The 136,614-nt window shown below is 39.2% G+C and overlaps 1 protein-coding gene across 1 annotated transcript; it reads left to right on the forward strand.

The window, feature by feature from the left end:
- The first annotated feature begins 46,602 nt into the window (after positions 1–46,602).
- Positions 46,603–119,417, forward strand: CDS1 (CDP-diacylglycerol synthase 1). Its single transcript, XM_039217083.1, has 13 exons — positions 46,603–47,054; positions 66,680–66,807; positions 73,523–73,619; positions 80,692–80,789; positions 83,692–83,831; positions 99,427–99,485; positions 101,178–101,260; positions 102,511–102,598; positions 105,027–105,095; positions 108,586–108,738; positions 110,175–110,294; positions 112,463–112,566; positions 116,648–119,417. The coding sequence occupies exons 1-13, from the start codon at positions 46,938–46,940 to the stop codon at positions 116,775–116,777; spliced, it is 1,386 nt and encodes a 461-aa protein (XP_039073014.1). The 5' UTR covers positions 46,603–46,937; the 3' UTR covers positions 116,778–119,417.
- The last annotated feature ends 17,197 nt before the right edge of the window (positions 119,418–136,614 follow it).

Here is a 136,614-nt window from a genome sequence, read left to right on the forward strand (position 1 = left end):
CCCCAGCCCATCCCCATCTCCTAATACTCATCTCCTAATACTCATCTCCTAATACTCATCTTCTAATACTCCCTAATACTCATGGGGAATAGTGGGAGGACTGGCTGCCTTGAAAGGCAAGGTCTCCTGTCTAAGGCTTAAGAGTAGTGATGGAAGTAGAAGATTCCAGTAATCGAAAGAAGAAAAGTGTCACTATTTGGCAAGGACTTACTGAACGATCACTGCTGGGCAGTTTCCAGATAGCATCTACTTTCTAGGAGCTCAGTGTCCAGTGGGGAGATAAAGACAGAAAGAGGTGCTCTAATGTACTATATAACAACAGTGTGTCCACAGGATAGCGATGGGACATGGCTCTCTTCTCTGCCGAATTGTGCAGTTAGGTGAAGCATCTGTATCAAGGTCACTACTGAAGGATGAATGACGACTTCACTGAGCAGGAATTGAGGCATTTGATTAGCTCAACTGTCTGCGCCTGACAGTCATAAAAGGTAAGATTATATATACATATATATATATTCTTGGGTAGTCACATGGGAAGCTGGTGGCAGATCTGAAGGACATGACAAAGAGAGGAAAAATTTCATTCTATGATCATTTTAATGCATTTTCATATTCAAACAAACATGTAATTGATTATTACATTCATATGGAGTGTTTAAGATAAACAACAGAACTTTAAAGGAAGCCTGCTAGTTTTTAAAAATGTTTATTTCTAAGAAAGAGAGAGCACAAGTTGGGGGAAGAACAGAGAGGGAGAGAGAGAGAGAATAATGAGCAGGCTCTGCCAGCTGTCAGCACAGAGCCCCACATGGGGCTTAGACTCATGAATGGTAAGATCATGACCTGAGCTGAAATCAAGAGGCAGACACCTAACCAACCGAGCCACCCAGGTGCCCCGAGAAGCTCACTATCTTAAGTACTTCAGAGTTTGTCTGCCAACACCCCAATCATCCAATTGCATTTCCTGGCCCTTCCAGGTAGGTCCTTGATCATTAGCAAAGCAAGGGGAGAGATGCAGTTAAATAGTTCTGTGCTTGGGTACTTTGTGCTTTTTTTTTTTTTTACATCAACATAACATTTTAATATTTACATCAAAATAACATAACATTTTAATATTCTATCATCCTTTCTGTAATTCCTCTTACTAAGAGATTAGGTTTCTTCCACCTGTCCCACTTAAAAGCTTCGATAATTTTCTTTTTTTTTTTAAATAATCTTTAACTGTTTTTTAAAAATTATTTTTGAGAGAGAGAGAGAGAGAGGAGGGGCTGGTCTGAGAGAGAGGGAGACACAGAATCCAAAGCAGGCTCCAGGCTCTGAGCTGTCAGCACAGGGCCCAACACGGGGCTCCAACTCATGAATGATGAGATCATGACCTGAGCCGAAGCTGGCCAACCAACCAACTGAACCACCCAGGCACCCCTGATAATTTTCACCATTTTGTCATTTACCTCTGAGTTTGGGCAATATCTCAAATTTACCTTCTGTTTAACTAGCTAGATCTTCAGCCGTTTTTTGGTGTCATATCCAACTAGCCCTTTGGGGTGGATATGCTGGCGCAGGTCTCCTGCTCACTCCCATAAGCAGATACAAATACTACACCATATCCTTACGTGTTCAGTGACTTGCTTTGCCCAAATGGAACTCTTCTGGGTGCCCAGGTCCTTGCTTGGAGTGGCCAGGCACCCTGTGAGCTCTACAGTTCCCTGGTCCTACTGGTGGGGCTGGAATGTCACTGTTTGGAAGGAGGAGGAAATAGGTCCACATGAAGCCAATCCCTGCATTCCATGGAATTCCAAGCTGTGGGGCAAGTGAAGTTTGCCTCACAATGATGTGAAGGTTACAAAATAATATATACAAAAGTGATTTGTAAACATGAAAATGCCCTTTAATTTAGAACCATCTAGTGGTTAAGCTATGAAAACACTCCAGTTATGGAGCTTTACGTAACAGCACTGTCACCTCCCCAGTAAGATTTGGGAGTGAGCAGATTGATTGGCCGAGAGAATTGGGAGCATCCCCGCCCCTTCCCAATAAGCTTTTCTGAGCTTCCTGCTTCTTTGTAAGGACTTGTGCCAAGTATGCCTGCTGTCTTTAATCTCCCTAGCACTTTTTTCCTCCTTTTTTTTTTTTTTTTTACTGGTACCGGCACTCAAATGTCCTTTTCTAGATTCACCTCCTCCTCATTACCAATGGGCACACTACAAATGAGGCTAACCACATAACCATTCCAAAGGTGGGTATTTGACCCCACTGGGACCAATAAATGTGAATCTCTTTCTGCTAGAGTTGGTAACTGGTGGAATGTAAGCCTAGAATCATTGGTGACGATCTTTGCCACCAAAGGAAAAACCTGCCAGAGAATGGGATCAGAGCAAAAGAGAGCAGAGCCAAGGCAGAGGAAGAGATGAACTTCCATCTGAACACCTGGGGTGGGCAGGATGTGGGCATGTCCTGCCCTGGCACCTTCTTGTGTCCTAAACCTACTAAGTCCCCTTTTGCCCAACCTTATTAGTGTTGATATTCTGTCATTTACAACAAAATATTGCTAAGAACAAAAGCTACATATAAATTCAGTCCTTTGCATGTGCAGTGTGTAGAGGAGGGAAAAAGAGAAACTGGAATTTAAACTAGTTTAAGTTTCAAGTGTTGCCACTTATCAGTCATTTGACATTGTAGTGTGGTCTGAAGGTCTTTATCTGCCCCTAAATTTTATATGTTGATATCCTAACCCCCAGGGTGGTGAGATTAAGGAGGGGATGGGGGTTGGAACATGATTAGGTCAGGAGAGTGGAGCCCTAGTAAATGGAATTAGTTCTTTACAAGAGGGCCACAGAACATGGTTGCTTCTTCAACCATGTGAGGTCACAGTGAAAAATCAGTCTGCACCCCAGAAGAGGGCTCTCACCTGACCATGCGGCCACCCTGATCCCATACTTCCAGCCTCCAGGACCATGAGAAATAGATTTGTTGCTTATAAGCTACCCAGTCTAGGTATTTTGTTTTAACAGTCCAAACAGACTAAGACACATTGGAGCAGTCATTTCTGAGCCTCATTCATTATCTTTAAAATGGTAAGATTCAGGGTGCCTGGGGGGCTCAGTTGGCCAAAAGCTTGACTTCAGATCAGATCATAAACTTGCAGTTTGTGGGTTGGAGCCAGGGTCTGTGCTGACAGCTCAGAGCCTGGAGCCTGCTTCGGATTCTGTGTCTCCCTCTCTGTTCTTCCCCAGCTCGCTCTCTCTCTCTCTTTCTCAAAAATAAAGATTTAAAAACATTTTAAAAATAAAATAAAATGGTAAGATTCTACTTACTTCACAGATCTGTTTGTGTATCAACTGGGAAATGTATTTGAAAGTGCTTTGTGAATTATATAGCATTCTGAAGATGTAAGTTATTAATGCCTAATTATGTTATTTTGCCTCATTCCAAAAAGAGATATGATGCCTATTTTTTTGTCATGAAAATTGGTGTCAATTAACTTTAAAATCAGTTTATGTTACCCTTCTAGCCAAAAATTCAGACATGTCTAATTCTTTTTCATTTTTTTCGCACTGATGTTTCTAACTAAAATAACAGGAAAGCTTTATTATCAAAACATGTCCTGATATAACTGGTATAATGTCTGGGTTTTGCAAGATGCGGAGTGGAAAGGTAGTAGGTAAGGGTATAGACTCGAGAAACTTTGCCATGAGCTGATAAATGTTAAGGCTGGATAACTATATGCATATTCATTATACAACTTTCTCTACCTTTGTATATGCTGGAAATTTTTCACATAAAAATGTAAAAATTCCCTGAAACTCTAAGGTGGCAAATCCCTATCAGAGAAGACTTACTAACATGCAGCTCTCTGATTCTGTAATATATAATCAAGTGTCAGGTCTAGTTTTTAATCGGTAAAATCTTGTCACTCAACTTGCAGAAATATAGTTTTGATAGCTAATCCAAAAATTTAAAAAAGACAGTGAAATGCCCTAGCTCTAACTAACAAAGAGAAAAGTAGAGCTTGACAATGATGATGATGATGATAAGAGTTCCTCACAAATATAAACAACATCATCACCATTATAACTATGGCTAGAATCGTAGCACCTTCATAGACATTGCTCTTAAATTGTTTTGTGTTCCATATAGTGCTTAGCTGTACCTATGTCTTTATTGGAAAAGAATCTGTGGAAATATATAAGAGAAAATCTGTGGAAAATATAAGAGAAAAAAAAGTAAAAGAACAGTCTTAAAGAATGTCAGGACTTCCCTGAAACCAAAGACCATGCCCTGCCTTCCAAAAGGCATACGTTCAAACTCTGCCAAATGGGTGACCATTTAGCCTCATCACTAGGGCACCAGTCACCATGTGACCAAAGCTAATGTGGCAACCTTGAAGGAATCTGGGATTTGGAGTTAAAAGCAATGGATACAAACAGTTCAACTATTTACCACTCGCTCTTGTTCTTGGGCAAGTCACTTAACTTCACTGAAGTTTAGTTGTTCATCTTTAAAATGGAAACAATATTAATCTCCATCTACTGGAATGCTAAATATAGCACAAAGAGGTAAAAAAGCTTTGTACACTGTGGCAGCCTGACTACTTATTGGTTATTTTTGTCATTGTTGCTGTAATATTATTATAAGAACATTTTCATGGTAAGATGTTTCAAAGTAATATAATCTATTTTTTTAAAGTTTATTTATGTTGAGAGAAAGCATGAGCAGGAGAGGGGCGGGGGTTGGGGGGAGAGAATACCAAGCAGGCTCTGTGCTGTCAGCACAGAGTCCAACAAGGAGCTTGATCTCATAGCGTCTTATGAGATCATGACCTGGGCTGAAATCAAGAGTCGGATGCTTAACCGACTGAGCTACCCAGGTGCCCCTCAGAGTAATATAATATAATGTTCTGAATGTTTTTCTTAAAACTTACCAAATTCCTCCTTTTAAAATTAAAGTCCATTCTTCTTAGCGAAAATAAATGGATCTACTCATCATCATTCACTGAGCATCCCACTGAACTAAGGTCCACAATTGAATCATCAGTCAGGATAATAGAGTGAGATCTAGCCCAGTGTTGGGGTCTGTGCTGACAGTGTGGAGCCTGCTTGGGATTCTCTCTCTCTCTCTCTCTCTCTCTCCCTCTCTCCTATTGTCCCTTCCGTAACTCATGCTCTCTCTCAAAATAAATAAATTTACTTAAAAAATGAGTTTTTATTACTTTGAAACATTTTACCATGCAAATGTTCTTATAGTAATATTAATAACAACAATGGCAAAAAGAGCCAATAAGAAGTCAAGGTGATAGAGCCGGTAGGGGAGACAGCCTCAACCGAAATCTAAGTCCCTCGACTTCAGGTTGAGGTCCACGGCATCATATTATCTATAAAGAGAAAAAAAACCATAATCAAGAGTAATCAAGATGCCTTATCTCTGTATTATTACTTACCAGATTGTGTCCCTTGAAATACAAGTTTCTCAAGATGCTAATAAATGGTACACAGAAAAGGGTTCCAGAGCTAAATTTATGAACTGTATTAGATAATGTGATGTTGAGCAGGACTATTTAAAAAGAGGCTCCTCAAAGGCTGCTCTAATATAGTATAATATTATAATCTTAAAAAAGGCAGAATTTCCCCAAAATATTTGGTCATTAGAACCCTTATTTTAGTAATACACTCCAGAGCAAGATAGCCTTTGTTCAAATGCTCTCTAGACAATGCCATCTTGGACAAGTTACTTAATCGTTTTGTGCCTACGTTTATACATCTAAAAAGTTGAAATAACAGAGGTACCTACTTTATAGGGTTGTTAGAAAGATTCAGTGAGCCAACATATGTAAGGTTTTGGAACCCTACCTGGCTCATAGTAAACACTAGAAATGTATTTGCTGTTGCTATATTATCATTGCTGTTGTTATTGTTAGATTGTTATTATTGTAGCTCCAGGTGCTATGTTAGAGGACTACACACTAACACAGCAGTGATCTAGATCAGATGTAGCAACTGGAGAAACTGCTCTAGGTCAGAGGTTACCCAACCCAGTGGATCTTCAAACAATAGATTGCCACCCCTCCCACCTGAGACCGATCTGGAATAGGGCCCAGGAATTTGCATTGATTTTTAAAGCGCCCCAGTGATTATCAGATCACTCGGGTTTGGGAGCCTCTAATAAATGGCATTTGTTGACACTTCTCAGTTAAGGCCTGTATTTCAAAACTCTAGTAAACTTTCTCCTCTCAGCATGTGTGGATTTTACAGACTTAAGGCAGAACAGAAGGGACAGGCTGGAAACCCAGAATGTGCAGTGGACTTGTCTATGTTTCCATCGAGCCAACAGTTTGTTAGCAAACCACTTTGGTGTTGCAGACGTTTAAGGCAGCTCTAAGGAGACCCAGGCAATTCCTACTAAGAGGCACAAGGTAGCACCGAGGAGGGCAAAACATAGATCAGAGTTAGGAGAAGGGGCAAAGATAAAATAATTTGCACTACAAATAAATGCATTTCACTGTTGGAAGACATGGACATTTCCCCTGCAATCCCAACAGCAATGAGTGATAGTGACTGTCCCCAAAGTCCTACCCACTTTGAATAAATTGTCAGACCTCCAGATTTTTGCCTATTAAGGTGAAATATAGTAGAGTTTTAGTTTTCATGGTCCTACTTGGCATGTTCTCTTTATATGTTTAAGGATATTTGTATTGGTATTTCTATAAACTACACAGCTTTGAATTGTTTCCTTTATGGCGAGTGTAAGCCACTCCACCTAAGTTCATAAAGCACTGAAAGAGCTACAGGAAAAAGAGCTAAGTGCACCCGTTTCTGGGTCACTTGCCCTTCTTGCTACTAAGGAACCCACCAAGGAGACCTTAGGGCCACTCCTAACTGGAGTTGACAGGATATTCTTGCGTTCACCCCAGAAACAGCCAACTTTTCTTAGCAGCTGAGCTAAAATATCATGTTAGGTCCCTGGTCTGGTAAATAAGAGATTTGGTCTCTACCTTTAAGAAGTCTGTATTATCTGGGGTGCCTGGGTGTCTTAGTCGGTTAAGCCTCCAACTTTGGCTCAGGTCATGATCTCCAGGTTCGTGGGTTCGAGCCCCGCGACGGGCTCTGTGCTGGCAGCTCAGAACCTGGATCCTGTTTCAGATTCTGTGTCTTCCCCCTCGCTGCCCCTCCCCCACTCATGCTCTGTCTCTTTCTTTCTCAAAAATAAATAAACTGTAAAAAAAATTTTTTTAAATCTGTATTATCTGTCATTCTCTTCATCTTCTATGGAAATAAATAGACTTGAAAATATTATCTTTTCCCACATGTCAACAAAGGGAAATGTCAAGATGCTTTTAAAAATTGGTTTCATACTATTATGCTAGTCTATAAACTGACTACGGCTATTTAATGTATTATGGAGGCAAAATTGATTGTGGTATTTAGACAGTGAATTGATTTAAATTACTCTAATTCAAAAAATATTATCTATCTGCTCAGTATAGTGTACTAATATAAGGTTTTACGTATCACTTAAAGCACAACTGGAATTGAACCCAACATGGGAGAAGTCCCTGGCTTCAGCTAACATGGAATTATTTTACCCTTTGCAGAGCTTACTAACTAGAAGGTATGTGAAAGCAATTATATTGATTATAATACCATAAATAACTGTAAAATAATGGATTTTCCCCCTTAGCACACACATATTTTCTCTCTTTTATTCCTAATGCAGGGGTAAGCAGAAAAGACGCTTTTATCCAGCTACTCCATGTGGGCTCTCATCCAGCAAAAGGGATACAGACACTAAAGAATAATCCTACAAAATACTAAATATATCATTTCCCATTAGCACAGCACACATCCTATTCCTGGTAGTAGAAATTAGGCCATGCTAACGTGAGAGCCCAATAATGAGAGCGTAAAAATTAATACACATCTCTACAATGAGCTCCAAGTTTCCAAGAATCAACAAATTCTCTTTTTAATATTATAACTGGCTTTTGGTGAATAGAAGAAGAAAGAATAGTATGGTGATTAATCTTGTGTCACATTGACTAGTCCATGGTACCCAGGTGTTTGGTCGGATGTTATTCTGGATATTTCTGTGAAGGCAGTTTTTTTTTTAGATGAAAGTAATATTTAAATCAGTAGACTTTGCATACAGCAGATTATCCTCCATAATGTGGATGGGCCTCATCCAATCAGTTGAAGGTCTTAATAAAAAAGACTGACCTCTCCCAAAAAGTAGGGAATTCTGCCAGCAGACTACTGGCAGAATTTGGACTTGAATTGCAGCATCAACTCTTCCCCTGGTCTACAGCCTATCAGCCAGCCTGTAGATTTAGGACTTACCAGCCCCCACAATCACATAAGTCCATGAGCCAATTTCTTAAAATAAATCTCCATCTCTTTACCTCTCGGTTAGAAAGAAAGAAAAAGAAAGAAAGAAAGAAAGAAAGAAAGAAAGAAAGAAAGAAAGAAAGAAAGAAAGAAAGAAAAGACAGATGTGTCTATCCATTGGTTCTGTTTCTTTGGAGAATGCTGACTAATACAAATAATTAAGGGTTTTCAAGTAACACTTGGAAGTAGGAATATGGGAGTGAGTAAGGAGTGAGGCTGAGAAGTAAGAGCCAGCTCACTAAGCAGCTAATGTATCTGTAATGAATTGGACAGCCACACAGATGTCAGATCAGTTGAGGCACCTTCCGGCTGTGACACAACGCTTTAAGCTCAGCCCAGGGGCGCCTGGGTGGCTTAGTCGGTTAAGCGTCCGACTTTCGCTTAGGTCATGATCTCGCGGTTCGTGGGTTCGGGCCCCGCGTCGGGCTCTGTGCTGACTGCCAGCTCAGAGCCTGGAGCCTGTTTCAGCCTGTGACTCCCTCTCTCTCTGACCCTCCCCTGCTCACGCTGTCTCTCTCTCTCTCCTAGAAATAAAAATAAAAAAAAAACATTAAAAAAAATAAATAAATAAACTCAGCCCAAACCATTCCTCCACCATATGGTCAGCCCATAGTAAGAGGCGGTACACGGTGACTCAGCTCTGTTTACAGCAAAGGTTTAAACTCCCAAATTCTTCCTTCTTTGCTTCCTGAATATATTCAAGAGTAGGGGAAGAAAAATAATGTTCCTTTTTAGGTTCGTGGCTGAGAATCTTCTATAAAAAGACAGATTAATGGGGAAAAACAAATTTAATTATGTCACAAGTATAAACATGCAGGAGCCCCACAAAGTTATGAGACTCAAAGAAATGACCAGAGCTGGAAGGTTTTACACCTTTTAGACAAAAAAACAACAGATTTGTGAAGAAATGACAATACAAAAGGGTTTGGGCTAGGGTATATTGCCAACAAAATATAGCTGACCCTTGAATAATAAGGGGCTCAGGGCACCTTGCACAGTTGAAAATCAACTATAACTTTTGACTCCCCAAAACTACTAATAGCCTACTACTGTTGACCGGAAATCTTGCCCATAACTTAAACCATCAATTAACACAGATCTTATATGCTATATATATTATATACTATATCTTTACTATAAAGTAATCTAGAGAGAAGAAAATGTTAAGAAAATCATGAAAATCATAAGGAGGAGAAAATACGTTTACAATACTGTACTGTATTTTTAAAAATCCACTCACACAATTCAAACCTGTGTTGTTCAAGGGTCAACTGTATAACAGATATGACTCAAGTTTATCCTCATTTTATGGGTGAGAACACTGAGGCTCAGGCTTTTACCCAAGAGACTTGCACCAATCTCACAGCTGGTTCTAAATCCGTATTGGCTATCAGATTCTAGAGCTGATTTTTTTTTTCTTTGAGAGGAATTGAGAGTGTGTGCAAGTGAGTGAGTAGGAGATGGGCAGAAGGACAGAAAGAAAGAATCTTAAGCAGGCTCCAGGCTCAACACAGAGACCAACCTGGGGCTTGATCTCACCACTGTGAGATTATGACCTGAGCTGAAATCAAGAGTCGATTGTTTCACCAACTGAGCCACCCCGGTGCCTCCAGAGCTGATAGTCTTAAGTACAACAGAAAATTGTCTCCTAAGATTCTTTTTTTTTTTCTTAAGATTATTTATTTTGAGAGAGAGAAAGAGCAAGCAAGGGAGGGGCAGGGAGAAGCAGAGAGAATTCCAAGCAGGCTCCTCACGGTCAGCACAGAGCCCAACGCAGACTCTAACTCACAAACCTCGAGATTATGACCTGAGCTGAAATCAAGAGTTAGTTGGACACTCAACAGACTGAGCCATCCAGGTGCCCCTCTCTCCTGAGATTCTATGGGAGAATGGGATACAAACAATGACAACAAGCAAAACAACAACAACAAAACACTTCCAATTTTGAAAGAGAGTTGAAGGGAATTTGGTATCCTTACAAATCTTCATAAATTCATCGTTCAGAATGTGTAAGGCATTTATCAGTAACCGATAAAACCAGAAAAGCAAAAATGAGCACATCTCTGTAAGGAACTGTTGCTGGCGATAAATGTTTAAAGGCATTCAAATGTTTAAATGTGATGATTATTTTAGATCACATGATTTAGTGCAATTACTTCCCAAAGTAAGTTCTGAGGAGCAACGGTTCTGAGAAACTCTCCTTTCTGAAAGAATTCTAGGGTGAAAACATTTGGAAACTATTGTATATTTTTAGAAATTCACAAAGAAATTCACTTACAAATAATTTTGAGAAGCTCTGAAATGAGTATTTAACCGTCAACCCAACATGTCCCAAATTTATTCGCCTATGGAATACTTTTTGTTGTGACACTTGTTAACATCCTTTAGGATTGCTGTCCTTCAAACACATTTTGGAAAGTGAAATGTTATCACACTGAAGGAAACAAAAGTAACTCTTGCTGAGCACTATTATTCATGTTACGGAATCCTCATGACTCCATGGCTGGTGTCGTCAGATTTTGGCAACTTATTTGTGCTTGAGATTTCATTAAACAACCCTTAAATTCTCACCTCAGGCAATACCTGCACCGCTAGAGTGATATACGTAGCACTATCGATAGCTGTTTATGGAAGCATTTGTCTTAACTGCGGTTCTGGTAATTGGATTATCAACAAATGTCATTTTGGCAAGTCAGAGAAATTCTGCAATTTTCGGACAATGCTAAAGAACAACAAGGGGAAGATTCAGAGCCTTGAGGTGGATGTTGATGGCTGTTTTGGGTTATAAAACGGGATTTGTTTATTTTTTAGAAAGCCTTTGGCGCTCTCTCTCATTCTAACAAACTCACATTAACCTTTCCTCCCCTTGAAGCTTTGCTTTCTCGCTCTGCTTTCCTTCAATATCAAAGAATAATCACCAGTTGCTAATCTCTCACCTTTCACTCAGCCCACTGAAGTCTGGCTCCTGCTCTAACACTCCAATAAATTTACTCCAACAAAAGTCACCCATAATCTCCTAAAGCAATTTTATGGCACCTTAAAGCTTTTTAATGTGAGAGATTTCAAACATAATTAAATGCACCAGCTGGTATAAGGTGCTATTTGTCCCACGTACCCCGCTCATTTCAACAATTATCAATTCATGGTCAAGCATGTCTCATCTATGCCATTGTTCCCTCCCCTCTCACAGTATTTTGAAGCAAATGCCAGACATTATGTCATTTCATCTTAAATATTTCAGTATCTATCTCTAAAATATAACAGCTCTTTTAAAAAAGCATAACCACAACCTTAATGGTATATTCGATTGTCTCTCGCACTCAGCCTCTCTGCATCATCTGAATGCTGCCGTGTTCTTTCTTCTTGAAACATTTTTCTCTCTTGTCTTCTTCGTCAGTTCATTCTCCCGGTTACTCCATTTCTCCCGATGTCCCTTTCTTCTCTGCAACTCTTCCTCTATCACTGTCACCCCATTATCTCTGCCCCACTTTTCAAAAGCAGCCCTGCCCTCTGCCCCTGGTACTGTCCTGGGCATTCTCATCCCTTTTAGCCTATTTCAGAGCTTCTCAAACTTAATGTGAATACAAATCACCTGGAGCTAAAATGCAGTTTCTAATTTGCTAGGATTGAGATTCTGCATTTCGACCGGCTTTCAGAGTCCAGCTTTGATGCTGATTGTATTAGTTATCAGTTGCTGTGTGCATGCACATTACTCCAAAATTTAGCAGCCTAAAACAGCAAATGTATTATTTCACACAGTTTCTGATGGGTCCCCAGTCCCAGGAGGTGGGTGAGTCTGGATCAGGGTCTTATAGGAGGCTGTAGGCAAAATGTTGACAACAGCCATAGTCATCTGAAGTTCAAGTGGGGCTGGAGGAGTATTTGCTGCTAGGGTAGCTCTCCCACATGACCCTTGGAAGGTGACCCCGGCTCTGGATTATTGGTAGTTCTAGTGGCCCCAGGACGTGGCAGCTGACTTCCTTCAGAGCTAGTGATTCGAGAGAGCAAAAGGGAAGCCACAGCGTCCTTTGTGAGCTCTCCTTAGAGGTCACATTCTGTCATTTACACAACATCCTTCTAGTTACACATGCAAACCCTATTTGTTGTGGGGGGAGACTACACAAGGTCATGCACACCTGGAGGTGGGGACTATCTTGGGGGCTAGCGTCCATGCTGGTCTCTGGGCCAAGCTCTGAAGAGCAAGACTTGACACAAAATCCCTGGAAGGTTTTGTTGTTGTTGTTACTCCCACGGCATCAGAGTTCATCTACATGTAAATAAATCCTAAATTTTTTATCACTCCCTAATTTTCTTCTGAGTTCTATACTTATAACTGTCAAATGGGCATATCTTGCTATTGGAAAAGCACTTCAAACTCAGTATGCTCCAAAGTGAACTTGTTTCTGGCCACAAACATACCCCTCCCCCTGAGCCTGATCATCTCAGCATAAGATAGAGCACCACCATCTACACAGGTGTTCAAGAAAACCACCCGATAGCGACTCCTTTTGTGTCACCTTCATATAGCTAAGTGGTTGCCAAGTACTGTGTTTTTGCCTTCTAAATATTGCCTTTCTTCACCAACATCATTACTCCTGCCTTAGGATCAGACCAAGTGGCCGTTATTCCTTAACTAATTCAACTATGATCAAACTATTTACCTAGTCGCCTAAAATTCATTTGAAGCATTCTGTATATGATAGGCAAGTGTCAGCCCCCTTTAAGAATTTCTGCATACTTTCTGTTTCTGTAGGGGAGAGGGTTTCTATTTCACCTACTATTTAACCTTAAGGATTTTAAAAAACACATTTGTGTAAAACTATGGGTTGAAGAGGGAGGTGGGTGGGAGATGGGCTAGATGTGTGATGGGTATTAAGGAGGGCACTTGCTGGGATGAGCACTGGGTGTTGTATGTAAGTGATGAATCACCAAATTCTACTCCTGAAACCAAATTTGCATACTATGTTAACTAAAATTAAAATAATAATAATAAAACCACATTTGTTTAAGGACATTTCTAATCAATTTTGTTCTTGTAGTATGCTTTTAAATCATATTGATGCATTTATACACAATATGATGTTAATCTCATTCTGAATATGTATGGGTTTTTTTTCTATTTTGAAAATTTCAAAGAGTTTTAGCTCATCCAATGATGCTGCCTTTTATTTTCAAATTTTTTGTATACTTATCAAATCTGTGATGCTCAAACTCAGTATGTCAAATGTTTTCAATATTCTTGCCTTTTTTCCTGATTGTACATATATATCCTTGCTACAAAATGGACTTATTCCACAAATTAGCACATGTTCAATGTTAATTTCTGATTACTTCAGCCTAACGTGCTGAAAGTAAGAGTAAGAAGATGGTATGGATATATCCAGTGCAAATTTAGCGTACTCCTTTGTTTTTCATACTATCTAAATAATAAAGTGATGCTGGACTTGAAAATATTTATCAATTTAAGTAACATCTCTTAACCTAATCTTTTAAAAAAATGTTTATTTATATTTCACAAGAGCAGGGGAGGGGCAGAGAGAGTGGGAGACACAGAATCTGAAGCAGGCTGCAGACTCTGCTGTCACCACAGAGCCTGACATGGGGCTCGAACTCACGGATCGCGAGATCATGACCTGAGCTGAAGTCAGATGCTTAACAGACTGAGCCACCCAGGCACCCCTAACCTAATCTTTTAAAATTTTTTTAAGTAATACAGTTCATTTTTTTATTATATGAAAGGTACATATAATTTTTTAAAAACTGGTCATAATTAGAGCCAGATTATGAACATTAGAAGCTCCAAGCACTGAAAAGATTGCTTTTTCATTCCCAGTGTAATCCGATCTAAACCACAAAAACACAAAACTTACATATGTGTTGATGTTGAATAGGTTATTTCTGGATTTTTCTAAAGCAGTAGTTTGAAAGCAAATTTTTCTCTCTCCTTCCTTCCCTCCTTCTCCCTCCCTACACCCCTCTCCAACACCCTCCAGCCTTCCTTTCTTTCCTTTTCTCTTTCTCTTTACTTTGGTATATGTGTCCTATTTTGCTGGACACATATCCTAACTGCAGGTTTGGTTTGCCTACTGTAAAATCCATTCTTTTCCATGGCCCCACTCCTTGACTAAACAAATGTATATTGGACATCTGCTATGAGCCAGGTTTGTGTCAGGTGCTAAGAATACAATGCTGGGCAAAAGAAAACCAGTGCCTGTGCTCCTGGAGCTTACGGTCAGGCATGGGTGTTAGTCATTAAAAAAATAATCCTATGGCTAAATATAGACTTTCAGACTGTGATAAGCACCTCAAAAGGACAAGCCAGGGTGCAATGAGAGTTGATTCCCTCCTAATTTAGGGTGCCCGGAGACTGTGCTTTCCATGAGAAAGAGGGTTTTTTTTTTCCTCTTTAAAGATTTTATGTTTAAGTACTCTCTACATGGGGCTCAAACTCACAACCCTGAGATCAAGAGTCTCATGGTCCACTGACTGAGCCAGCCAGGCAGCCCAAGAAGGAGATATTTTAGATCAGAGGTATTAATAAAAGGAGTTAACTATGCGAAGAGGGAATGGACTGAAAGCTGTCTAGACAAAAAGAACAGTATGTGCAAAAGGCCTGAGGCATGAAGGACTTGCTGTAACTGATGATCAGCAAGGAGGCTTGTGTGGCATAAGGATGAGGGGGAAGGAGCTGGAGAGGCAGGTGCAGTGGGATCTTGTATAGCTTTTAGGTCTTGGAAAGGGTCTTGGTCTTTATCTTTCATTAATAATTTAAAAACCACTGAAAGAGTTTAGGGAAAGGAAATTATAATAAATGCATTTTTAAAAATATGCCCCAGGCTGCAGTGTAATGAATGATTGGGAGGGGAGAAGAGTGAAACAGATGGACTCTTAGGACAAAATTGAGCAGTCATGAAGATAGCTTGGGCTAAATCGCTGGCCCTAGATGGGAGATGTGCGACACTTGATGTGCTTCCGGAGGGTACAGAAACACTGGAAAGTGACTGATTGCATACGGGGGCAGTGAGGAAGAAGGAGGAGTCAAGGTATAAAGCCAAGAATGGTCAACTGGAGAACAGAATCTAGTGAAGAATTACACATGTAAATCCAATGATAATTTGGGTGTCAATTATGTGTGAAGCATTTTCTCAAGTTTTTTACAACCTTGGAGCACCTGGCTGGCTCAGTTGGTAGAGCATGCAACTCTTGATCTTGGGGTCATGACTTTGAGCCCTACATTGGATGTAGAGATTTCTTAAAAACGAAATTTAAAAAACATTTTTAAAGATAAAATAGAATACAAAAAATCTTTTACAACCTTGAAATGTAGGCATCATCCCTATTTCTTAAGGGGAGAAATTGAAGCTCAAAGAGTTGTTATACTGTCCAGCATGGTGGCCACTAGCCAGAAAACAAGTTCTTCATTCACACGAGCCCCACTGCAAGTACTCAACAGCCACCTGTGGATAGTAGCTACTAAATTGGGCTAAATTATAGAACATTTCTGTTCTTGGAGAAGTACTACTAGGCAGCATGGTCTAAATAATTCAACCTGACCCCATAGGTGGTACATCATAGAGCAGTGGATTAAGAGAAGACCTGTTTGACTGCTAAGCCTGCTGTTTACACCAGCAGGGGCTGGGCAACAAGAGTGCTGACTGACTCTGAGCTAAAGGTCTTAAAGACCAGGATACACTGAGGACAGCCTGACCTGGCCAGAGCCAATCTGAGAATGCACATGAATGAGCTTATGACTTAAGGAGCCAAGTAGGTAGCTCTGGTTGAAATAGGAATTGATATTGTAAGGAAACAAACAATTCCTAATTTGTTGACTTGGCCAACTCACAGTGAGTATATAATTCATAGTTTACTTTTGAGAGTGAAAGGGAGCATATTAATAATTATGCCAGACAACGGGCAAAAAGCAGGACTGCACTGTGCACACCTTCATTCTGGTAACCAAGTACTATGTGTGATATAAATACATAAAAGTCATTTTATTTTCTTTTAAATTTTTATTTATTTTTGAGAGAGAGACAGAGACAGAGACAGAGTGTGAGTGAGGGAGGGGCAGAGAAAGAGGGAGGCAGAGAAAGAGGGAGACACAGAATCTGGAGCAGTCTCCAGGCTCTGAGCTGTCAGCACAGAGCCCAACAAGGGGACTCAAACCCATGAACTGTGAGATCATGACCTGAGCCAAAGTCAGATGCTTAACTTCGGAGCCACCTAGGCACCCACACAAAAGTCACTTAAAATTTATCTTTTTTTTTTTTTTTGCAATTCTTACATATTTATTCCCTGAGAATAATTATAAAAAACGGTAAGGAAATTAAAAACACATCAGTCCTTTATTGTTCAAGGAAAAGTGAGTAATTTTACAAATTAAAGGTATAACAAGAGTTGTTTTTATGTCATTAATCTAAACAAAACTGCCTACATAAAGTGACCAAGAAAATGTGCCACTGAAAAGCAATGTTAAAATGAGAACAAAATACAACTTTCTTTATTTAGCAATACCACTTGCTTGCTGGGCGTTCTTAGAGAACTCACTCAACTTTTCAGCACTTCAGTTTTCCATATCTAAAATTAATTTTCTATTTCCTCATAACCAGTTGCCCCAAAATGTAGATGCAGTTTAGCTGAGTAGATCGGCTCAGGGTGTCTCATGAGGTTGCAGTCACGGTGTCAGTGGGGACTGTGGTCATCTCAAGTGGAACCTTCGGTTCCTCCCTCCAGGAGTTTCTCAATACAGCTGTTCCTGACGTGGCTACTGGCTTTCCCCACAGCAAATGATCCAGGAAACACCGTGCCTTTTATAACCAACCCAATCTTAGAAACAATATAGCATGACTTCTTTTTTTTTTTTTTTGAAAAAATTTTTTAACGTTAACGTTTATTTAGCTTTGAGAGACAAAGAGAGACAGAGCACGCGCTGGGTAGGGGTAGAGAGAGAGGGAGACACAGAATCTGAAGCAGGCTCCAGCCTCTGAGCTAATGCCACAGAGCCCAACATGGGGCTTGAACCCACGAACTGTGGGATCATGACCAGAGCCAAAGTCAGAGGCTTAACTGAGTGAGCTACCCAGGCGCCCCTAGCATCACTTCTGCCACATACTACTGGTCACACAGACCACCTGGAACAATGTGGGAGGGAAACATATAAGCGGGTGAATACCAAGAAGCAAGAATTGGGGACCATATTAGAAGCTGGCTACCGCAGGTGCAAATTTGTTTTGTGGGACGTTTTGTTTTGCTTCAAAATATAACAAAGGCAGAGTGGAGAATTACTAAGTGATTGGAGTAGATTCCAGCTTGATGCTTGATGAGTTATCCATTGCACTAATCTCCTGAAATCTTAGAGAGAGAAGTCAACGCAGAAGAACACACTGCCCCTGTCAATCAGTTACAAATCATAGCTTGAGGAGTCATTTGGGGATGCGAGAATGAAAGAAAAGAAGTAATATATACTACTTGGACACATTTCATTTAGTTGAAAAATTAACCAAAAGCAAAACTTTATTTTTATTTAATTTTATTTTTTGATGCTTATTTATATTTGGGGGGGGGGCAGAGAGACAGAGACAGAGACAGAATCTGAAGCAGTCTCCAGCCTCTGAGCTGTCAGCACAGAGCCAGACACTGGGCTTGAGCTCATGAACCACAAGATCATGACCTGAGCTGAAGTCGGATGCTCAACTGACTGAGCCACCCAGGAACCCCTAAAAGCAAAACTTTAAAACAGCTCAATTGAAGACTGGCAGATCTCCTTTTGAGTTCCCTCCTTTTGAGTGAGCGCCATAGAGAATCACATAGCTGAACAGGATCCAGAAGATAATCTACTGCTAGTCCAACACCATGACCTTCAGACCCAGGAAGTTTAACTGCCCATCAACTGGCCTTCAAGTTAGATAGCTGATTCACTACAGAGGCAAAAGCAAACATGGCCTCCTAATTACCAGTCTGGAGTTTATGCACTGCTTACCAACAAGGCAAACCTGATCTGCTTACTTATTTTCTATTGCCTCAGTGTCCTCATCTACAAAATGGAGATAATATTAAAGTGAACCTTGTAAGGTTGTTCTGAGCATGAAATTAATCAAGGCATATAAGTTAACATTCAAAAAAATGTTTCTTATTGTTAGTATATTATTTACCATTGCAAATGTAAAAAGAGCAAACAGGGCTCTTCTTTTGCAAAGAAGGGCCTGGCTTATTTCTAAGCCTGGTGTCTAATCTTCTGTCAGGACAGCTGAGCAAGGATCTTAACTGGGTCAGTCACAGGGTTTGGAGGGTGCAGTAAAAGGTTAAGATCAAACAAGAAAAATAAGTCCATGTCAAGTCTCCAATCCAAAGGAGTCTAAGAGAATATCAGTAGGCATCTTGGGAGACAAAGCAAATAGATTTCAGATTCAACTGCCCAAGGAGGAGATAGTTGTGTGTTTATACCTTTGTTAGGGTAATACTTTCTGGAATGATTTTTCATATTCCTTATTCATGCTTTTGTGGAAAATGCAGGTTTTTAATGTTCAAAAATCATCACTATATTTATATTCTTTTTATGTTTACATAAAGTTATATGGCAATATATGATTTTAATTTTGAGTAGTAATTTTTTAAAAGTTGTTAGTTCTAATTCTAACTATATGATGTTCAAGAAACAGCAAAACTATGGAGATGGTAAAAAGATCAGTGGTTGTCCGAGGTTAGTGAGGAGAGAGGCATGGATTTGCAGAGTATAGAGGATTCCTAGGGTAATGAAATTATTCTGTATGATGGTGTGATGGTGAATATATATCATTATACATTTGTCCAGACCCAAAGGGCATACATCGAGAGTGAGTCTTAAAATACAAATCAAAACCACACTGAGATATCACCTCACAATGGTCAGAGTGGCTAGAATGAACAAATCAGGAGACTATAGATGCTGGCGAGGATGTGGAGACATGGGCACCCTCCTATACTGCTGGTGGGAATGTTAACTAGTGCCATCCCTCTGGAAAACAGTGTGGAGGTTCCTCAGGAAACTAACAATAGAACTCCCCTATGACCCAGCAATAGCACTGCTAGGAATTTACCCAAGGGATACAGGAGTGCTGATGCATAGGAGCACATGTACCCCAATGTTCATAGCAGCACTCTCCACAATAGCCAAAACATGGAAAGAGTCAAAGTGTCCATCAACTGACGAATGGATCAAGAAGATGTGGTTTATCTATACAATAGTACTACATGGCAATGAGAAAGAATGAAATCTGGCCATGTGTAGCAACATGGATGGAACTTCAGGGTGTTATGCTGAGTGAAATAAGTCAGGCAGAGAAGGACAGATACTATATGTTTGTACATATAGGTGGAATAGGAGGAAGTTAATGGAGGACAAAATGGGAGAAGAAGGGGAAAAATAGTTGGGGAGAGAGAGGGAGGCAAACCATGAGAGACTCTTTATTTTTAATTTTTTTTCATGTTTTATTTATTTCTTAGAGAGAGAGACAGAGACAGAGACAGAGAGACAGAGAGAGACAGAGAGACAGAGAGAGAGAGAGAGACAGAGAGAGTGAGCAAGGGAGGGTCAGAGAGAGAGGGAGACACAGAATCTGAAACAGGATCCAGACTCCGAGCTAGCTGTCAGCACAGAGCCTGATGTGGGGCTCGAACCCATGAACCGTGAGATCATGACCTGAGCCAAAGTCAGACGCTCAACCAACTGAGCCCCCCAGGAGCCCTCCATGAGAGACTCTTGAATGCTGAGAACAAACTGAGGGCTGATGGGGTGGGGCAGAGGGGAAGGGGGTGATGGGCACAAAGGAGGGCACTTGTTGGCATGAGCACTGGGTGTTATATGGGAACCAACTTGACAATAAACTATTTAAAAATAAATAAAATACATTAAAATTCCAAAAAAAAGAGTGAGCCCTAATATAAACTGTAAACTTTTGGTGATAATGATCTGACATTTGATAGTGGCAAATGTACCACTCTGGTGTGGATGTTGATAGTGGAGTAAGCTGAGTAGGGTGAGAAGAAGACCACCAGGGATATATGGGAATTCTCTGTACTTTCTGCTCAATTTTACTATGCTCCAGAACTGCTCTTAAAAACTATGGTCTCTTTTTTGAGTAATTTTTTTCTTTTTAAGATTTTATTATAACTTTTTTTTTAAAAATACAAAGTGAGAAAAAATAGAATGGATCCATCAAACCAGTTTCAGTAATAGCCAATCTTGTTTAATCTATACTCCCACTCACTTCCCTCCGCCCCCTCCCCTGGGTTATTTTGAAACAAATCCCAGCCAACAAACAATGTCATTGAGCTGAGTTAATTTCAAGGAGCTAAGAAAGATTGAATCAAGCATAATATGCTCATGAAAACAAAAGCTTTCAAAAGTCCTCATCATGTAATAATAGCTAAAAATGGAAATTTCTTTTATTTTAAATAGAAACTTCAAACTAATTTCAATTTATATTCATTCACCTATGCTAATAATGTGAATTCTTTCACTGCCGTTTGCTTTTAGATTTTTCCCTTTTATGTCTAAATATTTTTGGATGGTTTTTCTCTAACTTCATAGTATGTCCATCTTTTTAAACCTCCAAATTTAATTTTTTCTATACCTTCTAAACAAAATCGATTCATAAAAATGGAAAAAATCTGATGACCTCTGTACTGAGAGAATGAGTAATTTACAAAATCTCTAAGAGAGAAAAAAAAAAGAACACTACAAAATAGTGTCTACGTTGTATTACGACTCTTTAAAAATTTTTAAGAAGTAAAACCCATGCTTTTATTATCATATTTTCTTGGCACCAGAACATTTCTTCATGGGCAGAGTTCTCATTTACCACTCAAGTAAGCTATTATGAAGGAGAACTTGGCCAACACTCTTGGAATGCTGAAGTCAGTGACCTGAGCTTCCTCAGGGAAGAGCTAAGTAACTTTATATGATATGCTTAGGAACACTTACAACAATATCACTCAATAAATAAGGGCAGGGCTGTAGATCTGCTTTCTGATAAATATTATTACAGGTCATATTGCAAGTAAGGATCTCCATTTAAACATGGTATGCTTAATACCATGTTTATCACTACTACCTAGGGGACTTCACTGAAACTACAGGGAGGGAATTTAAAAAGATATAAAGCCAAGAGGATAAAGAAAAGAGGACATGAAAGAAAGAAAGAAAATGGAAATGAAAAGAGAGCAGATGAAATGTCAACAACATTTTGGAAACTGGAAAGTAGATGGATGAATAATAGCTGAGGTAGCAGACCAGAGAAAGCTGAAGTTGAATTGTTACCAGGGAAAAAAGGCAATAAAAAGCAAGGTATTTCTCACACAAGGCACCTGCACCTCTTACCCCAGTCCACTGAAAAGACATGATAACCCCATGCTTGCCTGCAGATGGAAATTTGGGAGAAGGGTGAAAAACTGGAGGATTTACTGAGCTTCTATATAAGGGGCAAATTTAATTATAAGGAGCTCAAGATCCTCATGCCAACTCTTTTTAATTAGGCTACTACCATTCCCCCCTCGGGCAGAGGACAGGTTGGTTCTCTTTGAACCATGGAGTCCGTAGACTTGAAGACACTAGACATGGGTGAGAGCAGTGCGAAGGGACTGAACTGAAAGCAAGTACAGAAATCTACATTCTCAAAAGTGAGGCTTCTGAATCTGCTCCCCTCCACCCCAACCTCCCTATGGCTTCTAGAACATGAGAGGCAGACTTAAATCAAAAGGCAGATGACTGAAGAATTTCCTTCTGGTGAAACTGATCAAGTCAAAAAAAAGAAAAGGGATATCGATACTCGAGACCTTGACCGTGCAGCGATGAAGTCCGGCAACAAGGCCTACCATGCCCAGCGCTGCCCAGCAGAGTTGCAGGGGCACCGTTGCTGGCTCCAAGGCTGGCTCTCTGATTGTCCCAGAGATCTGTTCAGCTGCTCCGTGATCTTCCACAGATTCTCTTCTGTTTAAAGCACCCAGAGGAAATTCTGCCATTCACAACTAAGAAATATGACAAATACTGAACAGTGAAAAACGGAATGCTACTCAGACGTTAAAATCACAAAGTTCATTGATATGCCCTCATATACAAACAGCTCCAATGTGTGTCGTTCAAGAAAAATAAAGAAATGATTCAAAATGATGTGTAGTATTTGAAAATAAATAAAATAACATAAGAAGAGCCCTTGGATTCACTGAAATGAACTAACTTGGTAGGACTCCAAAATATCACCGTATGTTGGAGTCAGGTTATCAAAGTGGAAAAAACAGAACTTTAGCATAAAACAGACCTACATTCAAAGCGTAGATTGCTTGTTACCAGCTATTAAGTCTTTGGCAAGTCTCTTATCCTTACCTTCTCTGAAGGTCAGTTTAGGCACATGTAAAATAATGACAGTATCTGGTTCTGTCACTGTAAGAACTGAAGCTCTGGGAATTATGCTTGGCCTGCTATAGGCTCTCCCTAAGTGGTACCCCACCTAGCTACTGAGAGTCCCCCCTTCCTGTCACCACATAGATGGAAAACCCTAAACTCTACTTCGGTTTGCACTGTGGGGTATTGGAGGGAAGTGGAGAAAAGCTGTAATAGGTTATAGGACTGCATCAAAGCTGTGTAGATAATTGGCTGTGGAATCTTAGCATTAGGAAAAAAGAAAAGTGGCTGGCTTTTCTTCCTTCCATTTTCCTCATCTCCAAGAAGGTCCAGCAAACACACTATGAAAATGGACCACTGGTGAAGGGGGTAGGCATGGGCGACTAGAAGAACATAGACTTAATAGCTAGACTGTCCGGACTTGAGGTTGTGTGAATCAAAGTGCTACTTAGAATGTAGTGTAATGGATAAGCAGGGAAACCAGCAACGAGCAGGTGGGTCCCACAGACACCACCAGACTTCCCACAGCCCAGCCATAGATGTGGCACTGCCACATGATGCCAGTTATTTGAAGGTCTGCTTCAACTAAGACTCCTAAAGTAGAATTAGGGGGAAAACTCCAGTGTAATCCAGTCCCTAGAGTTCTGCTTAGGAAAATAGTTACAATACCATTAAGTGAAGAAAAAAATGATCAAAAGGCAGTGTATGGAGATATAAATAAATACATGTGTGTGTGCATGTGTGTGTATGTTTCCATAAAAGACTAGAAAGGAATATGCCAAAAGATCAACAATAATTTAAAGTTTAAAGCAAGATCTCAGAAAAATCCAAATCCTGGGGAAAGAATAACCATTCTAAAGGGTAAGAGTTAGGGGCGCCTGGGTGGCTTAGTCGGTTAAGCGTCCGACTTTCGCTTAGGTCATGATCTCGCGGTTCGTGGGTTCAGGACCCGCGTCGGGCTCTGTGCTGACTGCCAGCTCAGAGCCTGGAGCCTGTTTCAGTCTGTGACTCCCTCTCTCTCTGACCCTCCCCTGCTCACGCTGTCTCTCTCTCTCTCTCCTAGAAATAAATAAAAAAAATAAAATAAAATAAAGGGTAAGAGTTAATAAACAAACCAACCAAAACCCCACAAAATTCACTTCAGTTTTGGGAAGAAAAAAAATTCAATGTAATCATCCTAACAACAAAGAAATAAATAACCCTTGGGCTGTTAGTGTTCTCTTCATCTCATCACTCATGAGACATGCTGATTTATAGACTTTGGTTCTTGGTTTAGATAATGATCTTTCAGATTGTTGCTGGGTGTGTCTGAAGAAGCCAGCAGGGTAGTGAAAGTGGGAACCCCAGAGTCCTACAATTCTTATTTTTGTTTCTCCTTTCTACAGAAAGCTGATACACCAGGTCCAGACTTCTCCTTGTGTTGCAAGGCTCAAGAAGAAGAAAACAAAGAAAACTTTTGCTGAAAAATACATTGAAACGAGTTTGCGGTTAGGCTGTCATTGTCTGCTTTTAACTTCCTCCTGGGAAGAGATACTGTTTGTGCTTAAGCACTTTTCACAGCAGCAATTTAAGCGCGGCATTGAGAGCAGCCTGTGAAAACAGGAATAGCATGTATAAGTGGGAACATCCTACTAGCTATAATTAAAATAACACTGTTTTTTTTAAACCTGTCCAGTGGAGCCAATTAGGTATTCTGATAACTAGAATGCCTGGATAAAATTGCTAATTAGAATGTGAGCATGTTAAATACTAGAGTATATAGGAAGTATTTATTGGCCAAGCCAGTGAGTTCCATCATATAATTCATTCAGTTTTATGGATGAGAAAACAGGCTGTGGACATTAAATAGCTTGCCCAAAGCCACATGTCAGGAAATAAAAGAGCAAGAATTACAAACCAGGACAGCCTGCCTGGAAAATGCTCCTAACCACTGAATGACATGGTCTTACCAGAGCCAGCTTTTAAATAAAAATAAAATAAAATAAAATTTTAAGTTTGAGAGAGAGAACATGAGCAGGGGAGGGGCAGATAGAGAGGGAGAGAGAGGATCCCAGGCAGCTCCTCACTGTCAGTGCAGAGCTGGTCACAGGGATAATAGATCCCATGAACGACGAGATCATGACCTAAGCCGAAATCAAGAGTCAGATGCGTAAAGGACGGAGCCACCCAAGTGCCCCCAGGGTCAGCTTTTAGAAGCAGTTAACCTAAAACAGCTATTTATTTTATCAGCAAAATGTGTTAATTCGGGAATAGCAGAGGAATTGCAAGCAATTAGGAACAAACCGGCTATCTTATAAGTCAAGGCAAATCCAGAAAACAAAGACCCAGGACCACTCTTTAATAGAGGAAAGAGGTGGTGCTGCCAGAGAGGCTGTTAAAAACAATCCATTGGAGTAAACTTGGAGTTTGAAATGTATCGGCTTTTCATAGGCTGAGTTGTGACTGTCTCTCCTTGGCTAAATTGTGACTCTCGTTGGCTGAGCTGTTGCCAGGGGAGGAGAAAATCTTCCCTCCTCCTGGGCTGGTAGTAAGAATGCTAAGTATGTCTCTTCCTGTTGAGTCTGCAAAGGGCTACAAGGATTAGTAGGACGTGAGAGCTCCTTCTTTCAGGTCTCCCAACTCCATTTGTTTGTTTGTTTGTAATGTTTGTTTATTTCTTTTTTGAGAGAGAGAGAGAGGAAGCAGGGAAGGGGCAGAGAGAGAGGGAGAGAGAGGATTCCAAGCCAACTCTGTCAGCACAGAGCCTGATAAAGCTCAGTCTCCCAAACGGTAATGTCGTGACCTGAGCCAAAATCAAGAGTCAGAAGCTTAGCTGATTGGGCCACCCAGGCACCCCAAACTCCATTCTAAATGAGGTTTCTTTTATTTGGTTTCACAAAGCTAGCCACCCAAAATGGCTTAAACAGTGGGTTCACCTTTTCTTCCCACCTCTTGGTTTCCCATCCCCTCCTTCTACCACCTTCACTACTGCCTGGTACACACTGATAAGGATCGCCAGGGCAAGTGTAGAACTATTGAGAAGTTTATTCTCCTCAGGTCAGATGGATTGACATCAGAAAATAGATGTTTTCCTTAAAGTATGTGTATTTAGAACACTAAAATTAGTCAGGAGGAACTTGCTCGTGAAAGTAATACCAGAGGGGCACCTGGCTGGCTGAGTCATTAGAGTATGCATCTCTTGATCTTGGGGTCATGAGTTCAAGCCACATGTTGGGCATGGAACCTACTTACTTAAAAAAATAAAAATAAACTAATACCATAAATTATTTCTAAGGCAATGATTGCGTATGTAGAGTGTGTGTATGTATGTGTATGTGCATATGCATGTTAATTTGGGCAAATTTGGATTTCCTGATATTCAGCTTAGATTGATACCTTGAACATACCCTTACAAAGTACATCCAGAAGAGAATAATAGAATGAAAACAAGATTAAAGACCACGTTGGATTTATTATGAAATGAGAACATTTTGTTTAAAAAGAGTAAGTGGAATGAGGAAAAGGCTCAAAGATTACCTATGAATAAAAAAATAGAAAAAAGTACTTTAAAAGATCTCATACAAAGTGTTCAAGGGAATCTGATTAAAATGGTTATTCTGAAAGGGACAAAGTGAATTATTTTACGTAGACAAATAAACCAGGTAGATATGCTGCATGGTGAATCCAGACTAGATGTCCACAAGTTCAATGGCCTCGGGGTAAGACTGACTGCTTTCTGAGAACCTGAGATCTGAATTCTAAGAATTCTTAACACGGAAAACGGAGTAGGCACAAGTCATAGTTTACTAAATTATCTTACCTTTTAATTCACAAGTATTGATAAAATGTTTTTAGCAAGGATGCCACAACAATAAGAATGGTTTCATTAAAAGCTTAAATTGATTTGAATTCCAATATCTTCCCAGATTTTTGCTCATATTTTATTGATATGCGTAATCAAACATAAGCACTTTACACTATACTGAATATTTTATCAATATCCATAATGAAAAGTAAACTGAAAATATATATTCATGGATTTTGAAAATTAATAGGTATATTTGCCTTTTATTAATCAGAGTTGGGTTTTGCACATAGCATATATATTAAAGGAAATAGCATCTGAAAATATCATAAGCTCCAGAAGGGTAGGGACCGTGCCGTTTTGTTCACAGAGAAGCTGTACATTATAAGAGTGGGATTTAACAAGTAAACTGCCCCAGTTTCATCCTGCCACTGATGCTTTCCAGGAATGTAACACTGGCGAATTATTCAGCTTCTCCTTGCATATCTCCTTGATTTTAAAGATCATCCATCTGTAAAATGGGTGATGGTTATTAAAGTAACTACTCATAAGAATGCTGTGAGGGTTACATGACCGATGTGGAGCAGTGGATGCACAAATGAAGATCAGCCTATCAATCTTCACAGCTGTACCCCCAGCCAGGCTGAGTAAATCCTTGTTGGCTGAATAAACGAATAACAAAGAATCAATTCCTTTTTTTCCTTCTTTTGTATTTTTAATGAATAGAAACTATATGGGAATTCCATGGTGTTGAAATATAATAGGTATACTTTACTGTCAATATGTATAAAGATATTAGATCTATCAGAATAAAAGTAGCCTAAATTAGGAAAATCACAAATCAACATATATTCTCTCCATCTCGGTTGCAATCACCTTGGTTTCTGATTAGATATCTTTTATGGTTTTATTTAAAAACGGGCCTGAAGTTAATAGAGCACTATAGAAAATGAGGAAGTGAATAATATAGTAAACAATTAGGTTACCTCAAGACTTACACAAGGTACTTAAATTAAAGAGGAGAGGGATGACTGGCTGGCTCAGTTGGTACCGTATGGGACTCTTGATCATGGCGTTGTGAGTTCAAGCCCCATGTTGAAGATTATTTAAAAATAAAATCTAAAAAATAAAGGGGTGAGGCTTTGGGGGGGGATTTGCACATTTACTTCATTTAAGTAAATTTGAAAATCATAGAAATGACCCTGATTTTCAACTGGTAGATTTAGCCAGTGAACACTTAAATTCCGTGTGAACCCAGAGTCATGAGCCACTCAGACTCAACCTGCAGCACAAAGGAAACACAGTGTTAGATACATGTCATGCTCCATTCCCTGGGAAATGTGGGAGTCCTGTCTCCTCTTGTCCCCAGTATCAGACTACTCAGGAAGTGTGGTTTATATATATCTCCAAGTGAATTCAAATGGAACAGAATCTCAGAGGCAACATTTTGTACCATTTCTCTTTTGTACAATGAGTTGCTGCGTTGAATTAATTTGAATTGCCAAGTCAGAGAAAAAGATGATCTGAACTCAGTCTGGTACAGTTTGCCAGATAAAATGGAGGATGCCTAGTTAAATTTCAATTTCAGATTAACAGTGAATATTTACTTTTGGTATGTTTCAAATACAGCATGGGACATACTTATACTAAAAATAATTGCTGTCTATCTGAAATTCAAATTCAACTAGACATTCTGCATTTTTATTTACTAAATCTGGTGATCCTGCTTTCTGTTCATAATAAGCACAGACCTTTTATTTTAGCCACTACTCCTCTACCCATTCATGGGAGAGGGCAGGGAAGAACACTAGCCTAAGAGGCAGTCGAAAGTATTTACTATTTGTCTTGGGTTTGATCTAAAAGAAAATGGAGAAGGAAAAAAGAAAATAATACCTACACGATTAACATTTTTGTCACATTAGGGCAGTCAGCTATTTTCTACTGGCAACTAAAATCTTTTCAACTGAGGCTATTGGACCCTTCAGAAATGTCAATGGTAGCAGAAGGAGAAAAGGGAGAAAATGGGACAGGAGACCATGAAGTGGATATGGTACTATAATTTTCTCGGAGGCTGAGCCTGCAAGGTGGATGCAGTGTGGGGATGCAAGAACCACCTGACAGAAGTTAAGGCAGTGGCTTTCAAAGTTTGGTTTCACTGAATATATTTAACTGCTAATATGGAATAATGGCTCTCCCCCCCCCTTTTAATCATTTATTAAAAAATAAGTCCTGGGGGCAGCTGGGTGGCTTAGGCTGTTGAACATCTGATTGTGGCTCATGTCATGATCTTGAGGTTCCTGGGTTCAATCCCTGCATTAGGCTCTGTGCTATGAACACAGAGCCTGGTTCAAACCTTCTGTCCCCCTCTCTCTGCCCCTCTCCCACTTGTGCTCTCTAAAAAAATAGGGCACTTGGGTGGCTCAGTTGGTTGAGTGTCAGACTTCGGCTCAGGTCATGATCTCACAGTTGGTGAGTTCAAGTCCCGCGTTGGGCTCTGTGCTGACACCTGAGAGCATGGAGCCTGCTTCAGATTCTGTCTGTCTGTCTGTCTGTCTCTCTTTGTCCCTCCCCCACTTGCACTCTGTCTCTCTTTCAAAAATAAATATTTAAAAAATTAAAAACAAATAAATGAAACATGTTAAAGTGATAATAAAAGAATAAATACTGGAGCAGACTGATAGAGTTCAAATTCCAACCCCACTATTTAACAACTGCCTAGTCTTGAGTTACAAGCACCTGTCTACAACTTACTTGGGAATAGCGGTTCTGACAAGTACGTGAGAATTCAGTAAGTATATAAAAGGCATATAACAGAGCCTAGTACACAATGAGGACTATGTAATTGTATAGAAACCCTGGATTCTCAAACATAGCCTCTGGAGTAGTGCTTAAGGGCCTGGACTCTAGGGTTCCCCTAATCTTGATTTGATTACCAGCTATGTGACTTTTGACAAATTATTTAACTTTCATACATCAATTTCTCATCAGTGAGAAGAGGTATAATAACAGCACTTTGGTCACATGGTAACTGAGAATTTTAACTGAAATAATGCATGCCAATTTTTAAATGTTCCTTTTTTTTTTTAAGTTTATTTCTGAGTGAGAGAGAGCGCACAAGAAGGGGAGAGGGGCGGGGGGGGGAGGGGAGAGAGATTTTTTTTTTCTTTTATAGTTTATTGTCAAGTTCGTTTCCATATAACACCCAGTGCTCATCCCAACAAGTGCCCTCCTCCATGCCCATCAGACCCCTTCCCCTCTCCCACACCCCCATCAGCCCTTAGTTTGTTCTCAGTGTTCAAGAGTCGAGAGAGAGAGAAATTTAAGCAGGCTCCAGCTTAGTGTGGAGCCTGGTGTGGAGCTTGATCCCATGACCCTGGGATCATGACTTGAGTTGAAATCAAGAGTCGGCTGCTCGACTGACTGAGCCATGCAGGCACCACACATGCAAATATTTTTATTCTATTTTAATTCCAGTATGGTTAACATACAGGGTAATTTTAATTTCAGGAGTACAATATAGAGATTCAACACTTCCATACGTCACTCAGCACCCATCACAATAAATGTACTCTTTTTATCTCCATCACCGATTTCACTCATGCCTCCATCCCCCTTCCCTCTGGTAACCATCTGATTGTTCTTTTTTAATGTTTTTAATGTTTATTTTTGAGAGAGAGAGAGAGAGAGTGGGGAAGGGGCAGAGAGAGGGAGACACAGAATCCAGTGCAGGCTTCAGACTCTGAGCAGTCAGCACAGAGTCCGATGCAGGGCTCAGACTCACGAACTGTGAGATCATGACCTGAGCTGAAGTCGGATGCCTAACTGACTGAGCCACCCAGGAGCCCTTATTTGATTGTTCTTTAAGCAGATAAGAGTCTGCTTCTTGGTTTGCCTCTCTCTCTTTTTGATTCTGCTCATTTGTTTTGTTTCTTCAATTCTATGTATTAGTGAAATCATATGACATTTGTCTTTCTCCGACTGACTTATTTCACTTATAATGCATATTATTATTAAAGGTTTATAAATGTTAAGCTGTTGTTGCTGTGGAATGTTTTTCTTCTCTGGGACTCACAATGCTGTAACATCCTGAATCTGTTCTTATGTCTTTGTCCTTTGCTTGTTGCTGCCCTGTTTTCTTTCCTTTTCCCTGCCGTGGTCAGTAAGCCTTTTGCACACTTATCCTGTGTCTCTCTCAAACCCCCACCTCCATGCTGGTGATTCCTGTCTGTTACCTTCAGTCTTTGTTCTCCCATTTACACCACAGCCTCATACAACTTCCACAGCCTCAATGCTGTGGAATTATTGTCATCGCAATAAACATGCATGTCCACAAAAATTGTTAGCTCTCACCGGCTGCTCCGTTCCATTGGGGTAACAGAGAAAGCAGCAGCTCTTTTCAATGTTCCCGCTTTTGGCAAAGACTGTCATTCTCTGGTGGTCTCTGAGGTAAAACTTTTGGAGTCACCTTTGACACATCCATTTCTATTATCCTTCATGTTCACTTAATCACCAAAGCACTAGGCCACCTACCAAATACCAGGAAGAGAAGTCAAAATCCCTGAAAAGAAAAAACAAAACTACCGCCTTTATAAAGATACATCTGACAGGAAAACAAAGTTAGTTATTTAAAATCTATACCCCAACCCATCCACCCCCTCTGCCCCTGCCCCGGCACACCTCCTCCACCCTTCTTAGGAGGGTGGATATTGGTTGGTAATTGGAGTGTATTTGCTTGTCATCTTCAGGATAATGGCTTTTGCATATTTGAAATAGTAGGCATAGGAAGCACAACTGAGAAAGCTGAGATGAAGTTCAAGTGGACTTCATGAAAAGGATGAGAGATGGGGGCCAAAAGGGTAGATGATGTGGAGGTGGAGCTGTGTCTGGGGAACACTAAGGAGACCAGCGCAGTGACAAGTAGCCGAAGATGAACTTGGAGGGAAGCCAGAAGTTGTGCTGACAAGCTTTCCATTAAGGGTGGGACGTGGATTGGATCCGGCCTGCATCATTGTGAAGGTTAACTTTATGTGCCAACTTACCTGGGTGCTCAGAGAGCTGGGAGAACATTATTTCTAGGTGCATCTGTGGGGCTGTACCCAGAAGAGAGCAGCACTTGAATCCATCCATAGACTAAGTAAAAACCACACTCACCAATGGGTAAGTATCATCTAATCCTTGAGAGCTAACAGAACTGAAAAATGGAGGAAGGTGAATTTGTTCTCTTGCTTGAACTAGGACATCGATCTTCTCCTGCTTGTGGACATTGGTACTCTTGGATCTTGGGCCCTTAGACTTGGGTAGGGATTTATATCTTTGGTCCCTGGCTCCTGGGCTTTCAGACTTAGACTGAGACTTAAACCGTTGGCTCCCGTGATTCTCAGGCTTTTGGGGTTTGAACCAGAACTATACCACCTAGCACCCCTAGGCCTTTGGCTTTCAGACAACAGATATGGGGAAGTTTGGCCTCCATAATCCCATGAGTCAATAATTTATAATAAACCCCTTTCTGCAGATATAGATCTTATTGGTTTTATTTATCTACTATTGAATCTTTTCTTTTTCACAGTCATATCTTCCATTTCCAAGAGTTCTTATTCTTTTTTTCCCTTTTTATAGATGTGATATAATGCTTTCTGAAAAATATGTATATTTCTCAGATATATTTGGGCCTCATCCATAGTTTCTGAAGTCATAAAGGTGACATGGGTGCCTCGTTACTAATGAAGGTGATTTTGGATTCCACGGTGGGGGGGAGGGGGTAGTTGCCAGAAGGACCAACCATGTAATTAGCAAGCTGGATCTTTCAACCTCACCCCCTCACCTGCAGGGAGGGGAGAGAGAAGCTGGGGGTAGAATCAGCTAATGGTCAATGACTTAGCCAATCTTGACTATGTAATGAAGCCTCCACAAAAACCTAAAAGGACTGGATTCCGCTAGCTTAGGATGGCGAACAGGTGGAGATGTGCAGAGTGGCACACCTGAAGAGGGCATGGAGGTGCTGTGCCCTTTTCCTATCCTCACCCTATGTATCTCTTCATCTGGATGTTTATTGGTACACTCTATCATATCCTTTAGTAAGCTAGTACATGATAAGTCTTTCCCTGAGCTCTGTGCAAAAGGAAAGAATCAAAGAAGGATGTCTTGGGAATCTCTGATTTATAGCCAATTAGCCATAAGTACAAGGTAACAACTGGTAAGTCCAAGGAGGAGATCATTGGAACCCTCTGCAATGGGCTAGTCAGAAGCACAAGTAACAGTCTGGGGCATGAGACTGGTATCTGAAGTGGGGGCTCAGGGGTAGTCTTGTAGGACTGACCTCTTAACCTGAAAAAATCGGTGCTATTTCTAGGTAGATAGTGTCAGAATTGGGTTGAATTCTCAGACATGCTTCTGGTATCTGAGAATTGCGGGCTGTTGGAGGGGGCTCCCCCTCCCCCAACACAGGAATTGGGTTCAGGAACTAAAAAGAGTTTGTGTAGAATAGCACTCTGTTCTTGTTTCAAAATTCTCTTCTAGTTTCTTTTTTTTTTCTTCCTTTTTAATCTTTTTAAGGTTTATTTATTTTGAAAAAGAGAGAAAGCATGAGTCAGGGAGGGGAAGAGATAGAGGAAAGAGAAAGAATCCCAAGCATTCTCCACACTGTCAGTGCAGAGCCCGATGTGGGGCTCAAACCCATGAACCATGAGATCATGAACTGAGCCCAAGTTGGATGCTTAACCGACTGAGACACCCTGGAGCCCCTCTTCAAGTTTCTTTTTTTAAGTTATTTATTTATTTTGAGAGAGAGAGAGAGAGAGAGAGAGAGAGAGAGAGAGAGAGTACAGGGGAGGGACAGAGAGAGAGAAAGAGAGAATCCCAAGCAGACTCCACGCTGTCAGTGTAGAGCTCTCCCATGAATTGTATGATCATGACCTGAGCTGAAATCAAGAGTCCAGTGCTCAACAGAATGAGCCACCCACATTTCCCTCTTCTAGTTTCTAAATTACTTTTGCCAGGTACCACTTAGATATTTATATCTTTATTTTGTAGGGTGCTTTCCTTTAAATGCGTGGTGCCATTTCCCCCCTTCATATTAAAGAACAAGCTAGAAATATTGGATCGTGATACTGCCTGTGGAAGGGGTTGGTCAGCCAAGGGAATTTGCTATGGAGAACTGGTTGAGATGTAGGCATTGAAGAGATTTTTTTCCTCTTGGGTTGGTCCATTATCTTTAGAAAAAGTACTTGATATTTGCTAAGCATTCTGTGCACATGGATGAAGAGGAGGCATAACGAGATGGAATCAATTCTTCAATACACTGGTTTCTAATGCCCATTTTTCTTTTTGCTTTTTTTTAATGCTTATTTATTTTTGAGAAACACAGATAGAGTGTGAGCAGGGGAGGGACAAAGACAGAGGGAGACACAGAATCTGAAGCAGGCTCCAGGTTGTAAGCTATCAACACAGAGCCCAATGTGGGGCTCGAACTCACAAGCCAAGCCATGAGATCATGACCTGAGCTGAAGTTGGACACTTAACCAACTGAGCCACCCAGGCGCAGCTCTAATGCCTATTTTCAACTCAAGTCTCACTCCTCATCCTGATAGCTGGCATATTATTAAATAATATGCTCCAAGGCATATTGTTAAATTAAAAAGTATGTTATAGAATATTATGTAGTACATATATGTATATAATATTTAATGTATATATTTGTGTGTGTGTGTGTGTGTGTGTGTGTGTATCTGCAAGGAAGTCCACCAAACAGTTAAATAGTGAGTATGTCTAGGAAAAGTGGTATATTTTCAAGACTTACTATATACTCTAGATAATACAATATTGTTTAACTTTTTAACTTTCACGTATCATTTGTATTGGATATGTGTGTGGGTGTGTGTATTCAGATTAAAAAAAAATCTAGGGGCATCTGAGTGGCTTGGTCGGTTAAGCACCCTACTCTTGATTTTGGCTCAGATCATAATCTCACCATTTGTAAGATTGAGCCCTGCTCTGGGCTTTGCACTGACAGTGCGGAGCCTGCTTGGGATTCTTTCTCTCCCTATATCTGCCTGCACCCCCCCCATTCTTATTCTCTCTCTCTGAAAAATAAATACATAAACTTAAAAAAATACGAATCCACATATTAGAATTTCAGTTAGTTCTTACCTACAAATCCCATAGAGTGCCTTGCACAGTATACTGATGTTTGTGCACAATAAATGTTTGTTACATAAACAGATGAATATCTATGGAATGAAAACAAATATGCATTATTATTGTTGCTAAAGTACAATTTCCAAAACTCATGAATCATGAATCTCATAAAAATATGAAATGAACACATCAAAGATTTTATTTAATGCATTAATTAATGAGGGAGCCAGAAAGATGTTAAAATTAGTTCAAATGGGATTTTGACTTAAAATGACATATTCTCTATCAGACAAACTTCATTTACATTGTTATAAGCAAGAACCATGTCCACGATTATTAGTTTTCCACAAATCAACTTTCATCCCTATAGAGTTAAAAATAGCCTAAGTGATCAAACAATTGTTATAGACTGTGTGTCTCCCACCCAAATTCATATGTTGAAACTGTACCTCCCAATGTGATGATCTTAGGAAGTAGGGCCTTTGGGAGGTAATAAGAATTAGATGAGGCCCTGAGGAGAGTTCTCATGCATGCATGGGACTGGTGACTTGCGAGAGTCATTAGACAGTTTGTTTTCTCTTTCTGGAGTCTGCCAAGTGAGGATCGGAGAAGTCAGCAGTCTGAAACCTGACAGCGGGCCCTTAAAAGAATTGTACCAAGGTGACGCCCTGATCTTAGACATCCAACCTCCAGAACTGTGAGAAATAAATTCCTATTGTTAATGAGCCACCCAGCATTTTGTGGTATTTTGGTTATGGCAGCCTGAAATGACTAAGGCACAACCAAAGGTGCAACCCTCTGTAGTATCCGCAGCTTACCTGCTAGGCAGTGCCCAACACTCATGGCAAGGACTGCTAAAAATCGCTTTTGCTCCTTTCTAGGGGCACCTGGGTGACTCAGTCGGTTAGGCATCCGACCCTTGGTTTCAGCTTAGGTCACGATCTCACGGTTTCGTGAGTTTGAACCTCTGTTTGGGATTCTTGTCATCCTCTCTCTGCCCCGCCCCCACTTGCACTGTCTATATCTCTCAAAAGAAATTAATTAATTAAAAAAAATTGGAGCACCTGGCTGGCTCAGTTGATTAAGTGTCTAACTTCAGCTCAAGACATGTTCTCACGGATCGTGAGTTCAAGCCCTGTATTGGGCTCCGTGCTGACAGCTCAGAGCCTGTTGCCTGCTTTGGATTCTGTCTCTGTCTCTCTCTGCACCTCCCCCACTCGCACTCTGTCTCTTTTTCTAAAATAAATATTAAAAAAAAAAATCTCCTTTGCTTCTTTCCAAAACTTTGTCAAATTTTCCTAACACCGCTATGTTAACAATCATTTATTGTCTTGATGTTTTGAAACATTTTAATATGTGTCAATGATTCCATAGTTCTGAGTAATTTCTTTAATTCGTATATATGCAAATTGATACCATTCATGCATTCTTTTGACAATATTGCCAAGTGACAAGGCTGTCTAAATATGGTTTGCAAGTAAGGCAATTCAAAGTTTTGTCGAACGAAAAGTTCAGTGTCCTTGTAAGACATATTTTTTACTGTACTACTAATCTCTTCCTCAAAAGTGCTGGAAATAACTTGGCAAAATCCAGTTTAAGTCATTTTGGCATTTGTTTCCTGAACACACGGTACAGTATTTACAGTCTGAATGATATGTTGCTAAAGCCAGGTTTGTTGACAAAAACATAGACTGCAGTATTTGGTCCCTCTTAAGTATCTTAGGTTAATGACCATTCCTGGCCCACCCAGATACTCTCATCCATTTCCTGTTCTAGGCTCTTTCCAGCTGCCTGGAAGGTACAGTCTCTTCTCACTCCCAGATGTTTTAAACACAGGAAAATGCATCAAATGCTCCATGATCAAGGCATCTATTATTGTTAAGGGGACGGAGGAGGTTAATTTAATCTCTGCAATAATTTGGGATATTAGTATTAATTTGGGAGCATATCAAATCTCTTAAAATATGATAAAAATATTTTTAAGTAAATCTAACTATAAGAGGAGCAACAGACAATAGGTGTGACCTGAGATACATCTAACACTGAAAGTCTTTTGTCATATGGAGGAATATAATAGATTCACTAATGAAATAATTTGTTAAACACACTTGCTGATGATATTTTCCAAATCAAAAATTAGGCCTCAGGGCACCTGAGTGGCTCAGTAGGTTAAGAATCTGATTTCACCAAATAAACAGAAATTGAAAGAATTTGTCACCACTAAGCCAGCCCTACAAGAAATCCTGAGGGGGACGCTCTGAAGGAAAGGTTGCAAGGAACAAAGATACCAGAGACACCACCACAAACATGAACCCTACAAAAGATACAAAGACTCTAAACCCACATATTTCAATAATAACACTGAATGTAAATGGGCTGAATGCTCCAATCAAAAGACATAGGGTAGCAGAATGGATTAAGAAACAAAATCCATCAATATGCTGTCTACAAGAAACTCATTTTAGACGGGAAGATACCTTCAGATTAAAAGTAAGGGGATGGAGAAATATATATCATGCTACAGGAAATCAAAAGAAAGCCGGAGTAGCGATACTTATATCAGACAAACTGGACTTTAAATTAAAGACAATCACAAGAGATGAAGAAGGGCACTACATAATAATTACAGGGTCCATCCATCAGGAAGAACTAACAATCATAAATGTCTACGCACCGAATATGGGAGCACCTAAATATCTAAAACAATTAATCACAAACAGAAACAAGCTTATAGATAAGAATGTGCTAATAGCAGGGGACTTTAATACTCCGCTTACAGCAATGGATAGGTCAACCAGACAGAAAATCACTAAAGAAATAATGGACTTGAAAGACACATTGGACCAGATGGATCTGACGGATATATTTAGAACTTTACATCCTGAGGCCAGGGAATTTACTTTCTTCTCAAGTGCGCATGGCACATTCTCCAAGATAGATCACATACTGGGACATAAAGCAGCCCTCAATAAATATAAAAGAATAGAGATCATACCATGCACACTGTCAGATCACAATGCTTTGAAACTTGAAATCAATTACAGGAAGAAGTCTGGAAAACCGCCAAAAACATGGAGGTTAAAGAACACCCTTCTAAAGAATGAATGGGCCAATCAGGCAATTAGAGAGGAAATTAAAAAATATATGGAAACAAATGAAAATGAAAACACAACAATTCAAAATCTATGGGATGCGGCCAAGGCAGTCCTAAGAGGAAAGTACATTGCTCTCCAGGCCTATTTCAAGAGATTAGAAAAAGCACAAGTCCAAAATCTAACAGCTCACCTAAAGGAGCTAGAGGCAGAGCAACAAGAACGCCCTAAACCCAGTAGAAGAAGAGAAATAGTAAAAATTAGAGCAGAAATAAACAACATAGAGACCAAAGAAACAATTGAACAGATCAATGAAACCAAGAGTTGGTTTTTTGAAAAAGTAAACAAAATTGACAAACCTCTAGCCAGGCTTATCAAAAAGAAAAGAGAGAGCACCCAAATAGACAAAATTATGAATGAAAATGGACTTATTACAACCAACCCCTCAGAAATACAAGCAATTATCAGGGAATACTATGAAAAATTATATGCCAACAAATTGGACAACTTAGAAGAAATGGACAAATTCCTAAACACACACTCACTACCAAAATTCACACGGGAAGAAATAGAAAACCTGAACAGACCCATAACGAGTGAAGAAATCGAATCAGTGATCAAAAATCTCCCAACAAATAAGAGCCCTGGACCTGATGGTTTCCCTGGGGAATTCTACCAGACATTTAAAACAGAATTAATCCCAATTCTTCTCAAGCTATTCCAAAAAATAGAAGTCGAAGGAAAACTCCCGGACTCATTTTATGAAGCCAGCATCACTCTGATTCCCAAGCCAGACAGAGATCCAACAAAAAAAGAGAACTATAGGCCAATATCCTTGATGAATACGGATGCAAAAATTCTCAACAAGATCCTTGCAAATCGAATCCAGCAGCATATCAAAAGAATCATCCACCAAGATCAAGTGGGATTCATTCCTGGGTTACAGGGCTGGTTCAACATTCGCAAATCAATCAATGTGATCCATCATATCAATAAAAGAAAAGATAAAAACCATATGATCCTGTCAATAGATGCAGAAAAAGCATTTGACAAAATACAGCATCCCTTCTTAATAAAGACTCTCGAGAAAGTTGGGATAGAAGGAACCTACTTAAACATCATCAAAGCCATCTATGAGAAGCCTTCAGCTAACATCATCCTCAACGGGGAAAAACTGAGAGCTTTCCCCCTGAGATCAGGAACACGACAGGGATGTCCACTCTCACCACTGTTGTTTAACATAGTGCTGGAAGTCCTAGCATCAGCCATCAGACAACAAAAGGAAATCAAAGGCATCAGAATTGGCAAAGAGGAAGTCAAACTTTCACTCTTCGCAGATGACATGATACTCTACATAGAAAACCCGACAGACTCCACCAGAAGCCTACTAGAACTGATCCAAGAATTCAGCCAAGTTGCAGGGTACAAAATCAACGTACAGAAATCGGTTGCATTTTTATACACCAATAATGAAGCAACAGAAAGAGAAATCAAGAAACTGATCCCATTCACAATTGCACAAAAAACCATAAAATACCTCGGAATAAACCTAACCAAGGATACAAGAGATCTGTATGATGAAAACTATAGAAAACTTATGAAGGAAATTGAAGAAGACACAAAGAAATGGAAAAACATTCCATGCTCATGGATAGGAAGAATAAATATAGTTAAGATGTCATTACTACCTAAAGCACTCTACACATTCAATGCAATTCCAATCAAAATTGCACCAGCATACTTCTCAAAACTAGAACAAACTATCCAAAAATTTGTATGGAACCACAAAAGACCCCGAATAGCCAAAGTAATACTGAAAAATAAAACCAAAACGGGAGGTATCACCATCCCAGACTTCAGCCTCTACTACAAAGCTGTCATCCTCAAGACAGTATGGTATTGGCACAAAAACAGACACATAGACCAATGGAACAGAATTGAGAACTCAGAAGTGGACCCAAAAGTATACAGCCAACTGATCTTTGACAAAGCAGGAAAGAATATCCAATGGAAAAAAGACAGCCTTTTTAACAGATGGTGTTGGGAGAACTGGACAGCAACATGCAGAAGAATGAAACTAGATCATTTTCTCACACCATGCACAAAAATCAACTCAAAATGGATAAAGGACCTGAACGTGAGACAGGAAACTATCAACACCCTAGAGGAGAAAGCAGGAAACAACCTCCTTGACCTCCACCGCAGCAACTTCTTACTTGACACATCCCCAAAAGCAAGGGAATCAAGAGCAAAAATAAACTGTTGGGACCTCATCAAGATTAAAAGCTTCTGCACAGCCAAGGAAACAACCCAGAAAATTAATAGGCAACCAACGGAATGGGAAAAGATAGTTGCAAATGACATATCAGATAAAGGGTTAATATCCAGAATCTATAAGGAACTCACCAAACTACACGCCCGAAAAACAAACAACCCAGTGAAGAAATGGGCAGAAGACATGAACAGACACTTCTCCAAAGAGGACATCCAGATGGCCAACAGACACATGAAACGATGCTCAGCATCCCTCCTCATCAGGGAAATACAAATCAAAACCACACTGAGATACCACCTCACGCCAGTCAGAGTGGCTAAAATGAGCAAATCAGAGAACTCTAGATGCTGGCGAGGATGTGGAGAAACGGGCACCCTCCTACACTGTTGGTGGGAATGTAAACTGGTACAGCCCCTCTGGAAAACAGTGTGGAGGTTCCTCAGGAAACTAACAATAGAACTCCCCTATGACCCAGCAATAGCACTGCTAGGAATTTACCCAAGGGATACAGAAATGCTGAGGCATAGGAGCACATGTACCCCAATGTTCATAGCAGCACTCTCCACAATAGCTAAAACATGGAAAGAGCCTAAGTGTCCATCAACAGATGAATGGATCAAGAAGATGTGGTTTATCTATACCATGGAATACTACATGGCAATGAGAAACAGTGAAATCTGGTCATGTGTAGCAACGTGGATGGACCTTGAGGGTGTTATGCTGAGCGAAATAAGTCAGGCAGAGAAGGACAAATATCATACGTTTGCATGTATAAGAGGATTAGGAGGAACTTGATGGAGGAACAAGGGGGAGAAGAAGGGGGGAAATGGTGGGGGAAAGAGAGAGAGGCAAACCATGAGAGACTCTTGAATGCTGACAAAAACTGAGGACTGATGGATGTGGGGGGGAGGAGGGATGGGCATGGAGGCGGGCACTCTCCATGTTGAGAGTGGGGATGAGCACTGAGTGTTATGTGGAGACTAATTTGACAATAAACTATTTGTAAAATATATATATATATATATAATTATCCAGACATCAAAAAAAAAAAAAAGAATCCGATTTAATATCGGATTCTCACTCAGCTTGTGAGTTTGAGCCCTGCCTCAGACTCTGTACTGACATCTCAGAGTCTGAGTCGGCTTCAGATTCTGTTTCCCTCTCTCTTTGCCCCTCCTCGGCTCCCACTCTCTGTCTCTTTCCTCAAAAATAAATAAACATTAAAAAAATTAGGCCTTCAAAAAGCCAGTCTACCAAAAGGCATTTTTGGTTTTTGTTTGATTTATTTATTTTTTGCTATGAGAATATATAATAGTGGAAAAGTTTTTCAAATTTTTAAAACCTTAATAATATATAGTTATATGCTGAATAAATATCCTTTCCTGGAAAGAAAATAAATGCATATAATTGGGACCATCTGCAAAAATCCAAGATATGTGATCTTCTTAACCAACAATAGTCAATCTTTAACTTCACTGCCTCAATTAAACCATCATTAAACTTCAACTTCATTGACTCAATGAAACCATCATTTTAAAAATGCACCATTATTTCATGTACTGCTAAGAAAAAATAAAATGGCCAATTAAATATGACAAAGTGTTTTCTTATAGCAACTGTAAAACACACTATGATTTCAGAGAGCTTGAGAGGTAAATAAAAAGGGAGTCTTAGCTGTGTCTGGGTGGCCCAGTTAGTTCAGTGTTCAACTCTTGGTTTTTGGCTCAGGTCATGATCTTACAATTCATGGGATGGAGACTCACGTTGGCTCTGCATTGATGGTGCAGACTGCTTGGGATTCTCTCTGTCCTTCTCTCTACCCCTCCCCAATTTGCTGGCATGCTCTCTCTGTCTTTCAAAACAAATGAACATTAAACATTTTTTTAAAAAGGGAGTCTTAGGCAAAATGTGGTTATTGTTATATTTTCCAACAGACATGAACTATAGCTTTTGTTTCTCTGATCAGTAAGGATTTTTTTTACAAAGAGATCTTATGCATGATTCAGCCTCTCCAAGGGCAGTTAACCAATCTCTTCCACTTCTCTGAATGACCACCTCCAGAAAGATATAAATCCAGCCAGATTCAACAGTAACAAAATCATTGAACCATGCTGTATTGAAAGCACACGTATACCTGTTCTTTTAGAACGTAATTTATAAGGCTAGAGAGGGAGTATACTACCTATTTTACAAAAGAATTAAAGTACTAAAATATAATTTGCTGAGAGTTACTCTGCTCTGACTCCGTGCAGAAGCTAGAGAGAGAAGGAACTCTGCAGTCCCCATTTCATATACAAGCTACATGGTAGTAATGGATTCCAGTTAACAATAGGGTCTGCCATTTTTGTTAATCTACTACCACTGAAGGATAAAGCAAAGACTTAATAATTTGACAAGCTGATGATTTCTTTGTACTTATCTGTAAAGTTGCCCTACCCCGTTTTATAATTTCTACCCACCTGGCCAAAGTAATGTCAGCATGTCCCTTTTGTTTCAAGGTATTTCGGGGTGTTGCAGCTTCAGTGAATTTAGAAGTTGAACATTGTTCTTGAGAAATGTAGCTTTTAAGAATATAAATCATAATCACAGATAATATTTGCGTAGTCCTTCAGTATGATCAGATATAGTTGTAAGTATTTTACACACGTTAACCAATTTCATCTTCATAAGAATTCCAGGAGGAAAATATGATTACCTGTGCTCTCATTTTATGCATGAGGACAGTGAGGTACAGGAGGCTTAAGTTACCTGACTTCTGGCACAGGCCTGTAGGTGGCACAGTTGGAATCTGAACTCAGGTTAGTTCCAGAATTCCTGTGCTTAGTTGTTGAAGTTGCCCCCTCTTAGAAGTTATTTGTTCCTACTACTCCCTATTTGCAGCACACAGTGGACTGGCAGAATTTGAGGTACAAAAAAAACTAGGTTTCAGTCCCAAACCCTTCGTAAAGTTCAGTTTACATACTGAACCTTGGATTTTTTTTTTAACTTGAAAAATGGGAATAATAATATTTGTCCTGTCGAAATTATGGGTTGTTGAGTAAAATAAATAATGTATGTGAAGGTGCTTTGTGAAGTATTACATGAAGAGCTATTGCTTAAACTTTGAATAATGGTCCTGTCAGTTAGCATATGGCTTCAGCTGTATGTGGTATTCTGAGACGTAAAGTGGGTACACCTAGAAGGTGGCAGGGATATGACGGAAAGTCATGGCTGCCCTTTTGTAAAACCTGTGCGTCTAACTGCACTACTTAGCTTGCACCTCTGATACTCCGTCACTTTCATACCTGATGGTACACCATTGTTTTCCTGTGTCATTTCCTTAAAAATAAGATTGTAAACAAATTATCCTTCAGGAATTTCCCACAAATGTTTCTCTGATAGGCCTATGTTGGAAATTCCTACCTCCAACTTATAGACTGGCAGAGGGCAACAGAGAAAGACAGGTCAAGCGAGGAAAGCTATAACATGAGTGTGGCTGAGGAAGATTTCTTGGTCCCCTGGCAAGCTGGGGACATTCCAGTCAGGCGCCTTTGAGGCTCTAATGTGGGAAGCAGCTCAAATTCCCACACAAGAGGAATGTTTATCAGTCTGGGAACATTCTGAGGATTCTCAGGGAAGACAGTGATAACAGGTCTCTCCATCTCATCCACTTACCACTTTGGGCAAGGTCTGTCCATCTTTGAGTAACATAAAACTAAAAATCAAAACCATATAAATGATAATGTTAGTACTCTCTCTCTTTCTCCTCTAGCAAATCCCCTGCTAAGGGTTATAAATCATTCCAATATCTCTATCATAGAAAATCTATAAGCCAACCAAGAAGTATTGGCAAAATGTCTCCTGTGTGATCAGTCCCCGCATGTGCTTGAGGTCTACATGATGCCCTTTAGCAGATTAAACTCTCATAATAACAGGTGAAGACATAGAAACCATTATCTGCCCGACTTTGTGTCACCAAATATAAATGTAATAAACTTCAAGAATGTAAGCTCCTTGAATGAAGAAAAATGAAAGATCAAAATGAAAAAGCACACCTGAAACTAATGTAACATTGTGTTAAAAAAAAAGACACCAAGAGAGTTTGAGAACATAGAGCTCAGTAAGGCCGTGGTTGACTGTATCATAATATGTCTTATAAAAAATGGGCAAGTCATTACTAGAACCCCCTTTAATAGATATTAAAATCAATCTTTTTTCATATAAAGTGAAAAATGACAAATAAGTACCTACCTAGTTCTAAAATAGACCTTTTTACAAGACCCCAAATACCACATACCTTTCCCTGGTTATGCTATACCTCTGCCACTCATTCATTTCTTCATTCACTTCTTCAACAAATGTATTAACTATATGGGGTTGCAGGCCAGCACTGTGGCAATGGCTTGGTCTGTGAAGATGAATAAACTGGTTCTTGCTGTCTGGACTCAGTGTGATCACTCGATGAGTGGCAATAACTACAACGAAGAAAAGAAGGAAATAACTCTCTTGGCTGAAATCCAGGAAGTAGGCAGAGCCTCAGGAAGGGTGAGGTAAAGTAGCAAACCAGTCTATTTTTGCCGTCTGTGCTTTGTTCCCACTTTACCTAAGTGAGGGAATACTATTTCTCCTGTCGTGTACTTTTTTCCTCTGTTGTTTCCTCCTGAAGCAAAAAGAATGACATCTCTCTCATTCTTTTTTCCTCCTGAAGCAAAAGGAGGAGGAGGTCAAAGGACCTATTAGTGGGTTGACTAGAGAAAGGGGATGGAGGAAACCTTTCAGGTACCTTGCTAAACTAGGTCTCCCTTTATTGAAAAGAAGGGGGAAAAGAAAGGACTTGATTTTGGAAAAGTTAGGCTTTAGTTGCAGAATCATGTGTGAGCTAGAAGGGATCACAGAGGCCGTCTTCCTTAGTATCCATTTTATAGCTGGGATCATTGAGCCTTCATGACTAACTCAAGCCAATGAGTGACATCAGTGAGAGCACAACTCAGGCTTCTTGACTTCCACGAAGGCTACAATGAACCAATGAAGCATTTCTAATGCACCTTTTTGGTGTGTAGGGTGAAGCAGCCAAAGCTGGAAACTTCACTCCTGTCTTCAGCAGCCTCTTCAACCTTATGTTCTTGACAAGCAGGCAGTCCTTCATTTCTGGTCCTCCAAAGAAATGGAAGACAATGGATTAACCTAGTCACCCCATAGTGTTCTGTTCCTTAAAGAAAACCACACCACGACGATCGCTCAAAGGGCTTTTTTCATATATTTTATTATTTTTGTTACCCCTCTCATAAGTCTGATTTCTCCACAACCTTTTCAAAATATGATGACCCAATCTGAACTCAGAGCTTTAAAGACTTGTTTGGTGAAATAAAATGATGTCTTTGCGCTCTGGTTTTTAATGCATCCTACTTTGACTTTTTGGTTTTGCTTCTTATTAAATTTTCAGAACAACAGCTACTTATTTTCAACACCTCTCAGTAATGACCTTGAGAAATTTACGTTGTTGATTTATTTCTATTAAGGATGTCTTGTTAAACGTTGTTCCATTTGTGTGATGTCCTGTCTCTCCCACTTCCTCCCACTCCCTCCCATTTGTCAGCCTGTCAGTAACGACCAGGTGGTGGATACATGTCAAGAAAACTAATCACCTTCTAACAGGATTTGGAACGGAATTAACGCGGATCTTGTGCCCTTCCTGTTCCAACTTTAGCAGCCCAAGGCCCACGACTGCTTACAGATTAGGTGGTTGGTAAATGAGCTCCGCGGCATTTGCGGGTCTGGGTTCTCTCTTCAGACCCTAGGCAGCGAATTTTGTGAAATCCAATACTCGAGTTCCTCGGAGACAAGAGCTTGGGTTTGTGACTGAAAGGGCCACTCCGTCCTGGGACACCCAGCGGCGTAAATGCATCTCTCTGCATCTATTTTCAAGGTGATGACACCGGACTAGAATGCCGCGAAGTCAACGAGTCCATCCTGCCAGACAAGTTTGTGCTTCGGGACGCCTCTGAATCTCCGATACGCCGCGGTGTACGGAGCTGATGCGGCCGCGGTCATTTGAAGGAGGGTAGTGCACAGTGCTGTCAATATTTACCAGGCGTCTTCGAGTAGTTCTTCCAGCCCTCCCGGTGGCTCGAGGACCAGGTCTCCAAGTTCTCAAGTCCTCACCGCGGGCTAATCACTGTGCTCGCCCCTCCTCCACCTCCCCGCTCCTCCCCTTTTCTCCAGCCCGCGCGGCTCCCACCTTTTCTCAGGCCTCCACCTGTGAGCGTGCGGAAACCAGGGTGGAGCCGTGGAGGGGGGGCTCGTGACGTCACCGCTCCGCGAGGGAGGCGGGTCTGTGGGAACCGCAGTGCAGCGCAGACGGGCGGGCCGGGGCGGGGCCTGCGGCGCGTGACCTGGCTGCGGGAGGCTGGAACCCCGAGAAAGGTGTAGGGGGGCCGGGACCAGCCGCCTCCCGAGTCTGGAGGCGGGGCTGGGAGCGCCCAGGAGGCGGTGGCGAGCGCCGGGTGGAGCGCTAAAGCGGGTCACGCGTCTTCCTCCCCTCCCCGCCCCTTCTTCTCCTCCCACCTGGGCCTCTGCGTGGAGACGCGCACCTGGCAACCGGCTGCTGTGCTCCGCCGCGTCCCCGCCTTCTCCGCTCGGGCCGGGGGCCCCGAGCCCGACCCCGGCCCTTGGCGCTCGCCCCTCGCCCCTCCGCCGGCGCCGCGCTCTCTGGAGGCGGCCTCGAGCGCTCGCTCGTTGAAGCCGTTTTGGGGGTGACCCGGCGCGGCGGCGGTGCCTCCATGGTGGGGGCGTGTTAGTGGCCGCTGCTCTCTGCCGGACGCCGAGTGCGCGGCTGCGGGGGAGCAGAGCAGCCGCTCAGTGAGACCCAGCGCGCGGCCCGGGTTTCGGGGCGCTGGAGGAGGCCGCGCGGGAGCGGGAGATGTCGGAGCTGAGGCACCGGGGAGGCTGCCCTGGCCCCGGGGGAGCGGCGGCGCCGCCACCCCGCGAGGGAGAGGCGGCCGGCGGCGACCACGAAACCGAGAGCACCAGTGACAAAGTGAGTAGAGCCGCGAGAGGAGCACACCTGCGCCAACCAGGGTTGGGTCCTGGTTTGGGCCGGGACACCTGGGAGCAAGGGTGGGGCCCGAGGAATGTGTGGGGAAGCCGCAGAGCTGCCCGCTGCGCCTTCCTCCGGCCTGGCAGTATTTTCTCCTTCCTCAAGCGGGCTTGAGAACCCGGACACCAGAGACGGTGCGTTTCCCAGGATGACCACGACCGCTGCCCAGGAAGGCTGGATGATTCAGCTTGACTCCAGTTTAGTTTCTTCCCATTCCAGTTCCCCTTCCTGGCGTCTGAAGCCGACGCTGGAGTGAGGCTGGGACCTGCCACTTTTCTAGTAGCTGCCACCTAACACCTCTTCTCTCTAGAGGAACAAAGTTATTAGGACTGAAGTTAAGACGTGCACCTTCCTTTCTAACATGTCATTGGATCCTGACGCTGGTGGCTAGGCTTGTTGAGCTCCCCCATCAGCACTGTTTAGTTTCCTCTGCCCTTTCTCTGTATGATAGATGGGGCTGAGGGGGGGGTGTGTGTGTGAGTATCATACACGTGACACTATTGTAATCCTGAGCTGCTTTTGAGTCCCAAGACAGTGCAGCTCTTCTCTCTACTAGTGGATTTCATTTGACCTCATATGGTAATTCACGAGGACTTTTAACTCCCGTTCTATTTAAAGGTAGGGAAAGAGCCAAAGCTCAGCTTATTCCATAACACAGTGGTCCAAGTAGGAATTTTGGGAAGACCAAGCACTTTTATGACCTTTTAGACTGGACGGTTTAGGACATTGAACCCGAGAATAGTTTGCTTCATAAAATCTATTTATACAATTTCATTGTATTTTAGAAGCTCAAAACTCTTAAACTATTCCTAGAGGCATTCTTTTTTAGAAGCAAGCATTGCAGTTTGAATTACAGAAGTGAAATGGATTGCCCAAGGTCAAATCCGTGGCCTTTTGGAAGTAGAAGTGTTTCCTGATACCCTTTCTTCTGGTTTGTCCTGTAGCAGAGGCTCACTGGGCAGTTCTGATTTGCGGAGGGTTCCACCTGCAACTTGATGTTGATGAACTTGATGTAACCCAAGTTAAAAAGCCCTGGTAGGAATGTCACAGGATATCCATCATGAAATAATAAATATAACAGTGATTTTAGGAAAGAAACTGTAGAATCAGTGGGATGACAGATCTATTTATTTTCTACCCTTGATAACAGGTAGAATAGAATGAGAGTCTGTGATGGTGCATATGTGTCAAGGAATTACACAAAATATAACAGTTTCCAGTTACTGAAGGTTGGTGTTACAAAGCTAGAAACAGTGGGCTGAGACTAGTTCTTGTGAAAACTGCCTTGGAAACTAGACCAAAAATAGAAATAATTAGGTTGGGATTTGTTTTGTTTTAGCACTGGTATAATTTAGAATCAAGGAAATACCAGCTTCCCCATGTTGACTTCCTTAACCAGCAGAAGCTAACAAGCTTTTAATAAGAGAAAACATGTTCAGGAAGCCATGCATAAAATAACTTCTGAATTAATTTAGTTTCTTAACAACCTAATGTACTTAAAATGGAAACTACTGTGGTTTGATTTGATCATTAGAACTGTTGTCTCTAACTATCTATGACGGGGTTACCTTACTGCATACTCATTTATTTATTTATAAACACTGCACTATTGGTTTTCATTAATACGCACCCAGCTGGATTTTGTTTTCTGAGAGTAGATGTTGTCATATGCAATCCATTCTGTCAAGATTCCTTAGGCAAGGATGAGCACTTTCAAACTGTCTAAAATATTGCTGTACTCTTTTAGAGTTTATCACAAGGAACTCTTGACTGGGCAAGCCCTGAGACATTGAACTCTATCCTCTATCTGTCCTTTCTTATCAGGGTGTATACTTGAATGCACCTGTCTTTCCAGGTCAAGGGCTGTTTTAAAGTCAGCTTGCACATCAGAGGCTGGTTAATATTTGGTCCATTTAAACTGTTTTAAATCTCTTCTCTGTTCAAGTTGAAGTAAAGGCAGAACTCTTGGGGGAATTAATGAAGTATTATTATATTCTGCTATTACAGTACACTCCTAAACCATTTGTAATGGTGTTGATGTGGCATTCTCATTGTTCAGGACCTGGAGACGTGTTGGGAGAAGGCTCTGTGCTCCAGAGAGTCAGCAAGTGAAAAAGTGTGTCTTACCTGCGGGGGAGTGTTTCCAGTTGTTAAATGCTTGGAGTAATACATGAAGGATGACAAGACCGCCCCCTCAAGGAACCTCCCCACAGACACACGAGTTAGTTAGATTTATTAGAAATCTAACAGGGCTGATTGTGAGCATGGAGAGCATAGTTGCACTCTCCATGGGGACAACTGGAAGAGCTTTAAACAGGAGAGGAGGGTTGAGCTTGGAATGAAAAGATGCCTGGGGACTCACCAGGTATGCAAGCGTTGGGGCAGGGCATTCTAGGCAAAGGGCATGAGGAAACTGTTTCTTGAGTCAGCATTATAGGCACTGGGAACTGAAAATAGATTGATGATCCTGGAGCGTAAACTGTACGTTTGGGAGGTGCGACTGGGAGCTTGAAAGTCTTGTGAAGGAGGTTAGACCTTGTCTTATGGACCCTGGGAAACAACTGGAAAGTTTTTGCAGAGGCATTAGCATATCGTTGTAGCAGCAGCCTAGAGAAAGTGTTGGAAGCAGGAGGTACCTGTTGCAAAGAAACCAGATAGGCGTGTTTTGCAAATGTGATAGATATGAAATGAGGAGAGCTTGCAGTAGGTCTGGTAGGGGCAGGAAAATAAGGGCTGAGAGAGAATGTACATTTTAGATAATGGTTGTGGAACCTAGACTAGGGTGATCAGAGTTAAGAGTAACACAGGAAGGACCTACTGACAGATATACTTTGATCCATAACTTAATAGGCTTTAAAGGAAGAAGCAAAAATTTGGGGCATAGTTTTGCAGGTTGGGAGTGGGCATGACTGAATTGGGTCGGCCAGCGTTTGTCATTCTCTAAAATAGAGAGGTGATTCAAGATAGTGATGGAAACTGAAATGAAAGGTTGGGTCTGGAAATGTCAACTTTTGATTAGAATATAAGAGGGGAGAAAACTGAAAACAGAGCCTTGGGAGGTGCTCATGTATAGAGCAGGGCTGTATGTATAGGACGGGAACCAGGACAATGAGGTCTTGGGGGCTCAAGGAAGGATATCATCAATAGTATTTAGGAATGAAGGGGAGGTATAGGACAGTGAGTTTAGCAGAAGGTCCTAGAAGCTAGGTTTTAGGTTGAAGAATGTGAGAGGTGAAGTACTGGTGGTTATTGTTAGAAAGTGCCAGTGAAGGGGAGTACAGGATAGCAATTAGAGAGGAAGTTCAAATGAAAATCTACTTTTTCAGTGGCACCTGCATAACTCCGTCCGTTCAGTGTCCGACTTCACCTCAGGTCATGATCTTGCAGGCAGTGAGTTTGAGCCCCACATCCAGCTGTCTGCTGTCAGCACAGAGCCTGCTTCATACCTTTTGTGTCCCTCTCTCTGCCCCTCTTCTGCTTGTGCTCACCTTCTCTCTCTCTGTCTCAAAAATAAATAAACATCAATTTTTTAATTAAAAAAAAATAAAATCTCCTTTTTCAAAGGAGGGAAGATAGGTATTTGTATGAAAGAAGTCAAATGAGAGTCAAGATACTGATGAGGATGGGCAGGCCCTAGAAAAAAGGAAACAGATGGGTATGGAGAATACAAATTAGAGTATCCAAGGAAAGGAAAGAAGGAATAGAGAGGGTGGATGCAAAAACATTTTGAAAAGCAGAAGAGATTAGATCAAAGTGTTTGATGCTTTCACTTTTCTCAGTAAAGTAGGGTCTGAGAACCATATAGCTTCAAGGGGTTTTAAAAACAATTTAGTTCAACCCAATCTCTCTCTCTATATTTTAATGTATATAATATATATCATAAACTTGCTCTAGAGTGTGGTTGTTACTGCCCAGGATGACCTAGAGCAAGCAGCTGAACTGGAACTAGAAGTTCTCTCTGACTAGGACCTGTTTGGAGTGTTATTTTAGAGAGTATGATATGAAATGACCAAGAGGCAACCAATAGAATTTTCACTCAGTGAAGATTCTGTTGAAGGGCACCCAGGTGATCCAGTCGGTTAAGTGTCCAACTTAGGCTCAGGTCATGATCTCAACGTTGGTGAATTTGAGCCCTGCCTGGGGCTCTGTGCTGACAGTTCAGAGCTTGGAGCCTGCTTTGGATTCTGTGTCTCCCCCTCTCTCTGTCCCTGCCCCCCTCACAGTCTGTCTCTTTATCTCTCTCAAAAATAAACAAAGATTAAAAAACTTTTCTATAAAAAATTCAGTTGAACTAAAAACACAAATTTATTGTGTACCAAATTAGCATAGTTCTCAACTCAGTAGCAGTAATAGTCATATTAGTTGATACTTGTAGAGTGATTTAGATTTTACAGAGTACTTTCATATTATTGAGGAGGAAGTCTTTCCTTTGACCTTCAGGGTCCTTCAAGCTGGACAAAAAATGATATTGACATAAGACAGGTTAATAGGAGGTGCACCTGGGTGGCTCAGTTGGTTAAGTGTCTGACTTTGGCTCAGGTCATGATCTAATGGTTTATGGGTTTGAGTCCTGCATTCCTCTCTGCACTGATAGTGTGGAGTCTTCTTGGGATTCTCTCTCTCCCTCTCACTGTCCCTCCCCTGCTCGCATGCTAACTTTCTCACTCAAAATAAATAAATAACGAAAGTTTAAAAAAGATTAATAGGAGAAATAAAATTTAATTTTATATGTACAGGGAATCAAGACAGCCATGGAAATTTCAAAGACAAGCAACATGAAGTATGTATGGTATATAAGGAGAAGGGGGTACATAGGGAGAAAGGGGGTAGGGATCTGGAATTTCAGAGGGAAGAAATACAATTCACAGGAGGATGAAGAAAAGCAAATGTTGGTAAACAAATGTTTGCTGAGCCTCTGAGAAACATGGAACATGGAGGACTTTGATCAAACAGGCATAGCTAGGTTCCTCCCTATCATACGTTGTTCATAGTATAATGTAGTTATTTATGGTGATCACTCTCCACCTGGAGCAGGTCCTCTATCTAAATGCTTTTTAGGCATTTGCGTGGGGGGGTGGAGGTAAAGAGCTTTTTCTGAATCTGCTGGGTTTGATTGCCTTTAATTCAAAATAATCTTCATGTCAAAGTCGCTCATCTTGGGGCTGCCTGCTCTTGGCCCCTATAACATCTTACTTTACTTGCTCCTCACAACAAGTATATGTGTTGGCAATAGCCCCCATTAAATAGCTGAGAATAAGAAAGGCACTAGGTGTGATTTCAGCCTGGGAATGCCAGGTCAGGAATGCCAAAGGAATGAGAAAATCATCGAGGCTAAATTCAGGTGGCTGACCACATGATAGGGTCGGCGGCGAAGTGGACTGAAGACCAAAGTGGGTTAGTGAAGCTCTGGATGAGTCGAGAGAGATTGAGCAGTTGGAAGCCAAGCTAAGAGCTGATATCCTGGACCAAAAGTGGGAGAGAAGGGGTGCACATGGAAGTATGGCTAGTAATGAGGGACACATGTGAGTAGTGGGCTGGGGGACAAGGTGGGACTGCTACTTTGATACAGATTTTGGTTTGTGAGGTTGAGGGTGAAACAATCTGGTCAGTTAATTTCTGTCCTTCCCTATTTCAGATGTATGTAGTTTCTTTCATAAATAACTGTAGTATTTTTTTTAAATAAATTTTTAGTTTTGGAACTTGTGCTTCTATAAATTCATCATTTCGGCACACTCGATGATGGGTCTGTCTTGGGATCACCTGTAGGTGTAATAACCATTTTCCTTTTTTTTTTTTCATTTAAGTTTAGGCCATTAATAAATACTAATATTTAGATCTAGAGTACTGTTGAGACTGATACTCCCTAATTGTTGATCAATTATAAGTCAGTATTACCACCTGAATAATTTTCCATGATTCTTTTGTCATTTGCAGCATATTCATTTTATTTTACAATACTTTTTGAATGCAGACCTCCCAAATATTACCAACCAATGAATTGATAAGACAGAGGTGAGTTTATGGCTTCCTGCGTTGAGGAAGAACAGCATCTAAACAGAGCTTTGGCAGAGTCTTAGTGTGGGAAAGGCAAGGTTGGATTTTGGTGAGAATCGGAAGTTTGGCTTAATGCATGTCTTTTAATGCAAGGACTTGTATGGGATTGAGTACCTATCACAGAGAACAGGTTGGGGTTGGTGACAGTAGCCAGACAAGGATTTTAAGGCAAGGGTTCAAAGAATCTTAGGAGGAAACTTATTTGTTGATGCTTCTCATGAAAGGGTTAAAGTGTCTTTCAAAAGGTCTTTTGGTGAACAGTGAACTCTAGATCCAGTGTCCAGGAATATTAAAATTATGCTAATGTAGACAGTCACATTTTAAAGTCATGTTAATGTAGGAAGTAAACTATTTGGAGGTGAGGGTGGGTAGTCTCTTCTTATACCTTTAAATGATGTGTTCTGTTATTCTTGGGACATCCCATATGAGTTTTTACTTACTGTTTGTGATCTTGACTTTCAGCAGTTAATTTTCTTAATATTTCAAGAAATTTTATCTTAGGATGTCCTCAGCTGTATCAGGCTTTGGATGTGTACTGCAGTGGACTTTTTGAGGCACGATATTTTGTTTGTCATAGATGTCCTAGGGAAACACGACATGATTTAAAGCAATACTCTTGAAAATGATCTCGTAGAGAAAAATTATGTTTACATGTAGAGCATGGTTATCCTTTTTTGTGAAGCAGACCCTCCCCCATTTCTTCATGGATAGCACAGCTAAATACAAAGGTTTTTTTCCTGCTTGTTTTTCTTTACCTGTTCTGTGGTTGGGAATGTCTTTTTTTAAAAATACACATTTTGATTTAGCATAAGGAAAATATATCATTTAAGAATATGTATACAGATGTTTTGTGAGGCTAGGCTTTCTTCTGTTCATTTAGTAAATACTTGTTGGGTGTCTGTTTGAGGCTCTGATTAAATGTCATCTTTTTTATGGCTCTTTGTACCTTTGAAAAAAGGGGTGAGGCCAGGATTTGTCTGTTGCTTAACAACTAATTGTAGAATATACTGATTTCTTGGACTGTGGACTTCAACTGTATGGAATAAAGGTAATAAAGTAATTTATAGTTTGCAAAATACTCACTTGTACATAATACTAATTTCACTCTCTTAACAATTGTGTAGACAAGGGAAATAGCCTTAGTTTACACCTGAGAAAACCTAAATTCCTTTCCCAAGGTCACACAGTGTTAAGAGCTGGGACTTACCTGGAATTTTCTGACTAAAAAAAATATAGAGGAGAAATTAGGTATATGGTCCTAAATTTAAAAATTAATTAAAATACTTACTTAGGACCTTTTTGTACTCTCACTACTTTCTGTGATTTTTGAACTAATTTAGCCTTTCTGAATTTGGTTAGAGCATTTTAGTTTAAAACCTATAATTATGTGATTTTAAGCACCTGGATTTAACTCACACAAAATAGTTTTTAGTGTTTCCTCACCTATTTTGTGATTGATTAGGAGAAGAAATCATTTGTTTTTATTTTATAGCTATTTACACCTTGATTCATTTAGTTGGGAAGTATTTCAGAACCTATTTAATGAGAATGACATCACATTTTGAAGTGACTCCAGAAAAGGAACTAATTTCATTAGCAACCAGTTGGTTGTTGGTCACATGCCAAGTTTAGTTATCTTTCTAAGTGTTACTAATTTTCTTATCCACGAGGAGAGGTCAAAGTTATTTTTCATGTCATGTCATTGATTGTTTGCTTAAGACTCAGAACTATCAATGTTGTAAGCTTTCTTTTAAATATAAAAAATTGAAATACACAGAAAGGGAGAAACAAGAGTCCAGTCCAACGTGAGGAGCTCCTACCTACAGAAATTTGAAGTTCCTTTTTGCTAACATGGTGGCCAGGAAAGCAGCGACACTTTTCTGTTCTTGGCTATGCTTGCAGTTCCCTTTATTTGCCAGGATCCATGGCCAGCAGTTTAAGAACTTTATGTTAAGTCTGATGACGCCAGTCTGACTTCTTCATTAGTCTGGCCCAGGTGAGACCAAACTTTGGCAGTTAAGATTGGGCTCAATGCCACATTTCTATTCCAAGCAGTTTATTTGAAAACAATGTGGTGCTGTGGGGCAGCACATGTTTACTAAGCCAGCCTGGGGCTTAACATTTTACCTTAAAATCCAAAAGTCCAGATCTGGAAAACAAAATTAGACTCCTGCAATAGAAAATCTGAGCAGACCCATAACTAGTGAGGAAATTGAATCAGTTATCAAAAATCTCCCAACAAATAAGAGCCCTGGGCCAGATGGCTTCTGTGGGGAATTCTACCAGATATTCAAAACAGAATTAATACCCATTCTTCTCAAGCTATTCCAAAAAATAGAAATCGAAGGAAAACTTCCAGACTCATTTTACAAAGCCAGCATCACTTTGATTCCCAAGTCAGACAGAGACCCAGCAAAAAAAAAGAACTAAAAGCCAATATCCTTGATGAATACGGATGCAAAAATCCTCAACAAGATACTTGCAAATAAAATCCAAGAGCACATAAGAAGAATTATCCACCATGATCAAGTGGGATTCATTCCTGGGTTACAGGGCTGGTTCAATATTCTTCAATATTCATAAATCAATCAATGTGGTACATCACTTTAACAAAAGAAAAGATAAAAACCATATGATCCTGTCAATAGATGCAGAAAAAGCATTTGACAAAATACAGCATCCCTTCTTAATAAAGACCCTTGAGAAAGTCGGGATAGAAGGAACATATTTAAACATGATAAAAGCCATCTATGAGAAGTCCTCAGATAACATCATCCTCAATGGGGAAAAACTGAGAGCTTTCCCCCTGAGATCAGGAACATGACAGGGATGTCCACTCTCACCACTGTTTAACATAGTGCTGGAAGTCCTAGCATCAGCAGTCAGACAACAGAAGGAAATAAAAGGCATCAGAATTGGCACAGAAGTCAAACTTTCACTTTTCGCAGACGGCATGATACTCTACACAGAAAACCTGACAGACTTCACCAGAAGCCTACTAGAACTGATCCATGTATTCAGCAATGCTGCAGGATACAAAATCAATGTACAGAAATCGGTTGCATTTTTATACACCAATAATGAAGCAACAGAAAGAGAAATCAAGAAACTGATCCCATTCACAATTGCACAAAAAAACAAAATACCTAGGAATAAACCTAACCAAAGATATAGGAGATCTGTATGATGAAAACTATAGAAAACTTATGAAGGAAACTGAAGAAGACACAAAGAAATGGAAAAACATTCCATGCTCATGGGTTGGAAGAATAAATATTGTTAAAATGTCATTACTACCCAAAGCAATCTAAACATTCAATGCAATCCCAATCAAAATTGCACCAGCATTCTTCTCAAAACTAGAACAAGCTATCCTAAAATTTGTGTGGAACCGCAAAAGACCCCGAATAGCCAAAGTAATCTTGAAGAAGAAAACCAAAATGGGAGGCATCACCATCCCAGACTTTAGCCTCTACTACAAAGCTGTCATTGTCAAGACAGTATGATATTGGCACAAAAACAGACACATAGACCAATGGAATAGAATAGAGAACTCAGATTTGGACCCGCAAATGTATGGCCAACTAATCTTTGACAAAGCAGGGAAGAGCATCCAATGGAAAAAAGACAGCCTCTTTAATAGATGGTGCTGGGAGAACTGGACAGCAACATGCAGAAGAGTGAAACTAGATCATTTTCTCACACCATACACAAAAATGAACTCAAAATGGATAAAGGACCTGAATGTGAGACAGGAAACCATCAAAATCCTAGAAGAGAAAGCAGGAAAAAAAACTCCTTGACCTCAACCGCAGCAATTTCTTCCTCGACACATCCCCAAAGGCAAGGGAATGAAGAGCAAAAATGAACTACTGGGACCTCATCAAGATATAAAGCTTCTGCATGGCAAAGGAAACAATCCATAAAACTAATAGGCAACTGACGGAATGGGAAAAGGTAGTTGCAAATGACATATCAGTTAAAGGGCTAGTATCCAAAATCTATAAGGCACTCATCAAACTCCACACCCGAGAAACAAATAATCCAGTAAAGAAATGGGCAGAAGACATCAACAGACACTTCTCCAAAAAGGACATCCAGATGGCCAACAGACACATGAAAGATGCTCAGCATCCCTCCTCATCAGGGAAATCAAAACCACCTCACACTAGTCAGAGTGGCTAAAATGAACAAATCAGGAGAATCTAGATGCTGGCCAGGATGTGGAGAAATGGGCACCCTCCTACACTGCTGGTGGGAATGTAAGCTGGTGCAATCCCTCTGGAAAACAGTGTGGAGGTTCCTCAAAAAATTAACGATAGAACTCCCCTGTGACCCAGCAATAGCACTCCTAGGAATTTACCCAAGGGATACAGGAGTGCTGATGCATAGGGGCACATGTACCCCAGTGTTCATAGCAGCACTCTCAACAATAGCCAAAACATGGAAAGAGCCTAAGTGTCCATCAACTGATGAATGGATCAAGAAGATGTGGTATATATATACAATGGAATACTACATGGCAATGAGAAAGAATGAAATCTGACCATATGTAGCAACATGGATGAAACTAGAGGGTGCTATGCTGAGCGAAATAAGTCAGGCAGAGAAGGACAGATACCCTATGTTTGCACATATAGTTGGATTATGAGGATGTTAACTGAAGACAAAATGGGAGAAGAAGGGGAAACATAGTTGGGGAGAGGGAGAGGGAGGCAAACCATGAGAGATTTTTGAAGTCTGAGAACAAACTGAGGGCTGAGGGGTCGTGGGGGAGAGGGGAAGGAGGGTGATGGGCATGGAGTAGGGCACTTGTTGGGAGTACTGGGTGTTATATGTAAACACACTTGACAATAAACTAAGGAAAACAACAACAACAAAAACAAAATTAGACTCCTGTGTCTTTCAAGGTTTTGGGTTTTATTTTCCTTTCACGCACTTACTGTGTTTGTACAGGAACTGTTTCTGTGTTGTCTTTTTGTCTTTGTTTTTTAAATTATTTCATGATGTTTATTTATTTTTGAGAGAGAGAAACAGGAATGAGTGGGGGAGGGGCAGAGAGAGAGAGTGAGACACAGAATCTGAAGTAGGCTCCAGACTCTGAGCTGTCAGCACAGAGCCCGACACGGGGCTCGAACCCACAAACCATGAGATCATGACCTGAGCTGCAGTTGGATGCTTAACCGACTGGGCCACCCAGACACCCCTCTGTGTTGTCTTTGAACAACTCTGGGACACCATTCATGTAGGACTTAATGTAGATGGTGTCCCCTGGAATTCCGCAGGTGGTGGTACTACTTATAAAATTGTTATTAATAAATACAGAATTGGTACAAAAGTATCATGATACAAGGAACCCCTTAGGAACTGAGCTGATCACACCCTGAATTTTATATTCAATATTTCCTTCTCTTGATAGGTTTATAAGGTATTTGTATCCCCAAACAGTGTATTGTTTAGTTTTGAATTTTTCCCAGCATTTTATTATAAAAGTTTCTAATCATGTAGAAAAGTTAAAAAGCTAGTATAGTGATCATCTGTACACTCAGCTCTTAGGTTTAACAATTGTTAAGCTTTTGACAGATTTGCTTTATCTTGCCGCATATGCAAATATTTTGTTAATGAACTGTTTGAAAATAAATTGCAGACCTCATGGCCCTTCACTCCTATAAATCATACATCTCTTACATTCTCCTTTATAACCACAATATCATTATCATATCTAAAAAAAATTAATAACTTTCTTGTCTAGAAGTGATCCATATTCCTATTTTCCCTTTTGCTGCCAAAATGTCTATTGGAATTTCCCCTCTTCCTTACCTCCTCAAACCAAGATCCAGTCAAGGTTCACATATTGCAGAAAGTGTCCAAGGACAGGTTAATTCACTCTTAGGCATATACTTGTTTTTCCCTCCAAAAGGCAAGAAGAGCTGTAAGCATTATTTCTCTTAGCCATGGAAGAGTGGTGTCCCCTTGGAAAGCCAAGCACTACTGTGATCTCAGATAAAATGCAAATTTGTGGTGACAGTAATATTTCACATTTGAATAAAACTTCTCAAATTTATAAGTTATTTTGTATTATCCCTTGGATTTCATCTTCAGGGTTCTTTATACCTGATTTGGAATTTAACACTCATATAACTGAAACCATAAGACCTAGTATAATTTTAATGTATGATAGAACTGGGTGTCATGGGGGGGGATCAGAATGAGCCAGAAATTTAGCAAACACTTAAAACAGGCCTAGAAATTAGATCAGATTTGAATATTGTAGGTAGCATTTTAGGACTGGCAAAAAATAGAGCAAGAGTACTGCAGATTGGGAGAGTTAGCTTGATTCCATTTGGAGGTAGAGATGACTAGTCACCATTTACTGAGGTCATACTCACTGGGCTCCTGGTTGCAGACGTAGCCATGGTGGGCACTCTGGTGGGCAAACCAGAAACCTACAGTGTCATGTAAACTGTGGCAGAGCTAGGCTGCTCGAGGGGCATGCAGGAGCTGCATGGCTGTGCTGAGGGGCTCCGAATTTAGTTGTTGATTGCTGCTCTGCCAAATCACCACAGTTCTGTCTGCAAGTGCTGGACATCAGAAGTTCAAAATGGGTCTCCCTGGGCCAAAATTGAGGCAGTGGCAGGACTGTGTTCCTTCTGGAGGCTCCAGGAGAAAATCTGTTTCCTTGTGTTTTTTAGCTTCTAGAGGCTGCCCACATGCCTTGGCTCGTGGTCTCTTCCTCTGTCTTCAAAGTCAGCATCACTGAGACCTCTGTTTATGTCATCACATCTCTGACTTGCCTGTCTGTGTCTCTTTCACCTCTCTCTCTCCCCCTCTTCCTCCTTTTCTCCTCTCTGTCTCTCTAAGGACCTTTGTGATTATATTAAACTCACCAGGTAATCCAGTCTAATCTCCCCATCTCAAGGTCAGCTGATTAGAGAAACTTAATTCCATCTGTTACTTTAATTCACGTTTGCACTGTGACATATTCTCAGGTTCCTCAAGACATGGGCATATTTGGGCACCCTTATTAGGCTTATGATAGGCTCCCTGAAGAAAGGTTTTCTAGAAGTGATATCAAAGCTGAGACCTTTGAGATAAATAGACACTAGCTGGCAAAGCCAGGCTCAGAGGAGAAAGCATGTTATAAGAGCAAAATGTCATGAAGATAAGACTGTTCATCTGGACATGCAGGAAGTTCAGTTGTGCAGAGCATGAAGTGGCCGGGTGGGCATGCCGAGAGCACTGGCTGGGGAGTAAGAGGATGTTGAATCTGAGCAGTGTGGCAAGTCCCTGGAAGATTTTAAATGGATGATTGACATAATCAGATTTGCCTTTTACTAAGGCATTTTATGTGCTGCTGATGCACGTTGAGTTTTCTCTGATCCCAGCGTTGGGACCCACTAAATAGTGTAATGCCTAACCAGAATAGTATGGTTGTGCATTGGAGCATACAATCACCTCTTTCTTTCAGTGAGGGACTAGAACAGGGCTGCAAAGATTTGGAGGACCAGTCTTTCCCTTTTCAGTTCAAATTTGGAAAAGGCAGAGAGGCTTTATCAATCATAGTAAGTGCAGGATAGGACCATAGAGCTGATCACTGAGATAATCAGATTTTTATCTGTAGAATATAAAATTAAGTCCTTTGTTCATCTTCATCACAGAGGTCTTGAAGACCCTGTACCCCACACTTAGTTCACAATGCTGCTGACTCAGTATGAAATAAATCATTTTGTTCTCCCTCCCAAGGACAGATAGAGGCAGTTTTGTCCTCTGTTCATTTCTTGTCCTGGGAAAAAGAGAAGGAAATCTGTGTGTTTATGAACACAGTGGAGGAACTGAGAGAAAATGCTGAAATCGGGAATATAACCTAATGTTGATTCAAGTAAGAACTGTTTAGCTTCAAGATTTTTAAAAGGCCTCCTCCTTTTAGGCACAGAGCTCTTTGTCACTTGAGTGTTTCCTTTTGCTTGGTTGCAATTTTAATACTGAACTATTACAGGGATCAGCATGAACCTCAAGGGACTGATAACGGAGAAGCTCTCATTGACTCACTTTATAGGGGATCTGATATAAAAAGGTTGGAAGCTTTGAGTGATTTAATATATTATCCTTTGTTGAATTCTAAACTGCTGCTTACTTACCTTCATTAGTTTAGAGACTTTGGAACTATGATCTTGAGTAGACCAGAGCCCATTCTCTCATTCCTGTCTTTTCAGTACCCCGTATTGGGAAGTGCCTCAGTTCTCTTTCCTTGACCACTGGTTCACCTGTGCTCTTCAGGAGTTACCATGATCTATAAATGACATACACTAAACCATACTGACACTGCAACGTTTCCTAAGTTCTGACATACACATGTATCTATGAATTCATCACTATGATCAAGATTATAAAAATGTCCATGACCACCAAAAGTTTGTTTCTGTGCTTTTGGGATTCCCTCCTCACCTCCAGATAACCACTTACCTGCTTTCTAGCACTATAAATGAGTTGGTATTTTCTAAAAATTTTAGAAATTTTTACATACAGGGGTTGCCTGTATGTCTCAGTCGGTTGGGTGTCTGACTTCGGCTCAGGTCATGATCTCAGGGTCTTTGGGTTTGAGCTCCATGTTGGTTCTATGCTGATAGCTCAGAGCCTGGAGCCTGCTTTGGATTCTGTGTCTCCCTCTCTCTCTGCCCCTCCCCTGCTCATGCTCTGTCTCTCATTCTCTCAAAAATAAATAAACATTAAAATTTTTTAAATAAAAAAATAAAGTTTTTATGTAAATGGAATTCTGTACTTATGTGTATGTATATAAACATATATATGTACATTTTTATTTGGCTCTTTTACTCAGTGTAATTATTTTGATAGTCACCCATACTATTGCTGAGTAGTATTCTTTTGTATGATGTAGCCCAACCTATTCTTTTCCTTTTTGGACATTTGAGTTATTTCCAGTTTGGAAATATTACAGATCAAGCTGCTGTGAACATTTGATGACAGTCTTTGCGTGGATATATACTTTCATTCCTCTTGGGCAGATACCTAGGAGTGGCATCATATGGTGGATGGATATTTAACTTTTTAAGAAACTGCCAAACTTTTTTACAAAGCGGTTTTACCATTTTTCATTCTTGCCAGCAGTGCGCGAGATTTTCAGTTTCTTCACATCTTCTCTGTCAGTTTTTTTTTTTTTAACTTAGCCATGCACATAGATGCATAGTAGTATTGTATGTGGTTTTGACTTGCATTTCCCAATAATTAATGATGTTGAACATTTTTTTCATGCTTATTTGCCATCTTTGTATTGCCTTTGGTGTATTGTCTGTTCAGATGTTTTGACCATGTATTTTGAGCGGATTTTTTAAAATTAAATTTTGAATTCTTTATTCTGGATGCAAGACTTTTACTAGATAATGTGATTTGCAAACATGTTTTTCTAGTCTATGGCTTGTTTTCTTGTTCACATAATAGTGTCTTTTGAAAAGCAGAAAAATTTAATTTTGATGTTCTGTTTATCAATTTTATCCTATATAGATCACACTTTCATTGTCATATTTAAGAAGTCTTTGCCTAACCCTAGTTCTTAATGATATGTACATTTTATAGTTTTATGTAACTGTGAACTATTTTGAATTAATTTTTATCAATGGTGTGAGATATAAAGCAAAGTTCTTTCTGTTCCCTTTTTTAACATATGGATATCCAATTGTTCTAGCATCAGATATTGAATTGCGTTTCAACTTTGTTGAAAATAATTTGACCATATGTGTGGACTTATTTCTGGACTCCTCATTCTGTTCCATTGATCGTTTTTTTCTTTTATGCCTATACCACAGCTTGATGATAGCTTTATAATAACTCTTAAAGTAAGTCCTTCAACTTTGTTCTTTTTCCATGCTGCTTAGGCTGTTCTAGGTCCCTTACCTTTTCAGGTAAATCTTAGAATCATCCTGTACATGTCTACAAAAAAAAAAATGCCTATTGAGATGTTTATTGGGATTGCATTGAATCTGTAGATCAACTTAGGGAAGAATTGTCCTTTTAATTTCCCTTCTGCCTGGTTTCAGATCCGAGCTATATTGCTTAGAGCTGTGTAAACATGGGCACTTAACCTTTTGGAGCCTAAATTTTTTCACCTAGAAAATGGAAATGATTATTTACTTTTCTCTGTGGTAATGTGAGGGCTAAATAAGTCAATATTTTTAAAATGCTTTTGCTCTTATTTTCTAAGTAAACTTTTATTGTAGGAATTGGATTTACAGGATAACAGTGAAACTTATTTCTTTGACTTTTAGCCATCATTTCCCAGACATATTTTCATTAACATTTAATATTTGGAAAATAGTTCTTCATAGTCAGAAGCCATCATTTTATGTAAATAAGTGCAATGAGGTCTCAAGCAGGGTAACTTGGCCAAAACTACTCAACTAGCAAGAACAGATGAGAACTTATTTTAATCTTAAATGTTAGCATGAGTTGACAGACTGAATTCATTCAACACATATTTATGTAGTGTTTAAGAAAAGCCAACCATTGGGCAAGTTCCTTTGCTGGCCTCTTGGGATTTGAGAGTGAGGCCAGTGAATGGTATTTCCTCTTCTCACAAAGCCTGTGGACTACTAGAAAATAAAGAGAAGCAAAAAAGTAGTTTTAATGTAAACTAATATGTAAAAATTAGAGGAACTGTGGAAGCACAGTTGAAGAGCAGCTAAGCTGGAGCTGGAGGTCAGGGAAGACGTTTTCAAAGGATGTAACCTGGAAGCTGAGGTCATAGAATGAGGGGACTGTAGCTAGGTTTGGAGATGGGAACTGGGATGAGAGCAAGGGAGAAAGTACACAGTTTGTACTTTGTACATAGGACAGACATCTGCATTTAAGGGAGTACGGCACTGTGAAAACTGGGGAGTCATCAATGAGGGGCTGGAAGAGCAGGATCTCATCATGAAGAACAGTAAAAGCAATGCTAAGTAGTTTGACTTTGTCCTGGTGGCAAAGTGCCCACCCACTTGGAAATGGCATGTTGGAAGCTAGAGATGCAGGTCTGTGGGAAATCATGAGTTCATAGAGAGATGAAGAGGCAAGCTAGGAGGGTGCAAGGGATCATCTCGGTAGGTGGTGGGAGAGAACAGAGCCTAAGATAAAAAGTGGAGGATCATCATCTTTAACTTATGGGCTTGAGAAGAAGCTCCTAATTTGGATTTCTTAAACATTTTAAGTACCTTCAATAGACATTCACAATACTTCATGGCTATAGTTGATCATTAAAGTACTACTTCCTTCCTTCCTGTGATCTCCAGTCACACTCTTTTCCCCTTCCAGTTCTGGTATCTTTATAACAGAGGATCCATACTAGAAATGTAGAAACACAAAAGAGTCTCTGCTATTCACTGTAATATTTGCAGAATATAGTTCTAAAATGTCATTATTTTGTCATTATCTTTTATTATTTAGTTATTAAAGTAGAATTGAAAAAGCCTAGTTGAATCTTAAGTGTTTCATTTTGTGTTTCTCTAAGGTATGTAAAATAGAAACCAGAAGCTTAAATAACGAAAATAAAAGCAGGACAACTTATCTTGAGAGTGTGTGGGGGGGAGAGGGGTATTGTGGCACATCACCATTATTGCCAAGTAGACTTTGAGGTGGCTTGCTGAGAGCTTTAGTGTTTAGAAGAGCACAGTTTGAGTTCTAGTACAATGCTTTTATTTTATTGGAAAACTAAAGGCTGAGGTTTTTTAAAAATTTCTAAATTTTTTAAATTTATTTTTGAGACAGAGACAGAGCATGAGCAGGGCAGAGGCAGAGAGAAATGAAAACAAAGAATCCGAAGCAGGCTTCAGGCTCTGCGCTGTCGGCACAGAGCCTGCCACGGGTCTCAAACTCGTAAACCGCGAGGTCATGACCTGAGCCAAAGTCTGCTGTTCAACTAACTGAGCCACCCAGGCACCTCCAAAGTCTGACTTTCATAACCAAAGGGTCAAATGATTTGCCTTTCATCACAGTAGTAGAGTAGAGGCGGAATTAGTGCTGGCAACTTCTGATTCCTAGTCTAGTGCTGTTTTGGCAACATGGTGATGTTGCCTTAGGGAGTCTGGTCCAGTAATCACCAGCTCTACTGGTACTCACACCATGCCTACAACACTCTGGGTTATTGAAGATTAAAAAGGGCAGTAGGGAAATGGAAAAGAAAAGTGATGTGTTCCATCATTCTAGATGTCAAGGACCTGCTGGCATGTCAGACTGGCAGCAGGCGCCCTGACATTTTCAGGGGCTGTTCTGTCTGGTGGTTTATATTCGTCAACATCTCTCTCTGTTTAAGCTACTTTGAGGACAGCTGATTCAGTGTTGCAGTGGAATTCGGCATATCTGTTTCATTTGTTATTTTTGGTATACAGATACATTTAATATAATAATTGTTTAATAAGAAAGTTATAGTTAGTAAACAAAAGTTATTATTGCTTTATGAAAACTCTGAAAATATTCCCCTGAGGCTAAAATTTTATTTGGTAAGCTACTTAATGAGGAATTGAAAGACTTGATTCAATCATAATAATAGCTTACTACTTTGACTTTACTAAGTCCTTGGCATTATATTAAATGCTTCCATTTTCTTTGTTGCTAATGGGACTGAGTTGGGTTTGAGATTCTGAAACTTTCTGAATTTCTAGCACTCTCATTCCTAGGATCACTTCTGGCCCAAGATTCTGCTCAATGTTCTTTTTGCTTGTATTCACCTGTGAATATTCTCTTTCTCAGTTCAGCACCTTTGCCTTAGTTTCCCTCTCTGTAAACCACTCTCCCAAAGCACATGTATGTGCCATTCTATCCCTGGAAATTCCACAGTAATCACCTTTGTCTAAAGGCTACAGCATATACACACAGCTCCTGTACATTTGTTCTTTGAGGTCAGTTCACACTTTAAATAACTTTATTAAAAAAATACTGTCATCAAAGAAAATGCTTTTGATCATAGTTTACATATCAGCAAAACAGTTTATAATATCTGTTTGACGTGCTTCACTGAGATTGTCCCTTGAGGATCTAATAAAAATGAGGGAAGTGAAAATGGCCCAAGCATTTATTTGTACATTTATGTATATTCATACACACACACACACACACATATAAATGCTATGCCAGTGTAAGATGCTGCTTTGTTATTGATGCTTTGATTGTAATCAAATAAAATGTGCAGTTGATCAGAATCTACGTGGAATTAACATTTTCTTTCGTTTAAGTAGCAAAACAACAAACATTTGACTCTTGTTGGTAAGCTTATGATTTAGATGATATAGGAGCTTCTATTGTGTCTTTTGGTTAAATTAATCCTTTATATTGATAGATTTTAGCAAAGATAATCTTTCTAACAGGAAGTACAACAGTGCTTGGTTATTCAAAATAAGTTAATAGTTCTTTCTTTGTTTCAAGTTATGTAACTGAGATTTGACATACTGAGGAGTAAGTAAGTGCATTGGCAAGCATGTACTTTTCAAATTTGCAAAGTGATTTTCCTTTTTCTTTAATTTTAGGAAACAGATATTGATGATAGATATGGAGATTTGGATTCCAGAACTGATTCTGATATTCCAGAAATTCCACCATCCTCAGATAGAACCCCTGAGATCCTCAAGAAAGCTCTGTCTGGTTTATCTTCAAGGTATGATTAGATGGAAGATGACTATAATGGGTGCTTAGGAGAAGTTGTGAGGTTATGCTGGTTGATGTAATAAATCTCAGTTTTTCAGTTTAGGAGCTGTGAAAGAGAGGCCTTCTACTTTTTCACCATATGTGAGGCATGGTACTAAATGGTTAAATAATTGATTATTATTTCATTTAATCCTTTCAGTCCTGTGAAGTATGAGAAAACCAAATCTCAGAGGTTAACCGATGAAGGTTACAGAGCGAGGAAGGTACAGAGCCCAGACTCTTGTCCTAGTTTGTCAGATTGCTCAAGCCACTGATCCATTTACCACATCAGATTGCCTTTCCTGGCATTGGAACGTCTAATAAAGAAAATTCCATATTCTCTATTCCCTGTTTTTCAAATGCCAGACATAAATAGGTCATTCCTTCTCTTTTAAGTTATTGCCCCAAACTCCACAAATCTTTTATCATTTTGTTTTCTATAGTTTTTAATGTTTGATCATTACCAAGATTCAGCAATTTTTATTTTGCCCTCCATTGTATACTTTAGTAATATGAATTATAAAATTTATAAAAGCAAAATAAATGTAAGCTTTATCCAGGTTAATGTGTGAAATATTAAATGTTGGTATAGAACAATATTTTTCCAGCTTTTTGACTGTGACACACAGTAAAAGATATATTTTACACCACATCCCAAGAGACACAGAAATGTATATTTTAACTGTTGCAAAAATATTATGATGCAATTCTTGCTATTACTGTGTGTGAAACCCTCTGATTTCTTTTGATACTGTTCTGTATTATGGATAAAAATGCTGGATATGACTTATTAAGTTGGTTTTACTACTTTTAGGTCATAACAGAAAACACTGGTTAGTCAATAATAAATGTAATATAAGTTTTTCTGTTTTTAATTTCTAGGAGATAACCATACTAGAATAAATTGGTTCAAACAGAAATTTTCATATTTTTTGAATCAATAGAACAACTTTTTGCTGTCCATTATTGAAAACATGATTATTATTTTTATAGTTCTTGGTCCTAGTTTTTCTGACCTCATTCACAGATGTACATTTGCTTTAAAATCTTATCAGGTCTATTTCAACCCTGAAATTAAAAAAATTTTTTTTTAACATTTATTTATTTTTGAGAGACAGAGAGACACAGAGCATGAGCAGGGGAGGGGTAGAGAGAGAGGGAGACACAGAATCCGAAGCAGGCTCCAGGATCTGAGCTGTCAGCACAGAGCCTGATACAGGGCTTGAACCCACGAACTGTGAGATCATGACCTGAGCTGAAGTCAGACACTTAACTGACTGAGCCACCCAGCTGCCCCTGAAATTTTTTTATACTGATGTTATATAAGAATGATGCTGGGGCACCTGGGTGGCTCAGTTGTGTTGAGCGTCTGACTCTTGATTTCAGCTCAGGTCATGATCCCAGGTTGTTGGATTGATACCCATGCCTGCACTGAGCATGGAGCCTGCTTCAGATTCATTCATTCATTCTCTCTCTCTCCCCCACCCGCCCCCTCTTCTCCCCCTTTGCCCCTCCCCCCTATTCGTTCTCTCACTTTCTCGAAAAAATTAAAAAAAAAAACAACCTTTAAAGAATGATTCTTTTAGTGTGTCATTTATATTAGATTTTCCTTAACAGTGAAGGTGTTTTCTCCCCTGGTATAAAGTAACAATAGCAGATAATAGCAACTATTTCTTGCTTATATGCTGTGTGCTAGGCACTTTACATATATTGACTATTCTCACAGCAACCCTGTAACAGATTTAGTTATATAGACCTATTTTATAAATGAAGAAATTGAGTCACAGAAATGTTGTATGTCATTTAAGGTTCATGCAGTTAATAAGTGATAGAACCACACTGTGAACCTAGGTATTGTGCTCTGTTTATAAAAAAAATGGTTTGAAAATAAATGAACAGGGGTGCCTGGGTGGCTCTGTTGGTTAAGCATCTGACTTTGGCTTAGGTCATGATCTCATGGTTCAAGGGGTCAGGCCCCGCATCAGGCTCTATGCTGATAGCTCAGAGCCTGGAGCCTGCTTCAGAATCTGTGTCTCCCGCTTTCTGTCCCTCCCCCGCTCATGCTCTGTCTGTCTCTCTCTCAAAAATAAATAAACATTTAAAAAAAATTTTTAAAGTGAACAGTAAGTAATATATAACAAGTTTCAGTCTTCTCAGACTTTGCTCTAAAGGTTACATGAATGTTTCAAACTCTATCTTAATTCATTTTATGCTCTTTTTAATCTAATACCCAAAATGGTCTGTCTTGAAAAAGTTTAGAAGTTGCAGATGTGTAGGATTAAAAATATTAATTATATCATAAAATTACATGAATTGCAGGGGGGAAACCTCTTGTAATTTATCAAAAAGACATTGATATCTAAAACATTGTGATGTTTACTGTTCGAAGCTTTTTTTTCTGTGTTGTATTTGTGCATGTGTGGGAGGAGGTGTGTAATATAAAAATAGCATTGTACTGTTTCTTTCTTTTCTGGTTATATTTTCATTCTATAGTATTAGAAACCGCATCCTTAAATATACTTAAAATATTTGTAATGACTGCATGATATATTTCTTTGTAGGACTGTAGTTCAGTTTGGTCAACTAAACTGAAATTGCTGAGCATTTAGCATGTTTCCAGATTTTCATGATTAAAAACAACTCTGTATTAAACATTTTTCTTTGTAGCTAAGTTTTATGCTTATTTTTTTAAAGCTTTTTTTTTAAAGCTTATTTTTTTAAGCTTTATGCTTATTTTTTAAAAATGTTTATTCATCTTTGAGAGACAGAGTGCAAACAGGGGAGGGGCAGAGAGAGAGAGAGTGGGAGACACAGAATCTGAAGCAGGCTCCAGGCTCTAAGCTGTCATCACAGAGCCCGACATGGGGCCTGAACCCACGAACTGTGAGATCATGACCTGAGCCATAGGTGGACGGTTAACCGACTGAGCCACCCAGTTGCCCATAAAGAAGATTTATGCTCATTTTTAAGGCTTGAATATATAATATCAAATAGAGCGTAAGCTGTTGAAATTGGAAGAGGCCTGAAGGTTTTTAGGCACTTGGCAATCGGTCTCAATTTGCTTTGTGACCTCTGTGCGGGTCTGTGGGGATGAATAGTCACTACTAACCAGTTAAGTCTGGTTCTGTTAGTGAAGCTCTTCTTCAGCTATCAGTCTAGTTCAGTAGTTCTCATCCAGGGGCAATGTCCTGCTCCCTCCCCATCCCGAAACTGCACAAGTGGATATGTGCATTGACTGAGTCACGCACAGGTTGTCACAAGAGAGAGCACTACTAACAGAGAGTGAGTAGAGGCCAGGGAGGATGTTAAATATCCTATAGTACACTGAACAGCTCTTCATAACAAAAAATTCTCTGGCTCACAATGTTATTAACACTGAGGTTGAGAAACCAAGGAAACATCCAGGCATAGCCTTATACTGGGTGCTCTTATACTGTATCATGCCATTTTCCTTCTCTCCAAGAACTTGTGCACTTCCTGTCCAACCTCCAAAGACTGGTAGATGGACTTTCTCAAAACTTCTTTTGCCAGATGGCCCACAAAGTTCTTATTTATTCTTGAGGAGTGTCTCTGTGTATCAATTCTTGGCTCAGGTGAACTATCTTGCCAGCCCAGTTTCTTGATGACTCATGATGTTTGTGCCCCTAGGAAAATATTTTTTTTTAAACCTCATCATTACTTTTGAAATGAAAACCACTTAATATCTGTAGTGACAGTAAAACATTGTATATCTCATAACTGATTTGAGCAATAAGTATACAACCACGTTAGATTACCACTTTTAAGGAGACTGCTGAAGTATATACTTTTTAGAAAGCTCATTTCTAGCTCTTGTAGGTTCTGGGGACCTGAGACTCGAATGAACTTCTCCTTTATTGATTCTGAATTCCTTTTTCCAAAACAATTGTAAGGTGATGACTTGGAGCTGAAATTAAGGCTTTTTCTAAAGTGCTCATGGTAGCATGGTAAAAGAAATCAATAATTTGAATTCAGAATCAGCCTATACTCTGGTTTTTATTAAGAATGATATTTTCCCCTTCTGTCATGCTCTGTTTTGAATTCAGTGGTTCTCCCTTAAAAGAGGTCTTTCAGTCACTGTATCCATGGATATGTACGTTATGGTTTAAGTATGTTCTTTTATGTGCTTAACTTTGTATTAGGTTTTCTTGGGAGGTTTGAGGAGTCTGTGAAAATAATTAAGAGAAGTAAGTCTTTCACCTTGTTGGGGGAGGGGAGTTTTTCTGGGAAGGGAAATAGCAATATAAAAGATAACCAGATAGAGTATGTTTCTTGATGGCTCAGGTTTTCAGTTATCATGGAAGTTTTGGACGATAGGAAGAAAGTAGGTTCTCTGTTTAAGATCTCTGGTTCTCAACAGCTACCATCCTTTGAAGTTCAAAGCCGGAGGCATCTAACAGAGGTACACGTAGACATTGGCAACATCCACCTACGGACTGATTTTTGACACTTATGTAGTGTCTTTTATCTTCTGTAGGTTCTGAATAGTTCTGAACCTGAGGATCAGTTATAAAGGAGAGCTAAATATGCTTCTGGGTTTCATGCAAACAGGACAAGATCATAATCATTATCTTTGTTATAATTAGAGACTGGTTTATGGTCCATTATGTACCTTTGACTAGCTCTGTGACCTAGCCCAGTTCCCTAAATCTATTCATTAATCCATAAAGGGTTATGTATATAAAACTCAATGGAACCTTCCAGCTGTAGCAGTTTTTGACACTTTGCTCATTTCAGTTCAGTCCTAAAGCTAAGAGTCTAAGAAATTTATGAGCCACATAGTTTGTTACATAGCAGAGGGAAGGAAAGTCGGCTAAGTAAGATGTGAACACCTCATGAAAAACTGTGGAAGCCAAATGAAAGAGTTTGGACTTAATGTTGGCATTTTAGATCTTGAGTACAGAAATGACATCATAAAAGGGATATTTAAGAAATATGTAGACTATATAGGAAAGTGGTTAAAAACACGGAATGTAATCAATATTTGATAAATGGACGAAGTCAGCTGATTTTTTTTTTATAGAGAGGAGAATGAAAGTCTGTGCTTAAAACACTGTGTATGTATGTGTGTGTACATATATGTGTGTATATATACACATATATACATGCATGCTAGTATACTTTAAGATGAATCCAGGTATCTTGTGTCATAATTTAAATGCTGTCATTTGAATTAATAGACATCAGAAAAGTCTTAAAACTTTACTGTGAGTATAATGTAAAATGAATGTAGAATGAATAAAAGCAGGGGGAAGCAATTTTAGATTCAGAAATGTCATCCATATATAGATGTTAGAATCCTTTTGGTTTTACACAGTGGCTGCTGACAATTTTCATGACACGGCCACAGAAAGAGTGACAGTATTTGTCAGATATGCTCGGAATGAAGCATGAATGTCCTGGGTGTAGGGGGAGGGCCGTTGGGCACCCCGGGCCCTTCCTGACCACTAGAGGATCTAGGGTAAATGAGTTCTCAGCCTAGCCAGGCATTCAGCAGGGAAGCCCTGCTCTAAGGAACAAGTAAAGGCCCAAGGATGGGGAAATACTATTGTGCTTTTAAGACCCTGTGTCTAAGTGTGGAAAGCCAACAGCACACTTTGAGCTCTAGGAGGAAGTGACCGTCAGCCTGGCCTTGCCCTCAGTGACTGACCTTGTGCCTTCTTCATTTCACTGAAATTTCTGTGCTCTGAAGTTTCACTTCTCTATCATCCTTTCTTTACTTTTTCTCACTGGAAGTCTGTGTTTTCTGTCTATACTACCTTAATAATATCATTGTTTTTATATACCACCCTAAAGGATAGAGAATGGGTTTTTTTAAAGTTTATTTATTTTGAGAGAGAAAGCGTGCACACGCATGAGCAAGGGAGAGGTGGGGGAGGGGAAGAGAGAGAGGATCCCAAGCAAGATTGCACTGTCAGCACAGAGCCTCATGTGGCTGAAACTCAGGAACTGTGAAATCATGATCTGAATGAACTCAGGAACTGTGAAATTATGATCTGAATGAACCAAGATCAAGAGTTGGCCACCTAACCGACTGAGCCACACAGATGTCCTTTAAAAAAAGTTTAAGTGTTTTTGTTTTGTTTTGTTTTATTTTGAGAGAGAAGGATAGATCATCTTTACAGAGGGTTTTTGCACCTGCCTTCTTCCCTCCTGAATGACCCTGGTGGGAGGTAATTTGAGCATGTGCACATATCCACAGTGACCACCTCACTTCCTAGCCTAGTGATTCTTCTTCATTCACATTGAACAAAAATTACTTTCTTTCTTTGGCTAACATAAATTTTACACTGAGTGAGTGAACAAATGGTGTTTGTTAGATTGTTTTTGTTGTTACTATATCGGGAAGTAAGGGATTCTCTTTTTTTTTTAATGTTTTATTTATTTTTGAAAGAGCACAAGTAGAGAAAGGGGGACAAAGGATCTAAAGCAGGCTCTGCGCTGACAGCAGAGAGCCCAATATGTGGCTTGAACTCACAAACCAATCTGTGATATCATGACCTGAGCCGAAGTTGGATGCTCAACCATCTGAGCCACCCAAGTACCCTGAAGTAAGGAATTCTTAAAGTATAGTTAGGGAAAATCTAAAACTCTGATAATACTGAAACTACACAAAAAAACCTTAAAGAATACATTGAATACTAACTTTATAAACATTCTCCTTGTAGGTGGAAAAACTGGTGGATTCGTGGAATTCTTACTCTAACTATGATTTCATTGTTTTTCCTGATCATCTATATGGGATCCTTTATGCTGATGCTTCTTGTAAGTGTTTTACATTTTCCTAGGTATCTCTTGCTTTGTTTTTCAGCATTGATATGATTAAAGTAATTTGAGCATGTCATAAAAAAGAAATTAGTGCAAGATTTGGTAACAGCAAATTTAGTTCCCTTAAGCGTCTTCTAGTTCATGAAATGATCTGGATCAACCTTTCCTGTTTGCAAAATAGCCATTCAGTGTGTTCGCTCAGCAGAGACCAAGTATATGTAATACATAGCATTAGATATTGCTAATGACTTCACACACACATGACTTCATTATATAGGACTAACTAGAAAGAATCCCTAACTAGAAAGAATTCAGTCTAATGACAGAGACATATGAATAAATAGTATAGTAAATAAGTGGGTACGCCCTGTGATAGAACTGGTTGGGAGAGCACAGTAAAAAAGTACCTAAACCAGCCAGAGAGAGAGGGAGAGAATAGAGAGGACTTCTAAAAGAGTGTGACAAAGTTGAGTCCTGAAGAAGGGGCTGGACAGGGGAGGGCCTTCCAAGGTGGAGATATCATAAACAAGACATGGAAGTAATGAGAAAATGTGGTTGGTTCATTGAGGGATTTGTAACTAGTGCATATGGAGGGTGTTTAGGAACGAGACCAGAGAGGCGAGCAAAAGCCATTTTGGGAATGTGGGATTTTGTTGTGTATGGGAGGGAAGTCCAACACGTCATGAAGCCAGACAAGTATTTTTAAGTTTTTAGCTCATTTGTTTAGTAAATGCTTCCAGGATGCCTGCTATGTGTCAGGCACTGTGTTGCTTCTGGGGTTTGGTACAGTGGTGCTGAGAAAAGCACATGTGTCTCTTCCCTGGGGAGTTTACTGCCTATGCTTCAAAGAACTGATCAGAAATATAATTACAGGGGCACCTGGGTTGCCCCTCTCCTCTGATTGCACACTTGCATGCTCTCTCAAATATACATATAGAGAGAATATATTTGTATAGAATAGGGTGCTATGAGAGCAAGGGCGGGGGTGACTGGAAGACTTACCAGAGCCATTCTGTCCAGCAAAAGTGCTGCAGTTTAAAGCTTTAGCAAGTGAGGGGACAAGGGAAGCTTGGGGGCAGGAGTGTCACAGCAGAGGATTCCTGAGTATATAAGCCTTGATACTCAAAGAAGCATGAAACATTGAAGTGGTGGGAGTGGGAAGGCTTTGTGGATGAAGGGACCTTTCTTCAGACCTGTCAGGGTGGAGTGAGCACTGAGAGCAAAGGTCCAAACAGCTACATGTGCCTAGAAAAGGCGAATGATACCTTTTTCCTGGAGGACCAGGCCTTTGAACTTGGAGAAGTAATTGGAGATCAGAGGCTAGATGGCCTTGCGATACTGTGTGAAGAAGTTTAGGATTTATTTGTAAAGCATTGGGGGAGCCATTGGAAATATTGAAGATCATTTAAATTATTATTCCCCTTTGGGAGGTAATTTTGATCTAAGACATTGTAAAACACCAGCACCCTTGGTACATGGATGCAGGTTGGTCTGGTAGGCTTCCTGTAAGTTTCATTGTTCTTCAAACTAAACCATTTGGTGTGGTAACTTGGGCCAGAATTTGTGGATAGAGGCTAATTTTCAAGCACTCTTTTGTGAGAAAATTCAAAACACCTTCATTACTTTTTTTTCAAAACACCTTTAAAGATATCCTTGCATATTTGGATTTTAGGTTTTAAAGGAGAATCATAAGCATACCTAAAGTACTTGAGTTTACTTTATTTTTTTTTTCGGTTATGAAAGGAAATGCCATTTTAATACAAGTTCTGTGTTTCATTGGTGAGCTTAATCAGAGAAGAATATTAAAGATCAAGTTAAAGTAGCTTTGAACTCTTACTGCCCTTATGTAAGTTTATTGTAATGCATGACACACATATACATGCCTACATACATATGTTGTATTTATGATACTTATATTAAGGAAATATGGATGGATATACATATATGCACACACTGTTGGTACTCAATTGATACTACTTCTATGTGACTTCAAGTCTTATTTATGCTCATATCCCTAACTAGGTCACTTATATTTTGAGAAGTATGCACTGTATCTAGCTTGTGCTTGCCCTACAATGTCAGCACTCATAAATGATTGATTCAAGAGAATTTTATTAAAAAGTTATTTCTTGCTGAGGCATAGGAGCACATGTACTCCAGTGTTCATAGCAGCACTCTCAACAATAGCCAAAACATGGAAAGAGCCTAAGTGTCCATCAGCAGACAAATGGATCAAGAAGATGTGGTTTATCTATACCATGGAATACTACATGGAGAGCGTCGTGTAGGGAAAGAGAGAGAGGCAAACCGTGAGAGACTCTTGAGTGCTGAGAAAGAACTGAGGACTGATGGATGTGGGGGGGGGAGGGGGGAGATAGGCATGGAGGGGGGCACTTGTGGGGATGAGCACTGGGTGTTATATGGAAACCAACTTGACAATAAACTATTTGAAAAAAAAAAGTTATTTCTAGCAAATGCTGGCTACTACTTTAAGATGGGATCATGCTCATGTTCCTTAAATTAAAAAGAACTTTTTTCTTCAGTCTTGTATTTATAGTATTTTAGTTGTTGCATTCATAGCTTGCATCACACTTTTATTTTTTAAACTTTTTTTTTTTATATTTTTTTATTTATTTTTAGGAGAGAGAGAGAGACAGACAGCGTGAGCAGGGGAAGGTCAGAGAGAGAGGGAGTCACAGACTCTGAAACAGGCTCCTGGCTCTGAGCTGGCAGTCGGCACAGAGCCCGACGCGGGGCTCGAACCCACGAACTGCGAGATCATGACCTAAGCGAAAGTCGGACGCTTAACCGACTAAGCCACCCAGGCGCCCCTTTTTTAAACTTTTTTTTAAGGTGTATTTATTTTTGAGTGAGTGAGAGAGAGAGAGAGAGAGACCAAGCTTGAGTGGGGGAGGGGCAGAGAGAGAGGGAAACGGTCCAAAGCAGGTTCCAGGCTCTGAGCTGTCAGCCCAGAGCCTGATGTGGGGCTCGAATCCATGAGCCATGAGATCATGATCTGAGCCAAAGTCAGACACTTAACCAGCTGAGCCACTGAGGTGCCCTGGAAACACACTTTCTAAGTGATCAAATTGTTAAAGCATACTTTGATTTAAAGGCAGACAGTGTAAGAGGTTCTCACCTTCACCTTCTTAGAAACTCCTATAATAAGTTTTAATTCACATTATATAACTTAGTTTTAGATAGTTTATTTTTCTCCCATTGTAAGAATTATAAAAGTGTGTTAAAATTGCTTTAGGAAATTGTTAATTTTTTGAAAATCACCCCTAACCCTATCATCAACTACCAAAACCCAATTAATACTATTTGACATATTTTCTTTTATTCCTTTTTTTCTTTTATGTTTTAAAGATCATGGTTATAATCATAACGTGACTAGAATTTTGTATTCTGCTTTTTTAAACTAAGTATTTTATCAACTGTTTTGTGTTGCTCCACCATCTTTATAACCATCAACTTTAATACATTCCTTGACTCAGTGGAATGTAAGTTATTTGAACCACTGTATTATTTTTAGACGTTCAGGTTATGTTTTGTTTTTTCTCTATGGTGAATAACACTCTCCTGAGCATAATAGAATGTAAAGCCTTTTCATATGCAGGATTATTTTCTTTGAATAGATTCCCAAAGTGAAAATAGGCATTTTTATTTGGATAACCCATAAATACCATAGTTCAAACTCAACATACCCAAATCTGAACTTCTCTTCCATCCCCATCCATTCTGCATAAATATGTCTACTTTCCCTAAAGTCTTCTCTGGTGTATTCTGTGTTCCTCTGTCTCCCTTCGCCCCCCAGTTTCCGCAGCCACCAAATCCAGCCAGTTCTGCCTCCTCAGTGCCTCATTCCTTGTACTCCACTTCTCTGTCACTGGCCCAGTTAGAAGTTCATCTACACTCAATGCTGATATCTTGCCTGCCTTACTGTCTCTACTCTTGCTGCCTCTCCAGTCTGTTCTTTCCACCTCTCCTGTCCCCAAACACACACATCTGATCATGTGTTGTCCTTTGTACTGTTTGCTGTGATTCTTGTCTCTCTCTGCTTCTCACCCCCATCTTTGTGAGTAGACAACTCTGAAATGCTTGTAGTTCCCTAACATGCCTCTTCTTCTCCCATGTATGTGATTCTGTATATCCTTCTCCTATGTCCCAAATGTGGCCCATGTCTACCCCTTTTAGTTTGTCCATGCTTTTTTTTAAATGTTTGTTTATTTTTGAGAGAGAGAGACAGAGCGTGAGTGGAGGAAGGCAGAGAGAGAGGGAGACACAGAATCTTTAGCAGACTCTAGGCTCCATGTTGTCAGCACAGAGCCTGACGTGGGGCTTGAACTCACAAACTGTGAGATCATGACCTGAGCCGAAGTTGGATGCTTAACTGACTGAGCCACCCAGGCGCCCCCTTGTTTGCCCATGCTTATATCCATGTGGCTATTTCCTCGTGGCACTGTAGTCATTTGTGTCCTCCCTGACAGACAATGCCTCTCTGAGGACAGATGTCCTGTATTATTTCTCTGAATCCTCAGTAACTAGCAGAGTAGGCATTTAAATGTTGGTTGTTGTTTTTAAGGCTATTAACACATTTATTAAGCCAACAGAATCCTACCAGTGTGCACTGCTACCAGTATTCATGGCCTGAAATATCAGTTTCTGGGTGATCACTCAGCCTGGAAGATATACATGTATTTTAAGGATCTTATCTCTACTGTTTTGAACCAACCCTGTTTTCTGTTTTCCCAGCAGCTCTATATTGATTCTACTTGCAAACTGTAATTGACAATCATATAAATATGTATGTGTGTGCTATGAAAAGTAGTTTCTTTTTCCTCTCAGCAAAATACCATGTAGAGTGCTTATGGTTGTTCTTGAGCAAATGTGTTCATTTAGCAAATAGAAATTGCATCAGTGCATTTGATATTTTGAAAGCCCTTGATTCTATAAATAGTATGAGCTTTGCCATTTTATTTTAACATCTAGCATTGTGCTCATTTTGTGATTATTTTAAAAATGACTTTTGAGGGGCGCCTGGGTAGCTTAGTCGGTTAAGCGTCTGACTTTTGCTTAGGTCATGATCTCGTGGTTCGTGGGTTCGAGCCCCGCGTCGGGTTCTGTGCTGACTGCCAGCCCAGAGCCTGGAGCCTGTTTCAGAGTCTGTGTCTCCCTCTCTCTCTGACCCTCCCCTGCTCACACTGTCTCTCTCTCTCTCTCTCTCCTAGAAATAAATAAAAAATATTAAAAAAAAAACTTTAAAAATGACTTTTGACATCATATTCAAAGCTTATTTGAAGGACGATATTTGAATTTCTTGTTGTTTTCATGTTATAAAACATGAATGACTTTTTCCTAAAATAACTATTTATAGTAGTTTGACCTAATATTTTCTTGTCATGTGGCTGAGAGGACACAGTTGCTTTAAGTATGTGACTGGATAGGTATAATGGAGAAATATAGCTTGAGAATGTCCTGAACAGTAGGTTTGGGAAAGCTAATTTTGGGGGAGCTTAAAAAGAAATACTATAGTATATTCTGGTGCAGAGTTTGGTACGCTTTTATTTTTATTTATTTTTTTTATTTTTTAAGGTTTTTATTTATTTCTAGGAGAGAGAGAGAGACAGCGTGAGCAGGGGAGGGTCAGAGAGAGAGGGAGTTACAGACTGAAACAGGCTCCAGGCTCTGAGCTGGCAGTCGGCACAGAGCCCGACGCGGGGCCCGAACCCACGAACCGCGAGATCATGACCTAAGCGAAAGTCGGACGCTTAACCGACTAAGCCACCCAGGCGCCCCAAGTTTGGTACACTTTTTAAGTATAGAAGCAGGTAAAAATATTTTAGGCTTTAAGGAGCCGTATATCTTTCTGTCACATCATTTTTAGTTTTTGTTTTTAACTTCTTAAAAATATAAAATCCATTCTTAGCTCGGGGACTGTACAAGACCACACCCTTGAGTATACTCCTTAGAGGCTGAAGAAGTCTGCTATATTCATAAAGATTTTCATCTCTTAGTTCTTGGTAATAAGTCTTCAACTTGCCACTTGTTTTTCAAGTCTTGGAATTGACTTAAACCAAGCATTGGATATGATGCTACATCCTCGGGAATTACCTCTACCCAAGATAGTGGAGACAGCAGTTTGAAGGACTACTAAGTAGACCATCCAAAAGGGATTCATAAACCTAAACCCATTTGTTAGGAATGTATATAGAACACTGTGCAAACAAAAGTGCATAGAATCAATTGACCGGGTGAAGTGGCTGCAAACGTAAAAGGCTGTTTATAATTTGCCCATGTCACTCCACTTAGATGGCTCAGAGAGATATGCAGCTGGCTATATGAGAGTTGGCACAGCTGGAGGAATGAAAAGACCATGCCCAAACCCTGCTGGGTGACAGGGTGAAGATGTTTTAATCACAGTCATTTGTTTTGACTGTGTCTTTATTCTTAGAAGGCATACTGGTATGGATGGTTAAAAATAAATATATACAGGGGCACCTGGGTGACTCAGTTAGTTAAGCATCTGACTCTCGATTTTGGCTCAGGTCATGATCTCACAGTTCATGAGTCAGAGCCACGTTAGGCTCTGCACTGACAGTGTGGAACTTGCTTGGGATTCTCTCTCTCACGCATACACAGGCTCCCTAAATAAATGTATAAATAAGTAAATGCAAACTTCCACATATGATCTTTTTCCTAGGGTAGCTCAAGAAACAAAATGGACAAAAATATTGTCCATCTTAGGACGGATGAAGTCAAGAAATGAGGTAGTAATGAGAGATAAAGCATAGTCAGTCATGACCAACAAGACTATATCCCTCAAACTTTAAGCTACAGTGACACCTCCTACCGCAGGATGTCATGTTTTGGATAAACTTTGATTTGCTTACCCCTTTGAAATATTGCTTGATTTTAGAGATGTTGACTTACTGAATTTTTGCTACTGACATTTAGAATAATTAAGACTGAGTAGGCTAAAGATTTTTGACAAGAAACTACTTATTAAATGATTAAGCACAAATGTAAACATCAAGAAATGTATGTTAATGTGTTCTCTTGGTTTCAGGTGCTAGGCATCCAAGTGAAATGCTTCCATGAAATTATCACTATAGGTTATAGAGTCTATCGTTCCTATGACCTGCCATGGTTTAGAACATTAAGCTGGTAAGTAATTTAACACTGTTTCAGATATGAGAATATGGTTCTCTTCTAAAGTTTTAAAGGAAGCACCCTCATCAGTCAGTATCACACAGTTGACCTTTGGAGAAAGACAAGTAAAAAGAACACAATTGGATTTTGAAAAAAAGAAAATCACCTTTAACTTTCCTATTCCAACACAACTATTTTCATATCTCATCTTTCAGTCTTTGTAGAGATACTTTGTCTTTGAATGTATACACTATTGACCTCTTTTTTTTAAAACATTTTTTTAATGTTTATTTTTGAGAGAGAGCGAGAGAGAGAGTGTGTGAGCTGGGGAGGGGCAGAGAGAGAGGGAGACAGATCTAAAGTGTGGGGTTTGAACTCACAAACTGAGATAATGACTTGAGCTGAAGTTGGGCACTTAACCAACTGATCACCCAGGCACCCCTACACTATTGTCCTCTTCAAAAAATATTGTATTGGGCACATTTTAATTATCTTTATAATTATAATTTTAATAAAGTTTCATTTTGTGAAATGTTGTAAATATGTATAATGTTTTGTTTGTTTTTCCTCACTCGACATGAGACCACACACAGAATTAGATTATTTCTGCAGAGAGTGAAAGATGAGATATGAAAACAGTTGTGGGTTTTCTGTTTTGTTTGTTGAGTGATCAGTAATTTATTCATGAGGAGGAAAGCCCAGGCTGAATGTCTGTCTCCCTCCTACCCTCCTGTCCCCAGTACTACAAGCAGGCCCACCTCCCTGGATGCCCTGGGAGCAGTGAGAGGAGAAACGACTCCTACCTTTGTTATTCCTGATCTTGTCTTCAGGCCCCTGGACCCCATGACCTGCTACTTAGGGGGTTGTTAGAAGAGCAAGACTCTTTGAGGGGCAGTGTCTAAGGCAGTCTTGTAAATAGCACTGGCAGCTACCAGCCCTTGAAATACTGTGTATGTACCAATGCATGTAAAAATTAGTTTAAAAAAAGGCATTTGATTTTAATATTTATAGTTTTATATATCTTTTTATAACTTTTCAGGTATAATTCTTAATTATCAAGACCTTGACCAGGAAACATGATAATATAATAGTTCATAATGAACCTAACTGTCCATGACTTTGATTATTATAGTTGTTTAATTAGTATCAGCCACAGGGTCCAGTGTCTTTTTTTTTTAATTTTTAAATGTTTTTATTACTGAGAGACAGAGACAGGACATAAGCATAGGAGGGGCAGAGAGAGGGGGAGACACAGAATCTGAAGGAGGCCCCAGACTCTGAGCTGTCAGCACAGAGCCCAACGCAGGGCTTGAACTCACAAACCGTGAGATCATGACCTGAGCCGAAGTCAGATGCTTTACTGACTGAGCCACCCAGGCGCCCCAGAGTCCAGTGTCTTAAGAAAACAAATGTATCATCTTTAGGATTTAGAGTGCTCACAGAATAGTTTCTAATTTATCCTTTTGGCAAGTTTTTTCTGAAGGCAAAATGTATGGGAAATGTTAGATTAAGTAGTTGAAGAATAATTAAATGCTAAACCATGCAGGATTGATTGATTCTAAGTGTAGAAAAAAAGAGGTAGGTCAAGATGGGCTCCAGTGATTGCAGAAGTCTTTATGGAGAAGGTGAGAAGCAAATTGTCACTTGAAATAAAGACAAGTTTTGGATAAAGAGGAGTGTTCTATAGTGGGGAAGCATCCCCTATCAGGTTCTGAATGTGGGACTGAGGAGAAACATGCCACAGAGGCAGAGGCATTCCTGGCTCTCTTGAGCAGAATAGTGGGGAGAAGAGTTGGATTGGTAGACTAGGATAGGCCATGATAGCCTTACGGAGGAGTCAGACAGTTTCCATTGTGGGAGAACAGAAAGATGGTAATGCAGCTCATACAAATGAGAATATAGTACTTTACTTTGGAAACAGTGGCATCTGATTCCATCCATGAGGACCATAGGGAAATCACTCCTTTCCTCCTCTGCTCTCCTGGCTGAGTAGGACTCTGCCCTTCAAAGGATGAGGCACCGAGGAACTCTGAGGAGTATTTCTCAACTGTCTTTCCTGGCTCACACAAGCTGCCATCAGCCAAATCTCATGGATTCTCCTTTTCATGGGGGAAAGAGATATATCAGAATTGGGCGGAAGGATAGATGATTTACATTTACATTTATTTCTCTTAGAGGGCTGCCTAGGTGACTCAGTCAGTTAAGCATCAAACTTCGGCTCAGGTCATGATCTCATGGTTGAGGAGTTCGAGGCCTGGAGCCTGCTTCAGATTCTGTGTCTCCCTCTCTCTCTCTGCCCCTCCCCATTTGCACTCTATTTCCATCTCTCTCTCAAAAAATGAGTAAACGTTAAAAATATTTTTAAAAAAATCAGTGTGCAGCTGAAGTCCACCTGGAACATGGAGGAGGAGGAGAAAGACACCAATGTGCATAATGCAGTAAGGATAGGTCAGAGGTCGTATTACCCCTTCCTGCTTTCCCTGTTGATTTCCTCCTTAGGGCAGGTGGGAATTTGGCTTAGGATCTCCGTTATTAAAAAGCTTTAGAGCTGTGAGTAGCTGGCAGTGGATTTTCATTATAAAATACTGTGTGTGTGTGTGTGTGTCTGTCTGTCTGTCTGTCTGTCTACATGTGTGTTTGGGCATATATAGTACTTTTTACATTATTTCCCAATTTCTGGCATTAGATTTTGAGCTAAGTAGAGGCATGAGAGGTATTCAGTAAACTTTGTTGACTGACACATTTGAAATTAAGTTTAAAAGAGGAAAAACATGTTTTGGTGAAATATCCTAAACCTGTCTCCTGAACTGGTTTTTGATCTTTGTGTCATCATCAAAATGTAGAGAATAGTTTTGCTGAGTTTGAGAGGGGAAAAAAGGTTTCAAATGTGAAAAAGCTAATTGTGTTTAAATTATAGGTACTTTCTACTGTGTGTAAACTACTTTTTCTATGGAGAGACCGTAGCTGATTATTTTGCTACATTTGTTCAAAGAGAAGAGCAACTTCAGTTCCTCATTCGCTACCATAGATTTATATCATTTGCCCTCTATCTGGCAGGTAAGGAAAATCGCCCATATTGATATGTAGCTAATATATATATTACATGCTTATTTTTACTTATGTTATTTAAATTTATGATATCTTTTATTTGTTACCTTTTAATCCAGTTCCATTTTTATTTATTCCATGTATAACGCTATTGCTTTCTTTTTTTTTTTTTTAATGTTTTATTTATTTTTGAGAAAGAGAGAGACAGAGCACGAGAGGGGGAGGGGCAGAGAGTGAGACACAGAATCCGAAGCAGGCTCCAGGCTCTGAGGTGTCAGCATGGAGCCTGACGCAGGGCTCGAACCCATGAACTGTGAGATCATGACCTGAGCTGAAGTCGGAGGGTCAACCGACTGAGCCACCCAGGTGCCCCTAAAGCTATTGCTTTCATCATGATCTTAAAGAGCAGTTACTCCTTCATGGTGATTTTAAAAAGTACCTACTTGCTTAATACTCCACATATTTGAAAATTTTCTTTGGAAATTGTAATAAACTTTTAAATACGTGGATTGACTGTTAAGCAAGTATAATTTACAAAGAAACTTATATATATATATTGCTTTATTTTTTCCTGGGAAATAGAGTGTTCATATAGTATTAGGGTATTTAGTTTTACTGACATGGTTTATTATATATTCTTTATATACATTTTTATAAATGTTATATACATATTTGTTTATAGTATATCATTTGTTTTTATGATGTTAGGCTAAGAATTATATACTATGATAAAATTAGAATTAACAGATTTCTCTTTAATAAAAGTTTATCAATCATAAAAATCTCTAAAAACTTGATTTAGATATGTACTTTTTATTTTTTATTAAAAAGTTTTTTTAATGTCTATTTAGTTTTGAAAGAGGCAGAGTGTAAGCGGGGGAGAGGTGGAGAGGGAATGGAGACACAGAATCTGAAGCAGGTTCCATCCAGTCTCTTAGCTGTGAGCACAGAGCCCTACATGGGGGCTCACAGACCATGAGATCATGACCTAAGTCAAAGTCAGACGCTCAGCTGACTGAGTCACCCAGGTGCCCCAGATATGTACTTTTTAAAAGTTAGCTTGTCAGTGTGAGTCTTGGCTCCACTACTTAACTAGCTGAATAAACATTGGGAAATGTAATTAATTTATCTGTACCTCAATTTCTTTGTAAAGCACTTAGAACAATACCTGGCATTATTTAAATATTTGTTGTTATTATCATTACTTTCATTTTAAAGGAAGATATGAACTTTGAGTTTTTACTTTAGCTCTTACAAGTGTTTCAGCAGATTCTTCTCTTACTAGTATAGTTTTGGAAACTGAGTACAATAAAGATGACTCTTTTCCATTTCTCATTAAACTAGAAATATGCAGAGCATACAGGGAAGGACGTCCAGTCCTTTAGAAGTATATTATCTTATTCAGTTATTGTGCTGTTCTCCATGGTTTTCCTGCTTTAATAAAGCCCTCTTCAAACCCTGGACTTGATTTTGTTTCTGAATCTAGAAATCCAGAATGTGAAACACAGTCTGAAATGAGAATAGTAATCTTTAGAGAATCATTTTTGGGGTAGGAGGAACTTATATTTTCTAAAGAGTTTTACTCTTTTACATTCAGGTTTTGGGTTTTGTTTTTTGTTTTTTTGTTTTTTTGCTTAGTCCAGTTTTCTATTATTTTGTTACTGATACATCTAAACAAGTTGTTTAGATACATCTAAAATTGTACTGATGCATCTAAAAAAAGTACATTACTGAAGGAGGACTATTGAAAAGCATTTCTCTTCCTTCAAGGGCAAGAGATGTTACTCATTTTAGGTAGTCATTCTATTTTAAATTCAAATCCATTTAGAAGAATCATGATGGTAGAAAGATTAATGATGACTGATCACAGCTAAAATTTAGAGAGAAAAACACTTGACTCAGATTCTGTGTTTACCAAAGCACACTTCTGACATTTTTTTCTTGGTAGAAACTTTGAGTAGTTTATCTCACTTATCAAACTAACAGGTTTGATTTACACTGTTAAATGCAAGTTGGATTTGGGGATGGATTCTTTACTGTTAACAAGAGTGAAGAATACAGTGCCTTTTCGCTTTATATTTAGACTGGCAAGACTTCATTGGTGTTTTAAATTTTAAAAACAATATTAGCAAGAAAAGTGTCTATAGTGGCTTCTGCTGCTGAACCCAAATTCACATTATTTCATAATGTCATTCTTGTAATTACTGAATAACAAAATGATGATTAATGAAGATAGAAATCACTTGTATCATTAGTGTATGACCATTAGTTAAAAAATCAGTTTCAAAACACAATGTAAACTAACACTGTGCCCCATCACTTACAGATTATTTTTCTATTTTTCTAAGTAATATGACCATTTCTTAGTTTATATTAGACATTACCTATTGACTCCTCTAATAACCTTTCTCTTCGTACTGTTTTTTTATTGCCATTGTTTTACATTTTTAAGTTATTTGTTTATTTTGAGAGAGAGAGAGCAAGAGCATGCATGAATGGGGGAGGGGCAGAAAGACAAGTAGAGAAAGAATCCTAAGCAGGCTCCGTGCTGTCAGCACAGAGCCCGTACATTTCCATTCTTATACAAGTTTTTGTTTTTCCTGAACTTAAAACTGCCTCATCTTCTCTTTTCCACATCTGTACATTTCTGTATAGGAAATTTATTTCTTAATATTTCTTTTGGGTCTGTTCCATGCCTATTGGTAGTTTTTACAAATGTTCACACAAATCAGGGTATCCATTTCCTTTTTTCCTTAAGACCTCTGTCTTAGAAACCTCTGTAGTCCTTTCCTATTTGGACTGTCTGCTTGTAGGCCTACTGCGTAGGTGTTCTCATGATTTGGCCTCCTCATTCCTTCTATCCCACATTTTCCAGCATCTGAGTTGACACCCTTGTTTTGCTGAAGCATGGCCTCCAATAGTTTACTGTGAAATGTTCTTAGAAGGTAAATGTTTCGTATTCATACAAATTCTAAAAATATTTTTATTCTCACAGCTAACTGCTTTGGCTGGGGCTTGCACTTACTATCAGCAGACTGTTACTTAGCACTATGGTCTAGAAGTCTAGGCCTTAACTTTGCCTACTACTGAGTCTTTTCTGTTTACTTTTCTCTAGAAAATACTACTAGTTCCTCATTTCTCAGGTCTGCTAAAAGTTATCTAGTTTCAAAATTTTGCAGCCATTTCTATTTTCCTTGATGTTTCTTTAGTTCTCTGCTCTCTGGGTTTTCACTGTAATTATTGTCTTAGCAGTCTCTATAACCGATGTTTCAGTATTCAGTGAAATCTTCCTCCTGCCCCAGAGTCTTATTTATGATCTTTAGGGGCTGGCAACTACTTCTGCAGACATTTTCTAAGCACTCAAGCTTACATGTTTATATTCTCTCCCCCCTCCTTTTCTTATACAAATGAGAACAGATTTTTTTGGACCTGTTTTTTTCCACTTAATGCAGTTTGTGGATCATTTTATATCAGCACTTCTAATTCCAACTTTTTCATATCTGCAGTTACATCTGTATCACTGTATATACAGCAATGTCTGAGGTCAAATGTCAGAAAATAAGGTGACTACTGTTTCCTTTTCTTACTTTCCCTTTGTGGTTTTCTATAACTAATACATAAGAATAACTTCTCCATTGAGTAGGTAAAGACAATGTAATTTATTTTCTTTGTTTAATTGCATTTGATAAGGGGCGCCTGAGTGGCTTAGTCGGTTAAGCGTCCGACTTTCGCTTAGGTCATGATCTCACGGTTCGTGGGTTCGAGCCCCGCGTCGGGCTCTGTGCTGACCGCCAGCTCAGAGCCCGGAGCCTGTTTCAGTCTGTGACTCCCTCTCTCTCTGACCCTCCCCTGCTCACGCTCTCTCTCTCTCTCGAAATAAATAAAAAAAAAACCTTAAAAAAAAATTAATTGCATTTGATAAATACTCTAATGTTTAGTAATTGTTTGCTTTATATGCTAAACTTTCTGACTCTACTTTTCTAAAGTAAAATCAATATTTCTTAATTTTTTTCTGACTAATTTCTGCCATAGAAATACCTTACCATTTGCTATTTTAGGCTATTGGAATCATAAAAGCTCACTGAAAGTCATCAGTGCCATTTGTTTCAGCAAACATGTGAGTGCTTTCCAAATGCTAGGTACCATGAATGGTGTTGAGGATATATAGAGGGAAAGGAGGTTGATAGCATGCCTTCCAGATCTTGAAACTGGTGAGACATGACTCCCCTAGTGTACATTGCTGAGATGTGGACAAGGACCTCTAAGAGCATGAAGAGTAAGAAGGACTTTACTCTGCTGGAAACCATTCTTAGAAGGCCTTTGAGAAGAGATGACAGATGTCATGAATAGTAAGGATCAAACAGACATTTGCTAGGTGAACAGTGGGAAAGGGCATTCTAGACAGAGAAAAGGTGAAACGCTTGGAAATGAAAGAGGGTTGCATGTTCTGGACTGCTGGCAGGCATTAAAGGTTGGAAAAGTAGGAAGAAGCCACATCTTGAGAAGCCTTGTGTATCATGGGAAAGGTTTGGATTTTATCTCCAAGAAACCAAAGAAGAATTTTAAGAGATGATATAACTAGATCTATAGTGTAGTAAAGTATGAGTTGGGAGACATTAATAGGATGGCCAGACAGGAAGATGCTGCTGTAATTCACACTAAATACAAGGAGGGACTGAGTTTGTATTTAATACTAAGACAGTTGGGGGTGCCAGGGTGGCTCAGTCAGTTAGGCTTCTGACTTCGGCTCAGGTCATGATCTTGTGGTTCGTGAGTTTGAGCCCCACATCGGGCTCTCTGCTGTTAGCACAGAGCCCGCTTCAGATCCTCTGTCCCCTCTCTCTCTGCCCCTCCTCTGCCCATGTTCTCTCTCTCTCTCTCTGTCTCTCTCTGTCTCTCAAAAATAAACATAAAAAATGTAAATACTAAGAGGGTTGGTTATAAATTAAAAATAAAATAACTGGGCTGTTCTTAGAAACAAACTGTTCTTTATTTTATTATATTAAATGTTTATTTTTGAGAGAGAGAGAGAGCAGGAGAGCATGAACAGAGGAGGGGCAGGGAGGGAGATACAGAATCCGAAGCAGGCTCCAGGCTCTGAGCTGTTAGCACAGAGCCTGACCTGGGGCTTGAACTCACAAACTGTGACCTCATGACTGGAGCTGAAGTCGGATGCTCAACCCATTGAGCCACCCAGGCACCCCCAAACTGCTCTTTATGATGGTCTATGAAAAATTGCTTTTGTGTTCTAAATTATCGACATAAAAACATACTTTTTGTTGAGATAATCACATATTTACTGTAGTTGCAGGAAGTGATAGAGCTATCCTTTATGCACTTTGCCCAGTTTCCAGCAATTGTAATATTTTGCAAAACTACAGTACAATATCGCACCAGGATATTGACATTATGACAGTTTTGTGAATGTAGTTTCCTAATGCACCCTTGTAGTAACCTAGGAGCAGCTGTGTTAAATGATAAAACTTCTAATATAAATCATGCACAGTATTCTGTATTGTCATTTTACATGTGGCCTAAATGTGGTCCTCTTAGACATAAACAACCAACTTTGTGTCTCTCTTACTTTTTAAATTCCCAGTGCCTAGTGCAAGGCCTGGCATTTATGTTTCTAATACATACTTTTTGGGTGAATGGTCAAGAGGCTGAGAACATGGACATTCACAGCCAGTGCTTCTTATAGATATATTTTCAGCACCTGTGTTTTGTTTGCCACATCTTGAAGCCTTATTGGTGATTCTTGAAGTAGTTAACAACGTTCTTGGGCTTAGTCTAGCAAATGGAATTTGACTTTAAAACAGGAGTGAGGAAACAGAAAGCATGCTATGTTGAGAATGTGTATCTTTTTCTCAAAGTATGCTATGGAAATCTTTGGAATTCTTTTTGTAAAACAATATTTGAAGGAGTTCTGTCAGAATTTTAGTTCCTCAGTGATCAAATGACTTTTGAAGGTATAGGTCTTAGCAGATTTAAACAGCAGATACAGCCCAAGCTATTTAATGATATTGAATTTTATTAAAATAGAATATAGTTACCTCCATCTCTGACCCCCACACCAAGGCCCATGAGACTAAATGACTTGTCTAATATCATACAAAACAACTTAACTGACAAAGACCCAGAAGGTCATTCTGACATTTAGAAAATTTTGTTGTAAAATGAATTTGATTGGTAGCAAAGAAAAAATCAGCGAGACAAAGTAATAGGACAAACATTTTCTCTAGAGTCTAAATACATTTTTAAAAAGATCTTGGTGATTTGGATTTGGGAACCAGAGCAGCCATGTGATTACATAAATAGTGACGAGTGAATAAGCTTAAGATGCTTGACTCTTAATACCATCACTGTAACATCTCTTAGCCGACCAGTGAGATGCATGTTATTTTTAGTGGTTTTTTTTTTTTTGCTTGTATGTGTGCTTGTATTTTGATTTATTAAAAAAACCCTTAAGGAAAAGGTGTGACTTGAACATAATACTTTGAATTCAAGAAAATCAAAAGACTTGTACACTTGAATTATAGCTAAAATTAATGTAGAATTAAGAATTTTTTCCCAGACATCCTAGATATCTTATCTCAGAGGATGTTGATGAAATATTTAGAAGGACATCACAAACACTGTTCACAGAGGACTCTACCTCCAAAACCCATTTATGGTTTTTGAGTTAAAGACAGTTAAAATCTGTGTACATGCCAGTGTTATTCTACACCTTAAACTCAACATATAGATGATAGATAACTTTTCTTTATCCCAGCTAACATAATGGTTGGTTTGTGTGACAATTTCTACAACACAGATTCACTTAAAACTTTTTAAAAACAGCTCATAGTCTAGTGTCTCAATATGGGCCACATAATGCACTGGGTTTCTGATTTCATATAACATGATATTTGAAATGTTTTGAAAATATGGTCACAGGAAAGAGTGAGAGTCATTAATCTCCAATAGTTAATCCTGGTCCCATCTTAATGTCTGTTTTTTGAATTAAGGACTACACTTATTTATTGAATTGTTTAATCACCAACAATACATTTTAAAAACAACTTTATTATGTTTTCTGTCTCTTCAATTAGATTCTGAACTCCTTGAATGGGAGTGCCGGTCATATTCATTTCTTTTGTATCTGGCATATCCTCACTGTTCCATAAATATTTTTTGGTTGTCCATTTTTCTGAAATTCCCTCTAGCTCATCTTTTTGGACTTTTTCATGTCTTTTTCCTCCTTTACTTCTCCTGACTCCTTTAGAAATCTCACGCATTTTTTTTTTCATGCATGACTTCTCCTGACTCCTTTAGAAATCTCATGCATTTTTTTGTTGCATTTGAATATATTTCTCTCCAGTCTCTTGGGTAATTGGGTCTCCCTAACTACCTGGGAACTCTTTGATATACTAGGGAACAGGATGTACACATCTTCATAAGGACAGCACCAGGTGCAGTGCTATGTCATAAATGCTGACTTGCAATAGTAATTAAATGTAATTACAGGGGCGCCTGGATGGCTCAGCTGGTTAAGAGTCCATCTTTGGCTCAAGTCATGATCTCCTGGTTCATGGGTTTGAGCCCCCACATCAGGCTCTGTGCTGACAGAGCAGAGCCTGGAGCCTGCTTCAGATTCTGTGTCTCCTTCACTCTGTACCTCTCCCCCACTCATGCTCTGTCTCTCTCAAAAATAAACATTAAAAACAAAAAAACCCCAAAAAACAAAAAAGTTGGGTGTTCAACTGACTGAGCTACCCAGGTGCCCCCAAGAAATCCTACTTTTAATTGGAAATGTAGCCATTCAGAATGGTACTCATTTTTAATTAGGAGAAAAAGTAAAACTATGGATCCAAATGGACAAAGTTATTCTTTCCATAGATTTATTGAAATATAGGATAATATACTCTTTATTAAAATTTTTAAAACATTTATTTTTGAGAGACAGAGTGTGAGCAGGGGAGGGGCAGAGACAGAGGGAGACACAGAATCTGAAGCAGGCTCCAGGCTCTGAGCTGTTAGCAATGCAGCTAACAGAGCCAATGCAAGGCTTGAACCCACAAACTGTGAGATAATGACTTGAGCCAAAGTTGGATGCTTAACCACCTGAGCCACTCAAGTGCCCCAGCATAATGTATTTTTAAACATTTAAGCATAAAATATACACATAGCTTTAGGGTTGTGAATGTAAAAATAAATTTTTTTTTCAGACTGTTTTTCTTCAAAAATAATATTCCTTAGATATTCTAGGAAAATAAACCCTCCCCAAATTCAAAAAATTTTATTTTAATGTATCTAAAGTCAGACAATTACAGCCTTTATTAAAGCACACCAAAAAGTTGCATATAACTGGTGGTTTAACAGTGAAATTGGACCAGGTAAAAGTGAGTTGCCAAGACTTTCCTGGATAAAATCACCATTAGGAAAATATTGAATAAGTTTGCTAGTAATTTTGTTTGAAGAAATGCTTAAGGGTGAATGGTGTTATATGATCTCAAAAATGAGAAAAGCAGACTTGTGAGAACAGTATTTGTGAGGAGATAATTCACAGTTAATGATGTTGAGGAGTTCCCAAGGTTGTGCTGGGAGAGTCAGAGGGGTCTGTGTGGACAAAAGTAGAGGTTCCTGAGACATCTATCTAGTCTCTGCTCAGCTCTTAACCCCATTAGCCTCTACACTGAGTCCAATTTACATTTGCCTCTAACTATGAACCAATAGCATAAAACAGCACAGACATTGCATTATTACATGAGCTACAAAAGAATTCTCTCTACCTGTTACAGAATAAAAACCTAAAATCAATAATAATTATTAAAGAGGTACTTGGGTGCTTGGGTGGCTCAGTTGATTAAGTGACTAACTTCAGCTCAGGTCATAATCTCAGTTAGTGAGTTCGAGCCCTGGATCTGAGCTGTGCTGACAGCTCAGAGCCTGGAGCCTGCTTCAGATTCTGGATCCCTCTTTCTCTGCCTCTCTGCCTCTCTCTCTCTCTCTCTCAAAAATAAATAAGCATTAAAAAAAGAGGTTCTTTATGCTAATGGTGATTTCAAAGCCATGAATTTCATGTTTTATTCTGCACCTGCTCCCAGTTTCTTTCTTTGTCTCAATAAAGTGACATATGGCTTTCAGTTGTGCTTCCATTTGAAAATGTTTCCATATTTCTCTTGCAGTTCAGTCAGTCACATTAATGCTTTAGGTGACAAATATGAGGTGAGATATAGGTGAGCCAGTATGTATATTCTTCCTTTGTCATTTTCCTTTACATTGACATTTGGAATTAGCCTTCAAAAAAAAGCTAAAGGAAGCTGCTGGTTGATTATTTACTCTGGTCAGAGTAGTATCAACCTTGCTTATTCTAGTAGGTAGAATTGCCTTGGTAAGTACAACTTAGATATATAAAAGCTAGTGTTTATTTCATATGGGATAGATTACTTGACCATTCATCTTCTATCTTGGGGAATATCACTGTAAAGATATTGTAGAACAGAATGCATGGATAGCTGTTTAACTGAAATTAAACTTAGTTTATGTATTTACAATATCTGTCTCTGTAAAGGAATATTTCTCTTCATAAGTTTACTGATATCTTTAGTCAAGAAGTGCTTTCCATTGCCTCCCCTTATTTTGTATATGATTATTTCACTTAATTAGGTAGAATTTTTATTTAGTAAAATGTTATTGTAAATTTAGGGGATATAAACATAAACCCAAAACATATCTGCTGTTTGTAAATCTTTAAATTATTAAGAGTATTATATTTTACTACAGTTATAATATGGTTCTGAGAAGTTTCAAGTCATTCTTAACCTGAATCTTACTAATAATGATTTATGGAACCGCATGACTCTTGAGAGTCCATAGAATCTTAGGGTTTATCTGTTTTCTAGCCCTGTGATTTTAAGTCAGTTAGTAGAGTCCTTTGTGTATTTTTCTTCATACGTAAAATGAAGATAATGATAGATACTTACCATCATATGGATGTTAGAACCATTAAATGAGTTGATATTTATAAAGTGCTTAAATGACAGCCTGGGACATAATAAGTGTTCAATAGATGTTAGCTGCCATGTGATTAGTATTAATTTTTTGTCTTATGTAGAGGTTAAAATATTCTGTACCTAACAACTGGTGGATTGAGATAGCAAGTAAGTTTTTTTCATAATGATACTTTGTGGGGTTTTTTTTAGTATAGTTGACATTCCATTAGTTTCCAGGGTACAGTAGAGTGATTTGACAAGTTTATACCCTATGCTATGCTCATCACAAGTGTAGCTACCATCTATCACCAAACAATGCTATTATATTGACTATATTTCTTATGCTGTGCTTTTTATTCATGTGACTAACTCATGCCATAAGTGGAAGCCTGTATCTCCCCTCACCCATTTTGCCCATTCTCCAACCACTTCCCTTTTATCCACTGTCCATTTATTTTCTGTATTTATAGGTCTGATTCTGGTTTTGTTTTGTGTTTTGCTTATTTACTCATTTGTTGTTAGATTCCACATATGAATAAAATTCTATGGCATTTGTCTTCCTCAGTCTGACTTATTTCACTTACCATAATACTCTAGGTCTGTTCATGTTATTGCAGTGGCAAGATCTCATCCTTTTTTTATGGCTGAGTAATATTCCATTGCGGATGCACATATATATATGCACATTGCCACATCTTCCTAATGTGTCTATTGATGGACACTTAGGTTCCTTTCATATCTTGGCTATTGTAAATAATGCTGCCATAAGCATAGGGTGCATGCATCTTTTCAAATTAGTGTCTTTGTTTTCTTTGAGCAGATACCCATTAGTGGAATTATTGATTCATGTGGTATTCCTATTTTTAATTTTTTGTGGAACCTTCATACTGTTTTCCACAGTGGCTGTAACAATTTATACTCCCATCAGCAGTGTATGAAGGTTTCTTTTACTCCGTATCTTTGCAAGTGCTTATTATTTCTTGTCTTGTTAATTTTAGCCATTCTAATGAGTATGAGGTGATGTCTCATTATGGTTTCGATTTGCATTTCCCTGATTATTAGTGATGTTGAGCATTTTTTTGGTGTATGTATTTACTATCTATATGTCTTATTTGGAAAAATGTCTATTCAGGTCCTCTGCCATTTTTTTAATTGGATTGTTTGTGTTTTTTGGTGTTGAGTTGTAGAAGTTCTTTATATATTTTGGATATTTACCCTTTATTGGATAAATCATTTGCAAATATCTTCTCCCATTCAGTAGGTCTCCTTTTATATTGTTGATGGCTTCCTTTGCTGTACAAAAGCTTTTTATTTGGTAGTCCCAGTCATTTACTTTTGCTTTTGTTTCCCTTGCCTTAGGAGACGTATCTAGAAAAATGTTCCTGTGGCTGATGTCAGAGAAATTACTGCCTGTGCTCTCTTTTAGGATTTTTATGGTTTCAAGTCTCACATTTAGGTCTTAAATCCATTTGAGTTTATTTTTGTGTATGGGGTTAAGAAGTGGTCTAGTTTCTTTTGCATGTTTGCATGTCCAGTTTTTCCCAGTGCTGTTTATTGAAGAAACTATCTTTTTCCCATTTTATATTGTTTGCCTCCTTTGTCATAAATTAATTGACCATATAATCAGGTATTTATTTCTGGTATCCCTATTCTGTTCCCTTGATCCATATGTCTGTTTTTGTGTCAATACTATACTGTTTTGATTACTGCAGCTTTGTGTAGTATATCTTGAAACCTGGGAGTATAATACCTCCAGCTTTTTTTGTTTGTTTGTTTTCCCTCAAGATTGCTTTGGCTATTGGGGATCTTTTGAGATTCCATACAAATTTTAGTAGTATTTGTTTGAGTTCTGTGAAAAATGCTTGGTATTTTGGTATTTTGTTAAGAATTGCATTGAATCTGTAGATTGATTTGGGTAATGTGAACATTTTAACAATATGAATTATTATCCATGAGCATGGAATATCTTTTCAATTGTGTCATCTTCAGTTATTTCCATCAGTGTTCTATAATTTTCAGAGTACAGGTCTTTCACTTCTTTGGTTAAGTTTATCTCTAGGTATTTTATTCTTTCTGGTACAATTATAAATGGTCTTGTTTTCTTAATTTCTCATTCTGCTACTTTGTTGTTGGTGGATAGAAATATTAATTTCTAGGTATTAATTTCATATCCTTTAACTTTGCTGAATTCATTTATTACTTCCAGTAGTATTTTGGTAGGGTCTTCAGAATCTCCTATATTTAGTGTCATGTCCTCATCCGTGTAACCTCTTTACCAATATAGATGCCTCTTCTTTCTTTTTCTTGTCTGATTGCTGTGGTTTGGACTTCTAGTACTGTGTTGAATAAAAGGGGGGAGTATGGACAAAATATTTGTCTTGTTCATGATCTTAGAGGAAAAGCTCGTAGTTTTTTACCATTGAGTATGATTTTAGCTGTAGGGTGTGTGTGTGTGTGTGTGTGTACATACATACATACTCTAACCCTATTTTGTTGAGACTTTATCATTAATGGATGTTAGGTTTTGTCAAATGCTCTGCAACTATTGAGATGATCATGTGATTTTTATCCTTCATTTTATTGATGGTGGTGTATCATGTTGGTTTTTTGTGAATATTCAGCCATCTTTGCATTTCTGTAATAAATCCCCCTTGATCCTGGTGAATATTTATAATCTATTGTTGTGTGTGGTTTGCTAATATTTTATTGAGGATTTTTGCATCTGTGTTCAAGAATGTTGGCCTGTAGTTTTTGTGGTTTTTTTGTGGTGTCTTTGTCTGATTTTGGTGTCAGGGTAATGCTGTCTTTGTAGAATATACTTGGACATTTTTCTTCTTCTATTTTTTGGAATAGTTTGAGGAGAACAGGTATTAACTGTTTTCTGAATGTGAATCTATCTAGGCCAGAAGTTTAATTATTTTGATAGTTTTTGATTAGTGATTCAGTTTCTTTATAATCATTTTCTTCAGATTTTCTTTTTCTTCCTGTTTAGTTTTAGAAGACTGTGTATTTCTAGAAATTTATGCATTTCATCTTTCCATTTCTTCTAGATTGTCTTATTTGTTGGCATATAATTTTTCATAGTATTGTCTTATAATTCTTTGTATTTCTCTAGTTTTAGTTGTTACTCCTCTCTCATTTCTGATTTTATTTATTAGGATCTTTTTTTTTTTTTCTTTATGAGTCTGGCTAAGGATGTATCTATCAATTATATTTGTATTTTCAAAGAACCAGCTCTTGGGTTCATTGACTTTTTTTTTTTTTCCTACTGTGGAATTTAGTCTCTGTGTCATTTATTTTTGCTCTGATCTCTATTATTCCTTTTTTCTACTCACCTTTGGCTTTGCTTGTTCTTCTAGTTCCTTTAGGTGTAAGGTTAGGTTCTTTATTTGATCTCTTTCTTCTTTCTTGAGGTAGCCCCTTATCATTATGTATTTTCCTCTTAGAACTACTTTCACTGTGTTCCAAACATTTTGGATCATTTGTGTTTTCATTTTCATTTGTCTCCATGTATTTTTTAAATTTTATTCTTTGATTTCCTTTGGCCCATTAGTTGTTAGGATCATATTGTTTAGCCTCCATATGTTTGTGTTGTTTCCATTTTTTTCCTTGTGTTTTACTTCTAGTTTCATACCATTGCGATTGGAAAAGATAATATGGTTTCAGTCTTCTTAAAGTTATTGAGGTTTGTTTTGTGGCCTAATATGTGATCTATTCTGGAGACGTTCCAAGTGCATTTAAAAAGAGTGTGTATTCTGTTGTTTTTAGATGGAATATTCTCTATAAATCTGTTATGTCCATCTGGTCCTCTGTGTCATTCAAAGACACTGTTTCCTTTGTTGATTTTCTGCCTGGATGATCTATCCATTGATGTAAGTGGTGTGTTAAAGTCCTCTAATATTATTGAATTACCATCAGTTTCTCCCTTTATGTTCATTAATATTTGCTTTAGGTGCTCCAGGTTAAGTATATAGATATTTATAATTGTGATATCCTCATGTTGGATTGACCCCTTTATCATTATGTAATGCCCTTCTTTGTCTCTTGTTACATTCTTTGTTTTAAAGTCTACTTTGTTTGATACAAGTATTGCTATGCTGGCTTTCCCCCCAACCCCCACGTATATTTGCATGGTAGATGTTTTCCCATCCCTTCACTTTAAGTCTGTATGTATCTTTATTAGTATTATGTTTATTTACTTTGAAAGAGAATGAGTGGGGGAGAAGCAGACAGAGAGGGAGAGAGAGAGTCCCAAGTAGGCTCTGCACTGTCAGCACAGAGCCTTTAGGTCTTGATCCTACAAACCATGAGATCATGGCCTGAGCCTAAATCAAGAGTCAGATGCTTAAATGACTGAGCCACCTAGGTGCCTCCCCTCTATGTATCTTTAAATCTGAGGTGAGTCTCTTGTAAGCAGCACATAGATGGGTCCTGTTTTCTTTATAGATTCTGTCATCCTGTGTCTTTTGATTGGAGAATTTAGGCCATTTACATTTAAAGTAATGGTTGATAGATATTGCCATTTTATTAATTGTTTTCTCTCCTGTTTTTGTAATTCTTGTCTATTCCTTCTTGCTTTCCTTCTTTGTGATTGATGAGTTTCAGTAGTCTTATATTGGCTTTCTTTCTCTTTATTTTTTTGTGTATCTATTATAGAACTTAGGTTTGTGGTTATCATGAGATTCATATATAACATCCTACTAATTAAATAGCAGTCTACATTAATTTAGTGGTCATTTAAGTTCAAACACATTCTTTAAAAAAAAAACAGAAAAAGAAACAAACACCTTTTCTTTTCCTTTTTCCCCTTTATTTTACTCTCCCTTCCATGTTTTATGTATGTGTGATCATATTTTACATCTTTTTATTCATAATTTTCTTATGTCTACTTATGGCCATTTCTTTCCTACTTAAAGAGATCCCTTTAATACTTCTTATAAGACTCTTATCTTCTGTTTGGGAAACTCTTTATCTTTTCTTTAAATTTAAATGATATCCTTGCCAGATAGAGTATTCTTGCTTGTAGGTTTTTTTCCTTTTAGCACTTTGAATACGTCATGCCACTCCCTTCTGGCCTACAAAGTTCCTGCTGAAAAATCAGCTAATAGTGTTATAGGTTTTCCCTTGTAGGTAACTTTGTTTCTCTCTTCGCAACTAACTTTTATTCAGCGGAAATTCAAGATCTGTTTTTTCATGTCCACGTATTTGCAAGAGACTAATTCACTTAATTAATGCAGGAGATGTTTATTGAATTTATGCCATGGAATATATTAGGCATTTTGGAGAATACAAGATAATTTCACTCAAGATACTTTTATTTAAAATGCTTATTATAAGAGGCATCTGAGTGGCTCAGTCGGTTAAGTGTCTGACTCGATCTCAGCTCAGGTTTTAAGCTTAGGGTCTTCATTCAGTACAATTCCCAAGTTGGGCTTCATACTGGGCATGGACCCACCTAAAAATAAATAAATAAAAGTAAAATAAAATGCTTATTATGAGTAGGAAAGGTGACCTATGAGTAAGTGCTGAAGTATACCTAGAAGTGGTTCAGAAAATTGGCTTATTTGAGCTCAGTTAATCTTACATTTTGTAACAAATTGCACAGGCCATGTGTTTTTGTTCTTGAACAGGTTTCTGCATGTTTGTGCTGAGTTTGGTGAAGAAACATTATCGTCTGCAGTTTTATATGGTCTGTATTAACTATTATTCTGCAATCACTGTATATAATAAAAACACCTTTAATTTTCTTTCTTTAGTGAGAAAATCTAATCTGCTATTTGGTGTTTTGCCTAATGTGAAGGGGCATTTCAGTTTTGGTTGACTATTAACCACAAAAGGTTAAATTGTAGAATTTTTGAAGATTTAAAAATTTTAACTGTTTTCAAAGTTTCCAAAAACTCTTTCTTTGAATATTTTCAAAGGCTATAAAATTAAAATCAAGTACTTGAAGCATGTTCATTTGAACATTTTAATAAATTTAAACATTTAATAATATTTGAACATTTAGTAAGCCTGGAAAACATATACCATGTTTTTCTATAGGAAGTAGCTATGTTTATTTGTTCTTAGCCTGAGCATAAAGCGAACAGAACATATATTTTCTTGGTAATTGTGGTTAGTCACACAGTTGTTTGCATAATTCTTTTTGCCCTATGGTGTTCTTCTCACTGTACCATTGAACTATGTTCAGGGTTTAATGAAATTTATCACTGTGTATGATGAATGTTTCTTGTTTTCTTAAAAGTGGCTAATTATAAGATTGTAAAATGCAAAATATATAAATCCATGAATTTATGTATTAGTAAGGCTTATTTTGGATTTGGATATATTTCCTATTCTTTATGCTTTGCTTTTCTCCATTAAGACCTTTCGTTGAACATCATCACTAGGAAACTAGTATTTCTTAAATTTCTAATTTCTGGGGATCTTGAGAGGAGATTAAAATTCTCCATGAAAATCTAGAAATCATCAAGACACGTTAGAAATAATAGAATGTCCTATGAAAATATAAATGGTGCCTATCGGAAAAATTAAATATACATTTTGAAGCAATTAGGATAAAAGAGAATTGGATCTTTTATACAGATAAAAAACTAAACAAAACAACTTATATTATTTGCCAAAATGGAAAATAGGTTTATTATGAATAAATCAAAATCTTAAGAATTATGAACATTTTATAAAATTCTAATCAAAATTGTGAGACAAATGTCTAGAAACATTAGTTCTATATTCATATTCTCCTTGTACTGATGATGCTAAAAATTACTAAAGTAACATTTCTCAGGCTAGATGGACTTGGTGAAACACACAAGTCTTTGAAAATCTGAACTTGAATACTGTCATTGAATAATGCTGTGAAGACAGACTTTCAAGAATGAAAACCTGGCCTTTAAGGGTAATTGGTCCCTGCTGGTTTGAATTATTTGAACAGAAATAACTCTTTATGGGAAAAAGTTACAATAATGAGCTCTGAGAGAAAAATAGCTTTTAGCATTTTTTAATAACTTCAGAATGCAGAGTAAAATGTTTCTAAATTCTGTACCAACCACCATAACTTTCTCATTATCATTTTAATCTAATGATTCAAGATTACTGTATATTTTGTATATGTTTTTAAATTTAGTGGTGTATCTCAGTATTGTCAGCATTCCATTTGTGTATAAATTAAGATTACTTTGTTAAATGTCCTCATGGCTTTTAGGTTCCAGTAGGCACCAAAATGAATATAATTTACTAACAGCATTTATTTTGTATGACCCTGTCTTACAAAATTTGACTGAAAGTCATGCTAGAAATTTGTGTTTCAAAATTGCTATTGCTCCAGGGCTGCACTGATGCATTGTGCTCACTAATTGTTGTGTTGTTGGGCTATTAACAGTTCGCATGGACTCATGTCACTTTACTGATAACAGTCACTCAGTCACATCTTGTCATCCAAAATCTGTTTGAAGGCATGATATGGTAAGGGAACAGTATTATGCTGCTTTGTATTTATGTCCTAGCCTTATTAAAGCTCTTTCAGATTGGACAGTGTCTTGCAGATTTCTACTAAAATGTACTCTCTGTTGTTGCTCTGTGTCATTAAAATATCTTCCTGAGTTTTGCTTACCACTTGACACCTGAAGTCAAACGATTTGTTAACAACTTGAAAACCCTTTGTATTCGGGTTTCAAATAAAATGCAGGAAGTCCTCATAAAAGCTCCCACAATTAATTACATTTTCGGGTGTTACTACACCTTAATGTGGCTTTTTACAAAGCACACATAGACTTTAAAAAGAGTATATTATTTTTGTGGAATGCAAAAAGTACATTTGCTGACATGGTTGTCAGCAAACTGCTGGCAGTGTATTTCTCTGGGTGCAAGTTGGGTAGATTTTACTCCGCCTTCATACAGGAGTGGTGTCCCGATTTTAGATGGAGTTACTTGCTGAATAGCAGTGCCTTGCAGGTTCAGAAAGCATTTTTTGTTTGTTTAAAATTCTGAAAGTCACTAGTTAAAAATCAGAGTGGAGAAAAACTTATGCTTTAAGAAATCTGACCATTTTTTCCCCACATTCTTTTTAAGCCCATTAATTAAAATCTTTTACAGTTGATAGGTTTGATGTGAAGATAAAACCCTTCACAGCTCTGTGTTTTGTTTATACTGAGGTGTGTGTATAAATAGAATCAGACTTTTAATTGATGGGAAGCAGTTACTGAAATTAATAGGTTTTGTACAATTACTAGGTTTTAATGTAACTACAGGCTAAGGTAGAATTAAAATTGATTATTATTCCTGAGAAAGAATTTTTATTAAGAGCTTGGTATAAATTTATGAAGATTATACTGTGTCTAAACAGGTGACTCATTTCCATTCTGACAAACTGCTTTTTAAATTCTTTGTTCTATTATAACTTGTTCCTCATAAAACTAAAATTTGGAAGTCCATAGCTATAGAAATGGATTGCTTAATATTAAAATTAGATTGATTAATATTTTCCTTAGCAATATACTCCTGGTATGTTTATTTATAGATTTTGCTCTGCTGAATTGCTTAATGGGCAAATTTACTTGATACTTATTGTCTGTACTAATGTTTTGGCAAGTGTTATGTTCTGGATGAGGCTGCAGTGTAATCCAAGGGGCTGTTGCATTGGTTCAGTATGAGTCATTTACCTGTATAAATGTTTGCCACTTAATCATATGGTCTTTTATCTGATTTTCTTTAAGGTTCCTTGTTCCAATATCAAGTGTTATTTGCAATGACATAACTGCTTACCTCTTTGGATTTTTTTTTGGGAGGACTCCATTAATTAAGGTAATGGAACAACATCACAAGCAAGCCATTACCATAAGCTTAAATATTAGCCACTGTAGAAAATTTCCAACAGTTTGGTGCTGTTGCACATTTTCATTTCTGAGGTGCTTTGATTTTCCTTAGCAGTGTTTAACAGCCATAGTGTAGAGGCAGTAAGCCATGTTTCCCGGTGATCCCATCTGGATTCTTCATCAGGTATCCTGTTACCTCCTCAGTAAGGACCTGCCTCTATCACTTGTCCTCTTCCTTGTGAAGACGGCTCATTTCACCTTTTTGTCTGTTTTCTTTCGGTTAGCTATAGCACAGTTCTTCTTTCCTCATTCCCCAGCAACCCTACAAACAAGCCTTTCCTAGACTCTGCTCTCCCCTCAAGCTGTATCCTCTATCACCTCCTTTACCAAATTAAGAAAAGAAATGTTACACTTAATGACTTTCACATACTGCTGTCCATTTGTAAGACTTTTACACCCAAACTCATTTTGAAAAAGTTCGAGGCCCTACAATAAAATACTGATAATGCATATAGTAAGGGAAGATTCAGATAATGGAAAGGAAAATACACATGAAAAGACCATGTTGCTTTGCCTTAGATTTGGTTCTGCTTACATTCAGTGGGGGCAAAGAAAGAAATGAATTAAGTTATATAATTCTTATTTTGGGGAAGAAAGAAAGAAACTGATTCCTCATGGAAAAATAGACGTTTTACTAGAACTGATTACCTTTAAACAAACTTCTCATGTTAGAGCTTTAGATAAGATTCACCCCATTCAGATATTGGGAAAAGCCTTTAATAATATTCCCACAAATATGTTAGTTGGCTATTCTGATGTTACTATATGAAGGCAGTTTGGAGGGACTGAGACAATTGTGCAGATGCAAAAGCTGTTTTTTAAGAATGATACAAGAGTAGTTTAATTGTTCCCAGAGGAACACATGGAATTGCCTGTCCTTTAAAAAAAATCTTCCATAAATCCTTCCTCCCTAGAGGAGTCCAGCAGCATACAGAGTTAGGCAGAGCTGTAGGGATATTGGCAAGCAAGGTATATATTTTTTAAAAGTTTCTAAAGCTGCTGAAGCATCAGAGCAAGTGATTAAATATTCAAGCCTTTTGTACCAGATAAGTTGTTGGCTTAGGAAGCCTTCTGAGAGGCTGTAATGATTGTAGAAGAATCTTACTGATTTTGAACATAGATTTCTAGTGAATTTACCAGGTTGGATTAGTTGTATAATATACCCATATGTAATTAAGCAAGTTAACCCTTAAATCAATTTGATATAGGTCAATTTAATTTGAGAAGTTATCTTTAAAATAATCAGGAGGCACTTTTGAATTCGAGTCAACTCCTACTTCATGACAATAAGACTGAATTATCCTAGTAAATGGTGTCTGTCAGTCTCTGTGGCAGAATTGTTATCAGATTTGTCAAGATAACTATTAACCCTTTCGCTTTGGGTGTTATGAACATCATTAGGACAAGAGGTCTATAAAGAGATCATGTAGATTAGTCTGTCACCTGTTTCTGTTTGCAGAAACTTCTCTCTGATATTTATTTGGCTTCTGTCCCCACCCATCCACTGAAAGGGTCATCACAGAGGTCAACAGTTATCTCCTGATGACCAGATCCCCATACATCAGTCTATATCATATAGGGTACCTCAGGCAATTAGAGCTGTCCACTCCCAAATCTTTTCTTCCTGTCACTGCGTCACTGATTTCCAAAATTTCCTCGAGATTTCTCTGCCTGAAAGCCCCATTGACTGAGAAACAATAGCCGGAATCTGAAACAGTATCTATTATTAGAAGCACAACATGTTCCTTTCTTCATGGAGACAGACATAGATTGTGACCCAAGGGAAAAGGGTATGTGAATACTTGTGGGGCAAATACTGTATCTGGAGTGTTTTGCCATTTCAGAAAGAGGTCTGTTGAATGCATGGCATTTTTAAGAATATATGAAAATCTCATGTGCTACAATGTCCATGTTTTGTTTTACTCATTCTGGTTTTTGTCAGTAGTAGGTCAATACAGACCATATGTACTTGGAATGAATATATCTCATCCTTATTGCCAGAACCACCCTATTTTGGGGGTTTATATAAGCATAAAAGTCATGGGATGATGATTTCAATATAGAGTTCATAGTTCTTTGGGAAAGAAAAAAATAAATTGAGATTATTTATACAGAAACATATATTCACAGTATGTCAAATGTTTGAGGGTCTAAAATGTGTTAGATATTACTAGAGAAATTTATACAAATAAATCAGGATCATGGAATGAAGGAAAAAGGTTTGCAAAGCATTCCATCAAGAAAAAATTAAGGAGAGCTGTATAAGGTATTATGGGAATTCATCGGAAAAAGTTTGCGTATGTATTTGTGTGTTTTGTGAGTGTAGTAACTTTTTAATTTTATTTGGCCTTTTTTAGTTGTCTCCTAAAAAGACTTGGGAAGGATTCATTGGTGGTTTCTTTTCCACTGTCGTCTTTGGATTCATTGTGAGTTTTACTGAAATGTTTATTTTATTTATATTTTGAAAAATGATGGCAAATTTATCAATTTATTTTAAACCTAAAAAAATTGAACCACAAAATGCTAATAATGTATTTATTGAAACCCACTAAATAGAACCAATTCTGTACCCCAGTAGTTCTCATCATGGCTTCATATCAGAATTACCTGGGGAGAGGGGTGCCTGAGTTACTCCACTGGTTAAGTGTCTGACTCTTGATTTTAGCTCAGGTCATGATCTCAGGGTTTTGAGATCTTCCCTGCATCAGGCTCCCTGTTGGATGTAGAACCTGCTTAAGATTATTTCTCTCCCTCTGCCCACATCCTCTCTCTTAGATAGATAGATAGATAGATAGATAGATAGATAGATAGATAGATAGATGGATGGATAATAGATAGATAGAGGCACCTGGGTGGCTCAGTTAGTTAAGCATCCAACTTCAGCTTAGGTCATAATCTTGTGGTTCATGAGTTCAAGCCATGTGTTGGGCTCTTTGCTGACTGCTCAGAGTCTTAAGCCTTCTTCAGATTGTCTGTCTTCCTCTCTCTCTCTGCTCCTCCCCTTCTTGTGCTCTGTCTCTGTCTCTTTCTTAAAAATAAACACTTTTTAAAAACCTTTAAAAATAAGTAAATACATACATACATACATACATACATACATACATACATACATACATACCTCTTAAAAAAAATTCCCTGGGTTACTTATACAAAATCTGTGTCCCAGCTCTATCCCAAGTCAGGAAACTCCCCAGTTGATTCTAATGTACAATTAGACTTGATACCTAACTGCTGTGCCATTGTGTTTGGTGGCTTCTAACAGCTGTCCTGCCTTATGTAGGACACAGGGACGCAGGTGCTAGGACAAGTGATGGCTTTGAGTAAAGCAGAGAATGCGAATGATGTTGAAGAACTCTGTCTCCTTAATGCATTGCGGCTAATTGATTTAGTGGGTGTTTACTACTGTGAACCCAACTTGCAAGAAAAGTTTGTTAAAAATAATTGACATTTACTTTTAGCCATGCATAATAGATATGGGTAATGTTTTAAAAACTAGTATACAATTATGAATTTAGGCTTGTATTAAAAGAGGTCTTGTGAGAATACAAGTACAGTAAAATGGCTGATTAGAAGTATGCAAAAAGAATGTTAGAATGTTTAATTTTTAAAGAGTCTAGGCTAGATAGTTCTAGAATATATTCTGTAACCAGATACAGAGTAACTGGTAACAACATGGAGTTTTGAGAGGGAGCAAATATAAAAATAAGTGGAAATGTGTCAGGTTCCTTGATGGGAATACCACCATAATTGCCCTGTTTTTTGTTTTTGGTTTTTTAAATTTATTTCTGAGAGAGGGAGAGAGAGACAGCATGAGAGGGGAGGGTCAGAGAGAGAAGGAGATACAGAATCTGAAACAGGCTCCAGGCTCTGAGCTGGCTGTCAGCACAGAGCCCAACACGGAGCTTGAACCCACAAACCGCAAGATCATCACTTGAGTTGAAGCCGGGCGTTTAATTGACTGAGTCACCCAGGCGCCCCATATAATTGCCCTGTTTAATTTATAAGTTTAGGTCATTCTCAATGAAAGTGGCAATAGAATTGAATAAAATTATTCTGATGTTTATGTGGTAGAATATTGATGAGATAATTGATAAATAGAACAATGAAAAGAGATGCAGGCTTGTCCAATGTTTTTACATCACAAAGCAGGGATAATTAAAATATTAAGTTAAATAATACTATAAGAATGTGGTATTAGTATTATTAAAGACTAATTTAGAAATACTACAGGAATACCATATCATTAGAAGAAAATAAAGAGCTACCCTATAAGAATATAATGCATGACAAAATAACAAAGAAGTTAATTATATATTTTTTAATTTTAAATTTACATTTAGTTAGCATATGGTGCAACAATGATTTTGGGAGTCAATTTCTTAATGCCCTTTACCCATTTAGCCCATCCCCCCAATTGCTCCCATAACCCTGTTTATTCTCTGTATTTGAGTCTCTTATGTTTTGTCTCCCTCCCTGTTTTTATGTTATTTTTGCTTCCCTTCCCTTATGTTCATCTGTTTTGTATCTTAAAGTCCTCACATGAGTGAAGTCATATGATATTTGTCTTTCTCTAATTTTGCTTAGCACAGTACCCTTTAATTCCATCCACGAAGTTGCAAATGGCAAGATTTCCTTCTTTTTGATTGCCGAGTAATACTCCATTGTATTATACATATTTTTAAATAAATGATATTGAGTAAACTGGTTGTTTGGAAGTAAGATGAGATTAAAGCCATTCCCGGTGTCATATTTGTACATTTGTTAACCATTCTTGAGCAATATAATGGGGCAAATGGCTGTAAAATAAGAGGGTAACTGTTGTCTAGCAATTTAAATTTATAATGAAATATTTTGATTTATGTATCTTCTCCCATGGCTGAAGACAGCTAGTTTTAAAAACTATAGTGAGGGGCGCCTGGGTGGCTTAGTCGGTTAAGCGTCCGACTTTCGCTTAGGTCATGATCTCGCGGTTCGTGGGTTCGAGCCCCGCGTCGGGCCCTGTGCTGACTGCCAGCTCGGAGCCTGGAGCCTGTTTCAGTCTGTGACTCCCTCTCTCTCTGACCCTCCCCTGCTCACGCTGTCTCTCTCTCTCTCCTAGAAATAAATAAAAAACATTAAAAAAAAATTAAAAAAAAAACCACAAAAAACTATAGTGATATGTCTAGAGAAAGAATACTTTAGTAATTCCTGGGTTGGTTAAAAACAATGGTGTTTTTCACTTGTAACTGTAAATTACTAATAATTTTGAATCACCAGTTATTTATTGTTGAAATTAATGTAAACTTTATGCAGTAAACTTTAGTCCTGTACTCTCTCATGCCTTTATAATTGTTAGCTTCTGCTAACATTCATTATGTGTACTTTAAAAAAGTAAAGCCTTGATGTAAATGCTTGTCTACACATTCATATCAGTTTTCTTTTTCTCTCTTTCCCCTTCCTTCTTTTTGTTGTGGTCATACAAAGATTATAATCTCACTGATTTCCAAAACCTGTTTCCTTCTTCCCTTCCTTCCTCTCTCTTTCTCTCTTTCTTATTTATAAAAAAAAATTTTTTTTTTCTAGAGAGTGCACGAGAGCTGGGGAGAGCGGCAGAGGGAAAGAGAGAGAATCTTCAGCAAGGCTCCATACTCTGCACGGAGACCAATGTGGGGCTCTGGACCATGCATGACCTGAGTCAGACGCTCAATTGACTGAGCTCCTCAGGCACTCACAAAAGCTTTTTGTTTTCTAATGGCTTTTCAGAGTATTTGTTCATTTATGACCATCCAACTTTGAAAATACATAGCAAAATGTGAATGCAAAGAACTGTTGGCATTATATCTCTGGTCTTTCTGACATATTATGATAGATAAGAAATATTATAGATAGATTTTTTTTTTTATTCAATGTTTCATGGACTCTTGCTTTGTTATTCAGGCCGCCTACATGTTATCCAAATACCAATACTTTGTCTGCCCAGTGGAATACCGAAGTGATGTAAACTCCTTCGTTACAGAATGTGAGCCCTCAGAACTTTTCCAGCTTCAGAGTTATTCACTTCCTCCCTTTCTAAAGGCAGTGTTGAGACGGGTAAGATAAACATAGTTAAGGATCCTGCATCCCAAAGTTTAAGGTTCATTTAAAAATAGGACTAAACTTTTTATAAGAAATCAATTTTTACATAATTTTTAATTCTATGATACAGAAGTGGTATCACTGTCTACTTAGCATCAATAATATTTTCTATCCCCCTGTGAGTTCCCTTTCTCAAACATAAAATGAATATTACTGTCACAAACCAGTTGTCTGTTAGGAATTTACTTGATAGTTTGAATGATTACTGATGGTAATTTATCTTGTATTTGTTTTGAAAACATTTTTCAGTATTTCTTAGATTTCTACAAATCAAATGGATTACTGTGAGCTTCACTTTTAACTGGTATGAATTGACTCAATTTAAAGCATAATTAAAATTCAACAGCTTAAAGATCCTTTGACTTTTAGGGGACCTGTACTAGTACAGAAAGCTGCTGCTTCCCAAGAAATCAATTTCCCTTCAAAAAGCACACTGTAGCCATCTGAAGGCAATGCTGATGTCTCTCACTGAAAGATGTTGACATGCTGTCTGGTAGAACCCTGATGATCTGTGCCATCAGGACTGGTGGTTGATTGGTTGAAGTGGGAATCAAACAGTTGGGTGTATACTGTATGTGTGTGTGTATCTGAAATATTTTTAACTAAAATCCATAATTTGTGAGGAGCAGGTTAACCGACAAATTATTTCTCTCCTTGACTGCACAATGCATGGATCCCAAGAATGGTTTTCAATGTCCAAGCCATCTGTTATCTGCTGTAAAACTTTTAGACACTGCCTGTCTTTGCTTAGGGACGAGGCCTTTCCTTTGAGAACAGGTCCAGAGATTGGTGTTCTGAAGGATCTTTCTTAAACCACACATATTTATGCACTGTCTACAACTTGTAGTATCAGTTTATTTAAAGTGGAGCAAGAACCAAGCATTTACAAAATAATTAGACTGCAGAATTTTTCTCAATTTTTGCTATCTCCTCCCTGAATCTTTTATAACTGTCTTGCTGATTCTCAGTTTGGTGGTCTTTTTGAAAGCAACTTTATGACAAAGACCAAATTTCAAATTAAAATATATAATTAAAAAGTTCTACTGGTAGGAAACAAATTCAGAAATCAACTCAACTGATTCTTATTAAGCCTACAGCTCACGTGTTGTAGAAGTTTCTAGATGAACTAGAGTACGCTATCAACTGCAAGATTTTAGTGTGCCATGTGCCGCCAATATGCTTCTAGACGGAATGGAGAGTGCTGGCTAAGTAGAGGATGATAATGAGAGCTTACAATGTATTTTTCTTCCATGATCCTGAAAGTTTGTAAAGTTAACAAAAATGTGGCAAATGGTTTGACTTAATATTTATAGCATGGTTCTTAGTTTAGGTGGCATGCTCAAATACAATTTTAATGCAGTTAAATCCTTTCCTCCTTTTTTTCTCTTTAGGAAACAGTGAGCTTGTATCCTTTCCAGATACACAGCATTGCTCTTTCAACGTTTGCATCATTGATTGGCCCTTTTGGAGGCTTCTTTGCCAGTGGATTCAAAAGAGCTTTCAAAATCAAGGTGTGTGTTTAGAATCTTTGTTACATTAATGCTTCCTGGCTGATTTCGGTGTGTGTATTCTATCTCATTAAATTTTGGTCAGGCCATGTTAATACATTGTATTTAAAAACATTTTTTTAGTTTATTTATTTATTTTGAGAGGAGAGCAAGCACAAACAGGGAAAGGGCAGAGAGAGAGAGGAGAAGAGAAAGAGAATCCAGAGCAGGCCCTGCACTGTCAGCATGGAGCCTCACGTGGGGTTTAAAATTACAAACTGCGAGATCATGACCTGAGCCAAAACCAAGAGTTGGATGCTTACCCTACTGAACCACCCAGGTGCCTCATGTTAATACATTTTAAAGTGTCATGTCCACCTCATTTATAAAATGGCATGTGTCACTTAATATTGGGACTTCAAGTGCTCATCCAAGAATCCAGCTATGAATTATTTGAGGCTTAGTGTTTTGCTATAGTCTCCCTTAAAGACACAAGTGGGAGAGCATTTGCATATAACCATTCATTCTACTAGCTGTGGGCTCAGTAAACTCTTTCTATAAAGGGAGAAATCATACATTTATTAATCATATTGCAGCTATTCCACTCTGAACTCAGCCACTGTAGTGCAAAAGCCCTATGGGAAATATGTCAATAAATGGGCATGACTGGGTTTTAATAAGATTTTATTTATAAAAACAGGCAGTAGGCTAGACTTGACCTATCGGACATAGTTTACTGATCCCTGTTCCAGATATGTAGAGTTATCCCTATATTTTGTATAATTTAGGTTCTCATAAAGTGACATATATTTGCCCAGTTATCTCAGCTGTCCTCACATGCCTTCACTAAGATTGGACTTTATGCCATTAGGACACAGACAGTGGCTACTGAAGGTGCGGTGAACAAGACAGGCCTCTCTGGAGGAGGCAGCATGTGAGCAGGGATCTGACAAAAGGAGGAGGATGAATCCTGTAGAGAAATCGAAGGAAGACCGTTCCAGCAAGTGCAAAGGAGAGGAGCTTAGACTGAAAGGGAGCAAGAACAGTGTGGCTGTGGTAGAAAGTAGGCAAACAGACTGCAGAAGTTGATGAGGCCAAGATCCCACAGGGCCCCAAAAGCCAGGGAAATAAAAAAAAAAAACTAACTCAGCACTTGCAGTGGGGAAGATACTATGTTAGGTGGAAAGTAGTATAAGATGTTGTCTCTGTACTCAAGATGCTCACCGCCTGCTGGGGGAGATAACACAGGTCCACAGTGAACCGCAGCAACAGCCGTGCATGAAGGGTGTCCTGTAAAGGCTGCAAACAGCAGAGTGGAGTTGAGTTAATATGGCCCTCATGTGCGTTGGTTAGTAGGGAAGAGAAGAAGGGAGATGTGTTGGCAAAAAGTACCCTAAGAATTTTTCAATAGTTGTTTTAAATAGAGAAAAATTACATTTAGAATGATATTTTCTTTAGCAGTCTCTAATTCAGGGTTTCTTGTTGACCGATGGTATTATTTTGCATGTCTGAAATGAAGGTGTAATAACTGCTGTGTTTAGATGTTTTTAGGTTGCCTAGGTAAACTAGAAGGGCAGTCCATCATTTCCATATCCTCAGCACTCAGACATGTCTGTACAGAGTCCATTGGCGAGATGTACTCACTATCCCCTCAGTCTGGCCATTTAATGGACTAATGTGTCCCACATGATCTATTTTGATTTTATTTTTACCCTAAAACTTAAAAAGAAAAGAATACATATCACAATAGCAAAATATTTATTTCAGAGTAAAAACTATTAGACTAAACCTGAGTTAGAACCAGGTGTAAATCTGTCAACACTAAAATAGCTCCTCAAATAACTTCTGATTAAACAGAAAACAAGACTAGAACAATATTAGATTAACACTAGGTGATAGCACTTTTGATTTAGAAAAAGCCTTATTAACTAAAAAAAGCTAGTGCTAGATTTAATTAATAATTAATGTTACTTGTATGTTGCTGGTCAATTCAGTAATCATTCTAACATGGGTACATATTTGAAAGATGTGATTTTAATTTGTTAGACATGTTGTAGTAAGTTTGTATTTAGTGAAAAAATCCTGTAGTAAAGTATTTTTCTGAGAGCCCCTGGTTCCAAAGAGACATTTCCAAGTAGGAGTTCTATAGCAGGTGATCTTCTGGAAATTTACTCATATGTTTGTTTCTGAAGGATTTTGCAAACACCATTCCTGGACATGGCGGAATAATGGACAGATTTGATTGTCAGTATTTGATGGCAACTTTTGTGCATGTGTACATCACAAGTTTTATAAGGTACTTTTTGATTTTAAACTATTTTATTAGATGATTTGAGTTCTCATTTCCATAGACATTAGTTTGAATGAGGTGTATTTTCTGTTTTTTTGTTTCTGTCAGTGGTAATATGTACTTATTGAAAGGGAATGATGACTCATTGAGCCGTCATGTCCTATAGCCTGGAGAAGTATGGTTAAATTATAATTATTTTATATATTTGAACAACTTAAACAATAGTGGAAGTCATGGTCTTTAATAGGACCAAGGTAAGATCTAGTTAATGTGGTTAATACGGGGTTGAATTATTAGAAAATTTAATTTCTCATTCTCTGTGGTACAATGATAGTGAATACTAATTAAAAAAGAGGAGGATATAATAATTCACCCAGTCCCCCATTTATTGTTTGCGTGTCTCTGATGTGTTCGGGAGTGTTCTAGGATGTATCACAAAGAGAACGAAATGAAGCTGCTGCCCTCAGAGCTTATACTCTTACTGGAGAGTTGGAGGGAGAAGGTGCAGAAGTGAAAAATAAACAAATAAGCATAGCTTTTTTAGGTGGTTGTAAGTGTGATGGAGTAAAACCGAGCAGGACAGGAATTATGGTTGTATGGGGGGTGGAGAGGTGGGTGAGTGGGAGGGCATTGCCATTTTATGAAGGGTGGCTTATTCTTGTTGTTAAACCTTAAGGTTTTGGATCTGCCCTAAAATGACAGCAAACCACAGATTGACTTTATTTTCCATGGTCTCTACTAAGTACCTGACCACAGAACACATGTATTTCCTTCACAGAGTATGTGGAGTGAAACTCCTGTTTGTAGATCCATAGATAAATATTTTAAATATATACCCAGAGCAGTGTAGGAGTTTTTGTGTTAATTTTTATTTTTCTTTAGCAGTCTTGTTAGGAGTTTATTACATTGATTTCAAAGAATCAAATTCTGGCTTTGTTAACTTCCTATTTCATTGATGTCCAGTCACATCTTTATTTCTCCATCTTTCTTTAGATGCAATTTGCTGTTGCTTTTTGAACTTCAGGAGATAAAAAAACTTATTGATATTCAGTCTTCTTGCCTAACATATTCATCTAAGACTGTAAATTCCCTTTTTTTTTTTTAATGTTTTTATTTATTTCTGAGAGAGAGAGACAGTGAACAGGGGAGGGTCAGAGAGAGAGGGAGACACAGAATCCAAAACAGGCTCCAGGCTCTGAGCTGGCAGCACAGGGCCCGACATGGGACTTGAACCCACAAACCGTGAGATCATGACCTGAGCTGAAGTCGAATGCTTAACTGACTGAACCACCCAGGCACCCCTGTAAATTCCCTCTTAAGTACTGCCTTATTCTCATATTACATGCTAGATTTGTATTTTCATCATCAGTTACAAATAGTTCCTAATTTCCAGTATGATAATCTCCTTTGACATGTGGATTATTTAGAAAGGTATTGATTACTTTCCATACAAATGGAGAGTTCCTCATTCTCCTTCCTTTATTGACTTTTGCCTTAATCCCACTATGGTCAGGAAACATACTCTATTATTTCAGCTCGTAATATTTGTAGGGGCCTGTTTTAGGCCGCAGCATACCGCCTGTCTGGGGGTGTGCTCATGTGCACCTGGAACAGGTGTGCTTTCTGCAGTGTGGGGACAAGCGTTGTACTTACCGGTTAGGTGAAGTTTAGCTACATCTTCTGTACTGATTTTTTGGGTTTGTTTTTTCCATTTCTTCATTCTATGAGGAAGAGAACTTTGTCAGACTCTCCTGCCGTGGTTGTAAATTTACCTATTCCTGTCCTGCCAGTTTTTGCTTTATGTATTTTGAGGTTGTCTTGAGTATATACGCACTTAGGGCTGTCCTATGTCCCCATTGAATTGCTCCTAAGGTCATTATATAACATCCCTCTAGATATACTACTTGCTTGAAGCCTATTTTGTTGGATCCGAGAAGAGCTGTGTCAGCCTTCATTTGGTTAGTGTTTATATAGGGTTTCTTTGTCTAGCCTTTCATTTTTTGCATTCCTTTATCCTTGTATTTAAAGTGTGCTTCTCTTCTAACAAGCATATAGCTTGATTTGTTTTTTTATAACCAAGATGACAACCTTTGTGTTTTTAATTGGAAGATTTAATCCATTGATAGGATTTATTTACTAATGTCTTTGAGTATTAGTAATTAATGCTCAAATCCTTAGAACTGTATTTTCAGATGGTAGCAGCTTTTAGGGCATTAACGCTGACTTTCTTTTTTAACCTGCTATTCTCTCAGTAGAGAAGAGTCATGCTGAGCCATGCTTCTACTATTTGAAAGCAAATATTTAGACTATTAGAAATACAGGGTGAGTGCCAGGATGCATCTAGCTGGGAGCACCTGCTGACATAATTTTGCATTTAGCTGAACTTGCTAGAATATACCCTTCCTTTTCTCTGTGGGTCCCTACTCTGGGTTTGTTATGAAGTTGCTGAATCTTTTGAAGAGATGTAAGACAAGCTGTGCCCTGACTTGAGCGGACAGTGGCTGTGAGAGACATATGGCCACACTTTTGGCAAACAAGTAGAGCCACGTGCATGAAGGTGACCCATGGGATGGCTGATCTGAGCCATCATGCAGTTTTTTTTAATCAAGGATTTTTGTTGTGTTCTCCCTGCATAGCAGACATTTCTTTGTTGCTGGTTTTTCTGTTTCCTATAATTCCATTTGAACTGACAGTCCTCACTGTAAATCATAAATTTAGTTACCTGTGTAAATGTATTTCTAAGTATTCATTGCCATTCCCCATATATCATTTATGTCTTGCTTTTTCCCATTGGATTTTACTAATCTCTCTTTACAAAAAGGAAACCATACTCTGCTTTTCTGATTCAAATGGACTGTAGAAATTGCAAAGAACAATACATATATATTAAATCTGAATTAGGTTCATCCCAAATTGGACAGAATGGCATTTGAGAAGATCCTACAGGTGTAAACAGGTTGACTTCTAGTGTCCAGGGGGTGAGAAGTTACAATCCCCTGGCTGCAAAAGTGTCACATCAGGGAAAGGGTAGGAGTCCTGTTTAGGACCTTTTCCAACTGAGAGTGCAACACTGAAGGGTGGGAAGAGACGGGCTGGAGTGGGGGTGCTGGGGAACCTATCCAAAGGTTGCTGACGTTGCTGCTTGAGAAGAGGGCCTGTGCTGCCCTGAGATGACCCCAGGAGAAAAGGGTGAAGGCATCGTGGGCTGCCTTGGTGTTGCTCCAGTTCCAGCCAGGCTCATTTCCTCACCACTGGGATTACTGGGGGTGTGGGGGGAAGACTGTCTGCCTCCTCCTTTCAACTAGAGAAGACCTACTTTTGTTTCCTGTGTTGGGGTTCACCTAAGACTTTCTTTGGACAAAGCCTGTGGCATCTACTGCAGATCCTGGGTCAGCACCTTTGTGCTCTGTCTCTTGAACATTCACAATTCTGCAGGGGTGTTTCTTGAAGTTTCTTTAAAGCTGAAAATTTTTTAAAATTTATTAATGTTTGTTTATTTGAGAGAAAGACTATGTGACTGGGGGAGGGGCAGAGAGGGAGACACAGAATCTGAAGCAGGCTCTAGGCTCCTAGCTGTCAGCACAGAGCCCCATGTGGGGCTCGAACTCATGAACCATGAGATCATGACCTGAGCTGAAGTCCAACCCTTAGCCAGTTGAGGCACCCAGGTGCCCCTGAAGCTAAAAATGTAAAGTATGTTTTCACATCCTCTTTTGGCTTATCTTCATCCACCAGGAATTTTGATAGTTTTTGTGTCTTGCCCAGTCTCACAACTTGTTAGCTGTCCTCGCCTTTCAATCAGGTTGCTCTTTTGAGAAGTGTTGTAGAATTTCGATTTGCATCCACTAAACTGCCTAGTGTCGTTGCATTCTTCCCAAATCTAGACTGTATGCCTCTCAGTGCAGAATGTTTCTGGGTTTGTTTTTTTCCCTCCCTGTGACACTAACTTTGGGCACAACAGTGAGCTTGGTCAAGTAAAGATTGTCACTCTGCACTTAAGTGCATGATTTATTTTCAGTTGGGGGTATATGCTTCCTTGGGCTCTCTTAAAATAGCCTGAACTTGGTCTTCTCCACTTTGTCCTCAGGGGTCCAAATCCCAGCAAAGTGTTACAGCAGCTGTTGGTGCTTCAGCCGGAACAGCAGTTAAATATTTACAAGACCCTCAAGACTCATCTCATTGAGAAAGGAATTCTGCAGCCCACCTTGAAGGTATAGCTGGGTCCAGAACGGGAAGGACTGACAATAAGGAATTCTACAGAAAAGCACTGAGAGATGAAATTTTGTAATCGTACAGAAAACTGGTCGAAAATGCAATAGATGGAGGTTTTACAGACATGAATGTTTCGTCTCTGAAATTACTGTGAATATTTAACAAACACTTGAGCTAAGTTATGAAATGAGTAGCAAATTATCATCAAAAGATCCTGTACTTTTTTCCAAAGTGTAATTTTCTGATGTTAACTTCCTTCCCCTGACTTGTCTAGGTTTCGTAATGTAAAAGACTTTGTGTTTTATGGAGTCAGACAGAAAAAGAGTAAATCAAAGATGTCTTAAGATTGCATTTGGCACTGTGCTCTTTGCACAAATATTTACTTTTGTAGTTGGAGCGGCTCTTAATTTTAACAAAATGTTTTATGTAAGGCACAATAGGAAGTTAGTCCTCCCTGCACTTCCTCCTCTTGGTCTGAAGTTGCTTCTGAAGGGCTAAATTGGATCCAAAAAAAAAACCTTGTCCGCTTTTCAAAGAATTAATCATTTGCCAGTGAAAAACATTCCACTTTTAGGTAGTTCAAAAAGAGCAGACCTCAAACTCTACTCCTGGTAAAATTGTTTGGAAAAACATGATCTTGCAAAAAGTTTTCAAGAAAAACAAAGGAGAATTCTGCTATGAAGAACAAAGAACATCACGTACGCATCCTCCACAGCTGACAGTAGCTCAGGAGGCAGCGTAAGACAGTGGTGCGTGATGTGGGCCACCTCTTGGTCTAATTCTCTGCTTTTCTTCATTTTCCTGTGAACTGGTTTCCGTCAGTTCTGCAGCCTCAAGCACATACGATCAATATAGAGGGTGGCAAGTAGGGGTGGAGGCTGAAGCAGACAGTGGGTGCTCGGCACAGAGTAGCCTTTTGCCAGGTGCGGGTCTGCCCGCCCACGTCCTGGGCGCCTCCCTGCTGGTACCTGTGAAGCCCCCAGACACTCACCTGGGAAGAAGGAAGATCTGCCTGGAGACCCAATCCCAGACAAACTCTGTGGGAAAAGCTAATCTTTGTTCCATTCCTCTTTCACATCATGTCATAAAATCTGAGGACAACAGCTGATTATTTTTTTCTTCAAAGAATGAAAATCAAGCAGAAGTGATTCTCCTCTTCGGAACAAAAAGCACATGAATGCCAAACCTTTCCTCTGTTGGACTGGACACTGTAACCAGATAAGAAATGTATGGCCATCAGTGAATGTAAATAAGCTACTGTTGCTGTGTGCTCTCTATGCTCCTATTTATTGTATTGAACAGTTGGCATTAAACCTTCAGAAGTTGCCTAGTGCTCCTTGGCTAACTGTTCAGAGAGGAGAAATAGATATATTTTAAAGAATGTTTTGCTAATGAAAAGAGTAAATATTTTTGTTTAAATCAGAAATAAATTTCAATTATTTTGTATTTCCGTTCTACTACTCTACCTGAGATAACATATCTGCTTGGGATCCCTGGATGTAAATCTATCACTGCCAGTTTCATCACGTGCACCACACGATTATAGTGGAGTTAAACTCATACCAAGAGTCTAATTTTTTGGTTTGGCACGTGTGGCTGGTTTATCTGCCCCGGAGGTGCTCAGTCAGCGTCATTTCATACTAGCCCATGAGAACCTAGCAACTGGCACTGGGAATGTTATTACAGGAGGGAATGATTCCTTTCAAAGTCAGGCTACCTACAAGTTCTTGTTCAGCATCTCTCATTTGTATTTGCCTCATTAAAAGCTCCAAATGTTGATCCTAAAAGAATTTAGATTAGCAAAGTTTAAAAAATAAAATGAAAAATTTGTAGCAGGAACTTACGTTGAAAACCTGGTGATTTGCACAGTTAAGAACTGCTTGGAGACACACAGTTCCTTCCGCATTTCTCTTTAAAGCGATGGGTGAGGCGCTGCGATACAGAATTATAAGAGAGCATTACTGAATACATGTATTATAAAATCAATAATATTATAAACAAAATATGAAGCTAGAAGTATTTGGGGTTACAGTAATAGCTTTTCTCAAATATGGTTTTAGAGGTGGGTGTACATTATTCTATATGTAAAAAAGTAAATTCTTTAACAGAGCTCTAAAGATTGACCTTTTTAGTGTACTTTTATAGCATGTATATTAAAATAGAATATATTTTAGCAAAAGATTGCCATAAAACCCAGACTTTGATCATTTTTATACTTGCACCATGAAGAGGGCTTAAATTCCAGTGTAGGAATGTGGTGGCAGAAAAAGATGACTAGGGACTTCCTTCACAGTAATGGCTAATTGCTCCAAATTTGCTGTCTTTGGAGGTACTCTCATTGTATTAACTGTTTGACTTTTTAACCTGTGGGATACAAATGTTTTGTCAGTGCTTTTCCCATTGTCTTGGTGCATATACATTTACTGTCGGTGAATAAAAAGACCACACCCATACCCACCCCCTTCCTTGGTACTTTGGTTTGAACAAAGACAGTATCACCTTGTTCAGTGAAAATGACAAAAGTAGAAACCGTGGACACATACTGTATATGGGTGGGAGATAGCTTATGATTTGTGTCAATGAGTTCTCTGAATCTTTTACTGAAATTGAGATAGGAAAATAAAATTGAAACAATCACATTTTAACTTTGTTGTGCCATTTTCTCATTGGAGAAGAATCATTCGTTCATTCAACTGGTGGTTACAGAGTGACAGCTGATGTGTAAGCATCGCCTACTGTGTATATTCCATCACCAGCCTCGACAGTGACACCTTCAGACCTGGGATGTGTGGTTCTGTGATGATGGAACATGTGTGTTTGTTGAGAGGAGATGATGTCCTCTTTATAGAGGACTGAAGTTCTGTGATATTTTCCACTGTTTATAATTACATATTTAGTTTTGGGAATCTCTGATCTAGTCCCCACCAGAGCTTTAAGCTATATGGACGCTGAATAGCGTCAGTTTTGATCGACCATTGTGTTTCCTGTGTCTGGCTCCTGTGCCCTGCACTCTTGAGGCCCTCAAGCTTCTGAACAATGAAGGAGTGTGGAGTCTTAAGACCCAACTGTGTTCATTCCTACTGGCCTTTCTTGGATAGCCCCTCCTTGCCTGCCCCAGTTTTCATTTTGCATGACTCTAAAATGGATGTCATTATTCCTAGTTCCTAGAGTTATGGATTAAGTAAAAACTCCTATGAATGTAGCATGATTTTGTCCAGCATAGAGGAGCTGGTTAGTAATCCTCAGTTTCCTTTCTTCTTCCTGTCTACTCATCTGTTGCCCGTATCCAGTGCAAGGTGACAGTTCGGTAGAGCTGACCAAAAAGGTAACCACATTTGGCCACTTATGATTTAGGTGGTGTTAACATTAAGAGTTCCTTGAATGGTAGACAACCCATCTGTTCAATTCAGCAAACCTAGAATGTTTCCCAGACATCCAGCACTGTGCTTCGTCTGGCCCCAAGAACAAGAACTATAGTTCTCTGCCTAGTCACAGACAGAGGTAAATGCTATATGAAGTGGGTGTTGATTGGGGCAATGACAAATGTATAAACCAGAGGGGGGAATGGGAGACGACCATTCTGATCTCCACAGAGGATCTATCTGTCCTATAGACCGTCCACAGCCAGCTCTTGCCATCTGCTCCAGAAACTTTACAAAGTTTAAAAGGCAGGCCTTAACGAGGGGCTCCACTGCGGATGTTGTATGTTGTGTCTGCAAATAAAAAGTCAGGTCTAGAAAACTGAACCAAAATCAGATACCTGACCTACCTTAATCCCATTGTTTTCCTTTTCCTGTGCAAAGGAGGAGAACATTCGTGAATCATTAGGTAACATCGAGAGTCATTTAGTAAGTGCTGATGAATGGAACGCTGTTTGATAATGGCAGAGTGAGTTACTACAAGGAGCTGAGAAAATACAGCTTGGTTCTCTAATTGTATACAAAGGATATGTGGCTGTAAAGAAAAAGCCTTGTTGCTCACATAGAAAAAAATGACTGAGGGACAGTCCACCCAACGGTAGCCTCTTAGAGGATGAAATCTCAAACTGCTGTCAAACCTACAGCACAACAGTATGGTTTGAGGCATAAGCTCTCCCCCTTCTTTCCATTGTGCATCCTGCTTGAGTTTGATGGGTCCAGACAGCTTTCTGTTCAAAAATGTGCAATGTCAAACTTCAGACAGGACCTAAAAGAGTGATAAGTTGGGAGAAGGTTTTTGAGTAATATATTACGTATATTTTTGATCAGTTTTAATCTCAAAAACTTGTGAAAAGGAACCCAAAGGCTTTAGCTAGTATAGGTAAGACACACATTTGAACTGTTTGCAATTCTATTTTTTTTCAACAGCTTTATCAAGATACAGTTTATGTACCATAGCATTGTACAGCCATCGCCACATCCAGTTTGAGACTATTTCTGTCACTCTACCAAGTTCCCTGGTGCCCATTTGCAACTAACACCCCCACTCCAACCCTCAGTCTTAGGCAACTACTACTCTGCTCTCTGTCTCTGTATATAAACTTGCTTTTTCTGTACATGTCATCTAGTGGAGTCATACAGTAGGTAGCGTTTTGCATCTGGCAGTACTTTGTTCCTTTTTATGAATACCATACTGGTGGACCTACTTACCAGTAGCATTTGGGTCTTTTCCAGTTTTTGGTTATGAAAGACGTTACTATGAATATTTGTGGCCATGTCTCTGTGGTTATGTCCTCATGTCAGATTTCTAAAGGTGGAATTTCAGGGTCATATGATATTTAACTTTTTTTAAAAAATATTTTTTAATGTTTATTTTAGAGAGACAGAGTATGAGTGGCGGAGGGGCAGAGAGCGAAGGAGACACAGAATCCAAAACAGGCTCCAGGCTCCAAGTTGTTAGCACAGAGCCCGATGTGGGGCTTGAACTCACGAACTTTGGGATCATGACCTGGGCCAAAGTCAGACACTTAACCAACTGAGCCACTCAGCTGCCCCATGTTTAACTTTTTATTTTTTATTTTTTTTTAATGTTTTATTTATTTCTAGGAGAGAGAGAGACAGCGTGAGCAGGGGAGGGTCAGAGAGAGAGGCAGTCAGAGACTGAACAGGCTCCAGGCTCTGAGCGACGAGGGGCTTGAACCCATGAACCGCGAGATGATGACCTAAGCGAAAGTCGGACGCTTAACCGACTAAGCCACCCAGGCGCCCCTATGTTTAACTTTTAAAGAAATGCCCAAGCTGTCTAAAGTGGGTGTACACTCTTACATTCCTGCATGCAGTATACAAGGGCTCCAATTTCTCTACAGCCTCACCAAAACTCAGCACCGTCAGTCTTTTTTTTTTTTAATTTTTATTTATTTCTAGGAGAGAGAGATAGCGTGAACAGGGGAGGGTCAGAGAGAGAGGGAGACACAGACTCTGAAACAGGCTCCAGGCTCTGAGCTGGCAGTCAGCACAGAGCCCGATGCGGGGCTCGAACCCACGATCCGCGAGATAATGACCTAAGCGAAAGTCAGACGCTTAACCGACTAAGCCACCCAGGCGCCCCAAGCACCGTCAGTCTTTATAATGATAGCCATTCTCGCTGGAATATAGAGGATCTCGTGGTGATTTCACTTTCATTTCCCTAATGGCTAATGGTGCTGAGCATCTTTTCATGTGCTTCTTTGCCATTTGTAGATCTTCCCTGATGAAATGTCCCTTTATATCTTTGCCCGTTTTTACATGGGGTCATTTTTCTTCTTCTTGAGTTGTAAGAGATCGTTATATATCCTGGATAGCAAACCCCTTATCAAATTCGTGACTTGCAATTATTCTCTTCCAGGCTGTAGTTTTTTGTCTTTTGATTTCTCTGTCTCTCTCTGTCTCTTCCCCTTCCTTTCTTCCCTTTATTTCCTTTCCTTTCCTCTTTCTTTTTTCATTCTTAAGACTTTTTAAAAAAGTAAAGTTCAGAGTAAAGTTGAGGGGAAGGTATGGACATTTCCCATAAACCCTCTGCTCTGCATCCCCCCATCTACCCACCACCAGATTCATGGGCTATTATTTACATCCCCAATCAGAGTTGGGCATTTATTACAACTGATAAACTTGTGCTGACACAGCATAGTCACCCAAGTACACAGTTTATATCAGGGTTCATTATTGGTGATGTACATTCTTTGGATTTGGAAAAATGTATGATATATACCCATCATTATGGAATTATACAGAGAATTTTCACTGCCCTAAAAATCCTTTGTGCTTTCCCTGTTCATTCCTCCCCAAACCCCTAATCCCCGATATTTTCAGGAATCACAGTTTTGCCTTTCCCAGAATGTTCTCTAGCTGGAATATAGTTGGAATCGTACAGTATGTAGCCTTTTCAGATGGACTTCTTTCACTTAATAATACACATTTAAGCTTCCTCGTTCTTTTCATGGTTTCATAGCTTATTTCTCAGTGCTGAATGATGGTCCATTGTCCGGATGTACCACAGTTTATCCATACTGAAGGACTTCCGGCTTGCTTCTGAGTTTTGGCAATTATGAATAAAGCTGCTGTAAACATCAGTGTGCTGTAACATCAGGTTTTGGGTGAACATAATTTTTCATCTCCCTTGGGTAGAATTTACCAAGATTTATAGTTGATGGATCACTTGGTTAAGTATATGTTCAGTTTTGTAAGAAACTGCTAAGCCGTCTTCCAAAGTGGCTGTACCATTTTGCATTCTTACCAGCAGCGAATAAGAATTCCCATGAATTCACCTCCAGGCCAGCATTTGGTTTAGTTGATATTCTAGAGTTTAGGCATCCTAATAGACATGGAAGTGTTTTACCTGGAGGTTCCCTAATGATGTATGATGCAGAGCATCTTTTTTTTAAACAAGAAGTTTATTTAAACGACAAGACATTTGACTTGAAGGGAAAACGACAGGATTTATTTCTTTCTGATTTATCCCTGCTTAAAGACAGACTGCCTTACATGTAACAGCTCCGTACGAAAAAAGTTATAAAATTGTCCTTGGATTTACAAAGAGAAATAAAAGAAAACATTAAATTCTCCAATCGAACAAGGTATGCAAGGATTTTTCTGTGTTTTTTTTCATTAAACAGTGAGAGCAAAATAACTTACTGGAACATAAAGGTAAGAGCTGAATGAACATGCCACTAATGGAGAAAAGGAGTATTTTCATAGAATCAGTATTTTTCCACATCCCATCTCCATTTGATATTGATCAAAACATACCATTGGCCATTTAGTTAAAAAAAATGCAATGTGCTTGTACACATATAATTTATGTACAATAAAGGGAGAAGGAGAAAATGAAAGAATAGAGACAATTATATTGTAGTAGTCATAATGTGGTAGAAGCAAGCTGGTTTTCTAATTGAGAATGTCTTCTTGGTCTGGAGGAACAGAGTTCTGGAGTGAAATAGCAGGTTCCCTTTTATATCAGACACTGCCTTTCTGCCACTGGGACACATCATTTGTATCTTCATCTTCCATCTCCAACTGTGTGGGTGTGTCTTCCACTGATTGGCTGCCCATCCAATCAGAATCTGATCTGCCTTACTGACAAACCCTTTAAAGTAGCAGCAGCCCACCTTGCTTCAGAAATCCACAGGTTTCTTATTCTGTATGATAAAAGAGCATACAGCTATTTTCAGCTTCTGGAATCTGAAAGATGAAGAATCCATGGGCTTTTTGTTGGCCATGGTGAGTGCAGAAGTCTTCTCAGCTGCTGCTTCACTGAAGAGGTCCAGGTCTGCACGGCTGAGCACAGAAGCAGCACCAGCAGCAGCAGAACAACATCTTTTCATATGCTTGGCCTCTGTACATCTTGTCTGGGTGAGATGCCCATTAAGGTCTTTGACCCATTTTTCTTTTAATGGGGTTGTTTCCTTACTGTTAAGAGTTCTTGTATATTTTGGACGACAGACCTTTATCACATGTGTCTTTTGCAAATATTTTCCACCAGTCTGTGGCTTATCTTCTCATTCTCTTGACATTATCTTTTGTAGGACAGAAATTTTAATTTTGAGTCCAACTAACCAATTCCTTCTTTCATGAATCATGCCTTTGATGTTGTAACTATGATGTAGTTACTATGTGGTATATAGCTATTACTTAGCTGCTATGATGTAGTAACTATGATGTAAGAACTTAGATGTTGTCTTCTAGGTTTTCTGTTATATTCTAGCTTTATAGTTTTGCATTTTACACTTAGGTTTATGAGCCATTGAGGTAATTTCTGTAAAAGGTGTCACATCTGTGTCTACATTTGTTTTTACATGTGGATGTCCAGTTGTTTTAGCACCTTTTAAAATTTTATTTATTTTGAGAGAGAGGGACAGTATGAGTGGGGGAGGGGCAGAGAGAGACGGGGAGAGAGAGAGAATCCCAAGCAGGCTTTGTGCTGTCAGCATGGAGCCTGATACAAGGCTTGCTCTCACAGACTATGAGATCATGACTTGAGCTGAAATTAATAGTTGGATGCTTAACTGAGCCATCTAGGCACCCCAATAGGTTTTTTTTTTTTTAATAGATTGTCTTTATCAAACTGATGATGTTCTCCTCTATTCCTATTTATTGGTAGATTTTATCATGAATGAGTGTGGAATTTTGCATCTACTGATATTATTGATCATAAAGAATTTTCTTTTATCACCTTTTTTTTTCTTATTTTAAAGTAAGCTCCACACCCAGGGTGGAGCCTAATGTGGGGCTTGAAGTCATAACCCTGAGATCAAGACCTTAGCTGAGATCAAGAGTCAGATGGTTGGGGCACCTGGGTGCCTTGGTCAGTTGAGTACTCTACTCTTGATTTTGGCTCAGGTCATGATCCCAGGTTCGTGGGATCAAGCTCCATGTAACGGTCCATGCTGACCATGGGACCTGCTTAAGATTCATTCTCTCTCTCTCTCTCTCTCTCTGCCCCTCCCCTGCTTGGACGCTCTCTCTTTAAAATAATAATTTAAAAAGCCAGACACTTAACTGAGCCACCCAGGCACCCCTCTCTTTTAGCCAGTTGATGTGATGGCTTATATTAATTGATTTTCAAATTTGAACCAGGCTAATGCTGCATACTTGGGATAAGTCCCCTTTTTTTTTTTTTTTTTTTTGAGAATTCTAGCATCTGTATTCATGACAGATAATGGTTTGTAGTTTTCTTGTAATGTTTTTGTCTGGATTTGGTATTAGGGTAATGCTGGCCTCATAGAATGAGTATGAAGTATCTGCATTTAATCTCCAAAAAAGATTGTAGGGAACTGATAGGATTTATTTCTTAAATGTTTGGTAGAATCACCAGTGAAACCATCTAAGCCTGGTGCTTTCTGTTTTGGAAGATAACTAATTATTGATTTAATTTCTTTAATAGTCAAAGTTTGGCAATTTGCTTTGGCAAATTATGTCTTTCATGGAATTGGTCTATTTCATCGAGGTTATCAGATTTGTGGATAAGAGTTTTTCATAGTGTTTATTATTCTTTTCATTTCCATAGGATCTGTAGTGATGTTCTTCCTTTTCCGATATTAATCTGTAATCTGTATCTCCTCCCCTTCTCTCTCTTTCTTTTTCTGAGTAGTCTGGCTTAAGGATTACTGATTTTCTTGTTTTTTTTCAAAGAACCAGCTTTTGATTTCATTGATTTTCTGTGATGATCCGTATCAAATCTATATTGATTTTTTAAATTGCACTGATTTCTGGTCTAAATCTTATGATTTCTTTTGCTCTTCTGCTTATGTGGGATTTAACTTGCTCTTCTTTTTCTATTTTCTAAGGTAGAAACTTAGATAATTTATTTTTTTCTAATATATGCATTCAGTGATATAAATTTCCTTCTAAGCACTGCTTACACTGCATCTCACAAATTTTGATAAGTTGTGTTTTCATTTTCATTTAGCTCAAAATATTTTTCTCTTGACATTTCTTCTTTGGCTAATGTGTTATTTAGAAGTGTGGTGTTTAATCTCCGTGTATTTGGGGATTTTCTTGTTATTGATTTCTAGTATAATTCCTTCATGGCCTGAGAGCAAACACTGTATAATTTCTAGTCTTTTAAAATCATTAAGATGTATTTTATGCTCGAGAATGTGATTTTGGTGAACATTCCATGTGAGCCTGAGAAGCATGTGTATTCTGCTGTTATTGGGTGAAATAGTCCATAGATCCCAATGATATCCAGCTGATCAATGGGGTTGAGTTCTACTATATCCTTATTGATTTTCTATCTGCTAAATCTGTCCATCTCTGATAGTGGCATGTTGAAATCTTCCACTATCATCAGGACTTCAAGGAGAAACAGATGAATGCATGTAGTTTTTGCCTCACATAGTTTGACATTTAGTTGTTAAGTGTATGGCTTGACTTTCTTAATGGTTATCTTTTGAAGTTTGTTGCCTTTTAATTTTGATGGTATTCAATTAGTTTTGTCTGTTGAGAATCCTGTGAACTGTGTCAAGTTCAGCCAGGAGTATGTGGATCACCCAGACCTTCTCCAAGTCTCCAATGTGCATGTGCATAGCCTCATCCAAGAATGTGCTTGGTTCAACCACACAATTCCAGGCTTATGGGGCCATTAGCTCACCCCACTCGACTCTTTGCTGAGATTGTCACTTCCACTGACAACTTTACTGGGTTCAGGCTTCATCCACTGTTTCAAATCTAGTGAGTCCTCTTTAACAGCTGGGATCCTCATAGTTCTGTCCTGCTCCGACCAAACCTCCATGCCAACTAAGTTGGCAGGGGAATGAGAATAGCCTGGGGAAAGAACTGCATTAACTCCCACTGTGCAGCAGTTTTTCAGGCATAAATGTCACTCATATCGTTGTATATCTTTCTTTGATTTCCAGGGCATTGGAATAATCAATTTTGTCCAGCTATATAGATCCTTGTTGGGAAGAGGCTATGCCAGTCTCTCCCTTAGCCATAGATGGAAATCCCACACTGGCAATTCTGTTTTGTAGCAGGAAGAGAAGAGATAGGTCTTGATCCAAATATGACACCCTCAGCTGAGGATCAGTGATCAAGTGTACATACACACTCATATTAAAAATATAAAAATAGGGGTTACCTGGGTGACTCAGATGGTTAAGCATCCCACTTCAGCTCAGGTCCTGATCTCACGGTTCATGGGTTCAAGCCCTGAGTTGGGCTCTGTGCTGACAGTTCAGAGCCTGGAGCCTGCTTTGGATTCTGTGTCTCCCTCTCTGCCTCTTCCCCACTTCTGCTAACTCCCTCTCACTCTCACATGCGCGCGCTCTCTCTCTCTCTCAAAAATAACATTAAGGAAAATGAAAATGGGGCACCTGGGTGGCTCAGTTGGTTAAGTAACTGATTCTTGATTTCTGTTCAGGTCATGATCTCATGGTTTGTGAGCTCAAGCCCTGCTTTGGGCTCTGTGCTGACAGTGTGGAGCCTGCCTGGGATTCTCTCTCCCTCTCTCAGCTCCTCTTCCACTCATGCAGATGTATTCTCTCACTCTCTGAAAATAAACAAACTTTAGAAAAAATAAAAATAGGGGCACCTGGGTGGCTTAGTCGGTTAAGTGTCCGACTTTCGCTTAGGTCATGATCTCGCGGTTCTTGGGTTCGAGCCCCACGTCAGGCTCTGTGCTGACTGCCAGCTCAGAGCCTGGAGCCTATTTCAGAGTCTGTATCTCCCTCTTTCTCTGACCCTCCCCTGCTCACACTGTCTCTCTCTCTCTCTCTCTCCCTCCTAGAAATAAATAAAAATATTTAAAAAAAAAAAAGAAAAAATAAAAATAAAACCAGTTCCTAAAGACCTTCTTAGAAGTTCTAAATGAGAGCCATCAGATATACCCTCTGCCCTGAGAAGAATGTGCAGTTTCCCTGGAGAGACACTGTGGAAGGTGCTGTGATTGTGGTCTACACAGGAACGGCCCCTCACCTGGCTGGGGAGGGGGTGAGGAGGAGAGGTGGCTGGAAAACCCAAGCAGGAGCTGAGACTGGGGCATTCACAGGCTGCTAGTGCAGGCTGTCACTGCCACCTACTTTCTTGCCAGATGCCTTCTTGGAAGGCATATTGGAAGTGACCTGTCTCTAAATCAAAGAGACATTCTAATCAGGGCCTGTGTGTGACAAGAAGGGGGAGTGCGGGTTAATTGGTGCTGTTCCCTGAGAGTAAAAACTGATCGGATACACTGCTGGCGGGAATGTAAAATGGTGCAACCATTTTGGAAAAAGTTGGGCCGTTCCTCCAAATGTGAAACACAGAGGTGCCATAGGATCCAGCAATTGCAAGAGAAATCAGATGTGTGCCCACATAAAACCACAAATGTTTATAGCCGTGCTATTTACAAACAGTGAAAAAGTGGAAACCACCCAAACGTCCATTAAGTGGTCAATGGACAGAGTGTAATATGCCCGTGCAATGGACTTAGCTATTCGGCAATAAAAAGGAATGAAATTCTGATACAGGCTATGATGTGGATGAATCTCAAACATGTTAAATAAGATGGTCACTAAAGATGACATATTGCATGACTGCATTATACACAATGTCCAGAATAGGCAAATCTGTAGACAGGAAGTAGATTACTGGGGACTTGGGACAGGGAGGGTGGGAAGTGACCGCTAACGGTATGAGGTTTCTTTTGGGGTGATAAAATGTGACAAAATCAGATTGTAGTGATAGTTGCACAACTCTATAAACATACTGAAACCCACTGAGTTGTACACTTTATTTTTTTAGATTTTATTTTTAAGTAATCTCTTTATCCAACATGGGTCTCAAACCTCAAACCCAGAGATTGAGTTGCACGCTCCACCGACACAGCCAGCCAGGCGCCCCAAGTTGAACACTTTAAATTGATGAACTTTATAGTATGTTAATTATAGCTCAATAAAATGGTTTAAATATCTGATTTTAGGAGGCTGAGTGGCTCAGTTGGTTAAGCGTCTGATCTCAGCTCAGGTCATGATTTCACTGCTCTTAAGTTCGAGCCCCATGTCAGGCTCTGAAGCCCGCTTCAGATTCTGTCTCGTCTCTCTGCCCCTCCCCTGCTTGCACTCTCTCTAATATAGTAAAAAAAAAATTTTTTTTTAATTTTTAAATCTGATTTAGGAATCTCTAATGATGGGATCTGCAGGGGAGGCTATTCTGGGCTTTAGAAGGGCCGCCAGCTTTGTTCCATAATGGGATCCCACAACAGCTCACGCCACCTCTCTGAATTGTCTGATGGGCAGCTCTGAGGGGTGGGGGCTGTGCTGGAATATTTAAACCTCCCCAGTTAGGCAAGACTAGAAGAAAGGGCAGGCTCTCTTCTTGGGCATTGCTGCAAAGATCCTAAGGCTTCTACCCTGGACTGGCGGGCAACTGGCTTTCCTCGAGGGGAGAAGGTGCTTTGTTCAAAGGTGTCCTCAAGGGCTAAGGAACTTTGAATATTTAAGGCCAAACCCCAGTGAGAGTTTGAAACACAAGTGTTCAGACAAGTGGTGAATTCAACACATGAAAAATTGAAGCCTTCCAAAAAAGCGGGTTACCTTCAGGTTAAAGATCCACAACATTATGCTAAGTGCAATAAGCCAGTCACAGAAAGACAGACACGGTCTGACTCTCTTTACATGGGGTGTCTAAAGTCTTCAGTCTCATAGATAAGTAGAGAGGAGAATGGTGTCTGCCGGGGCCTGCGGTGAAGGTAAAGAGGAAGATGCTGTTCAACAGGCATAAAGCTTCAGTTAGGAAGGACGATCAAGTCTAGAGGTCTGCTGTACAATGCTGTGCCGACAGCTAACAACGCAGTATTGTATGTTTCAACATTTGGTAAGAGGGCAGATTTCAAGAAGGCACCTCTTAAGAAGTCTTCCTAAGGGGCGTCTAGGTGTTTCAGTCACCCAGACTCTTGGTTTTGGCTCCGGTCATGATCTGGAGGTTTTGGGAGTTCCAGCCCTGTGTTGGGCTCTGTGCTCTCAGCTTGGGATTCTCTCTTTCTGTCCCTCCCCCACTCACACTCTCCTTCTCTCTCTCAAAAATAAGCCTAAAAAAAAAAAAGTCTTCCTACAATCATAAAAATAAAAAATCAGGGGGCACCTGGGTGGCTCAGTTGGTTGAGCAGCCAACTTCAGCTCTGATCTCACAGTTTATGAGTTCAAGCTCCACATTGGGCTCTGTGCTGACAGCTCAGAGCCCACTTCAGATTCTATGTCCCCCTCTCTCTGCCCCTTCCTCACTTGTGTTCTCCCCAAAATAAGTAAATATTTTTTTTAAAGTTAAAAGTCGGTAAGTTCAAGACTAGAAAAGATGGGTAGGCTGCCCCTAATTCTTTCACTCGGCAAATTCACTGAGCAGCTACTCTGCCAGGAACAGCTGTGACCAACATGGATGCCCATCAGCCTCTGTGTAGCTTATGCTTCCCCGGGGAGACACTACACAGCATCTGGTCCATGTCACTGTGGTAGATGCTACAGGGAAGGACAAAGCAGAGACAGGCGAAGATGGAAAAGTCAGGGGCTGGCAAATTGAGATACTACAGTTTGGTCAGAAAAGGCCTCCCTGACAAGGTGACATTTGGCAACCGAAGAGGCTGAGGGAGAAAGAGGAGCATAGTGGGTTAGGATCCTCACAGGCAGCAGTTTGAGTCTGGCCGTGCCAGGGGTGGGTCTGGTGCACAGGTAGAGGAGAGGGAGTGAGGGGGCGGGAGTCCTGCTGGATTCAAGCAGGGAGGATGCAGGAAGCCTAGTTGAGAATCACAGGGGCCAGAAAAGGCAGCAGCAGCTGGTCCTCAAAGGGAATTACCTCACACTGTGTCTCAGCAAATTTAATCCTGGGCAGGAGTGTCCATATTTACAGCAAGGAAGATGAGGGGCGCCTGGGTGGTTCAGTCGGTGACGCATCCTTCGGCTCAGGTCATGATGTCGTGGTTTGTGAGTTCCGGCCCCACGTCGGGCTCTGTGCTGACAGCTCAGAGCCTGGAGCCTGCTTTGGATTCTGTGTCTCCCTCTCCCTCTCTGTTCCTCCCTGCCTCTCTCTCTCTCTAAAAAATAAACATTAAAAAAATTTTTAAACAAGGAAGATGAAAATCAATGGTGTTAACACCTCTACAGAACAAAGGCAGGCGGGCAAGCAGGCAGAAAAACATTTGCAGATGACCAAAACCCAGCCCGGAGGGGAAACAATCGCAGCAGAAGAGAATTTTCCAGTAAGGCTTTGTATTCTATAGATCTAGGAGAATATGAATTCAATTCGTATCAAGGATGGAAAATAACAGAACGGTATGGCAGTGAAGATTGCAGAGCTAAGGAAGCAAATGTGGCGAGGGTCATTCTTACTGAATTGCTGGAAACGGAGTTACAGACACCTCCATGAAGGCAAGCCTCTTGTTTAGGACTCGAAAGTCCTTGAAAAGGGTAGTTATGTCATTTCTGTATCAACCTCAAGGCCCAGTGGCAGCGGTATCAACAGAACAGGAAAGGCACCTTTGGAGAAGGCAAAATACACCTCTGTGGGCGGAGCCATGTTTGAGCCCGGCGCATGCGTGATAACATTGCTGTGGGAGGTCGGCTCCTTCCTTTTGCACAGAATCAGTCTGCAGAGCAGGAGTGCGATCCTCAGCTTTACACCGAAGACTCCTCAGGCTGGCTTTGGTCCCAGGGTTTATTTCTCTCTAAAGAGGTTACAAAGGAGTGGTTTCCTTTTATGAGTAGAAATAGCATTTAGCATATGGCTTTTGTTTGGAATTTGGAGTTGTGCTTCAGTACAAGTTAGTAAACAGACAGGTTGTTTGTCTTGAAATAACTGTCCTGGGGCGCCTGGGTGGCTCAGTCGGTTAAGCGTCCGACCTCGGCTCAGGTCATGATCTCACAGTCCATGGGTTTGAGCCCCGCATTGGGCTCTGTGCTGACAGCTAGGAGCCTGGAGCCTGTTTCAGATTCTGTATCTCCCTCTCTGTCTGCCCCTCCCCTGCTTGCTCTCTGTCTCTCAAAATAAAATAAAGACATTAAAAAAAAAAATAACTGTCCTCTGCTCTTGGGTGCAGCTTCCATCTTTCCCTGGTAGTTCAGGGTGTGTCACAACTGAAAGCTAAGGTTGAATTTCTAGTGTTTTATTTTCTCAATAAAGTTCGGCATGACTATGCATGGATAAGAGGGAAGAAAATCCTAAGTACATTTTCACTGCAGTCACCAACCCTGCCCCTAAAAAAACAAAACAAAACTGGGAATGGTTTGTAAACAGCACTGGCCTAGGAGTCCAGAGCTTAGGTTGAGAATGAAACTCAGCACCAGCACAGCTTTGGAACCAGCAAAGGACTCTCTGAATCCCTTTCCTCTTGGGTTAAATGAGGGGCTAGGCCAGTGATTTCTAGAGTCTCTTCCCACACTTAACATTCTGCCTGCTGTGCATCTAACTGAAGATTAACAACCTGCCGGTGGCTTGATTTTGGCTTTTAGAGCTGTTTCAGCACATTCCTTTTATGTTCACATTTCCACATGAACACACTATATCAAGAACATACATGTCAGGCACTACATCGCCTGTATAAATGTTACCCGGTTTAATTCTTATAGCAATTCTCTGCGGGCAGGGATCATCCTACAAAACTTACATGTGAGGAAACTCAAAGGCTGAGAGAGCGCCCAATTTCACCACAGGTGGTAGAATGGGAACTGAGCCTACAGACAGGTTTCCTGCTGCCCTGCTCCTCACCAGTGTATTGTGCGAGGTAGAACTGTAACTAACATGAAAATACTACTATTTACAGTTTTGTTTTTTTCTTACTTGATCAAAATTTAAAGGTCTTGACTGAAAGAATTGACTAAAGACATTAGAAGACTTTAGAGATGCACTCTTGGTGGTGTTGCGTTGAGCTGTGCAGGTGGTATTTGGATAGGTGGGTATGCCCGCAAGCAGTGGGTCCTGTGTTGGGGGGGGCTGGTCTTGGACTTGGCAGGTTTCAGGGGAGCTCAGTCGGAAGACCCAGGCCTACGATTAGCATTGTTCCCAAATGCGATTTGCAATTTGGGCAGTATCCTCACACATTTTCACCTTGGACCAATACTTCTGGTTCACAGAGCTCTGGGAGTCCTGAGCCCCTTTTGTGGGGTCTGCAAGATGAAAATTATTTTCATAATAATACTAAGACTTTATTGTACTGATATTTGTACTTAACTGAGGTACAGAAGCAATGATGAGTTAAACTGTTGGAATCTAAGCACGAATCAAGCCAGGGCCACCAAACTGCTAGTAGAAGTCATGATATTCTTTCTCTCAAGGACGTGCTATAAAAAAGAAAAAAAAAAAAAGGACCTGTTTCACTTAAGAATGCCTTTGGAGAAGCAGTAAAAAGTGCTACTTTTATTAAATCTTGAAATTTAAGTTGTGTAACACAAAATGAGGAACACCCCTAAGGCGCCCCCATCCTGAAGTTCAGTGTTGGTCTGGAAGGAAAGCACTGTGTAAATTTTTAAAAAATTTTTAAAAATGTTTTATTGATTTCTGAGAGAGTGAGAGAGACCGCGTGAGCAGGGGAGGGTCAGAGAGAGAGGGAGATACAGAATCTGAAACGGGCTCCAGGCTCTGAGCTGGCTGTCAGCACAGAGGCCAACGTGGGGCTCGAACTCACGAACTGTGAGATCATGACCTGAGCCGAAGTCAGACGCTTAACCGACAGCCATCCAGGTGCCCAAGCTCTGTATTAATTGAGCTGGGAGTTGAACTAGCTGCTTTTCTCACTGCTCACCATGTTAACATAAAAGAACTGACAAACTGTGGTTGCCTGGCAGAGATGTTCTTGAAATTAACAAAGTGGCCCTGCTGTTTCAAAGAAAACAGCAAGCAATTTATTGCCAATGATAAAATTAAAGGTTTTAAGCAAACGTTCTACTTTCAGAAAACTTGGACCCGTCGCTGAGTTCGACTTAGAACTTCCTTAGAGACTGCTCATGATACTTTGATATAATAAAGATTTTTAAAGTATATGATATTTTGTAGTGAAATATGTCAAATACTCAGAAGATCTATATCACTTGGGTAGTAGTGATGGAGTTCACTACTACATCAGTGAGCAAGTATTTTCTAAATGACCAACGCATGCTATAAATTAGGCATGGGTAAAAGATGGATTCACAATGCCAGATGGACCAATGGCCTTTAATGTAACAGAGTATCAAAAGCTCACTGATGTAGTTCCAGATGCCATAGAGTCATCAAGCTTTAAGAAACAAACTTATCTTAAAAACAAACAAACAGTAATCTGGGGAGGCTATTAAAATATCCTCCTTTTCCAACCACATACCTGTGTAAGGCTGGATTTTCCTCATATGCTTCAACCAAAATGAAGTATCACAAGATTGAATGTAGAAGCAGTTATGAGAATCCACCTGTGTTTAAATAAGCCAGACATTAAGGAGATTTGGTAATTGTAAAAGTTTCGCTCTTCACTAAAAAAACCTTTTTTTTTTTTTTGTTTAGAAGGGTTCCCCTACCATAGAAATATATAATGGTTTTATCATTAAATCTTATTACTTTTTATCATTTTATTACTTTTGTTATTATTACTAAGAATTCATATAAGTATTTTTTAAATCTCAGTTTTGATTTCTAATACAATACTATTGATAGATGCAAACCACATAAACAGAAATGTTAGGGTCCCTGATCATTTTTAAGGATCAAAAGGTCCTAAACCTGTAAAGTTGAGGAAGCGCTATCTTAACCCCTCCCGCTGCACAGGTAGCCAGGGACATGGGAAAACCTGATGCACTGAGGGCACTTCAACAGGGGCTTCTCAAGTTCACAGGCTGCAGAACCATTGCTGCCTGTCTCTCAACTCCTGTTTCAGGGCTCTCCAAAACACCAGGCTGGCTCTCAGTGTGGTAGCGCGGCTTGGTGCCATTTCTAGTAAAAGTCAAAAGGAACAATGAATAAAACCGAGCTTTGCAACTGGTGGGGTAAATGAGAACAGCAATAAAGGAAAAAAGACTAAGCCAACACTAGACCAATTCTGTTGGCTGGCTTCCTCTTCGATGCTCCACATGGGCTAAAATGAAGGAAGGGTGCAGATGTAATTTTATCGGAGAGGCAAATGGCAGAAGTGGGACTTACTGATCATGAGCACGTTGGTCCCTTAAACCCAGAAGAATTTCAGCACTGCCCACCTCTTAAGGTCACTAGCACTAGGAGTATTGCATTAAAGAAATGTTTTCTCTTAATGGCTGTCTGTTGTCTTCCAAGTTCTTGGCCTTCCTAGATCTTTGCCTCTAAAGGAAGTTGCTCTGAGGCGGCATTTGTAATAAGCACTTTATCCTCAAGTTTGGGACACTGCTGTTCAAGCTTCAGTTGAACTGGGACTTTGTTACTATCTTCAGAAAGAGGAAACATAAAGTTGCTAAGACAGCCTATATACATTTAAAAAGAGTTTTCTACACTCTTCTTTACAGGAAAGGCAGTTTTAAAACTAAATAAGCCAGTATCCATAAGAATGGACTTGTAGGTCCTTAACTCTTGGAGACGGAAAGGTAAAGACTATGAGTAGATGCTGTGCTTCCAGAAAAAGTGCAGGATACCAAGTATTCCTGATATGAATATGGTAGGGGAAGGAGACAAATGATTTACTGTTGCTTACTTTTCATAATGTGATGGAGAGAGAATAAGGCTCCGTAAAAAAGAGCCAAACCACCCGATGCAGACTGTCCACGGGTCCATTCAAGTTTGCAGGTGTGTCTCTTGAAGTCACTTGCCTCTCCCTGCGGCCTTCCACACACACACACACACACGCAAGCACGCACGCACGCACGCACGCATCAGCCCCAGGGAGTCTGCACAACTGAGAAGCTAAATGCAGAAAGCATTTAAGGACGGATCAAACCGGAGCTTGAACCAGACCCTCAAAGCAAACATTTCTGCAAGCAGGAGCTTCTGAAAGATA

Source organism: Hyaena hyaena, unplaced genomic scaffold (assembly GCF_003009895.1).
Source record: "Hyaena hyaena isolate Hyena2069 unplaced genomic scaffold, ASM300989v1 scaffold_664, whole genome shotgun sequence".
In the NCBI taxonomy this organism is placed as follows: Eukaryota; Metazoa; Chordata; class Mammalia; order Carnivora; family Hyaenidae; genus Hyaena; species Hyaena hyaena.

Bases quoted from the DNA above. Each gene is read 5' to 3' on its own strand.
- CDS1 (XM_039217083.1), top strand. From the start codon at position 46,938: ATGTCGGAGCTGAGGCACCGGGGAGGCTGCCCTGGCCCCGGGGGAGCG. The intron at 80,790-83,691 runs GTAAGTAATTTA...TTTAAATTATAG, and splicing joins TGGTTTAGAACATTAAGCTG to GTACTTTCTACTGTGTGTAA. The intron at 105,096-108,585 runs GTGAGTTTTACT...TTTGTTATTCAG, and splicing joins CTGTCGTCTTTGGATTCATT to GCCGCCTACATGTTATCCAA.